This window comes from Convolutriloba macropyga, chromosome 3 (assembly GCF_964194025.1).
Source record: "Convolutriloba macropyga chromosome 3, txConMacr16.3, whole genome shotgun sequence".
Classification (NCBI taxonomy): domain Eukaryota; kingdom Metazoa; phylum Xenacoelomorpha; order Acoela; family Convolutidae; genus Convolutriloba; species Convolutriloba macropyga.
In genome coordinates, this window is record NC_134470.1 from 10,533,204 (window position 1) to 10,677,382 (window position 144,179).

The window sequence follows — 144,179 nt, forward strand, 5'->3', positions numbered from 1 at the left end:
AATTTAATCTTACTTCAAAACTGAGGCAGGTAAAAAAATATCTGAAAAAACTTTTTTCAGGCTTCCGGAAACATCATCTTCTAAATGTCAATTTTTTTTTAGGTTTATGTCGAAAACTTTCTCTTCGTATTGTCTCTCTGTTCAAAAATATCTGTTTTTTATGTGAAATTGATTAAAAATGCATTTTTTAAAAGGAAAAATTGTACAACAAAATTCTTTGATACAAACCTTTTTTCAGTTTTCATATTTTACCAAAATTGGCTTTAAAAATACGTTTTCGAAAAAATTTTCTTTCGAAAGTGCAATTTTGAAAACAAAATTACGTCAAAAATGCTCGTTTTCATAATAACAATTTTTTCCAAAACTTCGGTTATTATGATGTAATTTTGATTTGAAAATTCAGTTTTTCTAAGTGCAATTTTGAAAGTGCAATTTTGAAAACAAAATTACGTCAAAAATGCTCATTTCCATAATATCATTTTTTTCCAAAACTTCGGTTATTATGATGTAATTTTGATTTGAAAATTCAGTTTTTCTAAAGCTTTATCACAAAATGACAGAACAAAATCAAAATCAAAATCGTTAAAATAATTTAATTCTGATTATTAATTTTCTTCCAAAAATTCTTCTTTATGTAATATCTATTTTTTTCAAAATCGCCAGTTTTAGTATGTAATTTTGATTAAAAATGCATTTTTCTGTATTTTTTTGACAAATCACTTTTTAGAAAAATGTCTGTTACTATTTCTTATGTTTGCAAAACTGTGTTTTTAAACTGAGTTTTTGAAAACCTTAGAGTTAAAGAATTTTAGTTCGAATTTAATCTCACTTCAAAATTTGTGTTTTTTTGGTTACATTTATTTGTTCAAAATTTCGTTTTTTGTTATTTAATTTTGATTATTAAATACGTTTTTGAGAAAAAATTGGAAAAAATTCTTGAAAAAAACTTCTTTTTTTCCCAAAATTGAGTTTTAAAAGGGCGTTTTTGAAAAGTTGTTATTAACAAACTCAATTTTGAATATAATTTTTTTTTCAAAAAATGCTTGCTTTTGTAATATTTAGTTTTTTAAAACGTTCTTTTTATGTCATTTTGACTAAAAATGCTTTTTTTCAAAAACAGTTTTATGAAAAAAACACCTTTGAGAAAAATGAATTTTAAGTTCCGTGTTTTTGGAAATTGTGTTTAAAAATAGGTTTTCGAAAAGAATATCGTTAAAAAACAATTTCGAGCTTAAATTTACAACGAAAGTGCTTAATTTCGTATCGTCTATTTTTTCAAAATTGCGGGTTTTTACTATGTAATTTTGATCGAAAAATGCATTTTTAAAAAAAATTTTTTCAAAAAACAACTTTTTGAAATATTCCAATATAATTACTCTTTTAGGCAAAACTGAAATTTAGAAAAGCAATTTAGAAAACAATATCTTTCAAAAGTTTAATATTACATTTGAATTTACTTCGAAAAATGGTTTTTCAGTTAAATTTAGATTTTTCTCTATTTTCATTTTTCCTTTTTTTTCAGATTGAGTTTTTCAGAGAGAAATTCTACAAAAAGAAGCATCGCTCAAAAATTAATTAAATATTTTCAATTTTTAGCAAAACTGTGTTTTAAAAATGCGTTTTTGAAGACAATATTTTAAAAAAATTGTATTTTGAATTTAAATTTATTTCGAAAATTTTATCTTTTTGTTATACATATTTGTTCAAAAAAGTCCTTTTTTGTTATAGAGTTTTGATGAACAAATGCGTTTTTTTGAAAAGAGATTTACAGAAAACTTCTTAAAAAACTTTTTTTAGGAAAAAAGTTTGAATTTTAACAGTGCGTTTTCGAAAGCCTTATTGTTAAAAAGTTCAATTCTGGATATAATTTTTTTTTCAAAACATGCTTGCTATTGTAATGCCTTTTCTAAACAAATGTTTTTGTTATGTTATTTCGATCTTTTAGAAAAGTGATATTTATAATGGCGTGTGTTTGGTAAAAATTGTGTTGAAAAAGGTGTTTTCGAAAACAATATTGTTAACAAAAGTAAATTTGAGATTAAAATTACTTCAAAAATGCTTCAATTTGTATCATCTATTTGTTTTAGAAATGCCGTTTTTTATTATATAATTTTAAATAAAAAATGCATATACAAAAGGTTTTAAAAAAAGAACGTCTTTACAAAAGATGTCTTATATATTTCCTTTTTTAGCAAAGTTGTGTTTGAAAACAATATTGTTAAAAAAATAATGTTGATTTTTGATTTCACTCAAAAAATGCTTTTTTTCTATGTAAATTTAAATTCAAAATTATTGTTCAAGGATACTTTTTTCTAAAAGGCTTTTTTAAAACACAATTTTGCTAAGAATTGGAAATATAATATTTATTATTCATATAATAATTTATTTTTCATGTTTTTTATATTTCTTTTTGACATAAACCTAAATGGAAAATTGACATTGACAAGATGATAAAATTGGGAACTTTTTCTTAAAACACCAAATTACAGAGAAAAGCACTAAAGACATTTAAAAAATATGTTATTTTCTTTTTGCAATATGTTATTTCTAGCTTTTTACTTCCCCACTCTCAGGGTAATTGCCAGCAGAAGCCCCTCTCTGGACAATTTTTGAATACGTTGATTGCACAGAATAAACGGAAGTTTTTGCAGTTAGAATTTTACTTCCCCCAATAGAAAAAACATTATCTTGTAATCTTCATCTTCCTCGGCTACTGTACTGAAGTTGGTTTTGACTATCTTCGGCGAAGTATATTTAATAGCCGCTGATCTCTGTACCTCTTTGATTGTACCTGTTGAATCAAGTGCAGTTTCTGTAGAGATATCCGGATAGACGATAATATTGAATCTTTTTTGTAATGAGCCGCATTCTCTTTTTCACATGCAATATTGCTCGCTGTCAATTATCATTTTCCCACTCATCAAATTTCAGATCAGATTTTTTCTGCTCCTGCAGGCTGTAATACTCGTCAGAAACACGCAAGAGGAATTTTAGTTTCCTCTTTTTCTCAAAAAAATCCGCTTTGATTTCCATACATTGGTCTACAGGATAACTCATAATCAAAGAATTGCGCGCGGACTGACCTAGTTAATTCCACATTGTCAGAAACTTGCGATGTTGTGTTTTCGTTGCGGTTATTGTGGAAGTCTACAATTGTATTTTTGTATAGAACAGAGACTTCTGGCAAGTTCTCTATAGTGATAATGAAGACCAGAAACTGCCTTAGATTTAAGAACGGAAAATCAACTATCCGGCTGAAGCACGCTTTTCTCTCCTTTATAATTGCTACATCATCAATGAACTCGGGGAAGAAGAAATGTGCCTTGAGGTTTTTGGTTCAATTTCACAGATTTGATGTTCATCATCTCAACCCTTTTTTGATTGAAAGCAGTTGGAATCCTAAAAACACAAAGTTCCACTAATTTTGGCCCTGTAAATATTTTGCAACATCTTCCTTACTGAATAACTAATATGATATTTTTGAGTGTTTACGATAATTATAATAGCCCTTTAATTGTTTTTCTGGTCTTTTTTCGAATTTTTCAATAGAAATGACTGACGTAGAACGGGAATATGGGAGAGGTCCTTGATAAGAAGAATTTTCAATGTAGGGTTTTACAGTTGAACACTTAGGCTTGTAGTAAAAGGAGATGGAGAATGATTGAGGAAAGGGATAACAGCTAGCTATGGTTGATTTGCCTAATGGAAAAAAACAATAAATTGGATTTTTTAATGCAATATGTATTAGGATATGAGAAAGCCTTCAATTACGTGCGCTCTGCACATTTTGTTAATGAGAGAAAAAGCATATTGTAAACAATATGGATTATATTCTGTTCACATGAGATTAATGTGCCCACACATTACATTGGTATCCGTATTTGTTGGTTTTGTTAAACTTCAGCGAAGTATATTCAATAGCCGCTGTTCTCCGTGCCTCTTTTATTGTACCTGTTGAATCAAGTGCAGTTTCTGTAGAGATATCCGGATAGAAGATAACATTGAACCCTTCTGTAATGAACCCCATTCTCTTTTTTGTACTTGCAATAATACTCGCTGTCAATGATAATTTTTTTCCGCTCATTACATTCCCGATCAGATTTTTTGTGCTCCTGCAAGCTGTAATACTCGTCAGAAGCACGCAAGAGGAATTTTTGTTCCTCTTTTTCTCAAAAAATCCGCTTCGATTTCCATACATTGGTCTACATGATAACTCATAATCAGAGAATTGCGCACCGACTAACCTATTTAATTCCATATTGTCAGAAATTTGTGATATTGTGTTTTCGTTGCGGTTATTGTGGAAGCCTACAATTGTCTTTTTGTATAGAACAGAGACTTCTGGCAAATTCTCTATACTGATAATGAAGACAAGAAGCTGACTTAGAATTGCAAACGGAAAATCAACTATCCGGCTGAAGCACGCTTTTCTCTCCTTTATAATTGCTACATCATCAATGAACTCGGGGAAGAAGAAATGTGCCTTGCGGTTTTTGTTCAATTTCACAGATTTGATGTTCATCATCTCAACCCATTGTTGATTGAAAACGGTTGAAATCCTAAAAACACAAAGTTCAAGTAATATTGGTCCCGTAAATATTTTGCAAAATCTTCCTCTCTGAATAACTAATATGATATTTGAGAGTGTATACGATAATTATAATAGCCCTTTAAATGTTTTTCTGGTCTTTTTTCGAATTTTTCAACAGAAATGACTGACGTGGAACGGGAAAATGGAAGAGGTCCTGGATGAGTAGAATTTTCAATGTAGGGTTTTAGAGTTGAAAGCTTAGGCTTAAATTAAAAGGAGATGGAAACTGTATGAGGAAAGGGATAACAGCTAGCTATGATTGATTTGCCTAATTGAAAGAAAAAAAACAATGAATTGAATTGTTATTTATACAATATTTATTAGGATATGAGAAAGCCTTCCATTACGTGCGCTCTGCACATTTTGTTAATGAGTGAAAAATCATATTGTAAAAATATGGATTATATTCTGTTCACATGAGATTAATGAGCTCACTTATTACATAGGTATCCATATTTGTAGCAATCATATGATGAAGCTGGACTGAATTTCATTCAAAAAAGAGATCATTGACACCCAAAAAAAGGGATGAGATCACATAACTGTCCTAACTGTCCGTAATTGTGAAAATTAGTAAGACGTAATTGATACAATATTTTGATTCAGATGAGACGTTTTTAAGACTTTTTTAGACGCTTTCAATTTTGGATTACAGTGAAAAATTCTCGACCAATTTGTGCTCATAAAACCAAAGTTGATCGCTTGAGAAGTTTTGTCTCTAAAATACAAAATAGGATGTCCAATGTTTAAGTTTGTATGGTCACAAAATAATTGGATTCCTAAGAAGAGTTGAGATAAATTTAGATGATGGCAAGATCGCGGAATTTTTGATATATTTTAGAAAACTTCTTGAAAAGATTTTGTCATTTTGCATGAAATTTGGGCATTTTTTTCTTGTCCTCTTTTCTTGACTCTGAAAATATGGCTATTAGACTTTCTGTTGAAAAATACGTTTTAAAGTACCGCAAAATTCCAAAAAAAATAATTTGAGGTTTCAGGTTTTAAAAGCGGAAAAAAGGAAACTTGTAATATCGTTAGCTTAGAAATTGAACCAACGTATGCTCATTTTATAAACATCCTATAGACAGGAAATACAGCTTTCCATTCTGCGATAAATTTTTCTGTAGTTTGAGGTTTGAGGAACTAAAACTACAAAAAAAACAGGATTAGGTTTTTTTCTGGACGGTGAAAATTTCACCATTGAATTACATTCATGTCGAAAAAAACCCTGTTGTTGTACAGTAAAAGTAGACTTTCAAACAAATAAACTAGTTTCATGTTTAAGAATCTGAAAGTACAGAAGAACCAAAATTTCAGTGATGGTTTTCTGTAATTTTCATTGATATAAGCGTTAAAGAATAAAGTAATAGAACAATTTTATCTTGAAAACTTTTTGACGGTTTTAGGATACCGAATCTGAAACTAGTGGGAACTGAACAAAAATTACCAAATGACATTGTACAAAAATCTGTTTTTTGCTTGCTTATAACGTTTTCACACCATAAGGAACACAAAATTAAAAAAAACAATAAGTTTTTATCAGAAAGTTTTTTTGAAACGCTTCCTAAACTATGAAATTATTCCAAAGAACACTCCATTTTTATATTGAGTTAATGAAGTGTGTCAAGGTAAAAAATTGGCAGATATATTTTTTTAGTAGTTAAGTTTAGCTGAGGTGCCTTAGAAAAGAAAATCACAACCGGATGCATATCCACTTGGGTAAAGATAGTTTGACAGTTCTATTGTTCTCAGTCTCTTTTTTGGTGCATCGTTGGGAAACGGATGAAAAGAGGCTGTACCTAATGATAATACATAGGTAAATCATCCCCCTCAAGGTTTGATCAGATATGAATATTATTACACTCCTGTATGTCAAACAAAAAGCTATATAACATCCCAGTTGATTTCCATACATTAGACCACAAGACAACTCATAATCGCATAAATGCGTACGGATTGACCTAATTAATTCCAAATTGTCGGCAACTTGTGATGTTGTTTTTTTGTTGCGGTTATCGTGGAAGAAAATTAGGTAGATTATGAGTACTTTTTGACAAATTTTAGCTACTTTGTGGTAAAAATGGATTTTTTGACAATATTGAACTATTCTACGTTAGAAATGTGTACTTTTGACAAGATTTGCTGTTTTTGGGTTGCAAGAATTATGTAGTTTTGCAAGATTTGGGTTTGCGTCTTTTTGGGCAGGATTTAGGTTTTTTTGGAAAAATGTAGTTTTCGTGGCAAGAATTGGTTTTTTAATTAGGATTGGGTAATTTTTGGCAAAGTTTGGGCAATTTGTTGTCCAAATTGGTTAGTTTTTGTTTCCAATTGTGTGCTTCTGGAGTTGAATTGTGTAGCTAGAATTGGATATTTTAGGGTACCAATTATTTCTCTAGCAAACATTTGGTAATTTTAGCACAAATGGGATATTTTTCAGGAACTGGCTATTTCAGTTGGAATTTTGAGCAAGAATCGGGTTTTTCATTGCTAAAATTTGGTATTTTTCGCAACAATTGAGTATATTTGGTAAAAATTGGTTTTTTTTGTTAGATTTATGTACTGATGCTGTTTTTTGGTAGGAGTTGGGTAAAGTAGGCATTTTTCTAAACCGTGAAAAAAAACTTTGCATTTTTCATCCACTTTGTTTTTGTCCTCTTTGTACTTTACCTTTAAACCAAATGAAGATTTTTTGGATAATATATCTTAAAAATAATTGGTTTCAGATTTCAGAATCTGAAACTCTGGAAATCACAAACTTGTCCATTTTTCAGAACTTTGGAATTATGGCCATTAGATTATACCTTAAAAATTACGCTTGAAAGATATACTGTACTAAACAATTGCAAAAAAAAAATTATGAACAGCCTAAATACAAGAAATACAGCATTTCACTCTAGGATAACTTATTCTGTGGTTTAATGTTTGAGGGACTAAATCTACAAAATATCCAGGTTCACTTTTTTTTGGACCGTGAAATTATCACCATTGATTTCTATTTCGAAACATACCCTGTTGTTTCAAAGTAAAATAGACTTTCAAACAAAAAAAATAGTTTCAGATTTGAAAATCTGAATGTACAGAAAAACTAAAACTTTCAATGATGGTTTTTTTGTTGTAATTCTTTTCGATATAAGCGTTAAAAATAAAGTAATAGAACAATGTTATCTTGAAAAGTATTTGACGGTTTAGGTTTTCGAATCTGAAACTCCTCGAAAGTTAACAAAAACTACCAAATGAAACTGCCCAAAAATCTGTTTTTTGCGTGTTTATTACGTTTTCACTGCATGAGAAACAAAACAAAAGAAAAAAAATAAAAATTCCATTAAATTTTTTCCAAGAATTTTTTTTGAAAAGCTTCCTAAACTATGAGATTACTCGGAAGAACAATCCGTTGTATATTGAAAACAAAAACAGTTTTGATAATTGAAAAAGTGAATGAATGAAGTGTATGAAGGTAAAAGATCGGCAGATATAATTTTTCAGTAGATAAGTTCAGCTGAAGTACCTTTGAAAGGAAAACCACAACTGGATGCGTTTCCACTGGGATAGTTATGCTAGCTTAACAGGTCTTCTGTTCTCACTTTTGTAGGTGCACCTTTGCGAATTAGATGAAAAGAGGCTGTACCTAAAGTTATTACATAGGTAAACCCCCATGCATTTTCCGACAACATATTGCCAAAACAAAAGCAACGACAATCGACTCTTTTTGTGTTTATTTCCTAAGTTTGATGATTTGTGGTGGAAAGGTTCCCTTGCATATTTCTGAAATTGAGATTCTGAGATTCCGAAATTGTACCCCTCCCTGTAAGTAATGAAACTTGATGCTGCTGATTAAAATGCCTGTTTGATCTTATTTTTAAAAGTAAATCGTTCAACTGGGATCCTTTTAGTTGTTTGCGCCTCATTTGAGCTGATGCACAAGAAATTGAAAACGATGCTCATTTGCTGCTCTTTTACTTATCAGTCTCTACCTTGTTTTTTTGTCTCTTTTTCTCAAGGAAACCGTTTTTGTATAGTTCTGTATGTCACATAAAAATGCAAATAATTGTGGTTTGAGGTTTGAGGAACTAAAACTACAAAAAAACCAGGTTTTAGGTTTTTTCTGGACAGTGAAATTCTCACCATTGAATTACATGTCGAAAAATATCCTGTTGTTGTACAGTAAAAGTAGACTTTTAAATAAAAAAACTAGTTTGATGTTTAAGAATCTGAAAGTACAGAAGAACTAAAACTTTCAGTGATGGTTTTCTGTAATTTTCATTGATATAAGCGTTAAAAAACAAAGTAATAGAACAATTTTATCTTGAAAACTTTTTGACGGTTTTAGGATACCGAATCTGAAACTAGTGGGAACTGAACAAAACTTACCAATTGACATTGTCCAAAAATCTGTTTCTTGCTTGCTTATTACGTTTTCACATCATAAGGAACACAAAATTTAAAAAAAAGATTCAATAAATTTTTATCAGGAAGTTTTTTTTAAACGTTTCCTAAACTATGAAATAATCCAAAAGAATACTCCGTTTTATATTGAAAACGAAAACAATTTTGATAATTGAAAAAAATGAGTGACTGAATTGTGTCAAATTAAAAAATCGGCAGATATATTTTTTTAGTAGATAAGTTTAGCTGAGGTGCCTTAGAAAAGAAAATCACAACCGGATGCATATCCACTTGGGTAATGATAGTTTGACAGTTCTATTGTTCTCAGTCTCTTTTTAGGTGCATCTTCGGTAAATGGATGAAAAGAGGCTGTACCTAATGATAATACATAGTTAAATAAAACCCTCCCGGTTTGATCAGATATATTATTACACTCCTGTATGTCAAACAAAAAGCTATATAATATCCCAGTTGAAATCCATACATTGGTCCACAGGATAACTCATAATTGCATAATTGCGTACGGATTGACCTACTTAATTCCATATTGTCGGCGACTTGTGATGTTGTGATTTTGTTGCGGTTATTTTAGAAGAAAATTAGGTAGATTATGAGTATTTTTTGCCAAGTTTTAGCTACTTTGTGAAAAATATTTTTTTTGACAAGATTGAACTATTTTGTGGTAGAAATGTGTATTTTTGACAAGTTTTAGTGATTTGGGTCGCAAGAATTATATAGTTTTGCAGGTTTTGTGTTTGCATTTTTTTGGGCAGGATGTAGGTATTTTCGGAAAATTGTAGTTTTTTCGGCAAGAATTGGTTTTATAATTAGGATTGGGTAATTTTTTGCAAAATTTGGGCAATTTTTTGTCAAAATTTGTGAGTTTTTGTTTCCAATTGTGTACTTCTGGAGTCAAATTGTGTAGTTAGAATTGGATATTTTTGGGTAACAATTGTTTCTTTAGCTAACTTTTGGTAATTTTAGCACAAATGGGATATTCTTTTTAGGAATTGGGCATTTTAGTTGGAATTTTGAGCAAGAATCGAGTTTTTCATCGAAAGCTTCCTAAACTATGAGATTATTCGAAGGACCACGTCATTGAATATCGAAAACAGAAACAATTTTGATAATTGAGAAATTTGAATGAAGTGTCTGCATGTAAAAATTTGGCAGGTAAATTTTATTACCTATATAAGTTTAGTTAAGTGCCTTTGAAAGGAAAATCACAACTGGATGCACTTCCACTGGGGTAATTATGATAGCTTAACAGGTCTTCTGTTCTCACTTTTGTAGGTGCATCTTTGCGAATTAGATGAAAAGAGGCTGTACCTAAAGTTATTACATAGGAAAACACCCATGCATTTTCCGACAACATATTGCCAAAACAAAAGCAACGACAATCGACTCTTTTTGTGTTTTTTTCCTAAGTTTGATGATTTGTGGTGAAAAGGTTCCCTTGCATATTTCTGAGATCGTGAAATAGGTCCCCTGTAAGTTGTGAAACTTGATGCTGTTGATTGAAACTGCCCGTTTGATCATATCAAAACTAGATAGGGGTCTTCTTAGTTCACTGCGTCTGATTTGAGCTGATGCATAATTGAAATCGATGCTCATTTTCTGCTCTTTTTTCAGTCCCTTCTTTTTTGTTTCTTCTTCTCTAGGAAACCAATTTTGTAGTTCTGTATGTCACATAAAAAGGCAAATCCTAAATTTTCAGTGTCTAAGTTATAAACAATGTTTTATATTGTTTGTTTTTTGGTCGTTTGCAGTCAGTGAATTCAGATAGTTACTACAGCAACTTTCGGCTTGGAGACAAAGCTGATTTTATTTTTTCGAGTCATGTTGATTTTTTTGTATGGCTGGCTATTTAAGCGTTTACTCGACTGTTTTTGGTGATTTCTGACACTAATTGACATGATAGTATAAAAAATTCGACATTATTTGCCTTCGGGAAACAATCAATTTTACGAACGTGCCATACCACGTGACTAAAAAATCAAAATTTGTATTATGACGATTGAAAAATCAGAATTGCCCCGCGTCTGCAATTGTGAAATCTAAATTGCTCCAATTCTGTCAACCGAAAAAGATTAAGAATCAGTCTGAAATAAAACTGATTATGAAATCAATTCGTACGTGCCCAGTATAATATTGAGAAACCCATGAAAAACTGTGCCTGTATCTGAGACGTTTATTATTGTGTCAACTTTTAAATGATGATTTTCAAGCTCACGATTTTTTCAGTGTTATTAAGATGGCATCGAATTTAACTTTTTTTTGAAAAGTGGTGATATCAATCTAAACCATAAAATTTGAATTGAAAATTTCCAAATTAGGCAACAAAATAATTTGAAGTGTAGAAAATTTCATATTACAGACAATATGCAGCAGGTTCACATCCAATAGTCTTGTGAGCACACAAATCAGTTACAAATCCAGTTAAATTTCCAAATAGAAATAATTATTATCAGTAAAGTCAATATTAGGGTTCAATAATGTTTACTCAACAAATAGCCTTGATAGAAACTGCACAAAATTCCTGGCTGTCATAGTTATTATCATTTCGAACACTGCTTTCCCCTAAACCACCCACCAACACCCCCCCCCCCCCCCCCCCCTCAGGATCACACATGATAATAAAGACAAAAATATTTTGGTCACAGCGGGAAAGGTAACGATTTCGCTTGTTGTATAAATCTGCATGCTCTAAATCATTGACAACAGCACAGTTAAAAGAGAGTAATTGCAGTCCTACGCGGCACAATTTTTTTAGAGGATTTCTGTTCGACGGCATTTTGTTAAATGCTGTTAACAGTTGAATTGTAAAAAAAGTAAAAAAATTCCACACTTCTCGTCAAATCTTAGACACGCATTACGTTGAAAAGTTGCAATTGGTAATTTTGAGAATTCTGTTAAAAAGGCAGACCAACCAAAATATATACTTTTCAGATTAGACATTCAGAGATAAGATTTTAGTTGTTTTTACCGATTGTGCAAGCGCTGAATAATTCGCAACCTATAGTTTCCATGTTTTAAAATAAAAAAATGCAGGTTAAATCAAACGCGCTTAGAAATAATGCCGAGCCGAAAAAAGAAGTAATTTTTTTCTGCGTACTAACCCCACGTCAAATTGTATTGGATTCATATCAATTCCTTGGTAGCCACTGAGACATGGTCGGAGAAGTTCTTTCGGAAAGTGAGCGAAGTTGATTGTTGGCTGAGTGAACGCTTAATATTTCAATGCGTTTAGTATGTACTTGAGCCCAATTCACACTTTTTACAAAAACAATGGTTCTGGCGCACGATGATATTAGTATTGACAATAAGCTGTTGTGATAGCTATTTGTCTTCTTAATCCACGATTAGTATTGCGGGAAATTTCTGAAATAATCAATTAGGCTTTCTGTCATGTCGGCCTAATTGACTGCATTGCAGCTATTAGATGCTGTAAATATGAACAAAAGTGACCTGCAGATATTTGTGATGGTGGGCATGCTCAAGAGTTTTGAAGTCCTATTTATGCTGTCCACAATAGCTTAAAAGCAGGAATCGTTGATAAATCTGACGAAATACCCAAAGGTGATGGAAATTTGAACTGAACTTGATTGCTTACAAACATAAAACCTTGACCATAAAACAACGTCTAAAATATAGTGGCATTTTACAGTTAATTTTTGCAACCAAATGTAACTTTTACAACGTGATGGGAGTCTCAATTTTGTTTGAAACTATAGACCGAAACTGACAATTGTCCAGCAAGATATTGCAAGATATTTGTAACACTTCTAGAAGTTCGTACAATTATACCGAGTTTTGCAATACTCTTGAAAGAAGTTAAACGAAAATCTGATGTTGCAAAGATCTTGAAAAATCTTGCAGAAAAAATCTCTGAGTTCGACCTGGCCATCAATTTTTGCCTTAACAAATTCTACATGTTGTGCATTTTGCGAATGAACTTTGATTTGCGATTGTGTTTTCACAGAATAGAGCAGCAACCACTAGGGTCGATTTTGTCACCCCCTGTGGGTCCCGAAGTGCTTGTGCTTCCCTTTTTGGTCACTTGCCACCATTTGGTGCTGTTGTGTCTCTCATTGTTAATACTTCTCTCGAATGCTGATGTGGGGCTGTTGTCCTCAGCTGGGTTGTTGTTGTCTTTGTTATTGGCGTCGTGTTCCGGAGAGGCACCTTTAAAAGTCAAAAACATTATAAATCCATGGAACACTCCCGGCCTAAAAAAGTCCCAGCAAGTTTTTTTTCGATGTTCTCATTCTTATTTGGTTCTACAACGTCAGAGAGCACAAAGTATAAGCACAGCACAGCTTACTATGCAAAACTAATACAATATTTTCCGTATAGTCATCTTCCAGACGGTGGTGGTCAAGCAAGCCGATAGGCAAGGAAGCTGAATTTTGAAAATGAGGCAAAGTAAGCCGAAAATTTTGTTATACCGGTATTTTAAGTTGCCCCTGGCGGGCCGATGGGCGCGCTTTGCCGCGATAACCGGCCCGCGATTTCCGGATTGCATCCCACAGCAGATGAGAGGCATGGCCATGGACAGCGGTCCGCTGAGGCCCGTACCGTACCCACTAGATGTCTCAAAATTGACTATTTTTGTTTCTTTAGTGCATTAGAATACATTGTGCATAATAATGCGCAGTGTTGATTGTAATGGTTACCAATGTATTATTTCTGATAGATTACATAACTATTTCATAACGTTAGGTTTGCTTTTGTGTTGGCTTATTTACTTCGGCTGACTTTGCATTCACCCTTCCAGACACTTGAAAGTGCGTGAACAAGTTATCGTAATTGAGATATAACGGTAAACAAGTTTTTATTGTGATAACTATTTGCACCTGAACGAGTCCAGACCATAAAAAACATTAAAAAGGATTTCCTATCCATAAATCAAACCGTTAGCTATTTTTGCGCACCTAATCAACGAAATTACGCCACAAAAAGTTCTAGTTTAATGCGTTCAAATGATTTTGATTGATGACTTAACTCTTTAACAGAATAGATTTTTCAACCCAATTTACCACATGCTATTTGTTCATTTTTGACCACTGTAACAATTATCTAAATACCGCGTGGTATTTAGATAATTGTTAGTCGTCAAATATGAAAACATAGCTGGCAGAACTATATAATTTGAGGTTTTTTTTTATTTTTTCGTGATAATTTTAACTGTACAATGTCTGCTTACCATTTGCATTTTGTTCTTAGAGAAAATTAACTATCTTTTTTGTTGTTATATGGAACTACCTTTTCCGATCTCTATTTAATTTTTCTAATTTTCCGTTTTCTAAACAGATTCTACAATTTCACTTGCCTAGTACTGATATTGGTTCGATATTATGTCCCTTAAAGAAATAGTTCATACAAAATGAATTCTCCTTTCTCTTATCGTTTTTATTATACTGACCAGGTGTTGGTCCCCTCTCCCCATTTGGACTGTTGCCATTCTCCTCAATTGTGGTCTGCTTGGGTGGGTTTGATGAAGATGTCTGGGGTTGTTCAGGTGTAGCAGGGGTGGTGGTACTCACAATTGGGTTGTTCACTATCACTTCTTCAGTTGGTGTCTGGATCGCTTCTGTACCTTAAAAAAGCATGATAACAATATCAATTCCAAATATATAAAATAATAGGGTTTGGTAGAAAGGATCCCAGGATAACGTTTGAGATTCCTGAGATAATTTGGGTCGAACACAGTCTTTTTGCTCGAACCATATTAAAAAATTAAAAAATCGAAAGCTTTTTTGTTATGCTTTCAACATTTTTTGGACGTCTCAATAATAACGAAAGCGTGACAGGATAAAAAGATCTTTTTTAAATAATTCAATTGTCGAACAAATTTCAACAAATTTATGGCTCGAAATTTTAAGGTGATCAAAAAATTCGAGACATTTTGTGGATGCTCTACAATTTTTTTCTCATTCATAATGGGGAGTTATCACTTTGTTCACCTACATTAGTGATTTCTGGAAAACAAGGAACCGATAGAAATACCTTTTTTCACAATATTAGCCTTTAGGTGGATATTAGTTTCCAGGAGAAAACATTCATGGTCATTAGTATATTGCATTGTAATTCATGTATATTGCATGGCAATTAGTATATTGAATCTACGATTTAAATGAAAAATCAACAGGAATTTTTAAAAATTTGTTCTGCAAAAATTTTGGCTCACTGTAGTCAAACTCGATCACTTCAGTCTCATTAAGGCTTTTCTCCGAATTTCACACGAATTACTCTCTGGATCAATTGAAAAATAAAAATATTTCGATTTATCTCGAATGCTTTTTTGACGCTGCTTAATTACGCAAGATGAGATCACGCAAGAAGCTTACGCAAGTTCAGGGCAATATTATTCAGTTTTCACACATTTTGGCATCCAGAAATGAATTAAAAAGAAAAAGTGTACGAGTTTGACTTTTTCCGAAGTCTACGTAACAAACAAAAGTCCTATTCTAATCCACATTCGGATTAAAAAACTGATTGAGCTTTTGGAGATGAATGTTATCAACATTTAATTCAGTTGTAGCCTATGTTTGGCTCAGAGGATTTTCTAAGAGAAAAAGATCTCGAACTCTTGATTCTGCCTGCATATAACATAGCCGGCAGATTGCCGGAATAGCTGCGAAATAGACTTGCGTGCCGTAAAATACAGATGGAAAAAGATACAGAAGTGAGTTGATAATAGTTATCGCCGCCGCCTATAAAACTTACAAGTTTATTTCAAAGGAGGTTGTTTTTGGGTGCAAAAAAAGTTCCCCTGTCGCGTCTCGAACCGGCGATCTCCGGATTAACAGCCAGTCGCCTTAACCACTCGGCTATCGGACCATACAATCTGTTTTCTTACAATCAACTTTGTTTTAGGAACAGATTCTGTTTCTGAATAACCGCAATTTAGGTCACGCAGAAAGCGTGAAATCAAGCGCGAAAAAGCCATTTAAGCAGTGACGAGACAGAATGTTCTAGAACAAATGTAAAACGAAAATAAAGCGTCAGACGACGAAACAAAAAAAAACCAAGAGCACCGCAATATAGCTACGCTCAGCTTACAGCTTCGCAGCTATAATAAACTCTGCTGGTGGAACTGAAATCAAGTTATCGCAAGTAACTAGTGTTGGGGGTCTATGCAGGTGCAACTACTGTGAAAATGGACCAGTACTGGATTCAAACTAGTACACACTAAAAAAGTGAGGGTAAACTTACCTTAACGGAGTTAAGGTAAACCGTTGTTAAGGTAAAGTTAAGGTAAAGTAAAATATCTCTTACTTGAAATCCTACTGTGCCTACACAGTTACACCAACTGTCTTAAGTTCTCGAACTTGGGCATCTCTTATAACCCCTTCTCACGTTCTTTCTTGTTCCTCAAGGCTTCATTTCTCTAGCCAAGTATACGTTGAACAAGTACTGCCTTGTCAAGCTTATCTTAGGCACAATTTACATTAGGTTGTTCTCTACCAACTTTCTTACAACTAGTTCTTCTAACTTGATTTTTGGTAGTTTTGTTATTATTATGCTAATGAGTAATTACGGGATTTTATCCAATTTATAAGATTTTTTGATTTGAATTTTTCACAAGTGACAAACCGTCAGCGTTCAAGTTGGCTGGAACTTGTGCCCTATCACATTTCTCGTAACTCTGGCTGGTTTTCTCATCACCCTCATTGATAACAGACAACTCCCCGACACCCGACAGTGCCGAAGTAGCCCTGGGTTGCCCCACCCCGCCGTCCGAAGAATCACTTGACTCCCCGTTAAGTTCGACCTCCTTGTCCCCACTTTTGATTGAGTCGCTTTTCTCTCGGATCTCAATTTGCCCGCTGGTTGACGACTCGGTTTGGTCACCATCTTCAAGTTCTGTTGTCGCGGGTTTGGGTTCTTCAGTTGTTTCGGAAGTTATGGGTTCGGGTTGTTCAGTAGTTTCCGAAGTTGTCGGTTTGGGTTCTTCAGTCGTTTCGGTTGTTGAGGGTTTCGGTTCGTCAATGGGTGTTCCAACTCGTGGAATGGTTTCGCTTACGTTTGAGTTCCGTTTCGAGTCTGGGTCTTTTTTGTCGTTGGTTGCACTGGCTATCGACGTCTTTCTTTCTGGTTCAAGAGGGACGGTTTCTGCGGTATTTGATTTGACTGATGTTTGTGAAATTTTTCTTTGAGGTTCATTTACTTCTGTCGTTTGAATTGTTTCTGTGTCATGAGCTCCAGCAACGTCGCCGTTTAAGACAACTGGCGATATCGCGCCACTGGGACGACGTTCTCCCTTAACTTCGGTCGGATTCGGGGGAGGGGAGACAGTTTCGTTGTTCTCGGGTTGGGTCGGATCGCCTTTTGAAGTTGCGCTTGTAATAGAAGCCCGGTCTAGACTTCCTCGTTTTGATATTGGTGTTTGTGGGCGACTTGTTTTCCCCTCAGAAGCCGCAGTTTCGGGTCCGTTCATCTCGGATTGTTTGGGCGCGACGGTCGCATCTGGCTTCGTGTCTGCCATGACTTCGGGTTCTTTGTTCGCTACTTCGGGCGTATCTTTTGGACTGTCTGTAAACAAATTAGCAAGTTAAAGCAATATAACTACGACCTCTATTTTGTAGTTAACTTACGAGGAGTGAGTTATAGGATTGGTTTAGTTAAAAGTTCTAACCTTGGTTAATATCTCCATTCATAAATTTATCACCTTGATCAGCTGCCGAGTTCCTTTCAGCTTCAGAGCTCCCGTTCGTAATTGTAAGCTCGGTTTCCTAAACCCAAAAAGGATACCGTTTATACCTTCAAATTTTAGAGGTGACTTTAACAAGCCCAAAATTCTATAAAGGTTAATTAGGGCATATTAGAACATTATAAACTAACTAACTATCTAACTGACTAACCGTCATTATTTCTGTGGTTCGACTTGGTTCCAATGTTTTAGTTGCTGAGTCCTCCTTATGTTGTAAGTCTTGCTGTTGTTGTTGATCCGAGCATGTTTGTTTACTTTGTTTATTGTCCACCGTTTCAATGTTTTCATTGTCGACTTTCAACTCATTGTTCGGACCGACATTTTGTGAGCAAACATCCACCATGTCTTCAACTTTTTCATGTTGTTCGACATCTGTTTTGTTTACGTCGTTTACATTGTTTACTTCTGAGTTTGGAGGTTGAATTTTAAGCAAGTCTTTCGCGTGCACAGTTTCTTCGGGTTCGTCAATCTCAGATTTCATGTTTTCTTGAGTTGCAAAAACTTGGCTTCCATTCTCAATTTCATTGTGGCAAATTTCATCAGAATCGTCTTGTTTACTTTGTTCTTCATTGTTTACTTGCTCGATATTGTTTATGTTTGTCTCAGGCGAACTAGTAAACAGTTCATTAACAACAGTCTCGTTGTGTTGAATATCTTTGTCATTCAGTTCTATTTTTTCAACGATCTCAAAAACGTTTTTGCCATTATAATCGTGATCAATTTCATCGTCATCGTTTTCATCAAGAACATCAATTGAGGAGCTACTTGTTGTTTTGTTTGTTACTTCTTCATCATCGCTGTTTTGTTTATTATCCGATGATTGTTCATCAATGTTTGTTGTTTCTGAGCTTTCATCGCTCTTATGAACAATCGCGATATCATCACTGTTATCATTTTTGTCGCTATCCGAAATCTGTTCTGTCAAAACTTCATTATGAATTTCATACTCATCATTTCTCACTTCGCTTTGAGGTTCTTCAATTTCGGATGTTTCGATATAATCCGATTGCGGACAGTTTTGTTCTTCGTTTTGTTCTTCAGTTTTGATTTTTTGATCGCCAAAACTGGATTCCAAGGCTTCTTGAACAGCGTTAAAGTCAGCGTTTTCATCCATATTTTTTCTGAAACTGTTCATTTATCGAGAACATTTAAAATCTTTTCTTAAATATCGGAAAATAATTACTAAAGTGAGAAATTATCCCTAAAAAATTTAAGTGTCCAAATTAACCCCAAAGCGATGTAAAAATAGGGGTTGATTTAGTTTACGGGTTAAACTATGTACAAAGTAATGTTGAGGAAACGAAAGGTTGCATCTAAACATTTAACCAATTGATCCGCAGATAATTTAGTCTTAGTTGACTGACCGGCGGGAGGGGGGATGTCATTTGATTTTTCGCCTTGAAACAGAGAATTTACAATACACAAAAATGATGGCTTGCCACACTCCAGCGGTTCACAGTTCTGAAAACTTGCAATTTTTTTCAACTTTTAATTTCATCGTTTTTTTTGGTTAAAGGTGTTCTATTATAGCTTTGAATTTTCTGTATGTTCTCTAGAAAAACATTAACTCATAGATGGTTTTTATCTCACACGTACTGATTGTCTAAAGACAAATTTTGGCGGCCGATGTTATTGCAATATTATTTTATCGGGGTTATCCAAATTTTTAATTCTGAAGAATCATTCCTTTCAATATTTTCCTTTGACTCCATAAATTTTCACCTAATTTTTGGATGTAAGTACAAATTAAAAAGTTTAAATTCATTTTAATGAATATATATGATCAAAATCGCTTGTAGCTATTTTTAAATCCACGATTAAAGGAAAAAGTTTTGGTGAAAAAAATGGGCCCCATTTTGAACGCCATTCATCGGAATCTTAGGTCGAATAACGGGATATAGTCGCTTAAGGATTTAGTTGCAAAAGGACTAAAAAAAAACTTCAATTTGTTCAAAAAATACAGTGAGAAAAAAATATCATTGCATAATTTTTATCCGCCGTGAATTCTCGATACCATTTTGATCAATAGTTGTGCAAGTGAGCGCTTCATATGTTATTAGTTGTTATAACGATTTCTCTAGAATACAACAAGTTTTAAACGGGCAATTACTCTGAAAAAAACTTTAAAACAAAAAAATTACAATGAAGGGATAAGAATAAAATTTAAAAATCACAAAAGATTATATATGGAAACATTCATGGATTTTATGATCTCAAATGTGATTACAGTGAATTTACTCGATCAAAAAATATAAAAAAATCTGTTATAATTCTCATAATGTGACACTCGTTTATTTTTAGGCTGTGGTTTTTTGCAAAAAGCTAAAGCGGCTATACCCATAGGGTTTGGTTTCTTTTTTGATTTTAAGTTGTCAAAGGTACATTTGCCAATAAAAAAATTTCAATTTAAAATAAATTCCAGGGAAGATATGCCGAGTTTAGCAATTGAAGACACAACTGATGTTACATCGTAGGTGAGATTTTCTTAATAAACACGTTTTTATGCTATCCATGTTAGTCTAATAAGGTGCAAAAATCACTAAAGAAGAAAAATCAGGAGACTGATACCTAAAAATTATTTTATGACTCCTGGACAAATTAGCTACAAGACCTCTATATTAAATTGATTGAGTGTCGAAGCTAAAAAACAAACATATAAAACCACACAATGATGTACTAGATGCTAAAACAATAGAAAACTGATTGTCAGAAAAATGATATATATTCAATAATTGCAGAAATTCTAAATTTCAGCTATGAGGAAAATTTAGTAGGGTTTTACAATAATGAATAACACATTGCGTGGATTTTAGATTTTTTGGCATGAGGCCAAAAACTGTAAATACTTTTGGAACTAACATGAGGGTGTTGATAAGTGTTTCATAGGAGTTTACTTCATCATTAAGTTGTAATCTCACTAATTTCAGAACAGATGTTTATGCATTAATTTTAGAAACTTTTTCACGTTTTCTCCAAACAGTAGAACTACACATTGTGTGCAGCAATGGATTACCCCAAAGTTCTGTGGTTTCAAATGGTGATGAATAGATTAGGGTAGTCTTTCATTTGTTTCAAAAATAGATGATGCCGGTTTTTTTTAAATTGTGAGACCAGAATAAGCCTAGTTGGTAATAAGTTGTGGAATTTGCTCGTACGTGACTAATGATCCAAAGAAAAGTACATCTAAGTTAGTTTTCATGTTTTAAAGCACTCCATCAAAAAGTGTTGCTTTAACAAAAAAAAGTGATGCATTACCACATTTGTACAAAAACTGTTGCTTTAATTATTTCACTTTATTTTCATCTGCATTTAAATATAATAATCCCAACAGGTTAACTCAAACCAAACACAATACTTCAATTTCTAAGAAATGCCCTTTACACCTACTATAAGTCTCCAATAGAGTTTTTGTGAATATCATACTTGAGACTAGTGAGAACCTAATGCCCACTGTGCACTACCCCTTTATCCCTCCCGTTTCTGAGGACAGAAAGCCTAATGGTCAGACAAAACATCGGTCAAGCAAAAATTCGCATAAAAAAGACCGAAAGGATTAATTTAATTGCTACAGACTTTGTTAGAAAGCAATTAACAATTATTTTCTAAAATTATAGTTAAGTGATTAATGATACCACATTTCTATTATAATTCAGCGTTAATGAGGGTAATAGATGATGACATCATGCCACATAACAGCAGCTGATGTGTGGCATCAACAAAAGAGTAAAGGAAAGAGAGTGTGAGAGAGATAAAAGGTGAACACATGAACATGTGAAGGAAAGAAACCCCAAACGACAATGAGAGAGAGAGAGAGAGAGCGAGAAACTTTTTTCCTTATGAGATTCAACTCTGCAACTTTTAGTTTTCTAGCTTTGTTAGTAATTAAGTTAATTAAAAACTGATATTTGAAATGTTTCTGGATTTTGCAGTGAAACGTGTTTGATGTCTCAGAAGTTCTGTCGTGTAATTCATCTGAAAGATTTTTAAAAGTTCTTTTGCCAGTAATGATGGCTTAATTCAGAAAAGGACAAAAATAGTCCAAAAATTTAATCAGTTGCAAATTTTAATAAAAATCTTGCTAAAATTTGTAATAATACAATCTTCAGAACCATTTCAGTGTCTCAAGATACTATCTAGTGTCTGTGTTTCAAACCTTGAATTGTTTCACTGGCTCCAAAGGATCCATAAGCTTGGAACATAATAATTTTCCCAGAACTTGAAAAAACTGAACTATCAAAAAATTGCTGATACTCAACTGACCTAAGTATTGATCTAAATATTGATAACTGTTCCCTTATCTCTAGAAGCTATGCCGTAACCTTCTATCAAACTCTAAAGGAGTTTCCGTGACTCATAAAGTCGTACAAAACTAAAAAAACAAAAAAATTTCAAAAAACTTGATAAAGACATTGCAAGTTTCAAAAGTTTCATCAAAAAGTTGCTGAAAATTTGTAATGTTATAACGTTGAAAACTATTTCATGACCAAAAAATGTTTTCAGTAACTTATTAACAAACTATAAGGGAAGTTTTCTAGCCCTATTACCACTTGAAACTTTGCAGCATCCCATTATCAAAAATTGGGGGAGGTTTCTTGACACTTGCGGCTCAAAAAACTTAAGAAATGACAAAAATTTTCAAAAAAACTTGACAAACTGTGACAAACTGTGAAAAGTCTTGCAAAAGACCTCCATCAATTTTAAACAGCCTCAAAATTAGACTGGTTCAACAAAAAAATTCGAAAAGTGACGAAAAAACAAAAAACTGAAACATTTTGGGCTCAAAAACTTTTAAAAATGACCTTTCAACATTAAACTACGGCCTTACCATTTGCTTCACCAAACTAAGCCTTTGAAGTACTAATAAACGCGGCTAAAAGCTTACAGTGAATTTTAATGCCCGCCTGGCGCTACCTGTTCATCCCGTTTTCACGTACAAAAAGTCAAATGGGTCAGACGAAAAATCGGTCAAGCAAAAAATGGTTTTAAAAAAGACCAACAAGACTAATATAATTGCTACAAATTTCGTTTGAGAGCAATTAAACAAAAAAAATGCACCGATAAACAAAAATGTGAACTGAAGTTTTGAAGTAATTTTGAGGATGATTCCGTTTAATTATTATCCACGATTGCATGACAATTTACCCAATTCCTTTTTGTCCAATTCTATTATACCCAATGTGGACTTTGATATTTTTGTTCAACAATTCGACTGCAAATTAGCCGTTACTATGACACGTGCGTGCGTTCTAACATACTCAAAAGATACATTAATCCCGTGTTTGGTTGTGATAGTTTCATATCACGCCGCACGCGCTGCTGAGGCATGGCTTTGGTCATTAAGTATGTTAAAACATACTTGTAATATCGATTTCTAAATTGTCGTCAGATTATTGATCGAAAATATGAAAGTGTATTGTGTATAAGAATTGGGCAAAATGGAATTGGGTAAATTGTCTGTCATTATGAATTAATAACTATTAGAGCCCGGATGCCTGCGACTATACGTAATTGGTAATTGAGCGGCTAATCCGATCAAAATAGTTTGAAAGTTTAATTCAAACGTATAATTATGAGCATATAAAATAAGAAGTAACATCGCCACTATCATCAGTTGCTTCTTTTCGCCCAAAATTGGGGTATATAGCCGGCCATCTGGGCCGTACTGATGAAGTCCGACTCATATCTAACTTAAGTCAGGAAGTAATTTCGAATAATTTTACTGGATAAAATATGAATCCAATAATATGACAATATGAACAAAATTTGCATATTGTGACATGTTTTGATATTGATCAACCAAGTTTCTCTCACAGGCCAAATTTTGAATGATTCTCAACCTTTTGTTCCAGAACTAGAGATGTTGATAATATTGTCATTATCTCTAATCAGTAATAAACAGTAACATCCAAACTAATCAATTCTGGCTAATTCTGGACACTTTTAACATGCAAGAATAGAGAACCTTACTTTGCATTGATATGCATTTGTGGTCAAAATATAGATGTTCATTTGACGCAACGAAAGTTCAAATTCAGACTTTGACCTTCAATTGCAGAAAATTGAACAACGAAAGACTTCGGCTATTTTCAACGCGCAGGTGTGAGTAATTATGACGAATATTTCAATCGTGCAAAAAAGGACTATTTCTATTTCAAAATGTCAAAATTAGGAAGTGTTTTGTGATTCAGAAATAGACAGTTGCTTAAATTCAAGAGTTTGAGCAATGAATGTCTGTATTAACTAACTGAAGTTAAACAGGGCAATTTGTACTCAAAAAACAGGTAAAAAATAAACCAAATTCGCTGAATATTTCGAGTCTCGAAATGAATAATTGAGTTGCTAGACTTTATTTGCTTTCATAATTAGTTGATTTATTAATTGAAGTGCATAAATATCCCAAAAGTACAAATAATTACGAACAATTACACGAGCTTAGCAAAAAAGTTCTATTTTTTAAATGCCGAAGAACAACAGAAAAAGAGAAAAAGAGAACAAGACAAGAAGAAAAATGCGATATTCTTAAAATTAATGAAAGCTAGCGACAAAAAAACTGTTATAATAGCAAAAAATGAAACTTAGAAACTTAGTATAAATGAACTAAAACATGGCGGAATGGCAACGGCTATGCCTCATCGCTTAGCAATTTTTCCAACCCATCAAATAACCGCTTCTAATAGCCGTCATATGCTGCTAAAATGCTATTAGCATTTAGGTGCTATACTTTTAACGACTGGATTCAGGAGATATTGCGAGCTTCGGTTTTTCAACTCGAAAAGGAATTTTTAGTATCTTGGATGTTTTCAAATTGCGAAAAGTACAGAAAATTGCATTTGTTTCCAAATTGTTTTCAAATTGAGAAGTGAAAAAGTCAATACTGAAAGTTAAAAACAAGTGTTAAAAACAAAGTCAATATGCTCAGCAATAATCAAATAATACAATTTTTAATCCAAGTATTATTTCGAAGGAGTCAGAGAAAAGTTTTCGCTAGGCGAGTGAGATGATTTTTTCGAATTCGGTTTCTTAGACTAGTTTCTTAGATTAGATTTTGAGTTTCCTACCCGAACAGCCCTTTTGGTTCATGCCAATAACTATATATACCTGTTGCAGATTTTGTGATCTTTTAAAGAGCAGTTTCGAAGTTTCGATACGTTTTTTCTTTGATACGTTCTTTTTTTTAATTTATCAAAATTTCAGTCAAAATTTTTAGCTGCGTTCCACCCCTTTTGTCCTTTCGGTTAATTCTCAGCGTTTTTTTACAATTGTTTCTGAAGTTTTGTAACCATAAAAAAATTTGTGGTTACAGTTAGTATTTCTCTCGGACCAAATGATTGGAATGAAAAAATTTAAAATTTTTATTTAGGGAAATTGATAAAAAAAAGAGGTCAAATATTTGCATAAATTGTCTTTTTTCCGCGCCTGACTAGCACTCTTGTTTTGTGCGCTTTGCGACATAGTCTTCCGGTAACAAATGTTCTTTTGAATTAAAAAGTAAAAAAATTTTAAATTAAACAAGGTTTGGTTTAGCTTTACGAAAATTTACATTTAAAAAAAAAAAAGGTTTTATCTTTTCCACTTTCCGGTTTTTGTCACCTATTGCTCAATTGTTTTCTGGGTTGTCATTTGTTGGGTTATGGATTTTTGCATTAGAAAAGAAGTAAGCGTTTTTAACAAAGTGGATAACTTTTTTTCTCAAAATGAGAGAATAACAAAAATGAAATTTTACAGTAGAATTTGGAGATTTACAGGAGAGATCTGATTTTTGGATCAATGTGGCAATTTGATTTCGGTACATGAAGACTTCAGACTTGAGCTGATTCCGTAGAGTCTGTTCCCATAAACCGTTTCCACATTCCGTAGAGGTAATGATTTCGTGAAGATCTTGGCTGCCATTTTGTCAGTAGGAACGAGATGAATTGAAATAGTCCAATCTTCAGTATTATCCCAAATGGAGTGAAAATTTGACTCAATGTGTTTGCTCCTCTTGTTCATGGCTGCACAATTTGATTCAACTGTTTTTGTCCTCTCCAACTGCTATTGAATGTTTCTGTAGGATGCTGAAGTCCTTCAGAAGTTGTTTCAGATACAAAGTATCAACAATAGCTGCTGCCATGCCCTGATTTTCAGCTTCAGATGAAGAAAGAGCAACCGTGGCCTGCTTTCTGACACCCCAGCTGAGTGCTGTAACACGTCCTTTGAGCTTGAAGTAATAGCCCGTCGTTGATTACCTGTCGTTCACACCACGAGAGCAGTCTCCATCACTTTCCTACAATAAGTTTCTAATGGCCTGTTTTTGTAAGTAAGTTTTAAACTTTTTGAACATTGGAGATATCACAGGATTCGTTTTCCGAATAGCCAGTGTTGATTGGTTTGTGCATTCATATGTCGGGACAGAGTATACTGTGAACAAGATGTTTGGCTTCGTCTGCTTGGCCAGGTACAGAAGTGATCCACCAACCAATCTTCTGTAGATCTGAAGATCTTTTGAACCGCTTTTTTGTCTCCATTTTGTGCCGTATAAAGTTCCAAATTCAAATCAGCTGAATTTCTTGAGTTTTCGCTTTGAGCCTTTTTAAAAAACGTTCAAGCATGTTCTTTATGTAGTAATCTTGGTCGACTGTGAATTTTTTCTCTTATTGTCCGATTTTTAGATCAATAAACTAGTGTAGCCTCCCTCAGTCCTCCATGTAATAAATTGCCTCGAGTGCCTTCTTGAAATCGGAGATCACTGTCATGCTTCTTGATGCTACTATGATGTCGTCAACGCAGACCACGATGAAGACGTGACCCTTTGTCTCTGCTCTAGCGAACAAGCAATTGTTGCGCCTGCTTCTGGGAACCCCTGACTCAGTAGGAAGTCTGCCAGTTTCTAATACCAGTTGTTAGCAGCCTGTTTCAAACCATATTTTGTTTTATTCAGTCCACTTACTAACTTCCCTCCATCTGATTTTTGTTTCAAAAACCACAATGACTTTTCCAGATAGTATTATTCTTCTTCTTCTGGTGTGCGCAAAAAAACCGTATTGACATCAAACTGGTTTGTCACAAGACCCTGCTTCACAGATAGTTGAGTTAGAATCCCGATTATCTATGGCCTACAGGCAGGTGAAAAAGTCTAAAAATAGTCCACTCGCTCCATTTGTTTGAACACCGTCGCTATATAGCGTGCTTTGTATATGTCGATTTGGACACTGGGTCCCGATTCCACTTTGTAGACCCATTTCTCTTATATGACATTCTTGTCACTGGATGGTCTCACTAGGTTCCAAATTTCGTTGCATTGAGGCGCCTTGTTTTTGTCCATCACTGCCCGGTGCCACTGGTCCGAATCGTCACCTTAGTTGGCTTTGCAGACTGTTTTGAGTTCCACATAATCACTCTCAGTCACAACCAGATAGGTCCTGACATTTCCAAAAATTGCGGAACGTGTCTTTCTCGTCTTGCTCACTTGCTCCAGCGCCTTTTCAAAACAGCCAATTGTCTCCGACTGTGAGAAGTCCTCTGTGTCCACTGCCTTCTAGTTACTCCGAGTCTATGAGAATCCCTCTTGTTGCAGTAGACACTTCATCTGGTGCTGCTTCCTCAACATCAGAGGAATCTCGTCTCAGTGACGTTTCTTGAGTGTTCATATTCTCTGCGTCATGCCACTCTTACTTTATTGCAGTGCCTTGTTTCACTTTGTTATCATCGTTTTGAATATCCTCATTACGGTGCCAGATCCGCAGTTGCTATGACCCCTCATCTAGTAGGTTACGCGTCTCTGTGTTGTCAAGGATTGAGCCCACTTCAGACTCCTTGATGATCACATCTCGATCTGCCACCACCTTGCGTGTGTTGGGCACGTACAGCAGGTAGCTGTTGTCTCAGTTTCAAGTGCCTTGGGTTCAAGTTTGCTGACATCCCTGTTCCTCTTCCTCGTGAAGACTGTGCAACCAAAAAAAGACAATTTACTAATTAAAAGCTTAGGTTTTACACCTGGCATCAGCTTGTTTGGGCATTTTTCTTCTCATTATTTTACAACCAATTTCCTGATCCTTTTTGTGTGAAGATTTGCTGTTCCCCACATCATCTTGTGAAGACCCGAGTCAATGAGCAAGCGTTTTGCCATCTCCAGCAGTGTCCTGTTGCATTTCTCAGCTTCCTTTTGTGTGGCGTTCTTTGTGGCGTCTCTGGTATTGTCTTCCACTGTAGAATGCCTGTATCTAAGCAGTACATCTTGAACTTTTCTGACAAAAACTCCTTCGCATTGTCTTGCCTCAAATTCTTGGGTGCCCCACTTTGAGAAAAATTTCTTCAGGCTGACCAGTATTTCAATCTTTGCCTGAAGCAAGTCCACAAACACAAACGCCGTGTACTGTTATGCAAACACAACACAGAAGCAAAAACCTGACGGTGACATTACTCTGAAGGGTCTCATCCTTTCTTTGAGCACCCTCTCCAGCACCTCTTCTGCTTGGATCTCTGCCACTTTTAGTGCTGGAGTCTTTGTCATCTGGGCCGATGCGCAAACATTGCATACATCATCGTGTCCACTCACTCTTTTGGGTACATTCCTGACCATATCCGCTTGATTCAAATGAACCCCTTGTCTGGGCCGCTTCCTTGCAATCTAATGTTTCAGACAGTTGGAACTCTTCTTGAATTCTAGAACGCCGCAGAGTAAATAAAACAAATTGTTTTTTTTTGTGTTGATTTTACTCGATTTCCCATCTAGAGTTTCGTGCAGCCGTTTCCTTTGACGAACCTGAAGCTATAGCCCCACTCTGTGCATCATGAGACTGATAGGAGGTTTGAAGAATACTCAGGCTTATACGAGATTTTTTTGAGTTCGCATTGAAATTCTCATTTTTAGGGTATGTTGATCCTCACACAACCTCTGCCCACCACTCTGGAAGCCTCTCAGTTGGAATTTTTGACAACTGATTGCATGGGTAAAAAGTCCAGAAATGCGTCAATGTTTGTCACTATGTTATCTGTACAACCACTGTCCACAAGCATGACTGCTGTCTTCCACTGGTTAAGAGCTGCCCAGTTTTCTTCGTCTAGTGTAGCAAATGTTGGACCAATCATCACTGACTCGTGTTGGACTCCATCTCTCTTTCTCTTGCATGCCCCCTCTAGGTGGCCCTTACCACCAATTTTGCTGCATTTTAATGTCTCCTTCCTCCTTGAGTTCTTGGCAAAAAGTCCAGAGACCCCACACACAAAGCAGTTTCCTCTCATGTCTCCCTTCTTGAGGTCCCGCTTTACTTCCAGTGTCACTGGTCCACTTTGTTCCTTGTGTCTCTGTGCTGTGCTCTCAAGGAAGTTCTGCAGTTTTTTCCTCAGCTCCTTGAAGTTCGTTGCCGGGTTGAAGCTTTCCATTATAACAAAACTTTCATACCTCGTTGGTAGACCATTGAGGGCCAAGGCGTTGAAGATTGTCTCTAAGACCGCTTCTTGTAGCCTTGTGAGCAACTTCTGTCCTCTGATGGAGAATTTGTCCGAATTCTCAGAATTTTCGAGCTGCACTCGGGCGAGCTGTGCCAACAAATTCACCATTGTCGGTTTCTCCACACTCTGCAGTATCTTTTGCAAAAGCTTCTAAACTTTTGCACCGCCGATGCCCTCATCTTCAACACTGCCATGTCTCATCAGCATTGGAGTTGTTGCATCTAGAGTCAATGCAGATGGCACCACACATTGTTTCATGTCTACTTGATGCCTGCAACTTGTGTAAACTTCTCATATGCATCCTTCAGCACTTTCTGGTTCTCTTTTTCATCATTATTTGCCCCATTGGATGGTGGTGCAGGCTCTTTGGGTTGCTTCTCTGTCCCAGGTAATGATTTGTAGAGTCCCCTCGTCTTCATCATGGCCACAAATTTTGTGTTCCTGATTGCAGAGTCCTTTGCTTTTCCTCTGTTGCTCATCAGCTTTAAAGTCTGTTGATCCACGGTAGTTTGAGCAAGCAAAACTGTTGTGAAAGAAAAAGTACTAAGCAGAAAAAGACTATAAGATTATGGCTGTCAACAACAAATTAGTTTTGTTTTATAAAACATTTTTTGACTTAGAAAATTGCTGAGCCCATAACCTGTTGGGTTATGGGTCTCTGCAGGCGGAATAAAAAAAGTTTTGAACTAGGTAAAAAAAATTCTCAAAAGAGAGAATAACAAAAATGATATTTTACAGTAGAAGATAGAGATTTACAAGACAGATCTGATTCTTAGATAAATATGGGGATTGGATTTTTGGGATGAAAGCAGGCTCAAAAACCAGCTCAAAAAACCACTTATCAGAGCGAGAAAGTCAAGACACAAAACTAATCTTATCACCATGATTTGTAGTGGGGTCGCAAGGGTTATCCAATATGGTCTGCTTCTGCAAACTTCCTAGAAATTAGTCACAAGGGACATCATAAATAGCTTGACAAAAAAACTCTACTTGTTTAATGTAAACTTGGCTAGAGAGGTGAAGCCTTGAGGAACAAGAAACTGGAGAATGGTTATAACAGACCAGTTGCTGTATTGGTTAGCACGCTAAGCTTGAAAGCAAATAATTTTGATTGAAATCCAGAACTGGTCCATTTTCACAGTAGTTGCGACCTATACTTATAATTCTTTGCGCCTAATAACAAAACAGCAGTTTATATTTTTAATGACCGAAAAATCTTTGAACAACTATCTATAAAATATGCTAAACGATATCGCTATAGAGATTGATATGTCATTTTTTTATACTGTCAACCTTTGACGGTTACAATCCAAATATAAATTTTTTGCAATGAGCCGGTCTTTTTTATGTTAATTACAGAAAGGACAATTCAAATCAAAGCTGAGTGTTGATAGGTCCAATTCGCTTCATAAGCAGTTCCAAATTGTTGTAGCTTCTAGCTTTTTTACTCGAATAATTTTAGTCGTTTTTTTTTAAAAGGTTTGATTTTTAAATAAACAAGAGTTTTTTGATCCTTGCCCATTAATTTGGTTGATTAGCATCTGAGAGTCAACAAAGAGAGAGTTTTTCTTTTTCCACTTCTTTTTTCTGATTTAAAGTTTATTTTTTTGCCCGTTAAACATGGTTTTCTGGCTTTGATACAACAAGGTTTCACAATGTTCACATATTACATTATTGGCGTTCAAAATAAGGCAAAATTTAACATATAAAAGTCTCTAGAATCATGGATTAAGGATGTATCGTCGACACCCCTTTCACAAAGAAATTAACTGAAGTTTCAACATTTCTCTTTAACTGCAGTTTTTATGTTAAGTTTTTGTTCTCATGAAATTTCTTGGCTTTAAAAAGGTCTCATTGGTTTTTTATGGAAAAAAATGAGCCTATATTTTGATTTGAGTAGATAGCTGATGGCTTTCATGACTTTGAAAACAATTGTTTTCAAAAAGAAAAAGTCTTCCCTTAACGTTTGTTCTTTTTTGTCTGTTTGATACGTATTCTCATTTATTACAGGTCATATATGGTAATGTTCTCGTCAAAGAAAGGTGCAAGTGTCAAAAATCTAATGTTTTTAAAGATTTCGTTTCGATTTTACTGGTTTCGGCACAGGTTTATTGCAATAAAACTTAATCTAATTTTCGATTTATGTCTAACATTGAGGCTCTTTTTTTAGACGTAAGGCATATTCTGAAAATTAACAAGTCTCAAGCGCTTTCTTTGAACAAATAAAAGTACCTATTTAGTTATTTTATTTGGTAGATAAAGATTTTCATCACTTTGAAAAAAATTGTTTTTGAAAAATTCAAAAGTATTACTTAATTTTACTTTTTTCTCTCTTTTTTCCTCCTCATAACCTATTCTCAAAAAAGAGAGCTCGCACAGCATATTGTTTGCGCTTGCGCCCTATGAAGGCTCAATTGAACATATTTGCCTTTACTGCTTCGATAGAGTTTTCTCGCAGGTTTTTTTTGAATTTTTGTTTATTGCCTCTATTTGTTGTTCTTTTTGTGTAACCGCACAAAAATACTGAATGAAGACAATTCTTACTCTTCTCCTATAGAGGCGTATGTGATCAAAAACATGTTGGAAGTTTTTAATTGCTTTCTAATGCTTTTCATTAACTTGAAACTAATTATTTTTTAAAATTTATCCCAATTTTTTTTAACTTTGCTGTTTTTTGTTCTTTTTTTTTCTAATTGTTACCGAGCCTTGTTATGGAGTGGTCCCATATTTTATTTTGTGAGGAACAAGTTGTTTTGTTTAGTTTCAGTTTTATCTGACGCTATTTTGACCTTGCTAATAAGTTTTCTTTTTTTAAAAAATTGGACAATAAAATTTGGTTGCAATTAATGTTTGTTGTTATTGTTGTTTGATTTTGTTGTTCGTCTTGACTTGCTTTCTTAATAATGGATAATCTCTTCAATCTAAAGCAGTATTTTTTCCACTAAATTATCTGCGTTCGAGGCGATCTTTTTGCTCATTGACATTTTTTTTTGAAAATTAATTGAATTTTTGGGTTTTTTCTCTCTGTTCTTTATTTGTTAGACCTTTATGCCAAAAATGTGGATCAGCGGGGTCGGTACTTTATGTGCAAATGCACATTACCGAGCCTTCTTGTCTTTTCTTCAAATTTTAGAGACTTGTTTTTCGCCTGTACTTATTGTTTGCTGTTATGCTTCAAAACATCAATGAAAAGTTTATTTCATACAACACATTTCAAGTGAAGGCTGTTTAAAAAATGGAAAGGCTTCTTGTAATTGTTACGAAAAGTCTCCAAGAAAACTAAGTTTTACAAGGTTTACGTGTCTTCATTAGTCTAATGGACTGCTTTTCTGATGTTCATAATATGATAAAATGAATGATCTCAAAATTTAACAAATTTATCAAAATTTATGGCGCGAGAAATTTTTTTTTGAAAATTACCTTCCGCCCATTTGGTGGCAAAATCATTTGAAGTAGATAGGTAGAAAAAAGAGCAGTAATTATCAACGACAGTTAAGACATTTGCACTATTTTTCTAGCTTCAATTTTTGTCTGCAATTGTTTAATTTTACGTGAGTAAACAATAAGTATCGGAAAATGCTGTTTGATTTTACAAATGTCAAAACACAATTTGCTACTCTTTGTATGATCTGGAACGAAGTCATTTTTATGTTATCATAGCGATTTTATAATAAATATCAATAATAATTATCATCAGACAAAAGCTTAAATTCCGTCAACTTCTCATTTTTGTTTATTTATTTTGAATTATTTGTGGAAAACAAAGGAACAGTGATACCAAATGTCGAAAAAATCTGCTGCAGTTGTTTCGGCTGGCAAATCCGGAAAGTCGGAGGAGGTTTTTGACGTGGTATCGATTAAAGTTCCAGAGTTGAAAAGTAATAAGAAATCGAAAAAGAATCATTCAACCGCTGGAACAAGTAAGGATGGATTGGAATTTAACTTTTCATCGGAGGCAATCAAACCTGGAAGTTCAAACGAAGCAAAACATACAGGTATTGGCAATGTTGCCAAAAGTTGGTTTTTTAATTTGGTGCAGCATTTTTTTTTAAACGGCTCAGATGTCTGATTTTATCACCGTTTTCTTGCTCATTGAGAAAGTGTTTCACATTATCGAGCGCTCAGCTAAACGCCCCGCATTCAATTGTACTCTTCATAGGCATCTTATCTTAGCGATATAAAAAGAGCCACCCGAAATCGATGTAAATCATTATTGAGTGCTATAACTTTATAATGGTTGATCACCCGTACCGAACTGCAAGTGTTAATCAGTACTGGGCAATCATAAATGCAAGTCTCCTATGTAATATAATTTGCTCTCTTTCTCGCTTGAAATTTGCTTCTTTCAAGCGTATTAGAACAGCACAAAAGTCATTCTTTTAACAGTCATGTTGGCGCAGTAAGAAGGACAAAGACCTAAGGCGCGAGTTCGATCCACGTACGGAACTTTATTTTCGCACTTGTATTTAGACTTGCCAAGTCTGACAAGTCTTAAATGTGTTATGATCATAGCTCTGAATCAGTACTGATATCTAGACTTGAAATTAGACTTGCTCAGTACTGATATTGACTTGGCGTTAAGTACGGGCAAATATAGAATACCTCAGATTCCTTTATTTCTGAAGGCATAAAATTGTTGTTTTATACCCAATTTTTTTTTACAATAGAACAACAGCAAACTTCGGAATACAGTGCTCTCTTTTTTTCTATAGGTACCGGATCGAAATCAAGAACGCCCAGGTCTAAATACAAACTCATGAAAAGACAATGCTCGACCCAAATGTACTTTGAAAAGACCATACTCGACTCATTTGAGCTATGAAAAGATTTTAGCTGGACTTTAAGACATTCTGGACTTTAGCTCGACTCAGATTTCTCGCAAAAGACTTTAGCTGGACCCAAAATTTTACAAAAGATTTTAGCTCGACCCAATATTTGGGCTGGACGTAAGCTCGACAAAATATTTGCAAACAAATTCGAGTTTAAGACTTTTCATGGGTCCATCATTGGTGTTTTTAAAAGTTTTCCATTTTGTCATTAACAGTGTTTGTGCAATAATTCATATAACGTAGTCAGCGTGTTTTTCCCTCAGTTTTTTACGATTCAGAAGACCCTCTAATCCCTCAAAAAACCCATCATTTTTTGGGGAAAAACTAAATAACGCCAAAATTTTGTCAGGGCTAATGGGACTAGGAACAATACACTTAAGCTAGCTGGTTTCATTGAATTAAGTAATGTGGTGATATACTCGAGCTGCCATAACTCTTTAACTTAAGATTTGACGAAGATCTTAATGCTTTTGGCAGTTTTCCAGCTGTTTCCTAAGTTGGACTGCTCTGGTGCAAAGCTATTTAGTCTTGCTCCAGCTGTGCTTCTGTATGTACAGAAACAGAAAAAAAAGAAAAATTTCTGATGTTGAAAAAAAGAGAATTATGAAAAGACTAATGGTGGACCCATGAAAAGATCTTAGCTGGATTTTATTCATTATGAAAAGACTTAAGCTCGACCCATGAAAAGACATTAGCTCGACTTTAACTAGGAAGCTCAACCGTGTAATTATAGTCAATATTGCCCCCCTACTAGACTTTTAAAGTCTTTTCATGACTCTAGGCCTAGGCCTACGCGTCACAGACTGGATGTGTTTTTGTCGAGACCTTCATGATAGTTGTATAAAATGATTACACCAGGGGAGGGGGCAAAAAGAACTACAAATCCAAAATGATTAGGTATAACATATTTCCATCGGTTTTACATAGAAGTACCTTAAAAACAAAACTAGAACAATAGAGCTGTCAACTTATCCACTTACCCCAGGTGAAATCCGTTCTTTGTGATAAAAATAACCAATATACCAGCTGTTTGCCAAAAATACAGAACTCTGGCCAAAGTGACCAAATCTTGCCTATTATGCCAAACTCTTGCCAGAAAGTGCCCAATTATTACCAAAAAATCCAATTCTTGAAAGAAAAAAAATATATTTTTTATAAAGTATCATACAATTCCACCAAAAAATATACAACTCTTGCTAAAAAATACACAATTCCTGCCAAAAACTACTCAGCTTTTACCAAAGGACCGCATTCTTGCCAAGCAACACACAAATTTCACCAAATAATTATTAAATGCTGACAAAAACAAACCATTTTTACCAGATATGCCCAATTGTTATCAAGAAATGCCCAATTTCCAAAAATAAACATCTTTTGCAAAAAAAAACATAGAACCCCTGCCACAAAATACCAAGTTTTTGAAAAAAAAATTCTCAATTTTAAAAAAACTAGCCAATTTTTACCAGAAAATACCCAACTCTTGTCGAATAATTCTCAATTTTTGTCCTAAACTTATAGAATACTCCCCTTTTACAGAAGACTTTCCCAAACTTGATACAACATTTCCCTACTTATACACAATTTTTCATATTTACCAAACATCTATCAATAATTTTGTCCAAATATGAAAAAGTATCCAAATAAACCCAACTGCATACAAGTTTTCGAATATTAACCGAAATGTTATCCAATTTTAGTGAATGTTTCACAATTTTGAACATAATTGTACCTAAGTTCACCCAGATATCAACCAAACGTTTTGATTTTACCCAAAGTTACCCTTATATTACTGATTTTCCACAATTTACAGATTATCGTTCAAATTCAGCCAAAATTTTCACATAATTATTCAACTTTCACACATAATTTACCCCACTTTCATCAATTTAGACAAATAATTACCCAAAAACCGCCATAGAGTACCCAAAAACTAGACAACTGATGTCCAATTCACAAAAAAATTCTACCCAAACTCTGCAACCCTATTTGTACATAAATCATCATAATTTGGAGCAATTGTGCTTGATTTGAACCCAAGTCTGTCAAAAGTAAGTATATTTGGACCTAATTTACCAAATTTGTTCCAAAAATACAAACCTTGCTTTTCCAAAAGTTCTTATTAATTTGAACAAAATTTTCTCAAGTGATATTAATGTTTATAAAGAATACATCAAAATAAAATCAAGATTCTCTTGATAATACATAATTGAGCTGCAAAATAACCGTGGAGAAATTCCCGTGATTAAAATTGTTGTCAATTTGATTAATATATTGTTAAATTATTATTTTTTCGCGCTCATTTAGGTGGGAAATGACAGCTCTATTTCAAACTGTTAGTCATACTTGAAAAATGTGCTAAATTACTGATTCATGAGCAATTGATTGAAATTTGAGTCACCAGATTGTCACAATTGTACTTGATTTGAACCATGGGCTGTCCAAAATTAGCCTATTTGGTTGTAATTTACCAAATATTTTCCAAAAATTGCTAACCCTGGTTTACCAAAAGTTCATCTTATTTCTGACAACAAAATGTTCTCAGATAATCGTAAGCTTTATGAAGACTATCTCATAATAAATTGAAGATTCTCTTGATTCTATATAATTGAGCTGAGAAATTATCTGGTAGGAATTCTTGTTTTTCTCATTAAATTAAGTATTTTGTCAATTAATTGTTTTTATGACATCGATATCAAGTACCATCAAAGGGCAAAGAAAACTCTATTTCAAATTCTTAGTCATACTTTGCATTGAATTTGCTGAGTTAAATTTTTATGAGCATAAAATCCGCACTTGATAGAACTTTTAGTCACCAATCGCCACAATTTCCTCATAGTGTAGTCCAAAGTAGTGTTGTCACAATTATTCCATGATATCTGATCTCATCACATATCATGATCTCAAGTTCTCATGGCTCACGTGATTGAATTGTTACTCATATTATCGTCATAAATACGTTTCGATTACCCCATAATGACGTCGATTGATTATTGCACCCAAACAAATTTCAGTTCAGTCCTTTTTTTACATTCACCAAAAAATATAATTCGCTTTCATTCACTTCTAAGAACATCGTTAGTCCCATTTTTAATATCAGCTTGAGTTATCAGCTAATTGATGTACCCATCAGAAGAAAATCTTAATTGCTTTGATTTAATTTCTAATTTCCAATCGGAGTAGGTAATTTCTACTAAAAAATATAAAACAAACCAATACAGTTGAATGAGTGGCGACTAAAATAATTGTGATGATCCACAAAATGAAGAATAGTTTTCTAGATAGTAAAACATTTATTTATATTTACAGCGCTAAAATATAGCTGGGCTTAATTTTGTTAAGGTTTTCTGTGTGTTTAACAGGAAAAACTTGAAATAATGAATATCAAATCTCTGAACTTGAACGAAAATCTCAAGGCCCTTTTCCTCTCCATGAGTTCAACGATGATGTAGCAATCATAAAAGAGAGATAGTTGTACGTTGATTAGGTTACTGACCCACTGCTCTCACTTCCGTAACAATTTCTAGTCTTCGTCATTGCAATCGGTATTAGCCAAATTCTTTATTTCTTACAATGAGACATTTGAAGACTTCTACATCATCTGGAGGGAAAGCACAGCTCTAGAAGTCTCATGGAAGAATATGGAACTAACAAAGTTTTCCACTTTCCGCGCTCAATTATGTGATTACACACTGCCCTATAGAACAGTTTTGAAAATCAGCTTGGTTTTTACAATGAAGACAGGGAACTGAAATGTCTGTGATGTAATTCTGACGAGGATGAAAATATCGAGGAACAGAAATTTGAACAATATTGTAACGATTATTAAAATGGTCTAATGACTGGGATCAATACTTAAGGTAAAGAAGAGCAGAACCCACTTGATTCAACCCTGGTAACCAAATCAAATTGATAATCAACTTTCTCTGCTCTTCTAACGAAACTCAAGTTGCTTCAATGATTGCACAGAAACAAATACAGAAAGCAGCAGTCGGTGAAAATACATAGCCGAAGTCTGCCAGAAGTTCCCTGTGACACAAATCGAGGCAAACGAGGATTACTGAGATCATATTAATCCTAATAAGACATTTGAAATTAGATCTGCCACAATTTCCATCACATCTTTGCATACGGCGTGTGGAACTCAAAAAACTGTCCAGAGAAGAGCTTTTGCAGGCAAAAACCAAGATGAGATTGTGAAAGCTGCAAAGACAGAAGGGGATGACAACGCAGCGAAATTTGTCTTCCCCGGAAGACAGTCAGATTTCTTGGAAAGTTTTATGCAATAAATAAAATAACTACTAATTGGGTATTTTCTGGCAAGAGTTGGGCATAAGTGGCAAGAATAGTGTTTTTTATAACAAGAATTGTGTATTTTGACAAATAATTGTAATTTTAAGCAAGTATTGGATATTATAAAAAATTTTTTGTTTAATTTCTGGGGTTTAATTTATTTGGGTAAAAAAGGGTGTTGTGGTAATAATTGGGTATCTTTGGTCATTAATTGCTTTTTTTTTGCTAAAATTGTAAAACTTTTTAGTATTGGCTAATTTAAGTTGTCTAATTTTTGGTAAAAATTAGACAGTATTTGCTCAAATGAACATTATCAAGCAGATTAAGCAACATTTTAACTGAAAAAGTATTCTTATTGATAAAAACTGTATAACAATTGTGAAAGTTATGCTTAAATGAAGTTTGAAAAAGTGAAGGAACTGCAGTTAGATTTTAAGAGCTGATTAGCTATAACAAAAGAAATGAGTTGAAAAATTATTTATGACAAATGAACGTATTTTCTCTGGGGTAGTTAGCTTAAGCTAACAGCGCTACTGTTCTAGCTATCTTCTTTAGGTACTTCTATGCATAACCGATTGAAATATTTTGTATATAATCTTTTTCATTGGTTCTTCTTTTGACCACCTCCCCCATTTTCTGTTCATTGAATACTACTAGCTCGATGGTTTGCAAAAAAACACTTCCAGTTTGTCACGGTCTTCACATAATTGATTGCGGTCTATTACCACCAACTTGGGAACTGATTATTATAAAAAAGGAGACCACTGTATGCCGAAGTTGTTGTTCTGCCAAAAGAACTTTTGGTATTGTTAAACAGCTTGCCTTCAGAGATAGAGAAAACTGTTGTATTCTGTATTGGATAAACTTTTATAAGGTTTTAGCTACAATATTGGTTTACATATATGGTTTATATATGTATATACACATATATATATATATATATATATATATATATATATATATATATATATATATATATATATATATATATATATATATATATCATGTATATATATATATATATATATATATATATATATATATATATGTTTTTTATGTATACACATACATTTATATATATATATATATATATATATATATATATAATATATTTACACAAATCTAAACAAAAGTATTCACCTTATAACCTTATAAAGTTTTTTAAGTCTGGAAAACCTCAGTTTCCTCTATCTCTGAAGACATACAACTGTAAAATACCCAAAATACTTATGGTGGAACAGCAAACTTCTGAATACGGCGCTCTCTTTTTCTACAACAATCAAAAACTAAGGTTAAGGAACCGAAGTCAAGTATATCCAGATCGTAACAGACTGGCAATTTTCCTGTACCAACCTTCATGCTAGTACTATATAGTGAGCAGACCAGGAAGAGGGTTTAAAAACAAGTATCCATGTAAAAGATTATATAAAACATATTCCAATCGGTTTTACATAAAAGTACCTAAGGAAGAGAGCTAGAACAGTAGAGCTGTCAACTAATCCTAATGGGGCCCAAGAGAAATCGGTCCATTTGTGATGAATATATGATTTCCCTCTTCAACGCATTTCTTTTGTGTTTGCTAATCTTACCTACTTAAACACATATAACCGCAGTTCCTTCACTTTGTCACGCACAATTTCCCAATGGCTATTCAGTTTTTTCAATGACAATAATTTTATTCGGTCAATTTTTAATAGAACTGAACGAATTTTGGTTTTGTCCATGTTTAACAAATAGCGCATAATATTTGCCAAAAAATGACGCATTTTAAATTATCCAATACTAAAATTTGCACATTTTTAGCAGCAAGTAGCAGTTATTGCCCAAAGACACCCAATTATTATCAGAACAGCCAATTTTTATCCAAAAAAACGATTTAAATCCCAAAAACTTAACAGAAAATAGTTAAAAAATATCTTTTAATTCTTGCTAAAAATGACCATTTTTTGCCAATTTTATCAATAGAGAGAAGTTGCAGCCCAAAAATAACCAATACTTACCAGTGAAACCAATGTTTACATGAAAATACCCAATTTAAACAAAAATTTAACCAAAACTTATATAAAAATATCTATTTTTTTTTCCAAAACAACAACTGATTGCCAAAAATTCACAATTCTGACCAAAAAATACCTATTTCTGGCCAAAATCTTGTTAGAAAATAGTCAATGGGTACCAAAAAACGCAATTCCTGCAAATAAAATCATTGCCAAAAACACTCCATTTCACCAAAAAATAGATAACTCTTGCTCAAAAAGTACACAATTCCTATCAAAAGAACCTTTTCTTTCCAAAAAATACACAATTTTTACCAAAAATAACAAGTGCTGACAAAAACATCCATTTTTTGCTAGAGATACTGATTTCTTACCAGGAAATACCCAATTCCCAGTAACTTACATTTCGTTGAAAAAATACAGATTCCTTTCAAAAAATAACCAAGTTCAACGAAAATTCTCAATTTCAACAAACACTAAAAATTTTTGCCAAAACACTCAAATCTTGCGGAATAATTTCCTATTTTTGTCCTGAACATACAGGACAATACCGCAATCTTTAAATATTTTTCCCAACTTCATACAAAATTTCTTTCATTTTACCCAATTTTTCGGTATTTACCAAATATCCATAAATAATTTTGCGCATATATAAAAAAATATCCAATCATAACAATTTCATACAAATTGTTCGTTTTTAACTGAAATTCTATCCAGCTTTACACAAATGTTCACATTTTCAAAAATAATTTTACCAGAGCTCACACCGATATCATAAAAATTTTCTTAAAAAATACCCTTATCTGTCTGATTTTTCCCCAACTTACCAATTATCATTCAAAGTTTATCAAAATTTTTAGATAATCAGTCAACTTTTTCACCTGATTTACCCCACTTTCACAAATTCAGCCAAAAACTACCCAAAAACCGTCATAGAGTACCCAAAAACTAGACAACCGATATCTAATTCACAAAAAAATTCTACCCAAACTCTGCAACCCTATTTGTACGTAAATCATTCAAAATTGGCTCAATCGTGCTTGAATTGAACCCAGGTCTGTTAAAATTAGCATATTTGGACCTAAATTACCGAATTTGTTCCAAAAAGCGCAGCCCTTGGTTTTCCAAAAGTTCTGATTAATGAAGTCAAAATTTTCCCAGCTGATATTAATCTTTATAAAGATTACGTAAAAAAAATCAAGATTCTCTTAATTCCATATAATTGAGCTGCAAAATTATCTCAAAGGAGTTCCCGTGATTAAAGTTGTTGTCATTAAAATAAATATATTGTCAAATTATTATTTTTTGGTCCGATATAGTAACATCATCAATGTATTAGTTACAATAGTTAATCAACCATCATTTTTACCAGAATTTTAGGAAGAAAAAGACAGCTCTATTTAAAACTGATAGTCATATTTGAAAAATTTGTTGAGTTAAAGTTTTACGATAAGGTGATTGAATTTTTGGTCACTAAATTGTAACAATTACATCAGAGTGTCGCTAAATTTACGTTTTAGTGTTGATACAATTATTTCCTGTTTTGTTTCTTATTTTTGATGCGGATCATTGAACTTCCCTTTTTTAATTATAATCTATGCTACACAACACACGACTGTTCATATTTAATAAAAAATTTCAGCGTTCGCTTGAATGATTTCTTTCTCAAAATAACGTCATAAATAGGTTGAAATTACCTCATAACCAAGTCAAATTTTTATTGCACCCAACGAGAACTCCATTCAGTCGCTTTGTTTTCATTCACCAAATAAAATTTAAATTGTTTTCTTTCACTTCTAGGGAAATTTTTTGATCTCAGTTATACTATCAGTTTGATTTGTCTACCCGGTGACTTCACCCATCAGTGAAAAATCTCCATCGCCTAGATCGATTTCGATTTTCCAATTGGGGTTAATCATTTCTAATAAAAAATTATATAAAACAGGAGGTAAAGCACAGCTCCAGAAGTCTCAGACAACATAGAACTAAGCAGATCTATCCGTTCTCAATTCTGTGATTACGAATTGTCCTGTAGACCAATTGATGAAAATCAGCTCGGGTTCTAAGATGAGGAGAAGGAACAAAAAAGTCGGTGCTGTGTTTTTGGACGATAATGAAAAAATCCAGGAACAAAAAATTCACATTATTGTGATGATCGTGCAAACGGGATTAGTACTAGCAGACTAGGAAATGTTTTTTGATTAAATTTTCGCTCTTATTTATATCATAAGTTCAATTGTAATTTTTAGTATACTATTGGTTTGATTTTTACAATTTTGGTAGTAAATGCTTCTTCTGCAAAAATGGTTACACCAGATAACATCAATTTGAAAAATCTGTTTTAGATTTTCTGAATTTTTCAAAAACCTGCTTTTTAGAAACAGAGTTATTGGAAAATTATGTCAAAAAACGTTTTTTTTTGTGATATCTAGTTCTTGCAAAAGTTTTGTTTCTTATTATATAATGATGACACAAAAGGATTTTTTGCAAAAAGATCTTTACAAAAATTTACGTCACAACAAACCGTACTTTTGTAGGAAGAAAAGTTTTCCAGAAAAGCATTTCCGACAGAAATTTGAACCCGCAGTTGGTTTTTCAGCTACCTTTTTTTTCAAGTACAACTTTTTTTGAAACATTGTTTTACAAAACCTAAAATTTCTGAAATACACTTTCATTAAAAATTTGTATATATATTTCGCAGAAAAAGTGTATTATATGTGCATTTATTACCAACTGTACATATTAAAACGAAATTTGCGTAAAAATAAGATATAACAAAAAAGCGTTTTTCGGCATACATTGATAAACAAAATTATTATTTTAACAATACAGTTTCTAAAAAACACACTTCTTAAAACACAATTTTGCAAAAAGAGCAAACCCCCCTTGACGTTTTCTTCGAAATGACGTCTTTTTATGTATGTAGTTTTGCAAAATATCAATTTCTGCCAAAACTAAACAAAAAAAACATTTTTGTTTGAATTAGACATTGCAAAAAACAACGTTTCTCGACAGAGGTTGATCCAGAAAATAAAATTTTTTAACAACGTGTTTCCAAAAAACGCGTTTTCTATAAAAAAAAAGTCAGAAAAAATTAAAATTATGTAAGTTCTTTGTTCTAGGAACAATTTTGTTGGCAAAGCATTTTTGATCAAATCAACATAATGAAACAAAATTTTTGGAACACTTAAATACCACAAAAGTTTCGTTTCTTAAAAAAGATTACCTCTGTTATAAAGCCGTTTCAAAAAAATATGAAATTTTTGAATAGACAACGGAGATTTTGTTTTGAAGTAATTCGATTTCCAAAACAAAAATTATATCAGTACAAACTCATCAATTCATAAACACACAAAAACTTTTTTTGTGTATAAAGAGAACAAGAGAAAATAAATTAGTCAGTGAATATTCTCAAAAATTCAAAAGTTAACAACTTTTGTTTTGAAACTGTGTAAAAATTTGAGAAATTTATTCAGTCGAAATCAAATCCAAATTGGCTCGCACTTGTTAGTGAATTGCAGAGCACATCCTCTGACTGTCTGGGAGGACGAACATTTGATCCGTTTGCCAACCCTTCTGCCATTGAACTTTCCATAATCTGAAACTTTTTGACAGCGAAGGGTTTCTTCTGTTTCTTGTGTTCAGGATGCCGGATGTCGAGTCTTGGTTTTACAGATTTATCTTCTAATTGCTTCATTAGGGTTAATATGATCTCAGTAATTTTCATGTCTCTCAATATGTGATCTAGTCTAAAATTGAGGAGACTTCAGCGAAGCAATTTTAGCGAATAATGATTTCTGTGTTTCTTTTCTCAAATTCATTGACTCAACTCGATTTTTTCTACAACAAATCAAAAGGTTGATTACAAACCTAATTTTTTGTTACCAGGTATCCATTCAAGTGTTTTCTCATCGTCTATACCTGCAATCATGCTCTCCGTTATTGATCCATTATACCACTCGTCACAATGTTGTTCGAGATTCGGTTTCTGGTTGTTGTCTTCCGCGTCCAAAGCAAACCAGTGAAATTTTAATTTGTCTGCACATTGCAAAAGTTATGTTGACTTTAATGCAAATTTCAATAATTGTAAACGAATTTGCAGGGACTGTTCTGTTTAGTTCCATGTTGTCTCAGACTTATAAAATTGTGCTTTCTTTCCAGTTGTTGATTTTTTCTACAGTTGTCTGCATGTAAAGTAGAGAGATTTCCGGTGCATTATCGACAGCAAAGAAGAAGACTAAAAGCTGCTTCGGAAATGAGAAAGCTTCCCAACTGAAGCAAGTTCTTCTCTCATTTATTGGCATAAATTGTTTATTTGGTTAAAATTGATGACTCATTGCAAAAATTGTTTTTTTTGTCACGAATTGGATATATATTGTTAAATTTAGATATTTTTCGACGAATTCGGGTATTTGTTAGCAAGAACTGGTTATTCTTTTGCATTAATTTTATATTTTTGGAAACTTGTTGTCGTTGGGTAAGAAGTGGGTTTTTCTGTTAATAAATTGGAAATTCATGGCCGAAACTGGATTTTTGAGACAATTGGGTAGTTTCCGGCAAGTCTATGGAAATTTTTGGTTATCAATTAGTTTTCCTTTGGTAAAGAATACGTATTTTTGGGCCAGATGTGTGTATCTCATTGTACGAATTGGGTGATTTTTGGCAAGATATGGTTAGTGTTGTGCAAGAATTTGCGTGGCAAGAGTCAGGTCTTTTGGTAATATGTGGGCATTCCAGGTAAAAATTGCATATCCTTTGGTAGAAACTAAGTAGTTCTGGCAGGAATTGGGTGTTTTTTTGTTAAAATTGGGTATTTAATGGAAAAAACTGCTTTTTTTGGTAAGAATTGGTTATTTGTTGTTAAAACTTTTTTTCTGCGATATTTTTCAATAAAGTTGTATATTTTGTAGCATGAACAGTCAATTTTGGAAACAAGTTTTTTTTTGTAAAATAGGAGATATTTTATTACAAATTGGTTATTTCTTGGCAGAATCTGCATTTTATGATGACACTGGTTGTTTTATGGCAAGAATGGGGATTTTTTTTATTAAAAACTAGCTGTTTTGTTGGTAAAAAAATGTGTAGTTCTTGACGCCGGATGTCGAGATTTGGTTTGGCAGATATATCTTTCAAACGTTTAATTAAGATCAAAATCATCTCAGAAATCTGTATGTCTCTGTTTATGTGATCTAGTGTAGCTACGAGCAGATGTCAGCATTGTAACTTTAGTGGCTGTTGCCTTCTTTGTTTTTTTTTCATTTAATTCATTGAAACAGCTCAAGTTTCTCTACAGCGAACCAGAAACTAGATTAACATGTTAACTTTTGATATCAAGTTTCCGGTCAAGTGTTTTCTCATTTTCTATACTTGCAATCATCTTCTCAGTTATTGATCCATTTTCCCGCTCGTCAAAATTTTGTGCGAGACTCAGTTTCTGGTTGTTGTCTTCCGCGTCCAAGACAAACCAGGTAAACTTTAGTTTCGTCTCCTCAATTTATGTGCCAGATTGACTTATAGTTGTACGCGAAAGGAGCACGGACTGATCTGCTTTGTTTCATTTTGTGAGAGACCTGTAAAATTGTGCCTTCTTTTGGTTGTTGTAGAAGTCTACAATTGTCTCTATGTATAGTAGAGAGAATTCTGATGTATTTTTGATAGCAAAGACAAAGACTAAAAGCTGCCTAAGCATTGAGAAAGCTTCCCCACTAAAGCACGTTTTTCTCTCCTTTATTGGCAGAAATTGTTTTTTTTTAATTAAAATTGGGTATTCGTTGCCAAATTTCTTTTTGTGACATATTGAATATACGTTGTTAAATTTGGATATTTTTCGACGAAATCAAGTTTTTGTTGGCAAGAAGAGTGTATTCTTTTGCAGTAACGGTGCATTTTTGGAAATTAGTTGTTGTTGGGTGAGAATAGGTTTTTTCTGTTATCATTTTGGAGATTCATGGCTGAAATTATGTTTTTCGTTACAATTTGGTAACTTCCGGCAAGAGTAGAAAATTTTTGGTTAAAAATTAGGTAATTTTTTTGTGAAAAATGACTACTTTTTGGCAAAATTAGGGTATCTCACAAAACGAATTGGGCACTTTTTGTTAGGATTTGTTTATTTTTTGGCAAAAAATGTGGATTTGTTTGGCATGAATCAGATTTTGTTTGGTATTATGTGGGAATTTCAGGTAAAAATTGAATATCCTTTGGCAGGAGTTAGGTAGCTTTTGGAAAGAATTCGGTTTTTTTTTGTTAAAAATGGTCATTTAACGGAAAAAATTGTTTTTTTTTGGCCAGAATTGTGTATCTAATTTCAATTTTTTTTGCAGTTTTTTTCAATAAAATTTAATTTTTTCAGGCCAGATTTGGTCACGTTTGGAAATTAAACTTTTTTGAGTAAAACTTGAGATTCCCTGTAAGAAATTGCGTTTTTCTTTGCAGAATCTGCGGTTTGTGATGACATTGGGTTATTTTCGGCAAGAATGAGAAATGTTTTGGTAAAAATTGGCTATTTTTTATGGCAGAAATTAGTTATGACGCCAGATGTCGAGATTTGGTTTTGCAGATATATCCAATAATTGTTTCATTGAGATTAATATCATCTCAGTAATCTTCATGTCTCTGAATATGTGATCTATTGTAGCTTCGAGCAGACGTGAGCGATGTAGTTTTAGCGAATAATCTTTTCTGTATTTCTTTCATCGATTTTTTTGAATGAGCTCAGGTTCCTCTACAACAAAACGAAAAGTTGATTATTCTTTTAACTGTTTGATGCCAAGTTAAGGTCATTTTTTTTATCTTCTATACCTGCAATCATGCTCCCAGTTATTGATCCATTTTCCCGCTCGTCAAAATTTTGTACGAGACTCAGTTTCTGGTTGTTGTCTTCCGCGTCCAAGACACACCAGGTAAACTTTAGTTTCGTCTCCTCATTTTATGTGCCAGATTGACTTATAGTTGTACGCGAACGGAGCACGGACTTATCTGCTTTGTTTCATTTTGTGAGAGACCTGTAAAATTGTGCCTTCTTTCGGTAGTTGTAGAAGTCTAAAGTCGTCTCTATGTATAGTAGAGAGAATTTTGATGTATTATTGATAGCAAAGACAAAGACTAAAAGCTGCCTCGGCATTGAGAAAGCTTCCCAACTAAAGCACGTTTTTCTCTCCTTTATTGGCCGAAATTGTTTTTTTTGTTAAAATTGGGTATTCGTTGCCAAAATTCTGTTTGTGACATATTGAATATACGTTGTTAAATTTGGATATTTTTCGACGAAATCAAGTTTTTGTTGGCAAGAAGAGTGTATTCTTTTGCAGTAACGGTGCATTTTTGGAAATTAGTTGTTGTTGGGTGAGAATAGGGTTTTTCTGTTATCATTTTGGAGATTCATGGCTGAAATTATGTTTTTCGTTACAATTTGGTAACTTCCGGCAAGAGTAGAAAATTTTTGGTTAAAAATTAGGTAATTTTTTGTGAAAAATGACTACTTTTCGGCAAAATTAGGGTATCTCACAAAACGAATTGGGCACTTTTTGGTAGGATTTGTTTATTTTTTGGCAAAAAATGTGGATTTGTTTGGCATGAATCAGATTTTGTTTGGTATTATGTGGGAATTTCAGGTAAAAATTGAATATCCTTTGGCAGGAGTTAGATAGCTTTTGGAAGGAATTCAGTTTTTTTTGTTAAAAATGGTCATTTAACGGAAAAAATTGTTTTTTTTTTGGCCAGAATTGTGTATCTAATTTCAATTTTTTTTGCAGTTTTTTTCAATAAAATTCTGGCCAGATTTGGTCACGTTTGGAAATTAAAATTTTTTGAGAAAAACTTGAGATTCCCTGTAAAAAATTTCGTTTTTCCTTGCAGAATCTGCGGTTTGTGATGACATTGGGTTATTTACGGCAAGAATGATAAATTTTTTTGGTAAAAATTGGCTATTTTTATGGCAGAAATTAGTAATTTTTTGACGCCAGATGTCGAGTTTTGGTTTTACAGATATATCCAATAAATGTTTCATTAAGATTAATATCTTCTCAGTTATCTTCATGTCTCTGAATATGTGATCTAGTGTAGCTTCGAGCAGACTTGAGCGATGTAGTTTTAGCGAATATTCTTTTCAGTATTTCTTTCATCGATTTTTTTGAATGATCTCAAGTTGCTCTACAACAAAACGAAAAGTTGATTATTCTTTTACCTTTTTGATGCCAAGTTAAGGTCAAGTTTCTTTCATCTTCTATACCTGCAATCATGCTCCCAGTTATTGACCTAATTACTAACTGGCCACAATCTTGTTCGAGATTCTGTTTCTGGTTGTTTTCGTCCGCGTCCAAAACAAATCAGGGAATGTTTTTGTAAAATCAGTGTTGACTCTAGTGAAATTATAAGTAATTGTACACAAATTGAGCAGGGACTGATCTGCTTAGTTCCATGTTGTCTCAGACTTGAAAAATTGTGCTTTCTTTCGGGGCTGTTGATGAATTCTACAGTTGTCTGCATGTAAAGTAGATAGAATTCCTGTGTATTATCGTCAGCAAAGACTAAAACTAAAAACTTCTTCGGAATTGAGAAAGCTTCCCAAAGCCCGTTTTTCTCTTCTTTATTGGCATAAATTTTTTTCATGTTAAAATTGGGTGTTCATTTCCAAAATTGTTTTTGTCACGAGTCGAATATGTTGTTAAAATTGGATATTATTCGATGGAATCAGGTATTTGTTAATATGAAGTGGGTAATTTTTGCAGTAACTCTGTATTTTTGGAAATTGGTTATTCTTGGGTGAGAATTTGGTTTATCTGGCAATATTTTGGAATTTCATTGTGATCTGCTTAGTTCCAACTTGTCTCAGACGTGTAAAATTGTGCTTTCTTTCCGGTTGCTGTAGAAGTCTACAAGTGTCTCTGTGTAAAACAGAGTGAAATCTGGTTTATTGTCGATAGCAAAGACGAAGACTAAAATCTGCATCGGCATTGAGAAAGCTTCCCAACTAAAGCACATTTTCTCTCCTTTATTGGCAGAAATTGTTTTTTCTTGTTAAAAATGAGTATTCGTTGCCAATATTCTTTTTGTCACATATTGGATATACGTTGTTAGATTTGAATATTTTTCGAAGAAATTCAGTATTTGTTGGCAAGAAGAGGGTATTCTTTTGCAGTAACTGTGTATTTTGGGAAATTGGTTATTTTTGGGTGAGATTTGGGTTTATCTGGTAATATTTCGGAACTTTGTAGCTGATCTGCTTAGTTCCATGTCTCAGTCTTGTGAAATTGTCCTCCCTTTCCGGTTGTTGTAGAATTCTACAACTGTCTCTATGTAAAGTAGAGAGAATTCTGGTGTACTATCTGTAGCAAAGACAAAAACTAAAAGCTGCCTTGGAATTGGGAAAACTTCACAACTAAAGCTTGTTTCTCTCTACTTTATTGGCAGAAATTTTTTTGTTGAAATTGGATGTTCATTTATAAAACTGTTTTTGTCAGATATTGGATATACGTTGTTAAATTTAGATAAGTTTCGACGAAAACTGGTTTTTGTTGACGAGAAGCGGGTATGCTTTTGCAGTAACGGTGTATTTTTGGAAATTAGGTGTTGTTGGTTGAGATTTGGGTTTTTCTGCTGTCAATTTGGAGATTCATGGCTGAAATTATGTTTTTTGTTACAATTGTGTAATTTCCGGCAACAGTAGGGAATATTTTTGGTGAAAACAAGTTACCTTTTCAATGAAAATTGATTATTTTTGGTCAAGGTTTGGGAACCTCATAGTACGAATTGGGTGCTCTTTGGTAAGATATGATCATTTTTTGCAAGATATGAGCATTTTTGTGGCAAGAATTAGGTTTCTTTTTTGGTGAAATGTTGTTATTCCAGGTAAAAAATACATATATTCTGGTAGGAGTTAAGTATTTTTTTTTTGCAGCAATATGGTGTTTTTTATTAAAAATGGTCATTTGATGAAAAAAATTTTGCCTTTTTGGCCAGAATTGTGTATCTAATTTCAAATTTTTTTTGCGATATTTTTCAGTAAAATTGGACATTTTTCTAGTCAGATTTGGTCACATTTGGAAATTAGTTATTTTGAGGTAAAACTTGAGATTCCATGTTAGAAATTAGGTATTTTTGGCAGAATTGTCGTTTTTTGACGACATTGGGTATTTTACCGCAAGAATGAGAATTTTTTTGGTAAATATAGCTATTTTTTGGTACAAATTGGTTTTTTCTTGACAACAGATGTCGAGGTTTGGTTTTGCTGATATATCTTACAAATGTTTTATTAAAAATAATATCATCTCAGTAATCTTCTTGTCTCTCAATATGTGATCTACTGTAGCTTCGAGCAGACTTCAGCGATGTATTTTTAGCGAATATTCCGTTCTGTATTTCTTTCATTGATTTCTTTGAATGAGCTCAAACTGCTCTACAACAAACGGAAAAATTGACTAATATTTTAACTTTTTGATACCAGGTTTAGGTCAGGTGTTTTTTCATCTTCTATACCTACAATCATGCTCCCAGTTGTTGACCCAATTACTCACTCGTCACACTCTCGTTCGAGGTTCTGATTCTGATTGTTATCGTCGGCGTCCGAAAAAAATCCGCGAATTTTGTTTTGTAAAATCAATGTTGACATTAGTGCAATTATCACTAATTGTACACGAATTGAGCAAGGAAATTTTAGTTTTTATGCTCATTGTAAAAACCATGTTAATTTTAGTGTAATTATCAATGATTGTACACGAATTGAGCAGACACTGATCAGCTTAGTTCCATGTTGTCTCAGACTTGTAAAATTGTGCTTTCTTTCCGGTTCTTTTAGAAGATTAGAGTTATCTCTCTGTAAAGTAGAGAGAATTCTGGTGTTTTATCGATAGCAAAGACGAAGACCAAAGGCTGCCACGGATTTGAGAAAGCTTCCCAACTAAAGCATGATTTTCTGTCCTTTATTGACGGATTTTTTTTGAAAAATAGTCTTCATTGCCAAAATTGTTTTTGTCAGATATTGGATATATGTTGCTAAATTTGGATATTTTTCGACAAAATCAAGTATTTGTTGGCAAGAAGCGGGTATTCTTTTGCTGTAACTGTTTTTTTTTGGAAATTGGTTGTTATTGGGTGAGAATTGGGTTTTTCTCAGTTAACAATTTGGAGATTCATTGCTGAAAATATGTTTTTTTTGTTACAATTGGGTAATTTCCGGCAAAAGTAGGGAATTTTTGTTAAAAATTAGGTATTTTTTGTGAAAAATGTCTATTTTGGCAAAATTTGGGTATCTCATATAACGAATTGGACAATTTTTGGTAAGATCTGGTTAATTCTTGGCAAGAAATGTGGATTTTTGAGGCATGAATTACGATTTTTGGTGCTCAAGTTGCTCAAGTTTCTCTACAACAAACCAAAAAGTTGATTATTACGTTATTTTTTTGATACGAAGTTTAGGCCAAGTGTTTTTTCATCTTCTATACCTGCAATCATGCTCTCAGTTATTGACCCAATTTCCCATTAAAATTATATAAGTATTCTTTTTGAAAAAAATGGAAAATAGTTTAGAAGATTAAGCACAAACGAATTGTGTGAATGCAAAGATCTTGCAGTTAGATTTTATTAAGTAGATAAAATTAGCTATGATAAAGCAAAAGCATTTGAGCTAAAAAAAATCACAAATGGACGGATTTCCACTGAGGTAATTAGGATATTTTGGCAGCTCTATTGTTCTCGCTCTCCCTATCAGATATGTCTATGGTAAATCGATTGAAATGGATTATACCTGACCTTTATTTACCAGTACGTCTTTTTACCTCCTTGTCCGCTCACTATATACTACTCATGCTTTCTCGAGACTTGCGTCAACTAAAATTTTGTAAACTTTAGTTCATACTTTGCGGCATTTTTCGACGTTTGGAGTCTATGTAATATTGAATACATGAAGCCCCCGCATTCATCTTCGGTGTGGAAATATTTGATTTGGTTTGGGACCTCAACTTGGTAATCTTTCATCAACGAATCATAATTATAGGCTTCAAATTGAGACTGGCTGAAACCGCTCAGAACGATGCACCACAAAACAAACCCACAGCAACTACGACTACTAAAGGGAGTTATTTGGCTCCTCTGGACCGAGCCAGACCGGAGAAAAACGACGTATCAACCGGATCTGATGGAGCTCCAGATAACGAAAGGGGTGGAATGAGCAACTATGACTACAATTGGGGAGTGGCTTTGAAGTGGCTGGCTTTCATTCGGTTCTTGTGTTGGAGTTGCATAATTGTGTTCACAATCAGATTTCTCATTTTGGGGTATCCCAATTCGGACAGCACGAAAAGGTTTGACTATTTGAGAACCACCTTTCTTGTAAACCTTATCCATTATCCATAAAAGCCCATTTTATGGAGGCCATTAAAAAGTTCTTTGTGACTGCTATGCTTGCCAAAATTCGCTTGAGTAGTTAAGGATTGGTAAAGAATTAGTAAACAAATTGCTACCCGGTTCCAAGAATTTTTCAGACAAAATTCAGTGGTCTGGAAAAGAGTGTTCGGCCTGGTCAATAGTTTGCCAATCGTCTGGCCAAAAGTCTGGCCTAGGTCTGTCGGGTCTGGTCAATGGTCTGGAGATTCTCTAAAGACCCCCCCCCCCCGGTCTGCGACTCAATTCTGTCCGATACATACCTTTCAGGGGTCGAAGACTTGAGTTACCTCAACTCTGAGAAAACTTGCTTCTCAAATTATTAATATGGAAGTAACTCTTTTAAAAGTGCATTTTGTTGATTTTTTACAGAATTGTTGTTCATTTATCTTTTTCAATTCTTTCAATATATATTTTTTACTTTTTTACATTTGTAGAATTGTAGAATTGTGTAATTGTAGTAAAAAAATCAAACTTTGTGAAGACATTGTTTCAGGGTCGCTGATAATCTCCGTGGAAAACAGCTGAAAGTGAGAACAGGTAGACCATGTTTTATTATTCCCACATTTTTGGAAGCACTAGCCCAATTAGACGTTTCTGAAGGGTCTTATAGGTTTATAAAATGCTGAATGTAAAATAAGGCACAGTAAATGTAAGTAGACACAAGGCCAGTCAAAATTACTGTAAGAATTATGATGCAATCATTCAGAAATCTGGCCATAGTAAAAATCAAAATGAAATTTTCATGATTCAGTACTAGTGGCAACTTATCCAGAAAATGATAAATCTAAAACCAAAGATAGAACTATTATTAGATAGAGCAATTATTATATTTCGTCCTGAATTTCATGCAAAGATTAGGCCTGGTTTTGTTTGGTTAATTTGAGTCAAGTAATTTAAAAGATTTTGACATGGGAATTGATGGTGATTTGCAAGGTGGTGACGAAGCAGGTTGGCCATAGGAAAGCAAACCAAAATTATAATAGAAACCAATAAAGCCGAAAAACGCAACAGTAAACAATATATTATTTTTCTTGTAACAGTAAGCAATCCCGGATCTAAGTCTCATGAAATTCAGGACGAAATATAATAATTGCTCTAGCTAATAATAGTTCCATCTTTGGTTTTACATTTAGCAGCTTCCGGATAAATGGCCACTGGAAGAAGCATTGATGAAAAAAGAAAACATTCAAAAATCACTTGGGGAAGTTCATTCAGTTTAGTTGGTTTTAGATTACCTCTTGATTACCTCTTGGGAAAAAGCGATTAACTTTTCATCAACAAAAAAAAAATGCAATGAAATTAGTTGAGTGGTTAGCTGCTTCTGACGGAGCAAAAGCTCCAATATTCTATTGAACTTTCACCGAAGCGGCACTTTACTTTTATGGACGCGGAATTCAAGAGCGTTTTATAATTTGATTCCTTATCTAGTTTTTGTAAATCAACTTAGTGATTTCAATCAAAGTTTAAACTGTAATTTGATTTGTTGAAATAGAAATATTTCTGATGTTCTAAGTCTTTCCTTCTGAATAACCAAGATCCTGAAATAGCGGATGTACAGTTCACAAATATTAATTGCCAAAAATGTGCATCCGGATGGATACTTTTATTTATAATCCGAAAAACAGAGCGATGGAATTTACCATACATTTTTACAGATTTATCAAATTCGAATAGAATCAACTTCTTGAAGAACCAAAAAAGAATTAGAATTTTTAACCATTTCCAGGTCTGACCACCCAGAACTTCTCAGTACTGGACCTGGTTATTTCAAAATTAACTTGTAAAACCAGTACTGAAACAGCTTCTTTACATCAAAAAATTAGGTAATTATGTCGAGAGAAAACCAAAATAACTATTTAGACTGTGGTGTGATGTAGTATGGTGTGAATATGTCTGTGTTGTGATGTTCAATCAGCGCTTAAACATGTTAAAAACCGTATATTTTAGGCTAAAAATCAGAGCTGAAACAAGTGTGAAACAGAATGGTTTTAGGCTGACAAGAGTTATACAAGAATGTTAATTAGGCTGATAGATGTATGGAAATAGTTATGAAATAAAATTTTTTTTGATCAAGAAAAAGAGACTGATCATTGTATATTTTGACATGAACCGAATCTGTACAAGTGTAAAAAAAGTCTATATACAATGTCTGGAATTACTGTGGTTCAGTACTGCAATGCTCTAAGTAGTCAGCCCGGGTTTCAACAATTTGGTCAATGGAATAAAATTTTCAATCATTTGGTTATATTTCCTGATTTTAAACCTTTGCAAACAAAACAGAAAAATTGCTCTGAATAATAGCTTTGCCTTATCTTTGTAGCTATTTGATTACTTCAATGCTGCAAATGTATTTCGTGGGAGACAAAAATCTGAAAAATTTGATGCGAAACATATATTTAGTACAGTAGTAAAAAAGAATTAAAAATTTAAATCTTCGGATTACGTTTTTTTATTGTTTTAATAACTAATCGTCAAAGCCATTATTGATTGTAAATGCGCAACGCTCGAATATGGAAATTCTTATAGTTTCAAATGCCCTTCATATCCCAGGTTGAGGTCCTCGTTTATGACGCAGACCATTTTTGAGCACACACACGGGATACCGTGCGTTAAAAAACACTTATTTAATTTTTTTTAACGAGCAACATAAACGCACCAGTACTTACAGTCGAGCCAAAGTCTGTCCCATAGACGATACAAAAACTACCCCATAGACTAACCAACGCTGCAACATAGACGAGAGGCACTTTCTGCCACATGCACGACTCTTTGCTTAAAGTGATGCATAGGGCGAGGGGGGCTTCAAAATAAGGGGGTAGTATTATGGAAAAGATTCGAAGGTTTAGGACAAATTAACTCATGATCTTTGAATACATAAAATAATCAACGAAAACAACATCGAACAGTGACTATTGAAGTTTGTTAAATTTTAGGCTTTAGAGATAATTGCCCCAAATTTAGAGGTTAGTCTTCAGCTTATCGTTTTGTCTTCAGTGTACTATCTGCATCAACCTACCCTAAAACTTATTGTTCCGACCCATCTTGAGTGGGGGAGGAACTATATACTCAAATGTGTTTTTTTTCATTCAAACTTGACCTATCGATATATTCACCGTACACAATTGTGAGTGGTATCATTAAAAGACCCGTCCAGCGTAAAAAATGGAATTAAAAAGACTTTTTTTAATTTCGTTTTCTAAAGCGAGTTATCGAGGTTTAAATTTTTGTTAATTTTGAGACTGATTTTTTCGCATTTTCCAAAATTTTCGCCGAAAGTGTTGTCAATTTTGCTAAAACATGTTAAAATTGTTAAGAATAATGATTTTGGCTTAATTTTCAACAATAAAAAATTGTTGACTGCTTTGATTTAACTTTTTTGGCTAAACATTTCAAAACTCAGCCTTTTTCATCAGAAACTGCACGAAATATTCTTCTTGGTCAACTTTGATTGAATTTGCTAGAAATACACACCTAAAAACCACTAACACACTTTTTGTAATCTCCAAAAGGGGCCAGTCTCAATTCCACTGCAATTGAGAGTGCTCTGGAATTAATAGTTTTGTCGTTGTTTGCTAACTTTTCTCTATGATTATCAAAAATGTAGCATTTTTTTTTGATTTTTTACTAACAAGTTATCTATATCTATATTGTCCGAAGCATATAAAAATTCTTAATAGACGAACAACAATGTAAGTGCTGTTTTTGGTCCACCATTGGACTGCTACAATCCAATATTATTTCGGATTGTAACCAGTCGGTCTTTTTTGAACAAAATTGGTTTTTTCTACTTTAATTACAGAACAGAACAATTCAAATCAAAGCTCACGGGTGATAGGTCCATTTGGTTTCCTAGCAGTTCCAAATTAAGATGTCTAAATTTACTACCTGAAAGCTTCTGGTCGCTTTGACTATTAAAATTATTTAATTTAAAAATAAACAACGGCTTTTTGAACTTTGCCAATATTTTTATCCTAATTTGGGCAGTTTATAGCTTAGTGTCAGCAAAGAAAGAACGCTTCTTCTTCCAACTGAGTTAAAGTGCAATCGTTATTGCGATTTTAGACGCTAAGTTGTTGTTTTCGGTCTTTGATTTTATTAGATTTTACAGAGGAGTATTAGGTTATTAATATGAGTTTTAGGCATTCGCCTTTTATTAACGCTTTTTTCTCGATTTTTCACATGATCGCATTCTTCAGATTTCACATAGCCTCTCACTTGCATTCACAATAAAGCACATTTGAACATCTCAAAATCTTTAAAGGTACAGAATACTGTCTTAGCGGCTTCAAAACCACTTTCTCAAAGAAATTATTTGAGTTTTTTTTCTACTATTGTCTTTAACTGTCGCTTTCACTTTCTTTGTTAGTCGTATGAAATTTCCTGGAGACTAAAACTTCTCATCGGGTTTTTATGGAGGGTTAAATTAGCCTTCATTCGAATTTGAGTAGATATCTGATGGCTTTTATGACTTTGAAAACAAAAAACACTTATTAACTTGGCATCTTTGTGCATTTGTTTGTCTTTGTTACCTAGTCGCCTTTATTTCAGGTCACATATGTCATAATTGTCATCAGGATAAAACGCTGTTGTACAAAATCTATGACTTTTAAATATTTCGTTATGACTTTAATGGCTTTGACACGGGTACTTCGCAAACAAATTAATTTAATTTCCTATTTTTGTCTATATTTGACGTTCTTTTTGTAAACGCAAGACATTCAAAATCTCAAGGGCTTCCTTTGGCTAAATAACCAAACCTTTTTAATTATTTCATACTGTACCTAATGGCTTTCATGACATTGAAAACAATTGTTTTAGCAAAATACAAAATAATTTCTTAATTTTACCAATTATTTTTCCTTTGTAATTTTTTTCCTAGTGTTTTTTATTGATAAGTCACTTTTCACAATGATGGCATTTGATGGGCAAAGTATGTCTTTACTGCGTCGACATTGTTTTCTCGCCCGGTACAGGTTAAAAATGCAACGGAATCCGCTGGACACTATTGGAAAAATTTCGAGTGTTCTTCCGCTATGAAGAAATGGAAAAATCTGCATAGACATTTAAAACTACCCCTCTCGCATTATATCTCTGTAATGTATATAGCCCAAACAATGAATATTTTCAGATTTAGATCTCGACTTATGAATGGACTGATAAATTCTAGAGTAGAGATCCTTTAATGACTAAAATTACACATTCGAATTTGCTACTTAAAGTCGAGGAAAATTCTTTTCATGGATCGAGCAAATGTATTTCGAATGAATTTCTGGTCAAGCATTGTCGTTTCACATTTTGAGTAAAGTCCTTTCATTGGTCGAGATCTAAAGCTGGGTTTGGGATGTTTGTGAGAGATTTCGGTTATGAATGATTGCGTAATAAAAATCACACATGCCTGCTTTGTGTTTTTAATTTTATGATTATTAACGCACATCTCAAGCTGTGCAGTTATTGCAGATTGATTTTGTGTTATTTGAGATTAACAGGGGACATCTCCGTATTGTTGTCTTTTACAATCTTAAATGAGGCTTTAGTGGTATAAAAAAAATTTCTGACAGAATAGACGCCTGTCTTACAAAAATATTTGGTATAAGATTTTACCAGGTAAATATATTTTTTGGAAAAATCTTGTCAGATCTTACAAGATAACCATCCCGTCTGTCTCGACTGGGGATGCAAGGTTCAAAAAGCGGAATGGGAACTATGCCTGACCTCGAAGTGTGCTCAAAGCCACCGCACTGATCAGGCGGTTATAGAGCAAACTGACCTCTGATTAAACAAGTTGCAGATCTTAAATTAGACTTTCGAGCGATTGTGCTTCAGAACAATTCCAGACTATAAACTAGACTGTCTTGCGTTCCCAACTGCTTCTGATCAGACTATTTGTGCACACGAAATTGAATCTGATCTGAACAAAATATCTTTTTTTTTGAAATGATCATCTTTACATCTGTTTCCTGATAACTAAGCGTTTAGATTGTCTGGATAAATTATGTATATTTTGACGAGACACAGTTTTTGGTATTGTCTAAATATGTATTAAATTGCTATTTTTTGCTGCAAAAGCTTGTATGAAGCAACAAGAAAAAGATATTTGAACGTTTCTATGCTTTATACGGGCACTAAAACACAAGATGCAGTCTGTAACAGAGCTGATATGCAAAAACGATAGTGCCCATGCAAAACTAATCCCGAACATCTTCTTTACTGAAAACTGAAGCTCTTCGACCCTGTAACTCAACATTAAAAATCATACTATTTCAAAATAGTAGAAGTGTGCTTTAATGACGGAAAAAAGTGAGAATTGGAAAAAAAGTGAAAAACGAAGTAGAACAAGGTGAAAAGTCATGAGCAAAAATATAATCTTGGGTTGACTAACAGAGCAAACTAAAGGCTAGCTGGCGGAAAACTCAAATCGTTATCGAGAGATACAGTTTTCAAGAGCGCGAAAACGGATGAACGAAATACTTCCAACTGCTGTTCGAGTCCAACTAAAATATATTTATATATCTGTTAATCGAGGCGTTGCTTCAATTCAGTAAATTTGCAAATAAAATTGTAACTTGCATTCGAGTTCAGTTTTTTGCGCTCGATTTTGCATCTGATCAGTTTCCAGTTTTTCTATGATCAGCACAATATGTACGTTTTCACAAGATCCAAAACATCAATGTGTTTCCTGAAAAACAGGTGTTTCAGTTTTTTGATAAATATATATATATATATATATATATATATATATATATATATTTCGACGAGACACAGTTTTCGATGCCGCCTAATTTGTGATGCTTTGCTATTTTTTTTATTTTGTTTTTGCTGCCAAATCATGCTGTTTAAAAGAACAAATAATTCAAAAAAATCATTTGAACCAAAATTGCCAGGTTTTAAACAGGCCCTAAAACACAGGATGCAGTCAGTCTGTAATAGAGCTGATATACAAAAAATGATAGTGCTCGCTCAATATTTGCAAAATTATTCCTGACCGTCTTCTTTATCAAAAACTGGAGCCTTGTAACCCTGAAAAGTAAATTCAAAAACCCTACTGATTCAAATAATAGAAGTGTGCTTTAAGGTCGGATAAAATTAGGAATTGAAAAAAAAACAAAAAGAACAGCAAAACACAACAGGGCTAAAATCAAGAGTAACAACCAATTGAAACTTTAGGATTACTAAGTAGAGCAAATGAAAAACTAGCAGGCAGATAAACTCAGAGCGTTATCGAATGGCAAAGTTGTGAAGAGCGAACTTTCAAATACGGTTCAAGCCTAAAATTCTGAAAAATATATAATTATTACTCGAAGCGTTGTTTCGGTTCAGTAAATTTACCAATAGAATTTTAACCAGCACTCAAATTTACGTTTCACTTGCACTCGAAAATGCATCTGATCGGAATTTTGTGGCTCCCGTTTGCCTCATATGAGCTGATATACGAAAAATAATAGTGCCCGCCCATTGAGAATTGGACAGAATAAAAAAAACAAAGTAAAACAGTTGAAAAATTGGGAGCAAAAACCAAATGAAACTTTGGGATTAACCGACAAAGCAATTGAAATGATAGAAGTGGGATGAACCTAAATCGTTATAAAGTTGTGAAGAGCATGAAAATGGACAAACTGGATACTTCCAACTACTGACCGAGTTCAAGTCCGGAAAAATATATTTTAATGCTCGACGCATTTCTTCAATTTAGTCAAATCAGCAACAGTTTTTTTTTAACGTGTGGAGCAAAAGCAGTGGTGCAGTGGTCCTAGTTCGACTGATATTCGGGGCTAGCTCATTTACGTCTCTTTTACTCTTTTTTCGAAAAAAAATCCCCAAAAACAAAATTCTCTTATACTTTGCCAAGTAAATCTGTGGCCTAACTCAACTTGATCATTTGTTTTTCTGCTCTGCCAGCCGCTTGCTTATTAAATTTGGTGCTGCATTCAAAACAGTTCAGCACATGCAAAACTCGGCTACCTCAATTTTATTTTTTTTAAAAGAAAATCAGCATTTGCAACCTCATTTTATATCAAATATATCCGTCTCAAGAATTTTTTCTCCTCAACGCACTACTGATTTAAATAAAAAGATAGTTATCTCTGATCAAAATAACATTCAGATGTGTGATGCGCGTGATTAAATTTAGTGGTTTCATGGTTGAAATAAGCGTATTCTTAACTCATCAAGAGTACTTTTAACTCATCACTTCGTCTTCTTAATTGTTCTGTTTAACCCATTTGATGTCTCAAAACTGAAGGCACATCGTTTTCCTTTTTTTCGCCCAATGGGTTTGTAAACAGAAAAAACTTGCAAGGATACACTATTACTATATATATACATATATATATATATATATATATATATATATATATATATATATCATGCACTCTTTTAATTTGATAAAAAAATCTTTAATTTATCAACTTAGAGCAAAAACGATGCAGTGGATACCAACATGCACACGATATTAACAGTTCTAGTCAAGTAGAATTTGGAAACTAATTCAATATTTTTTCTCCAAACAATCTTGCGTTCGGTCTCTTGTCAATCAGATACACGCCTTCTGCGCATCAATTGCATCCAAAATGAATAGACAGCTGCTCACTTAGGGTACTCAACACAATAAAACACAGGCGGTAGACATCGACTACGATATTCGTTTTACGCAATAAAAATCTATGACCTTTTGTAAGAATCTACGAGCATCTCAGACCTTCACGCCTAGTTCTACTGGGCACTGACAATTACGTCAGACCTGGAAAAAAAGTTGTGTGCTACAAGCAGTTTGATTCTGTGGTTTTTTTAACTTGTTTTCAACTTTTGTTTAAGAGCATCTTATCTTGTTTTTTTTTCATTTTGTATTCAAAAATAGCGTTTGTTTCCCCCCTCTTCTAATACTAATTGTAACAGTTTGTTCAGCGTAGTCTGATTCCAACTTCGAAACATGATTAGTTTATCAGAGGGCTGCATAGTTACGTCTCTGTTTCGTTTGCTTCGAATTGAATTTCTGATTTTTTCAAAGGGAAAGTTGAACATATTTGGCATCTCAGAAAGCAAAGAGCACACCCGCTTTCAATTTATCAGAAGAATGCTCGTTAGTTTGAAACCCACCCTGTTCAAGCTCTCCTTACTCTCAAGTTTTTTTTACGAATAGAAGAACGTAACCGAAACGAAATAGATGCTACTAAATAAATTCAATTACTGAAGACATTTTTTGCAGTTCGCTATTACAAAGCAGCATCTATGCAAAGGGTTCGAACCCCCACCCACGTACATCAAAATTCCAATTTTTCAAAAGTCATCGAGTATTTTGCTTTCATCGTTTAACTTTACATCACATTTAACAAAGGAACATGAAGCTGACCTATCACACATTCCCTACAAGGCTAGGCATGTAATCAAGTCACTGCGATTGGGGTATCTCATATCATCTAATAGAAGTCCTCTATGTTACTTCGAGTGGCTGAGACAACCTGAGGCAATGGATGTTTTTAATACAATTGGATAGAATGATCAAGTTTAAAAAGAACTATTTTCTCAACGTTGCATCTAAACTCAAACACTTTCCATTTGTGTATTAAAATTTATTCTCTAATTGGTTGTACATTACTTATATATAAGTACTAAAGTTTCTTGGCTTTATCTGCACTCCAAGTAACCTCTTGTCACACTATCGTTCCTACAAAATCTCTATTGTCATAAAATCGTTCCTACAAAATCAATCTTTCATTCCTACAACAGCGTTGTGCGTTCAAACTGACGTGTGTTCTCTAAATAAGCAACTGTTCATCTCCCTTATTCCCTTATTGCCTTATTCCCTTAAACATTCTTTTATTCTTTGCACAGTAAATCTGCGGCCTAACTCAACTTAATCATTTATTTTTCTGTTCTGCCAGCCGCTTGCTTACTAAATTTGGTGCTGCATTCAAAACAGTTCAGTACATGCAAAACTCGGCTACCTCAAATTGCTTTTCATTCAATGAAAATCAGCATTTGTAACCTCATGTTATATCAAATATGTTACCTCCGATCAAAATAACATTCAGACATTCAGTTGTGTGATGCGCCTGATTAAATTTACTGGTTTCATGGTTGAGGTAAGCGTACCACTTTTAACTCATCACTTCGTCTTCTTAATTCTTCTGTTTAACCCATTTGATGTCCAAAAACTGAAGGCACAACGTTCTCTTTTTTTTCGCCCAATGTTTTTGTAAACAGAAAAGTAATTTCAACAATACACGATTACTATATATATATATATATATATATATATATATATATATATATATACATATATATATATATATATATATATATATATATATATAATTATATATCAGACACTCTATTTTTCAGCAAGTTGATCAAAAAATGTTTAACTTATGAACTTAGAGCAAAAACGATGCAGTGGATACCAACATGCACACGAAAATAACAGTTCTATTCAAATAGAATTTAAAAACTAATACATTTTTTTCTCCACACAATCTTGCGTTCGGTCTCTTGTCAATCAGCTACACGCCTTCTGCGCATCAATTGCATCCAAAATGAATAGACAGCTGCTCACTTAGGGTACTCAACACAATCAAACACAGGCGGTAGACATCCACTACGATATTCGTTTTACGCAATAAAAATTTATGACCTTTTGTAAGAATCTACGAGCATCTCTGACCTTTCCGAAAACCATTATCCCTAATTCTACTGGGCGCTCAAACAAAAACACTAAAAATGACATTTAAATCAGACCTGGAAAAAAAGTTCTGTTCTGCAAGCAGTTTGATTATGTGATTTTCAAATTTTTTTCAACTTTAGTTTAACTTCATCTTAATCTTGTTTTTTTTCTTCATTTTTTGTATTAAAAAACAGCGTTTGTTTCCCCACTCTTCTAATACTAATTGTAACAGTTTGTTCAGCGTAGTCTGATTCCAACTTCGAAACATGATTAGTTTATCAGAGGGCTGCATAGTTACGTCTCTGTTTCGTTTGCTTCGAATTGAATTTCTGATTTTTTCGAAGGGAAAGTTGAACATATTTGGCATCTCAGAAAGCAAAGAGCACACCCGCTTTCAATTTATCAGAAGAATGCTCGTTGGTTTGAAACCCAACCTGTTCAAGCTCTCCTTACTCTCAAGTTTTTTTTACGAATAGAAGAACGTAACCGAAACGAAATAGATGCTACTAAATAAATTCAATTACTGAAGACATTTTTTGCAGTTCGCTATTACAAAGCAGCATCTATGCAAAGGGTTCGAACCCCCATCCACGAACATCAAAATTTCAAATTTTCAAAAGTCATCGAGTATTTTGCTTTCATCGTTTAGCTTTACATCACATTTAACTAGGGAAATTGAAGCTGGCCTATCACACATTCCCTACAAGGCTAGGCATGTAATCAAGTCACTGCAATTGGGATATCTCATATCATCCAGTAGAAGTCCTCTATGTTACTTCGAGTGACTGAGACTACCTGAGGCAATGGATGTTTTTAATACAATTGGATAGAATGATCAAGTTTAAAAAGAACTATTTTCTCAACGTTGCATCTAAACTCAAACACTTTCCATTTGTGTATTAAAATTTATTCACTAATTGGTTGTACATTACTTGTATATAAGTACTAACGTTTCTTGGCTTTATCTTCACTCCAAGTAACCTCTTGTCACACTATCGTTCCTACAAAATCTCTATTGTCATCACATCGTTCCTACAAAATCTCTATTGTCATCACATCGTTCCTACAAAATCTCTATTGTCATCACTTCGTTCTTACAAAATCTCTATTGTCATCACATCGTTCCTACAAAATCTTTATTGTCATAACATCGTTCCTACAAAATCTCTATTGTCATAACATCGTTCCTACAAAATCTCTATTGTCATAACATCGTTCCTACAAAATCTCTATTGTCATAACATCGTTCCTACAAAATCTCTATTGTCATAATATCCTTTCTACAAAATCTCTATTGTCATAACATCGTTCCTACAAAATCTCTATTGTCATAACATCGTTCCTACAAAATCTCTATTGTCATAACATCGTTCCTACAAAATCTCAATTGTCATAACATCGTTCCTACAAAATCTCTATTGTCATCACATCGTTGCTGCAAAATCTCTATTGTCATAACATCGTTCCTACAAAATCTCTATTGTCATAACATCGTTCCTACAAAATCTCTATTGTCATAACATCGTTCCTACAAAATCTCTATTGTCATAACATCGTTCCTACAAAATCTCTATTGTCATAACATCGTTCCTACAAAATCTCTATTGTCATAATATCCTTTCTACAAAATCTCTATTGTCATAACATCGTTCCTACAAAATCTCTATTGTCATAACATCGTTCCTACAAAATCTCTATTGTCATAACATCGTTCCTACAAAATCTCTATTGTCATAACATCGTTCCTACAAAATCTCTATTGTCATCACATTGTTGCTGCAAAATCTCTATTGTCATAACATCGTTCCTACAAAATCTCTATTGTCATCATATCGTTTCTACAAAATCTCTATTGTCATCACATCGTTCCTACAAAATCTCTATTGTCATAACATCGTTCCTACAAAATCTCTATTGTCATAACATCGTTCCTAAAGAAAATCTCTATTGTCATCACATCGTTCCTACAAAATCTCTACTGCCATCAAATCGTTCCTACAAATTTTCTATTGTCATAACATCGTTCCTACAAAATCTCTATTGTCATAACATCGTTACTACAAAATCTCTATTGTCATAACATCGTTCCTACAAAATCTCTATTGTCATAACATCCTTCCTACAAAATCTCTATTGTCATAACATCGTTCCTACAAAATCTCTATTGTCATAAAATCCTTTCTACAAAATCTCTATTGTCATAACATCGTTCCTACAAAATCTTTATTGTCATCACATCGTTGCTGCAAAATCTCTATTGTCGTAACATCGTTCCTACAAAATCTCTATTGTCATAACATCGTTCCTATAAAACCTCTATTGTCATAACATCGTTTCTACAAAATCTCTATTGTCATAACATCGTTCCTACAAAATCTCTATTGTCATAACATCGTTCCTACAAAATCTCTTTTGTCATAACATTGTTCCTACAAAATCTATATTGTCATCATATCGTTCCTACAAAATCTCTATTGTCATAACATCGTTCCTACAAAATCTCTATTGTCATAACATCGTTCCTACAAAATCTCTATTGTCATAACATCGTTCCTACAAAATCTCTATTGTCATAACATCGTTCCTACAAAATCTCTATTGTCATAACATCGTTCCTACAAAATCTCTATTGTCATAACATCCTTCCTACAAAATCTCAATTGTCATAACATCGTTCCTACAAAATCTCTATTGTCATCACATCGTTGCTGCAAAATCTCTATTGTCATAACATCGTTCCTACAAAATCTCTATTGTCATAACATCGTTCCTACAAAATCTCTATTGTCATCACATCGTTCCTACAAAATCTCTATTGTCATAACATCCTTCCTACAAAATCTCTATTGTCATAACATCGTTCCTACAAAATCTCTATTGTCATCACATCGTTGCTGCAAAATCTTTCATTCCTACAACATCCTTGTGCGTTCAAAATGACGTGAGTTCTCTAAGCACCTGTTTATCTCTAATCAGACCATTTCAGACCCAAACAGCCTCTGGCCAGTTAAGTTCCGGAGCATTGTCGTACGCCCAGCGATTGTACCAGACTATGCAATTCAAGCGCACAATATGTAACAATCTGTGCTCATGTTGGTCTGTTCAGAGACCTATTAGACCTTAACCAACGCATTTTGTCCATAAAATTATCTAAGGAAATAAGTCCTTCTCCCACAAAAATTAACCGTGGGAGTATTTTTGCTTGGGGATCTTCTATCAAAATTTTGGGTTTTGTCGTGGGGAGAGGGAGGCGGGTTCCATGATTAATGTAACCAAAGGGACTATGTTCGTTTTGCCGAGATATAGCTAGAATGCAACTAACCCGCGTTGAGAAATATCGACAAAAACGACGTACGAAGCGTCGGTTTTTGTCGGTTTCGTCGGTTTTGGTTGAAAGAAGCGTCGGTTTTTGACTACTACACTTTACGATACATCATTTACTGACTTACATTCGTTATTTTTGTATCCATTAATTGAACAATACAACCAAGAATTTCAATAATATACTGTTCAGTAGTACTCAGCTGATAGTCGATCAAAACTGACTGAAAACAGACGCAAACATCAAGCTCACTTCTAAATTAAGCTCAATAGACTAATTCTTTTATATGAATCTGAAAATTATTTTTTTAAAAAAAAACCATTTTGGGTTGTATCTGTCTTGTGGGTTTTTCAAGTTCCAAAAAATTTTTTTAAGCATTATGGCGCATATTTGTTTTTCTCAACTATCAACTATCCAATGTTTGCAAAAAAAGTAATTCTTACAAAAATGTTTCAATTTTTGAATCGAAGTGCAAGATTTTTGCAGAAAAAAACATTGCAACATTTGTGCAAGATGTTAATGAGGGCATATCTGGCGCAGTGCTAACTATGTTTGTTCTGATTTTAGATGCGACAATTGTGTGCGATACATTAGCGGGTAGTATGACTTTCGGGGCCGGAAGATGTGTCAGAAGTTCCAATGAAAAACTCAACTATGGTGGTGCTGAACAATTTTGCAACGATGCCTCTTTAAAACTAATCTCTTCCGATGACATAACAAATTTCCAAGAACTTCCGCAAATAAGGTATTCAAAAAAAAGTCGGAGATATTTTACGGGGTTAAAAAGGTTGCCAACAGCTGACCCAAACGAGGTTCTATTCGGGAGTGAAGATGGGAAATATGTAGTCACGAGTGATAATGATATTTTGGCTAAAGCAGAGGGGAGTATATCTGATGGCGACATCGTTTGTCTAAATGATCGGGGTGCCATAACTGAAATTTGCCTAGGCTACCACATAATCTACGCTCTCTGCGCCTATAAGTTTTGAGATAAACTGAAAAAACCGAACTGAACGAAAAGAACTAGAAACAAAAAAAATAATAATTAACTCATCCAAAAAGAGTTCAGATCAAAATGAGTGTCTAGTCCATGAAATGCAATGTCAATAAGTTGGTTGATATATTTATGTGACTATATTAAATTCACCCAAGATATTCAGATACACTGAAGAGAAAGTATTCCTTAATACAGTCGTTCCTTTATTTTACTTCACCGACACGAGGCTGTTCAGTAAAATACAGTTAAACAATATTAAACAAGACTCGATAAGGACTCTCGTTATTGCCCTAATGTTTATAGATATAGGGCTACTTATTCCTGCGCACGAAGTAGACTTACCTAATTCTATGTGACTAACCAATTCTGGATAACACCGGAGATAAACTTCAATCGTAACGACAAGTTATATGTAAATTGTAGGAGTCAGTGATATACAGATGGTTTTGAATCCATTAAAGATTAACATGAACTCTGCACAAATTCACCACGAGATGAGAAACTAACATTGTGTAGCTCTTATGCCTAGGGACGTGCATTCTAATAAAAGCGCACCGATTAGTTCAACACAAAAAGACAATCCGTTAAATGAACTTTTTACGTCCTTCTTTTAAAATTGAATATGAGCTCTGTGTAAGTTTCATTCTCATTATCTGGGCCAAATAACTTTTCTGGAAGATAAGCATATTTTTTAGAAAAAGACCTTCAGGCCTCGCTTTTATCTTGTCATTTTATTATCCATTTCTTATGACCATTTGTGTCCTAGGTTACTGAAAACGTTCTCGAAAGCCATTATACCGAAAATTATTGACGTTTACGATAAAACTGATGACAATATTAAGTTCAAAGACTACTCAAAGAAAGCAGTTATCGAACCATTGCACCAAAATGAAACGAGTCTTTATGTTGAAAAACACAGACCAGTGTTTAAGTTGGGTGCATGATCTTTATTTTTTGAGGCACAACTGTTCACAATTTTTCGGGAAAACAATTCGCTCATTGACAACAAGAGGTCAGGCAAAAATATTCGACAATGCTCAAATAAAGTTAACACACTTTTTCAATGATTCAACTCGAGGGAATCTGTCCTTTGTGTTTATCGTTATATTGCCGAAGCCTTCGACACAAAAAACGCAATTTTATGTAGGAAAGGATTATTTTGCTGCGGTCAAAATTTCTTGCAATTGTTTGCAGATTACTCATCCAACAGAACGGAATGTGTATTTTTGACTTGTGACTAAAAAATTTATCAAAAATATCAGTAACAAATGGGGTCCTCTGAGATCAGTTTTTGCTGTTTTTATTTATAGTGTTTATATAAAAGACATTCCAAGTTTACTTGAAAAGAGCTTACCTTTCCAGATCAAACTAAAATTACAGAAAGAAAACTTCAATAATTTGGTCTCTACGTAAGACGATGTGGACAGAGCAATCAAGTGGCCTTTAGACAAAAAATGAACTTCATTGACCAAACTTTGATGATATTGGATTCGAAGTAAACAGAGAAGATACATTGATGTAAAAAATTTTGCAAAAAGTATTGAATGTCCGCTCCAGCCATATTTGACAGACCTTGAATTTTTTCTATTAACAAGATTAAACCAGCCAGGGCACAGCAGAATATTTTATTTTTGAAAAGAAATGTTTTTTTTCCACCAACATTAGAGCAAAAGTAAACTTATATAGAAGTTACGTTTTCGCCAATCTCACTTGTGGCTCTAATGTATGCTTTTTGAATTGGCCAAATAGCAGGGAGTTGGAGAAAATAGTACGTGCTCTGAAATGTGCATTGAATAAAAAAAACGTTGTCTGCTGATCAATACAAAGAGCTCTTTTCGGCACAATTGCTACCAATTAGTTTTTTTTACTATTATATTAATAAATATCTAAAAATATAAAAGCAATCACCATTTAAAAGAGAATAGGGTCTTCTCAGTCAGTGATTGGTTGAAACATTCACAGAAGGGAATTTTGTTTGCTGCAATATATTTTAATTTAACCAAGTTTAACAGATTAATTGGACTTTAAATGTTTTGCACAACTCAGGCTCGAATGATAAACTCTACCTTCAAATTTTGAGTGAACAATAAATGTCCTTCTTGACTCTGGCGCAAGCGTTAACTCAAAGCGCCCTCGGTCCAAAGAAGTGACTCCAAAGAAGAAACAAGAGACTCGGTAAGTTGAGTTTTTACATGATATACCGACCCCTGTCACCGACAAATTTCCAAAACTTAAAAAATTAGTGATTTAGAGTTTATTATATATTATAGAAAATATTATATTTGATAGGCTTTTCAAACTACCGACAAAACCTTTAGTATACCTTTCAAATTTGAGCTTCAAGGTTGTTAGAACAGTGTTTCATATCAAGAAACGCGAGTGTCTTCCGATATATCGTTACTTCAATTTTATGTTTAATTCACGCTTTCGTATATCGGAATTATGAGATTCTCTTCACACAAACTATCATCAACTGTGTTAACGTGTTGCATACCGTCCCCCGGTTTTCACAGTTGCTTGAATACACTCAAGAAGAGATTGACATTTCCGAGTCTAGGAAATGAACCCCTACGAAATAAACCCTCTATGTTTCAGTAGGGGATTTCCTTATTCCTATTTTTTCAACCAAAAATTAGTTGGGGTTTTTCCTGTGGTTTCTTTTTTAGAATCCGGAAGTTTCCACAATTCTTAAGTTGTTTTTATTGAGCTGGTTATTTAACTGTGCTATCTGCATTTTATTTTTGGTCACAATCCTGATATATATATATATATATATATATATATATATATATATATATATAATATATCTGAGCTTTTTTTGGGCGCACACTTTTCTCAAAAATTCACTGAATAAACGTTTTCCGAGACAGTATTTGTAACGGGATTTGAAAAATATATATTCGCTGCTGGCCTAGAAACGCAATTCCATCGTTTCCGTTTGGCCCCTATCTTTGTTATGCTTTTCCTGTCTCCTGATCAATATCCCTATTTGGTGTATCTTAATCCCAGTTCATGAATCATTGTCTGATCAAAAGTTAAATCTTAATTAATTCAGTTGTCATTGAAATATGTTTAGAAACTTGTTCAAATCACAAAGTGAAGTGTTCATGACTAATTCTTTGCTCATCTTTTGCATTTTCAAACCAACTATCGTTTCCACAAATTTAATTTAAATTTCAGTTGTTCTCCTAAAAGTCTCAATTTTGAGTCTCAAATCACAATTTAAATAAGCTAATTAAATTGGAGCGATTTACCCCGCTGCAAATCAAATAATACAAATCCCTCTTGTTTTCGCGGAGAAAAACACCTTAAAATTTGCAACAGAACAGAACTGATCAGACTCAAATAATATAAATTGTTGAATATTTGCTGTCCCAATTCGCATTACCTAGAATTCACCTGTAATTCCACCGCAAAAGTAACAAACTAAAAGAAGAAGTACCAACGTGAATGTCAAGCCGCAGTCAGCAGTGAAGAATAGAGGCAATTCATGAAACATACATATATCAATTCTCGAAAAGACAGGAACTAACAATCAGATGGGAAAAATAGAGAATTCATGTGAAACTCGGGATTTTAGCTCGAGAAAGCATCGTTCTGGGCATTCTTCTAAGAGAGAAACCAAAAAAAACTTCAACGCGAACCACGATATGAAGAGCCTAAAGAATATCCAACAAAACTTCAAGATAGACAAGAACAAATCAAAAACAAACAAATTAAATTTTGGAGGGAACTGGAAAGTCAAGAACTCCTAGAAATTGGAATTCTTTGTGAGAGACTGAGCACGGACACTATGTGACCAGAAATGCGTCTCACATCTGTATTTGAGTATTGGAACAAAAGGACGAAAAATTTTGACACCAAAAAACATCCCACAGCAATATCTAAGTCTAAACTAATCAAAAACTGAGGAACAGGTTGGAAAACTCTTTCATCAGACCAAAGAATACCAAGTTTGATCACTACACTATATTCTATAAGAAAATAAAAAGCGCCAAGTCAGTAGAACTTTCTACAGTAAACTGAACAAATTAGCAGAAAATCATAATTTTGAAGATTGTGAGAACAACTTAATAGGAGATATCTTCATAACGAACATGTCTGATTCCCACATACAAAGAAAATTCTTCGTGATGCAGTAGCCCCCGCCAGAGCTCTCACCATTGCAATCAATTCGGAAATGGGTCAAGGAAGTCTGCAACAAATAATTCCAAGTTATCCGCAATGCTATACAAAAGGAAAAAAATCGCGGGGCAGAAAAAATAGCAGACGTGAAAGCAACAATACCAAAAAATTGGGAGAGTTGGAGTGAAGGGCGTCGAATGAATAACCCAGCAAGCGAAAGAAATGTAATCATTGCGAACTCCAAAAACAACGCGCTATGATTTGCCGTACAAAACTGGGTGATTCCAAAAAATCGCCAACAATCGTGCATGGGAACTAATAATAAAACTGCGTCCCAAGATGAAGCAAATCTATATTAAGTTCAAAGTTTTAATGTGAATTGCTACTCAAATTTCATTTCCTCAGGTTGCGATTAAGAAGCACTGATTTGCAGAACAAATAATATAAGGCCTCAAAAATCACAATTCACTGCTGGAAATACAAATTGATCAGTTTTAATCGAATTGGAAGCGCGGGTTTGATAATCAATTTATCTCAGGTAAGAGATATCTTGTACAATTGCACCAAAGCTCCCTCGATTATATGGTCTGAGAAAAAGCCGAACGAATTAAAACCTTTACCATATGAGGAAGTTGAAACTTCCGGTAGTATGTAATTTCCTGTGAGTTATTACTGGGAGATTGATAAAAAACAATTTCTAGTGCTAGCAGTCGGTGTAACACCAATTAATGGAAGACATTTGTTCGGTAGTCTAGTTATTCAATTTACTCAGCAAGCGCTTCGAAAATCTAAATTTAATAGCGTGGCAGACCTGGTGGTTCAAGCGTGTGGCCGTACATGAACACAGACAACCTTTCCAGAAATGCCACTTGCAAGAATTAAATAATTGTTTCAAAAATTAAAATTCTAACTTTAAATTTTTCACATTCTAAATCGGAACCACTTAAGATGTATGAAGTTCCAAACGAAGAAATACAAAATTTAATTTTGGTGGTCCCAATTACAATGAGAAAAATCAACAACTGTACTTTCTTGCCTGCAGAGATTGATTTTCAATGTTTTCAACAGATGAGCTATTTGACAGATCAAAAGCAATGAATGTCCACAAACTTCTACAAAGGTATAATCTTCTGCACGACGTTCCGCGTTCCAATAGACTAGATCATGCGGGAGTCAATAAGGACAGCAAAAAAATGCTTTTTTAAACGGATTTATTTTGTGCTAATCGCGGCGTCAATACGCGGTCATAATAAAATTGGCTTACTGGCAACGATTAAGTCAAACAATGACAACACTCTTATCGTGCACAAGGAAGGCAGCTTAATCAAAATTCTATTTAAAGGCCTCAAAAATTTCCTTTTAACACAAAATTTGCATATCAAGGCAAAGAATACTCGAAAAAGCACATTTTGTGACCAATTTTTGACGTAAAGCCTATCTATCACTCAGTAACATAAGTACTGTCATGATTAAAAAACACATCTAACCAGTAAAACAATTTTTTTAAGATTTCAAATCAGCTGGCTGGAATCAGTTGATGATTAACGCAAAATGGGACACAGGGGGGGGGAATTGATTGAGAATTAGAGAACAATTGAATACCGGCAACTGATGTGGCTAATAAACGAAAACATGATGATCCGCAGAAAAAATCACGGTATCTTGAAAAATCAGAACTGGGAATGTTAGTGTCTCGGACTGAGTCATCGTTGACCCTAAAATTGGCCAAGAGGAAGCCACAGGGAAAACTTTCAAGAAAAGTTTGGTCGACCTCTACGATGTTTTGGCCCCCGAATCGTATGTCGTGACGACGGACGAAAACGCTTCAGTCATCAGAGAGCTACGCAAAGTAGATTTGACAATAAAAATAAGTAAGATCTGGCGCAGTTCTTGACAAAAGCTGAAAGCGGTTTCCCTCAGCAATCGAAGAGGAGAAAAAGGTAAACTGATTTAGTATTGCAAGAAAAAAGAACAAATTTGCCATATAAAAATTGACAGGTTTCATGAACAAAATGAAACTCACGGTCAAAATCATTAACTGCAGTTTTGTTCATGAAGCGATGCGGAACGTGATTGAAAAAAGAAGACAAAATGGTTAACAAGATTAATTACTAATTGAATTAGTTTTTGAGTACAATTAGTGTACCACATATCCCTCAAGATATGAAGAATGAACATGGTTTTTACTTTTTGTGTGATAAATTAAAGATAGATAGCCGAGCACTGTTTTCTTAAATCGTTCCTGATCATTATCTTTAGTTGAACTATATAACACAAGCAATTTATTTTTGGTTAAAATGTAGGCAAGTAAAAACATACATATGTGCCAAATTTTTTCACAGGCCATTTTTCTTATTACTGCAAAACCCAAGGTCGTGGATCATATATTTTGCTCTTTAACGGATATTGCAAAAATCTGGTGTTTTTGATTTGATATAAGACCCATAAAAGACATTTATCTCCCTTAATTGGTTTTCTACCTAGTAACAGCTTAGATTTTCGCTTACTGTTTAATGTAATCTTAACATGACATTTTTTCCTGAAAAATGCAATAAAAAAATGTTTAAGAAAATGTTTTTAATTCCGCGTCCAAGTACAAAATTGTTGTTTCCCGATATTAGAAATGCCGATAGATTCTTTCAAAAGTACAGGGTCGATCAAAAAGACAATGGAAATTTTTGAAGCTGTTCGTTCCATTTATCATTTTATGCAAAGTTTCACTGTTGAACACGTCCGATCTTTTTGAATTTTGCTCTTGCACCACTTTAATGTGTTTGGCCTTTCTACGCTGGTGCTCAAGGTGCGCACAATATTTTTTTGAAAAAAAGCAACGTATGTTCTTATTCAGAAAATAAACGCAAAACTAGGTGTGCACCGGAGGTGTTATCAGCAAAATTTGAGCAAAGCCATACCCTGGAAAACTCTTAAACTTTTTACGGGATAGTGAGCGGGGTAGTTTGATACATACGATGGGTGTAAGCCCGCCCGAAAATACTTTGAACTATCTCCAATTTACGAGATCGAATTATCCCCAGTCATAAACGCACATCGAAATACGCCCATATCCCATCTTCATATATTTAACAATACTTGCGTGCATACATTTCGCTCTTATCTTTACATTTTTTGGGATTAAATTATTGCTGGGTGCGTTTAACTGCCTGCTCTTGCATTTTATCCCCTCCCCTGTTCCAAACGTCCACCGTTAACAATCGGTGAAAAGAGTGGACAGATTAGATTTTTCCGAAATAACGATGGAAAAATCGAAAAGTAAAGTAAAACCATACCTGTTCGTTGTTAGAACACATGATGGGAATAAGAGTAGAGAATACAGTGAATCAAAAGTGGACTTAAGGTGGAGTTCAAGCAGTGTCCACTTTTACGACTTTTGAGTGGAATAACGGTGTAAACAAAGTGGATGTTAAGTGTAAAATCAGCCATGTCCACCTTAAGGTTTTCGAGTGGAAAAAGATTGCACTTCTGGAGAATTAAAGTTGAACTAAGAGGGAAATTCCAATCTGTTCACGTTTCCACTCTTATCCCCATTTTTAAGCGGTTGAAAACCGTCTCCACTCCTATCCGCAATTGTTAACCGCAGACTCGGGCAAAAACGTCGACCCGGATACCCCACGTCCCTATTAATCTATTTCAGGATAATTCTGCTCTCTGTGCTTTTACCTCTCCCCTCGTTCCACGAAAAACTTTTCAGAAAGTATCATTTCACCCCCTTTCATATGTTGCCGCCGTAATCGTACATCTTTTCGAGCGATGTTTTGGGTGTGAAACCCTAAAAATTTCCTTCATTATCCCTCGAATCTTGCATCCTTGCGGTAAACCTTGGGGTTTAATTTTGACAGTCTTGTTGGCCGTTAATTGTTCCCACAAAATTTTGAAAAAAAAATTGGACAACTTTATGTTAACCCACTTTTTTTTCTTGACATTTTGACTTTTTCTAAGGGCATCCCAGGCAAACACATGCGGCAACAATTTGAAGCTCTTTGCGTCTGGAATTCCACTGCAAAGAGAATTTCAAGGAAATTTGTTTTTTTGGAAAAAATTCACCAGCTTCTACTAAGAATTTGTGGCAAATTAGCCTAATTTTTAATCAAATTTAGACAAAAATTTAGTCAAAACTCAATCACTTACAACAACTTGAAAAATCAGAACTGGGAATGTTAGTGTCTCGGACTGAGTCATCGTTGACCCTAAAATTGGCCAAGAGGAAGCCACAGGGAAAACTTTCAAGAAAAGTTTGGTCGACCTCTACGATGTTTTGGCCCCCGAATCGTATGTCGTGACGACGGACGAAAACGCTTCAGTCATCAGAGAGCTACGCAAAGTAGATTTGACAATAAAAATAAGTAAGATCTGGCGCAGTTCTTGACAAAAGCTGAAAGCGGTTTCCCTCAGCAATCGAAGAGGAGAAAAAGGTAAACTGATTTAGTATTGCAAGAAAAAAGAACAAATTTGCCATATAAAAATTGACAGGTTTCATGAACAAAATGAAACTCACGGTCAAAATCATTAACTGCAGTTTTGTTCATGAAGCGATGCGGAACGTGATTGAAAAAAGAAGACAAAATGGTTAACAAGATTAATTACTAATTGAATTAGTTTTTGAGTACAATTAGTGTACCACATATCCCTCAAGATATGAAGAATGAACATGGTTTTTACTTTTTGTGTGATAAATTAAAGATAGATAGCCGAGCACTGTTTTCTTAAATCGTTCCTGATCATTATCTTTAGTTGAACTATATAACACAAGCAATTTATTTTTGGTTAAAATGTAGGCAAGTAAAAACATACATATGTGCCAAATTTTTTCACAGGCCATTTTTCTTATTACTGCAAAACCCAAGGTCGTGGATCATATATTTTGCTCTTTAACGGATATTGCAAAAATCTGGTGTTTTTGATTTGATATAAGACCCATAAAAGACATTTATCTCCCTTAATTGGTTTTCTACCTAGTAACAGCTTAGATTTTCGCTTACTGTTTAATGTAATCTTAACATGACATTTTTTCCTGAAAAATGCAATAAAAAAATGTTTAAGAAAATGTTTTTAATTCCGCGTCCAAGTACAAAATTGTTGTTTCCCGATATTAGAAATGCCGATAGATTCTTTCAAAAGTACAGGGTCGATCAAAAAGACAATGGAAATTTTTGAAGCTGTTCGTTCCATTTATCATTTTATGCAAAGTTTCACTGTTGAACACGTCCGATCTTTTTGAATTTTGCTCTTGCACCACTTTAATGTGTTTGGCCTTTCTACGCTGGTGCTCAAGGTGCGCACAATATTTTTTTGAAAAAAAGCAACGTATGTTCTTATTCAGAAAATAAACGCAAAACTAGGTGTGCACCGGAGGTGTTATCAGCAAAATTTGAGCAAAGCCATACCCTGGAAAACTCTTAAACTTTTTACGGGATAGTGAGCGGGGTAGTTTGATACATACGATGGGTGTAAGCCCGCCCGAAAATACTTTGAACTATCTCCAATTTACGAGATCGAATTATCCCCAGTCATAAACGCACATCGAAATACGCCCATATCCCATCTTCATATATTTAACAATACTTGCGTGCATACATTTCGCTCTTATCTTTACATTTTTTGGGATTAAATTATTGCTGGGTGCGTTTAACTGCCTGCTCTTGCATTTTATCCCCTCCCCTGTTCCAAACGTCCACCGTTAACAATCGGTGAAAAGAGTGGACAGATTAGATTTTTCCGAAATAACGATGGAAAAATCGAAAAGTAAAGTAAAACCATACCTGTTCGTTGTTAGAACACATGATGGGAATAAGAGTAGAGAATACAGTGAATCAAAAGTGGACTTAAGGTGGAGTTCAAGCAGTGTCCACTTTTACGACTTTTGAGTGGAATAACGGTGTAAACAAAGTGGATGTTAAGTGTAAAATCAGCCATGTCCACCTTAAGGTTTTCGAGTGGAAAAAGATTGCACTTCTGGAGAATTAAAGTTGAACTAAGAGGGAAATTCCAATCTGTTCACGTTTCCACTCTTATCCCCATTTTTAAGCGGTTGAAAACCGTCTCCACTCCTATCCGCAATTGTTAACCGCAGACTCGGGCAAAAACGTCGACCCGGATACCCCACGTCCCTATTAATCTATTTCAGGATAATTCTGCTCTCTGTGCTTTTACCTCTCCCCTCGTTCCACGAAAAACTTTTCAGAAAGTATCATTTCACCCCCTTTCATATGTTGCCGCCGTAATCGTACATCTTTTCGAGCGATGTTTTGGGTGTGAAACCCTAAAAATTTCCTTCATTATCCCTCGAATCTTGCATCCTTGCGGTAAACCTTGGGGTTTAATTTTGACAGTCTTGTTGGCCGTTAATTGTTCCCACAAAATTTTGAAAAAAAAATTGGACAACTTTATGTTAACCCACTTTTTTTTCTTGACATTTTGACTTTTTCTAAGGGCATCCCAGGCAAACACATGCGGCAACAATTTGAAGCTCTTTGCGTCTGGAATTCCACTGCAAAGAGAATTTCAAGGAAATTTGTTTTTTTGGAAAAAATTCACCAGCTTCTACTAAGAATTTGTGGCAAATTAGCCTAATTTTTAATCAAATTTAGACAAAAATTTAGTCAAAACTCAATCACTTACGACAACTAGCGAATTTTACGAGATTATCTTTGGAAAATGATCTCATCGTTTTTTCAATCTCCACAGTACAGAAATTCAAAAACAACGCGTTTTTTGAGAAAATTGCGCCAAATTTTCAGCCAATATTTATGACTTATAAACCCGTCCCTCGCCAGGGTTAACCCAACTGCTCATCCAATTTTCGATTTGCTTTAAATCTTGTGTAAATTTTGATAGACAGAGAGAAAACTATTTGATATATGTCTAGTATTGGCTAATTGTTACAGTAATTTTCGAAAATAAAAAAAAATAAATATTTTTAATATCAAACCGGAAAACTAAGAGATTTTTGTTATAGCATGCACTTTACCCGCATGCCAAAATGACTGAACACCAATAAACAATCACTCATTCTGTATTTTTTTGAGCCACACTGAGATTTGAATAAGAAATCAGATACCTTTTCGACCTTTTCTAAATTTTGATCACTTTTTACGGCACCAATGAAATTTCTCATATTTCTGTCTTTAATTAAAATGACAACAAATATGAGTTGCTAGCAGAAAAAACAAATACTCGGTCCGCTATTATTGAGTTCAATTTCATATGATTGAAAATGCTTTGGTTGCAGTCTTCTTTTAAAAGAACACTACATAATTTTGTTGATTTTGTGGTCAATTGGAAATAAACTTTGAGGGGGCACATAAGGTAGCAGAACGGGTAATCACACTGAAGCAGCACAGGCAACAACAGAACATTAAGCATCAGGGCGCGAACGGCGATTTCTGAGATAGATTTCTTTGATAATAAAAATCAGATTTTCGCGACTTTTTGTTGACGGGTCGTGCTTTGAGTACTGCTTTTACTGATACCCCCTATTAAATATAAAGTTTTATTACACATTTTGTTAGTTAAAAACAAAGTAATTCCATTAGTCCTTAGCTTTATTACTGTGAATCTTTTCATGTGATTATGATAACATCAACTTTTTCAACTTTAAATTTGAAAATAAACATCAACATAGTAAAACACATTTAAAATAAATTTACATCGACAAAATTAATTTTAAAAAAACAATTCGTTTTAGCTAAACAAAAAGACATAGTTCTGTAACGATGAGTTCTGGCCATCTTGTGAAAAATTGGTACTAGTGCCACCTGAAGTTTTACGTGAATTAATGTTTGAACTGTTGTTCACATTTTGTTCATCTATGGAGGTGAAAGACATCCCTTGTCCGGCTGAAAAGAGTAGATGACAGCCCACTTTGGGTTCCCATGTTTTGCTCCCTGTCCGGTTAGTGTAGGAGGATGAGTTGGATAGCACAGGATGTTGGGGGTGGTGGTGGTGGGGGGTGTCTGAGTTTGGGTCTAGGGATAGAGTATCCAGTGATATCGGTAGGGTCATGTTTGAAGGGAATGAGGCGAGACACGATACCTGTAATAGGAACAATTGTTAATCAACGTTACAAATCAATTTAGGGAAACTGCTTCAATTCAAAAACTGCTCATGATCAAAAGAAATATTGGATCTTTTCCCATTGTGCCTATCCCCCTCCTCCCAAGCGCTTAGAGGTTGCATATTATCTGCACCCCCAGACGCTAGTGCTATATTTTTACAATAACTTACTGTGTAATGACACGTGCTCTGTAACTGGGAGGGGGGGGGTGCATAATGCACAGGGGGCACAAACGGAAAAGATCCAAAATATTTCTATAAATATTTTTCTACACTAGTGTCAAAATATATCAACTCAAATATCATTGTATTACTCAAAATACAACCGTGCTACTATTTATTCATTAAAAGATAACTGAGCCGTTGAGCTTTTTTAGTCCCTTAAAATTAAAGTGCTATCGACTACTTCAAAGGTCAAAGTTCAAATATACAACATGCAGATATCAGGCGTTTCGTTGTTCATTAGAACGTCGGGAGATTTTCGAACGTTCGCCTGCGTTGCAACTTTATGGGACTAACTACACAGTTGATGGATATTTTCCGTTTGTCCCCCCCCCCCCCCCCAGTAAGTTACCAGTAAGTTATGTAACATCCGTTACAAAGCACGTGCCATTACATAGTAAATCAATCTGTAAAAACATGGAACGTACGTTTGGGGGGCTGCAAAAGATATGCAGCCACTAATATGGGGGGGGGGGGGGCACAACCGGAAAAGATAAGAGTATAGATTTGGGTCTTTCCAATTATAGTCCCCCCAGTATAGTGATCAGATAACCTATAGCCCCCATCCCCCAATCATGGTAATTATACCATAATGGGGTGGTATAATTTCATGGGGGGGGGGGGGGGGGGGGGGCTATGATGGGAATGACCCGATTATTTAATGTCATAAACGAATGATCATTCAAATTCCAAGCGGTTGTTTAAGAAATTTAACCTCGAAAATGGGGAACACATACTTGTCTGTTGTGCTGTATGGGTAGTATGGTGGGTTTTGCAGGGGGAGCTTTGAACTCGGTGGTGTTTGGGGACAAGAGGGGAACTGGGAATGATATGATGTTGCCACATGAGGTCCCCACCACCATCTGGTCACAGAAGGAGGCCACACACACCACACTCGGGTTGTCAAGGAACTGAAACAGTACTACTCAATTATAGGATCTATTCTGTTTCGCCCCCCTCCCCCAGCGTTTTTTTACGCCCCCCAGTTACAAATTATATGTTGTTATATAGCGCGTTATTATGTAAAAAAAGCACGTGCGCCTGGGGGGCATAAAAAATCACAAAAATTTGAAAAGATTTGAGGAATGCCTGATTTTTGGCTTGGAACGTCGGATGAAGCTACCTTTGCTTAGTCTGAATTTTTTCTACTTCCTCTTTTTTGAGTAAAATGGCATACAATAAACAGTTGTGATACAAAAAAATTTATGACAGATTTTTTCCTTTGGTCAGCTGAAAACGCGCGCGCCGAATTTTTAACCCCAAACCCTTAGGTTTTTCGCATTTTCTTTTTTTTTTTGGGGGGGGGGGGAATTAAATTTAAAAATTCCACTCATTATCCCTCTTAATATTACACAACTTTAACCACGTAGCCAAATTACTCCCCACTCTTACATCATTTTTGGTGGAATTTTTGGGGTCATTTTGATACAGAGGTGACTAAATAAATGACTATGCAAAATTGTCGTTAAAACGAGGCGATTTCTTCATTAATGAGTTATTTTGTGCTCATTACCTTACCAACAATAAAGTAATTACTAAAACAGCTAAAATAGTGATTAGGGTTCATAACAGATTTTGTTCATGTGAAAAAGAACATTTTGCCCAAAAAAATTGTGTGCATTCTGCTGTTATCATTATGTTATCATTAAAGGAGAAAAAAATGGACTGGTCCATTTAGGTTTTAGAGTGGAATGAATGAAATTGAACCTGGTCATAAGTAGTGGTGGCTTCCCTAAGGGTGGATTGCAAGTCCACTTCCGCCACGTGTTGGAACAGGACAGAGTGGAACAGTTTCAGTTTGGTGCTGTTGCCCAGTGCCACCCACACTCCAAAACTAGACGCCGCCAGAGACCGGATGCAAGAATCGTCTCCACAGATACGAAGAGCAAGCTTAAATGCATGTCAATTTTTGAGGACGTCAATCTGGGCCAATGGGAGTCTAGCTCAGTCAGTATAAGAATTGAAGCTACATACACAGAATGCAAAATGTGCAGATATACATGGAACTGTTTTCGGACCTACCCCCCCCCCCCATTGTTTTTCCATGCCCCTACCCTTACAAATTATCTGTAGTAATAAAGCACGTTACTATGAAAAAAATAGCAGGCGGTGTGTGAAAGTTATATGCCCACTAAGCCCGGGGGGGGGGGGGCAGAGTAGATCTCGTTTTCTGCACCCGTAAACAAAAGTTTTCGTTTAATTACTGTGTGCCAACAAGTTAATGGTTTAAGTATTGTGTGTTAGCAATGAATATGGATTGCATAGTATAATAATATAAGAGGTGGAACCATCTTACAAAATTTAGGATCTATTCTGCCCCCACCCCCACCCCCAGCTTAGTGGGCATATAACTTTAACTACCCCAGACGCATGTGCTATTTTTCACATAGCAACGTGCTAAGTAACAATACATAATTTGTAAATGGGTGGTATTGAAGAGATTGGGAGGGGGGGGGGGCAAAATGGATCCGACAACGGTTATTAATGCCTTCTGATAGCTTCTGACTGGACCTCGGGTCAATCTGTACAGAAAATGTTACGTTGACAGGAAGAGCTTTTTGTAAACTGGATAGGCTAACAAAAACAATTCAAACAGAATTATCAAAACTAGTGCTTGACAAATATTTGACTATTCCTCGGTACTGCGGCTATGCAGTTCAAATTTTCCAGAAAAAAATATTTAAAATTTTTAATATTTTTAAATTGTCCTTTTAAATTTCATTAGCAAAATGCGAAGTATCAAAATATTTTACAAAATAAACCAAGAAAAAAGAGCTTCTTTTCTTTTATGAGAGAAAGGTCTTCAATTTTCTAGGCAGACAGAAACAGTCGAAAGTCACAAGGCATCAAAAGAGAATGCTTTTGATCATTTTTGGCGTTAGTCCAAAAATGCTTTTAATCTCAAAGTAGGAATGGAAGAGCTAGTCACCACTATGACATACACGATACTTCTCGACACCAAAACAATTACTTTCTTCGATACCAATTACTTCTTTAGTCCTGGACAGCCATAAAAATGACGGCCGAAGATAAATTGAACAATTTTCGGAAACAATTTTTTGGACTTTCACGAAATGCTTTACGAACGTGAAATTTCTTGACATATTTGATGTAAAAATTTAAGACAACTTCAGCGCCTTAAAAATTACAAATATGCTGAAAATTTTATAGCTGGTTGCATTGATGTGCCTTAACATTTCAGGCCACAGATTTAAGACAAAAGAGTAAGAAAAAACTAAATCCAGCCGATAGGCAAGCAAGCCGAACTTTACTCGGATACAAAGAGAAACATTTGATTATTTCATAAACGAAATTACGCAAACAAAAGAAAATTTCAATAGCACACAATTATTTAAGAAAAGCAGCTTATAGAATTTTGAAAAGTGAGAATACTAGAAAACAGATAATATAGGCAAGAATGTACAAAATTTAAACGAAGTTACGTCCTTAGGCATAACAATACACCGCAAAATAAATTACATAAATTACATACAGTGTAAATGGGTGGTATCAAAACATTGGAGGGGGGCAAAATGGATCCGGCAACGGTCATTAATGTCTTCTGGTAGCTTCTTACTGGACCTCGGGTCAATCTGTAAAGAAAATGTTACGTTGACAAGAAGACCTCTTTAGTAAAATGGGCAGGCTAACAAAAACAACTCAAACAGAATTATTAAAACTAGTGCTTGACAAATATTTGACTATTCCTCGGTACTGCGGCAATGAAGTTCCATTTCCAAAAAAAATTACTTAAAATTTTTTAATTTTTTAAACTTGTACTTATAAATTTTATTTGCAAAATACGAATTATCGAAATGTATTTACAAAAACAAAAACAAGAAAAAAGAGCTTCTTTTCTATTATGACAAAAAGGTCTTCAATTTTCTAGGCTGACAGAAACATTGGAAAGTCACAAGGCATCAATAGCGTATGCCTTTAATCGTTTTTTAATCTCAAATCAAGAAAGGAAGAGCTAGTCACTACTTTTACATACATGATACTTCTCGGCATCAAAAGAAAAAACTAGTTTTTTCGATACCAGTTACTTCTTTAGTCTTGGACAGTCATAAAAATTACGATGAAAGATAAATTGAATAGTTTTCAGAAACAATTTTATGAACTTTTACAAAATGTTACAAATGTGAAATTACTTCAAATGTTTGATGTAACGATTTAAGATGGTTTCAGCGCTTGGAGAATTACGAACAAGTTGATATTTTGATTGCTTGTTGCACTGATGTGGCTTAACATTCCAGGCCAAATGTTTAAGACAAAAAGTAAGAAAAACCAAAATCTAGCCGATAGGCAAACAAGCCGAACTTTACTCGGATTCAAAGAGGATTATGGGTTATTTCTTAAACGAAATAACACAAACCAATAAATGGTTTGAGTAGCATACAATGACAATTATTTGACAAAAGTAGCTTTATGAATTTCAGAAAGAGGGAATACTCGCAAAGAGATTATCTAGGAAAGCATCTACAAAAATTAAACGAAGTTACGTACACAGGCATAATTATAGACCGATAATTACAAATCTCAAATGTCAAAAAATTAATCAGACGGATGTGGAAGTTTTGCGGAGTTTTGTACAAAACAAGATACTACTTTCAGAAAACCAATTACTACTATTCTATGAAAGTTACGTCACGCCTGTAATAACTTTGGGTCATATGGTTTACGGTTGTAAAACAAAAACAAACTTGAAAAAAATTTAATTTGCAATAAACAATTTTTTGATTAACTTTTTGTAGCTTGCAGACAAATCTCTTCAGAACCTGCTTGAAAAGAACGTTTTGCCAGAAGGGAAAATCCGAATACAACAGAGGGAATTTTACAAAGCAAACGATTTCATAAAGAAAGAGGAAAAAATCGTTAAAACGACAGCTCATGTTGGCTCACATTTACCTAGCTGTAAACAAGCTAATACCAGATTATATAACTAAAAGGAACCACCATAAGTTAAATATTTTTGCAAAATACTTTACGTTTTTGAAAATCAAAAACGGATAGATATGTTTTTTTTCCACATGAGTTAGGTCTCATCCAGTATACATCCGGGCTACCCACGAGACCTGACAAAAGTCTGTTTGGGATGCCCGCCAGGCAGTAATATCTATTACTTTTTATAGTTTTTGTTGCTGCTCTGGTGGAATTCAAAATTCAAATTCAAATTTTTGAAAAAGAGGTCAAGTAAGCCAAAAAACTTTTGAGATAGCCCTATTATAAACTGTTTCTCGCATACTTTTTGGCTTATTTTTACTTCGGCTTACTTTGCGTGGACCGTCCAATAAATATTAGGTGAAACCCCCAGACAAAATGTCTGATATTCTAAATTATCACTGTTTCCACTACTAACAAATTAAAACGAGAAACAGAAGAATTTTCCTCAAAAAAGCGTCAAACTTGGACAAAAGACAAAATTGCCAACATAAATAGCCCTTTACCAACAGAACTCCTCCAATTTAGATAACCAACGGATGGTTTAAGGTGGTTTAGGATTAGGTGTTAATTTTTTTTTTGAAAAACTACAACTCCTCCAAAAGCTTATTTCATTATTAATGACATGGGTATTGGGATTAATACATTCCAATTTTATATGAACTTGATTTTTGAATCCCTCAAATTGCTGATTTGAACCTAAAGGATGCATGACTTACCTTTTCAGATAGGTCTGATAGTTGTATGACGTAAAGAGTGTTGTTTGTGGCTGCCCATAACTTATCTCCTGCCACCAACATGCACTTGACAGAATGGTTCGACATCTGCACAATATCAGATGGACCGTCTATGCAGTGCAGCTCCTGAGATCAAACAAATATTAAAATTATTCTTAAATTTTTACAAATGTTACTAACTGATTTGAATTATATCGAATAACATGTAAATGTTTATAACTTTTGGTTTTATTCGTGAAGTTAATCTCACATGTTTGGATGGAAAAAAATACAACAAACTACCACTCATACAAAATATTGCATCGCTTGATATTGCAATACGCCTAGCTGCATTTTTTATGCCTAGTCAAAATCTCCATTACATGACAATATCGCTGTTTACCGAACGCATGTATTAAGATCAGGAAAGAAAGCGAGCGCGAAAAAGTCCGACACGCTCAAATTGTGGTATATAGGTCGGTAGATTTCGCATTTTATAGTGTGCGTAATCTAGCGACAAGTGTAATTGACTCTAATAATTTGATCAAAGGTACTAGTTCTTTAATCATTCTTTGATTCGGGGGGATTTGTCGCAATTTTTCGCATTGCTAATATCGCTAGATTGTGCAGAAACTGACGTGACGAAATTAACGACGAAGGAACGGCAATTTGGACGGTGATATTCGCATTGTCGCTGATCTCGGAAAATTTTGCTTAAATGCCAAAAAAACAACGAAGTGTGTACTTTTTTTTATCATTTCGACCAAGTGTTGTTTTTGACAAGTGTTATATCATAGTTTTGGGAATAATCTCGATGACGAGAGATTATTTCCAAAACAGACTAAAACACCCTAAACTCACAGGTACATTCAGCCTTCCGAAACTAAACTCCGAAAAGATTTTCCATTATCAGTTTTAGTTTTTGATCGTGAGTTAGAAAACTCATCCTAATTTACAATGCTGAGAAAATTAGAACACATAATCTATTTTGACAAAATTAAGTTCAATTAAATGATTTCCTCAGCTAAGTAAGGTCCAATGCAATATTAGCCAACGCAATATTTTTTATGTTATGTAATCTGAAGCAGAATGATTTGAATGGACAAAAAATAGGTTTTAAATGATTGATATCAAGATTATAGATATTAGTTTGTCCTGTATTACTCGGCAGAACCTGTACCGGATTGCAAAGTGGGAATTTGCTCTCAAATATTAGTGATACTCACGCCCTATTTTAGTACAAGGGAAATCACATACTGTTGATTTTACTTAAAAATTATTTCAACGTTCAAAAGATAACTTTTCTCATTCGCCTTTCAGCTTACATTAGGTAAGTTAGATTTGAAGGCCTCGAAATCACTCGATTTTATTCTGGTTTTATAATTAATTTAACACTTTTGTTCTAGCAACTATTAAATTAATTCTTTCCTTGCCCATTGACACGTTCAGCAGCAGATATTGAAGAGTGATAGTATAGAGGCATAAAAAGAAAAACCATACCCGGCAGATTGCCGGAAAATAGCCGCCGTTGATTCCCATAACTCAATTGGGATTGAATGAAAAGAAAATATCATCAAAAATTGATTTTTGTATAAAAACATTTTTAAGTGCGATTTATTTTGATGTCATTTCGTAATTGAACATACTCCTGTCTCTCAGTGAGAGGCTACAGGGTCTAGTAGCAATACCAATAAGCAATATAGATAGTAACTAAAACTTCTGGGAGCAAAGTTCAAGTACCGGGCATCTACAAATGGGCTTTATGGGTTTTTCCCTTTTCTATTTCTGACTTCGATTTTTTTATACTGACTCTCTTCATTTTGAACTGCTTTGCTGAGCAGCTGCTGTTTAAAAGGACTTTGAGCAGAATGACACAAGAGTGAAACTAGCCGAGAGAAGTCAAAAAGATTTCCCGCAAAATGTCGAAAAAGCGGCAAAATGTGTAAAGCGAAAAAAGTTCGACGAAGTAAAAAAAAATAGGAGCGCTAAAATAGCCGGCTGAGAAGATGAGGGCGGCTCTTAATAACAATGAAACGCATTAATTAATAGCTGCAATGAAAAATTGCGGCCCTAATGCAAACAATTTTTCGGTCCCCTCAGTTTCATTTTTCGCAACAAACCAAGTTTTAGTAAATCCGACAGTCAAGCTCATACATATCAGATAACACACACAAGAAATGTAAAACTATCAAATACTGAAAATATTTGTACAGTTTGAATTGCAACTTCCTCTAAGGAATATTTGACAATTACTCTATAATATGCAGGAAAACAGCTGCTGTTAATGAATGCGTGAGCACATTGTTGGTAAAAATGACAATAGAAAAATATTTGCCTAATATACGCAACTTCATACAAGTGGTTTTTTTTTCAAAAGCTCTTAAAACTTAACTATTATCTGTTAATTAGGAATCTACAAAGTTTTATTAATATTAGCTTTTATGTTGATCCCAATTGTAGTTTTTAAACAGAATTTTTGTTCAAAAAATGATGTTAGCATTTTCGTGTAGAGTTAATGAGAAATGGCGCACCTTGACTCTCAATAAAACTGTCAGCTAATATTCAATTTCCAAAAAATATTTCTTAGATTTAACTGTTTTATAGTCTGAAACTCATTCATGATATTCGGTGTTGTGTGTTTCTAATAAAATAACATTTTTCTACCTGAACAGTACCAAACGGCAACAACTGGCTGAAAAAACTCATATGTTTTCCACGACTTGGTCGGATCAGAAAACCATGATCGGGTAAAAAAGGACCTGTGTTGGGAACCCATGTTATAAACCACTTATAGACGAAGGCTAACCAGCAGGTATAAACTGCTAATTGGTACTAACTTATAGCTTTGGTAAGTATAATCTGACTACCCTCGCCTAAAAATTTGTAGTGTCGCTGATCTCGGAAAATTTTGCTTAAATGCCAAAAAAACAACGAAATCTGTACTTTTTTATCATTTCGACCAAGTGTTGTTTTTGACAAGTGTTGTATCATAGTTTTGGAAATAATCTATAATCTCGATGACGAAAGTTTATTTCCAAAACAGGCTAAAACGCCCTAAACTCACAGGTACATTCAGCCATCCGAAACTAAACTGCGAAAAGATTTTCCATTATCAGTTTCAGTTTTTGATCGTGAGTCAGAAAAACTCATCCTGATTTGCAATACTGAGAACATTAGAACACTTAATCTATTTGGACAAAATTAAGTTCAATTAAATTATTTCCACAGCTAAGTTAGGTCCAATGCAATATTAGCCAACGCAATATTTTTTTTATGTTGTGTAATCTGAAGCAGAATGATTTGAATGAATAAGAAACAGAGTTTAAATGATTAATATCAAGATTAGAGATGTTGATTTGTACTGTATTACTCGGCAGAACCTGTACCGGATTGCAAAGTGGGAATTTGCTCTCAAATAATAGTGATACTCGCGCCCTATTTTATCACATGGGAGATCACATGCTGTTGATTATACTTAAAAATTATTTCATAGGATTCTTTTTCTCATTCGCCTTTCAGCCTACATTAGGTAAGTTAAATTTGAAGGCCTCCAAATCACTCGATTTTATTCTGGTTTTATATTTAAATTAACACTTTTGTTCTAGAAACTAGTAAACAAATTCTTTCCTTGCCAATTGACACGTTCAGCAGCAAATAGTGAAGGAAAAAAAACCGCCGTTGATTCCCATAACTCTATTGGGATTGAAAGAAAAGAAAATATCAACAAAAATTGATTTTTGTATAAAAACATTTTTAAGTGCGATTTATTTTGATGTTATTTCGTAATTGAACATACCCCTGTCTCTCAGAGAGAGGCTACAGGGTCTAGTATCAATACCAATAAGCATTATAGATAGTAACTAAAACTTCTGAGAACAAAGTTCAAGTAGCGGGCATCTAAAAATGGGCTTTATGGGTTTATCCCGTTTCTATTTCTGACTTTGATTTTTTTTATACTGACTCTCTTCATTTCGAATTGCTTTGCTGAGCAGCTGTTGTTTAAAAGGACTTTGAGCAGAATGACACAAGAGTGAAACTAGCCTAGAGAAGTCAAAAAAGATTTCACGCAAAATGTCGAAAAAGCGGCAAAATGTGTAAAGCGAAAAAAGTTTGACGAAGTAAAAACAAAAGCGCTAAAGTAGCCGGCTGAGAAGATGAGGGCGGCTATTAATAACAATGAAACGCATTAATTGAAACCTGCGATGAAAAATTTCAGCCCTTATGCAAACAGTTTTTCTGTCCCCTCAGTTTCATTTTTTGCAACAAACCAAGTTTTAGTAAATCCGACAGTCAAGCTCTTACATATCAGATAACACACACAAGAAATGTAAAACTATCAAATACTGAAAACATTTGTACAGTTTGAGTTGCAACTTCCTCTAAGGAATATTTGACAATTACTCTATAATATGCAGGAAAACAGCTGCTGTTAATGAATGCGTGAGCACATTGTTGGTAAAAATGACAATAGAAAAATATTTGCCGAATATACGCAACTTCATACAAGTGGTTTTTTTCAAAAGCTCTTAAAACTTAACTATTATCTGTTAATTAAGAATCTACAAAGTTTTATTAATATTAGCTTTTATGTTGATCCCAATTGTAGTTTTTAAACAGAATTTTTGTTCAAAAAATGATGATAGCATTTTCGTGTAGAGTTAATGAGAAATGGCGCACCTTGACTCTCAATAAACCTGTCAGCTAATATTCAATTTCCAAAAAAATATTTCATAGATTTAAATGTTTTATAGTCTGAAACTCATTCATGATATTCGGTGTTGTGTGTTTCTAATAAAATAACATTTTTCTACCTGAACAATACCAAACGGCAACAACTGGCTGAAAAAAATTCATATGTTTTCCACGACTTGGTCGGATCAGAAAACCATGATCGGGTAAAAAAGAACCTGTGTTGGGAACCCATGTTAAAAACCACTTATAGACGAAGGCTAACCAGCAGGTATAAACTGCTAATTGGTACTAACTTATAGCTTTGGTAAGTATAATCTGACTACCCTCGCCTAAAAATTTGTAGTGTCGCTGATCTCGGAAAATTTTGCTTAAATGCCAAAAAAACAACGAAATCTGTACTTTTTAATCATTTCGACCAAATGTTGTTTTTGACAAGTGTTATATCATAGTTTTGGAAATAATCTCGATGACGAAAGTTTATTTCCAAAACAGGCTAAAACGCCCTAAACTCACAGGTACATTCAGCCTTCCGAAACTAAACTGCGAAAAGATTTTCCATTATCAGTTTTAGTTTTTGATCGTGACTTGGAAAAACTCATCCTAATTTACAATACTGAGAAAATTAGAACACTTAATCTATTTTGACAAAATTAAGTTCAAGTAAATTATTTCCACAGCTAAGTTAGGTCCAATGCAATATTAGCCAACGCAATATTTTTTTTATGTTGTGTAATCTGAAGCACAATGATTTGAATGAATAAGAAACAGAGTTTAAATGATTAATATCAAGATTAGAGATGTTGATTTGTACTGTATTACTCGGCAGAACCTGTACCGGATTGCAAAGTGGGAATTTGCTCTCAAATAATAGTGATACTCGCGCCCTATTTTATCACATGGGAAATCACATGCTGTTGATTAAACTTAAAAACTATTTCAACGTTCAAAAGATTACTTTTCTCATTCGCCTTTCAGCCTACATTAGGTAAGTTAAATTTGAAGGCCTCCAAATAACTCGATTTTATTCTGGTTTTATAATTAAATTAACACTTTTGTTCAAGAAACTAGTATACAAATTCTTTCCTTGCCCCTTGACACGTTCAGCAGCAAATAGTGAAGGAAAAAAAGCCGCCGTTGATTCCCATAACTCTATTGGGATTGAAAGAAAAGAAAATATCAACAAAAATTGACTTTTGTATAAAAACATTTTTAAGTGCGATTTATTTTGATGTCATTTCGTAATTGAACATACTCCTGTCTCTCAGAGAGAGGCTACAAGGTCTAGTATCAATACCAATAAGCATTATAGATAGTAACTAAAACTTCTGAGAACAAAGTTCAAGTACCGGGCATCTAAAAATGGGCTTTATGGGTTTATCCCATTTCTATTTCTGACTTTGATTTTTTTATACTGACTCTCTTCATTTCGAATTGCTTTGCTGAGCAGCTGCTGTTTAAAAGGACTTTGAGCAGAATGACGCAAGAGTAAAACTAGCCTAGAGAAGTCAAAAGATTTCACGCAAAATGTCGAAAAAGCGGCAAAATGTGTAAAGCGAAAAAAGTTTGACGAAGTAAAAAAAAATGAGCGCTAAAATAGCCGGCTGAGAAGATGAGGGCGGCTATTAATACCAATGAAACGCATTAATTAAAACCTTCGATGAAAAATTTCAGCCCTAATGCAAACAGTTTTTCTGTCCCCTCAGTTTCATTTTTTGCAACAAACCAAGTTTTAGTAAATCCGACAGTCAAGCTCATACATATCAGATAACACACACAAGAAATGTAAAACTGACAAATACTGAAAATATTTGTACAGCTTGAGTTGCAACTTCCTCTAAGGAATATTTGACATTTACTCTATAATGTGTAGGAAAACAGCTGCTGTTAATGAATGCGTGAGCACATTGTTGGTAAAAATGACAATAGAAAAATATTTGCCGAATATACGCAACTTCATACAAGTGTTTTTTTTCAAAAGCTCTTAAAAGTTAACTGCTATCCGTTCATTAAGAATCTACAAAGTTTTATTAATATTAACTAAACTGCGAAAAGATTTTCCATTATCAGTTTCAGTTTTTGATCGTGAGTCAGAAAAGCTCATCCTAATTTGCAATACTGAGAACATTAGAACACTTAATCTATTTTGACAAAATTAAGTTCAATTAAATTATTTCCACAGCTAAGTCAGGTCCAATGCAATATTAGCCAACGCAATATTTTTTATGTTGTGTAATCTGAAGCAGAAAGATTTGAATGAATAAGAAATAGAGTTTAAATGATTGATGTCAAGATTAGAGATATTGATTTGTACTGTATTACTCGGCAGAACCTGTACCGGATTGCAAAGTGGGAATTTGCTCTCAAATAATAGTGATACTCACGCCCTATTTTATTAGATGGGAAATCAAATACTGTTGATTTTACTTAAAAATTATTTCAACGTTCAAAAGATTACTTTTCTCATTCGCCTTTCAGCCTACATTAGGTAAGTTAAATTTGAAGGCCTCGAAATCACTGATTTTATAATTAATTTAACACTTTTGTTCTAGAAACTAGTAAATAAATTCTTTCCTTGCCCATTGACACGTTCAGCAGTAGATATTGAAGAGTAATAGTATAGAGGCATGAAAAGAAAAAACATATCCGGCAGATTGCCGGAAAAGAGACGCCGTTGATGGAAAGAAAAGAAAATATCAATAAAAATTGATTTTTGTACAAAAACATTTTTAAGTGCAATTTATTTTGATGTCATTTCGTAATTGAACATACTCCTGTCTCTCAGAGAGAGGCTACAGGGTCTAGTATCAATAACAATAAGCATTATAGATAGTAACTAAAACTTCTGCGAACAAAGTTCAAGTACCGGGCATCTAAAAATGGGCTTTATGTGTTTATCCTTTTTCTATTTCTGACTTTGATTTTTTTAATACTGACTCTCTTCATTTTGAATTGCTTTGCTGAGCAGCTGCTGTTTAAAAGGACTTTGAGCAGAATGACACAAGAGTGAAACTAGCCTAGAGAAGTCAAAAAGATTTCACGGAAAATGTCGAAAAAGCGGCAAAATGTGTAAAGCGAAAAAAGTTCGACAATGTAAAAAAAATGAGCGCTAAAATAGCCGGCTGAAAAGATGAGGGCGGCTATTAATAACAATGAAACGCATTAATTAAAACCTGCGATGAAAAATTGCAGCCTTAATGCAAACAATTTTTCAGTCCCCTCAGTTTCATTTTTTGCAACAAACCAAGTTTTAGTAAATCCGACAGTCAAGCTCATACATATCAGATAACACACACAAGAAATGTAAATCTGACAAATACTGAAAATATTTGTACAGTTTGAGTTGCAACTTCTTCTAAGGAATATTTGACAATTACTCTATAATATGTAGGAAAACAGCTGCTGTTAATGAATGCGTGAGCACATTGTTGGTAAAAATGACAATAGAAAAATATTTGCCGAATATACGCAACTTCATACAAGTGTTTTTGTTTCAAAAGCTCTTAAAAGTTAACTGCTATCTGTTCATTAAGAATCTACAAAGTTTTATTAATATTAGCTTATTTGTTGATACCAATTGTAGTTTATAAACAGAATTTTTGATCAAAAAATGAAGTTTGCATTTTCGTGTAGAGTTAATGAGAAATGGCGCACCTTGACTCTCAATAAACCTGTCAGCTAATATTCAATTTCCAAAAAAATATTTCATAGATTTAAATGTTTTATAGTCTGAAACTCATTCGTGATATTGGGTGTTGTGTGTTTCTAATATAATAACATTTTTCTACCCGAACAATACCGAACGGCAACAGCTGGCTGAAAAAACTCATATGTTTTCTACAACTTGGTCGGATCAGAAAATCATGATCGGGTAAAAAAGAACCTGTGTTGGGAACCCATGTTATATACTACTTATAGACGAGGGCTAACCAGCAGGTATAAATTGCTAATTGATACTAACTTATAGCTTTGGTAAGTATAATCTGACTACCCTCGCCTAAAAATCGCCCCTTTCAACTTAACCTAAGTTTTTTTAAAAATGCGGCCCCGTACCTAACTCTAAGGCACTTTCAGTACTGATTCAGTTAACGTTTAGAACTGATTTGCTTTTAATTCAGAGCAAATTCAGAAGTTCATTCTGAGTTTTCTCTGAATCAGAGGAATCCGTAGAATATTGGTACTGAATTTTCTCTGATTAGGAGAATTTCAGAATCACTGTCAGGATTGTTCTGACATATTTGATTCCAGTCTGAAAAATAAAATTTGTCTGAATGTGTTCTGATTCAGTACTGAAACTCAATTGAACGTTATGTACAGTCTATTTACATCGCTGCTTGACAGAAAATTGAATTACTTGGCCTGCAATTTCGAACACCATAATCTGACCATTCTCTAGTCCAGCATAAACATGAGTGAATGTGTGTTCAATACACGTAACTGCAGACCCCAAGTCAAATTCCCGAACGCAGACGAAAGAAGGCTGTAGTTGTTCCTGCCGGTGGGTGTTCCTGCCGGACTGGGTTGTTTGTTTGTTAGGACTGTTGTTGTTTATCTCTGGCGTGATTGTGGTAGTAGAAGATGATGTTTGTTCAATGATAATCATTGTTGTTATGTAAATTCTCAACCTGAAAAAATAAAACATTGGCAGGTCAATTTTCACCAGCCAGAGAACCAAATGAATCGAAAATTGATACAGAAGATCTCAATAGCTGCAATAGCTCAATAGAGTTTTTTTAATAGCTGCCAAGAAATTTTTTTGGTTTACATTGAGAAACCATGAAGTATTGATTGGCAAAATCGAAAAATTAGATGCATATTTTTTTCAATTAAAGAAGACTTTTTTCAGCAATAGAAATATTCAACGTATAATCAAATTTTGGGTGCATTTTGGACTATTTTTTATCTATTTTCCAGCAAAGCTTTGTTGGTCTGTTTTTCCTCGCAACGATCGAACTTTCAATAATAAGTCGGTGTTGCCTATCAATTATTATGCTGCCAATTTGGTCAGCTTTATCACAGATTAGATGTTGAAAGTCGTAAGAAATTTGGTTTAAGGTAACTCAATACAATACTATTCTTTCACTGCATCAAAAAGTCAAGTTATTCTTCTTTTATAATAGAACTATTAAACTGTTGGATTTCAAGATCATAACAATTGCCACGTATTCTTTTTGGAATTGATAAAAACTCGGCCATTGCATCACCAAACGAACAGACACACAAAAATAACGCACCACAATTGTATAAAAGTAAAAACATGCCACAATCACAGAAAAACATGCCTTTAAGGATAAATTATTGTCCAGATACATTGAACAATTTCATAATCTTTAACGTGTTTGTTTTCTTCAAGAACAAATTTACCAAAACAAACTTTACAAACTAATTCTTAATGCAGCCTTAAATTCAATTGATAGTTTCCTCTGCGTCACACATTGGCTTCATTATAAGAGAACTACAAAAGTTCTTAATTTCAAGTTCTTCGTAGTTAATGTTACTTTTAATTGAATTCGATAAGAAAACTCCAAAAATTGAGATTATACCCCCTATATTCCATAACCTTCGCATAATTATTGGGAATTTTATGTCGGCAGAAGTTGCATTTTTTGGTCAGACAAATTGACTGAATGTTCAGGGGAAAATTTTTAATAGCCCACCGCATTCCTTAAAAAAATCCCCCTTGTCATCAAGTTCACATGAGGGCACCCATGATTCCATGATTACTCTTGTTTGATCTTCTTACCCGCTGTCAATACTGCTGACATGTTGGGAGCACTACCGCTCTAAAGAAATAACATGCTGGAATTTGCGTGAAGCTTACCGTCCATCTGGACTGCCAAGCCAGAGCGAAGACGCCAGATGGTCAATTGCTGGAACACAGGATGACGTCATGACAGAAGGATACCCATGATGGTCCAAAGTGGGCAGTATACCTGTGACGTCACATCCGCTAACCCTACAGTGCTCCTCAATTGTAGCATGAGAGTCAAGCCCAGTTCGGGGGGAAGGGGAGGAGGAGGGGTAGCGGGAGGGGGCAGGAGGCAGTTGACTGGTTGGGTCCTCTTCGAGGCTGGAGGATATCTCGTGCTCCAGGGGTGGGAAGGAAGCCCTGTTTGGGTTGAAGGAGAAGTACTTGTCTGAGGAATAGGACTGTCCACTCGCGTTGCTCTGGACTGAAACCACAAAATTTATTTTGGGCTGAAAATGAATTATTTGGATATTTTCCGTTTGTGCCCCCCACCCCCACCCCCAGCTTGGTGGGTGCATATTGTTTGCATCCCCCCATGCAACACGCGACATATTTATAATAAAAAATTTCCCGCACCGAACTACAATTCTAAATGAGTTCTATACCAGTCTAAATTCAAATCTTTCATGGTTTTCAGTACTGGGAAAGTAATGTCTTACAAGAAAATTTTATAAAGGTGCCAGATAGTTTCGGGATACATTTTTAGGCACTTACTAAGGGATGCCAGATGGCCAATCGAATATAACTTTTCACTGTGTGGACTCATTTGGGTGCATAAAACTGTTTATTCTTGCGTTATTAGTTGTTTATAAATAAGTTATAAATAAGTATCTCAGAGTTTGCTTCGATGCCTGTATTTTCATTAACATTGTCTTTTTTTGATAAGATAACTTTGAACTTTATATTTTACTTTATTTTGCGGATGAGCGGGGTTGGAATTTTCTCACATTTTTGGGCATCCCTGGCAATTATCGAATCGGTATAGTGTCAAAAACGTGTCAAATTTTCCCTTTTTCTTAGATTTTTGCGCTCATTTAACTCATATGAACAAAGGCAATCACTCAAATGTCGAAGCTTCTGCGCAACATAGTCTGTGCGTCATGTTCTGTGAATACATGCACGCGCTATCTTGTTCCTCCATACGATGTTTTTGTGTTGAACTTCTTCGCTCTCCATTTCCATTTTATCCCTTGAAAAAGTTAGTTGACGCGGACAGACTATATATATTTTTAAAACAATGTTCACTATACTACATAAAAAAACCCGCGTGATATAAGTTGACAAATTAACTGTTCAGTTCTTAATTAGACGGAATGTGGTGCCATGATTAGCAAGTTTGAAGGAGGTGAGACGCGACAAAGAGGAATTTTCACCATGATTGACGTGAAAAAAAAGAATTCGCTCTTCTTACATATTAAATGACGTGATAGCCTTGCTGCAAAACCAACTAGAAAATCTGCAGAATTTCGATACACTATAGTCAAATTAACTAAAAAGGTTAGGTTGAAACTAATTCAAAATTGAAAAAAAATAAAAATAAATTCCTGATAACGTAGAGACTACAATTTTATGAGTGTTTTGAACACAAAACAAGACAATGAACTTCTGAATCATGCCAAAAAGAGAAAATTAAAAAAAAGATTATCGCAAACGGAAATTTTAAACAAGAAAAACAATAAGTCAAAAGGTCAACTAATTATCTTTTTTGTTTTTAAATCTTATACCACCAATATGGGAGTGTCTGGTTGCAACGGGGTTAATAGTTGGACACTCCTTTAGACATGTTAATCATTCACTTTTTTCGAAAATGCCTGCTCAGAAACGCTTTAAGGTAGGTTTTTCATAATTTTGAAAAAAAAATTGAAGTCGATAAAATGGCTCAAAAATGATTCGATAACATACTTAATCCGACTATTTTTGAGAAAAGCTCAAAACTTCCGATCTCTTTAATCAAGCATTGTTAGTAAAGGAAGCCATTATAATAAAAAAGTGGAGGGAAAATTTGCCAGATAGACGAGAGAGTTGTATCCCTCAGCGACGAAATGTCTGAAAAAGGCCACAACACAATCGACTAACGTTGGGCCAATCGCTCTCAGATGACTGTCGCGCTATTGTGTTTGATAGTAGGCAGGATAAGCTAAAGGAAAGTAGTATCGCTGGGAAAGTTGGGAGCGGAAAAATGTGGGTCAGAATTTCCGAAAATTGATTTTTTTTAAAAAAACTCTACCCTCTGGAGTTTTGGTGAAACGTATACTTAGAGAGTAATACAGCTCTAAGAGGACTTCACGTCTCTTAACAACAATTTAGAGCTCTCAGGCTTGCCCACTTTATCCCCTTTTTGAGGACGTAAGCCAAATGATCATCCAAAAAATTGATGCAGCAAATCTGCTGCAGGGCAATTTAGTTTCCCGGTAGTCACTATCAAAATATTGTCCACTTATTTATGTACGTAGAGCAATCGCAAAACAGACCTTCGCTTCTAAACATAACCGACTAAACGTCGGAAGAACTGCTCTCGAACGACTTGTGGGAGCTCTAACCTATTGCAGCCTGCTTCAGTTGGGGGGGCTAAAATCACTAAGGGGTCTTCAAATGACATCATTAGAGCATTAGAGGTTATTATATACCACTATAACCAATAATAAAATGAAAATGAGAAAATGACACCAATTTTGGCGCACTTGTCAGTTGACTTTTAGTAGCACACTGCCGCCACTTGAGTTCAGCTGCTTAAAATTGTCAATGAGAGAGAAATTCAATTCACGCAAAACGAAAAAGTCAAGGGCGCAAAAATCACTCGAAAAGTCAAATCGTCAAGCAAAAATTTTACTTAAAAAGACCAACATCTTTAAAATAACTGCTTCAGACTTCGTTCGAGAGCAATCAATAAAAAATATCTAAGTTTTGACAAAAGCTGTTAAATAATAAAACAAAGTAAAATCAGCTCATTGCTCTTGATATTTCAAACCTGGATAACTCTAAGAAAAGAACAAAATTGAAGGCACCCTACAGCTTAAAATTTTAGACTAGACTGGTTTTCTTTTTATACCAATTAAAACTTCCTCAACTAAATATATCAATCGGCAAAACTAACTGAACAAAAAAAGTCTGGACGGAAAAACGTTGGAAAAGCGTATCCATTCAGAACTCAAGAAAGATATGCCTGATAGAGTTATACTATTACTACTAGAAGCCCAGATAAAAGAACGTTATGAAAACAATTTTGGTTGAATCACCCGTAGCAAACATTTATGAAAACAAATTTCCTTTTATCATCTTTAAGCTCTGTAACATAATAACTACTCACAGCTGCTGTCCATATCTGATATGGAGTCGCCAGACGTATTCTCAACTACTGTTCCACCTGCCACCATTCCACCATTTTCACCTCCACCCCTTTCAACTCCTTCTCCTCTATCTCCAATTCCACCTGGGGCACCACTGCCGTTAGATATTTGACCCCTCGCCGCATAGTTCGTGGCTTCGCCATTTATCATTCCTGATGTAAAGGAAAAATCATTGAAAGTTCAGAATTAGGAAATGTTCTTCCTCCTCCCCTTTTCCAGCTTTGAGGTTTGCTTTATTGTGGGTTAAATTTCTTTACCACCTCCCAACTCAACTACAGTCTATTTTTACATAGAAAAGCACTCTATGTCAACAAGGCATAACTTGTACATTGAGGCAAAAAACATCACCGGAGAAAATTTGGGCCTTTCCCGTTATAGCCGCCACCCCCCCCCCCCCATATAACCTATAGCCCTTTCCCCCAATCATGGTAATTGTTCCCTAATGAGGGGGGGGGGGGGGCTTTATTTTCGTGGCCATAATTGGAGAGACCCAAAAATTTAGCCTGAGATGTTACAGGACTATTGCATCTCGGGTTGAAGTTTCTTTGATTTCATACAAGGATCATATATGATTTCATACTGTCCATACTTGATTTCTTAGTACGATCCTTGTATGAAATTATATATGATCCTTGTATGATTACCAAGAAATCATATATGATCCTAGTACGAATACCAAGTTACAATTTGTTTTTTTTTGTTTCAATTCGGAAGGGCATCACTTACGTGATTCCCCGGCATCACAGTGTGATCCGCCAAAAACCCTAACGTACAATATCATTTGTAACGTTGGGCACTAGATAAAAGAGTAAGTCCAAATAGATAACTACATTTTTGACATACTCTGAAGCCAGTTTATACTTAAAAATGCTGATTTACAAGATATAATCAAGAAAAAATTTGCATATAGCCTGAAATTCGTTTTCTAGATAAGTTTAAACCACTGAGTTATTCTTTTAGCGCACACAAGGAATCAAATGTGGATTGAAAATGCGATATAAAAATTTAATAAGTCCTCTGACTACATTATACGGGAAATTGTGGCAGCAGTCAATGTTTTATGTGTCATATATGACCTTGTATGATTTCCAAGAAATTTTTGTTCAACTTCAATAGAAAACTAAATTATACAGTTCTTAGTCTTTGAAGTTTTTTTGTATGATCCCTGTATGATTTCTAGGATATTATATATGGTCCTTGTATGACTACTAAGAATTCATACAAATCATTTATGACCTAGTATGATTACTAAGAATCATTTTTGACCTAGTACGAAATCAAAGGAAGTTGTATTATCATTGACTCGGGATATAAAAGCTCCTCTAGTAGGATCATAATAGAATAATGAAATGTTATAAGATCATGTACTACCAGGAATACATCATAAGATCATAAGAGGCAATTTGAAACCTGGAAGAAAAAAGACGCACTCATCTTTCAAGCTTTAAAAATGCAATGGATGACAAATTTACAAATTTAATATCAATTTTATCACAATTTCCTTGACCAGAAATTGACCACCGAAATAAATTAAATAGAAAGAGAATTTAGTTATAATATAAAGCTGTTGCTAGTTGTAAATTTTTACAAGTTCTTAAATTGCTGCTTTCAAACTTAATACAGTTTTTGAACACTTCTATCCAAAAATTTCTGAACACATCTATCTTAAACTCTTCTATCTAAGCAACTTTCAGTTTAAGAAAAAAACAGTTTAAATTTACTATAATTTCAATGAATCCGACAGAAACAATTATACCAAAAAATAACACAATAAAACAGATAAATATTTTGAATCTGACTGCAAGACAAAAAAATTTTGGCATAAAAAACATCACCGACTAAACGTCGGAAGAGTTGTTCTGGAACGACTAGTGGGAGCTCTAATCAATTGCAGCCTGCTCTAGTCGGGGGACTCTAAATGGGACTAAGAAGCTCAATAGTGGGCTTCAAATAACCACATTAGAGGTTAACATATACCACTGTTAAGATTTAAAGTGAAAAATGGCACCAGTTTCGGCGCACTTTTCATTTGATTTTTAGTATTAAATTGCCGCCAATGAGTTCAACTGCTTGAAGATTGAGATTGAGAGAGAATTTTAGATAACGGGAAACGCAGAAAATCAAGGGCGCAAAAGTCACTCGAATAGTCATAACTGTCAAGCGAAAATTTTGCATAAAAAATACACACGTTTACAATAATTGCTATGAACTTCGTTCAAGAGCAATTATTTACGCGCTAAATCAAGACTTTATTTTAGTCCAATTAAAAATCACAAAAAATAGAGAAGCTTACGAGGTCTCATAAGGTCAAGACAAATTATTCAACTTTTTCTCAGGACCTATAAGACTAACGCATCAAATAATAAGATTACATAATAAATCTCTGGAATATTATAAGATTTGCAATGTCGAACGAAAAAGAGTAGGTTGTTTTTTTACAAATTTTATCATTCTGGCTGTTTTTTGTCAGAGAAGAATAACCCAAAAAATCCGAAGAGAATACTCCTGAAATAAAAGCTGCAAAGCTGCTCTACCACCATTACGCAGCCAATCTCTCAACTTGAATGGCAAAAACATTTACAAAGCTGCAATTGGTATGCTGGCTAACCCAGTCGACAACAAAATTTTCACCCCAAAATCTTGCAAGATAACCATTCGTAACGCAAGAATCTTGCAGGATAACCCTTTATCTTGCAAATATGCAAATGATTGGAAAGAAACAGAATATGTTAAAAAAAAACGAAATGGAAAAATGTGTAAGCAAATCACGGTAACAATTATTGATAGTTTAAAACCACTTTTCGCAGTGCTCAACGGAAAAACACATTTACCTCAAATAAATTTTTTTACAAACGCAAGTATATCTTGGACAATTGGTTAGCAAAATCACTCTTATGCGCCTGTAATAACCATTGAGAGCAGAATCTTGCAAGATAAACTTCCAGTCTCGACTAGGGTACGCGCAAAGTTTTCCAGGAGATTAAATATTGAGCAAAAATTTAGCAACAGCAAAAGCTGCGACCTCAGTTAAAAAACTGGTGACAAAAAACTCTTTTACTCAAAATGCGCTGCAATCAAAACCAAATCTAACTCGAACCTCAGCGCCAGAAAAAATTCGCACCAGAAACACTAACAGGAGTCTTTGGACAAAATTTTGATATAATTTGACAGCGGAAAAGATAATCACGAGCGCATTTTGACTTTCGGGAATTTGTAGTAATAGAAAAAACGCATTGTTCTCAAAATTCTTGCTGGTTGAAAGTGTTTTCATTTTTGACGCCCAATAACCTTGATCAAAATTATATTCTACATGTGAACATTTTTGTAATATCTTTTGTTTGAACTCAATCTTCTTAAACAAACAAAAAAATCGTACAGCAGGTTATTGTGTGCAATTGCTATCAATGGAATGTAAAATGCATTGGTTATGAAGATTATAATGAGGGGATATTATCTCAAAATGGGATCCCTCATTCAGAAAACTTCTTCAAAATTTAGATATCAACACCATACATTCGCTAGCAGCTATCAAAAATTGTAGACAAAACTTCTGTTTTTCTATCAGAGTCATCACTAAACTTTAAAACAATTTGTTCAGTCTTGTGTATATTAATGTTTCACTATCTCTGCATTGAATAATTTTTTGGAAATTGTCTCGCGGTTTTGTCTGATTTTTTTCTCAAGTTGTTCATTTTCGGTTTTGTTTTGCTTAATTGAAATCAACGGAGAAACGGGGGGGGGGAAATTAGTCAAATGAATGATTTTGGTATAGATAATTCAATTATGAGAGTTTTTTCTTTAACTTTCAAATTTATGCAAACGTAATTTGCGCGCACAGTCGCTTACAATCGCAGCATTGTTCAATGTGTTGATTTTTCGGCTTTGTTAATTTTACATCATAATGCCGAAAAAGAAACCTAAAATAGGTGAACAAGAATAGGATGTAATAATATTGGAGGTTATATATGACGCAGGAGTCTAAAGATAGTGGTTAAATGTGACGGCGTGAAAGGAAACAGCACTGGTTTAGCACAGTGGGTAACATGCTTTCGGGTGGTTAAATACCCTGTAACCATTTCGAGCTCCCCAGTGAAATGAAACTTGATACACCTTGCCATGTCATGCAAGATCATGATAACTCTAGCAAAACTTGAAATATCTTGCCAAGATCCTGATAGGCAAAAATTTGTTGGATCACCTTGGTAAATTCTTGACAAGATCTTATCAAAACATAGCAAAAAAATTTTCTTGGCAAAACTTGCAAAGATCTTGATAAATCTTGACACATAGAAAAACAGTCTTAGAAGGAATTGTGATGAAAAATCGATGAAGAAAAAAAAGAAAATAAATTTTTCGAATCAAATTTACGGTTCAAAATTAGGGCGAATTGGATCAGCACTAGTTTTAGACTCTCATTCTGTAGAAAGTGAGTCAAGGCGCTATGAACAGAAAAATACTAGCGGAAACTCATTCGGGGATTCGAAATTTTTTTAGTAGTTTTGTTTGTGATGTTGATCAACTGTTTGGTTTTCTAAGGTTTTTATGAGACCTTATTGGGGGCCTTCCCGAAGGCGATCCTGTATAAGGTGTGTACTATGTACATACAGAGCTAGCATCCAGTTAACAATTTAAGTATACTGGAAAAAGTAGATTGATAAATTAACGGGAGCTGAATTTTCCGACAATTCTTGATAAATCTTGATAAATCGTGCTTAATCATATAAATTCGTAATAAATCTTGTTTGAAGGTGCTGTTTACTTTTTACAATTGGTATATCTTGCCATGTCATGGTTTGTCAAGACAACTTTATATAACTTGGTATATGTTGCCAAGATCTTGTTTCTTGATGCAAGGATCATACAAGTTTGTACATATCTTGATGTTTTCTTGCGATGTAACATGGCAAGATCTTGGCAACATTTACCATGTTTTATCATGTTTCTTATCACGGCTATCAAGTTTCATTTCACTGGGCCTGCTTTTGAATTTCAATATTTAGGTAAATAAATAAATAAATAGGGTTACATTTAATCAATTTCGATTAAATTTTTTCAAAGGTGGAGTCCAAAGTATATTTGTTAATCTCAAGTGAAGTTTAATTGATAGCTGACAACAACTAAAACTAGTCCATCTAGTAAGTTCAACTCTCCTTTTCCCGTAAAATATTTTTCCTTATCATGAAATAGCGGTGGTGAGGTCAGGTGAGGAGTTTAAATTTCAATTTAATATAGGTATAATTTAAAAGCACCTCAACTTAATTGACAGCTAGTTATAACCACACGAATATACTTGAGATTTGTAAATTAACCACCCGGGTCGAGGATTACCACAAAACTAATTAAGGTTAAAACAAAGTTGAAGATGTGTAAAACGAAAAAAAATTCATCTAATACAGCTACAATTTAATGTTATTGTACAGTTCAATATTTTTAAGAGAATTTGTGAGAATTTCAATAATTCAAATTAAACCGCACTAATGTTATTCTACTAAGTGGTTTCTCCGCTAAGTAGATTGTAATTTCTCATCAATCCACTCTTAATGACACTCTTAATGAAAAGTGTGAAAAGAGTGAAAAAAGTGATAGTAAGCATAATGGTGGAAAAAAGTGTAATTTTTTATCACTCCACCATAGATTACATATGCTCTTCGAAAAGAGTGTAAAAAGAGTGGAGAAGAGTATAAACAGTGTAATTTCTTAAAAACAGACACTTACACTTTTCCCCCAATAAATAGGAGTGGAAAACGCATTACACCCTAATCCCCGCTAATTAGGGGTGGATTAAGGGTGAAACCTCGGCCCGGGCAGCAACGCCATAAATACAACAGCACTCATATAAACCCAATTTATCCAGAAACAACACAATGATTTGAAAGTGCTATCATTAGCTTATTTCAAACGAGAAAAAAACTCAATTTATTACCGGTTGACCTGTCAGCCGAATGTCCAGTTACTCGGGAAGTTTCTTTGCTACCTCGTGGTACAGAGCGGGTTCCACGAGCGACTTGAGATTTTCCTCCGAAATCTTCAATCTTCACATCAGACGGCTCTTCGTCCGAGTCAAAACTGACCACAGAAATGACAGGATTGGGCGCGAGAGAGGACGACGATTTGGTTGGATGCGCAACAGCCAATGATGTTGTTGCCATGTTTGAGTTGTCTTTGGTTGTCGGCGCGCGTCTAAAATGACAGTTAGTATTATATTCTTCGATTCCTTCATATTACACAATAAAATAAGTTAAGGTAGATTTATCTGAAGAAAAATTCAACATACCTGAAAAGAAGGCCTTCACATATTAAATGTTTCTAGGTAAATTTTGAACTTATCTCAATTTAGCATATCTTCTATATTAACTTCACAAACAAAATTGACCCTAAATAACTTAATACCTAGAGAAACCTTTAACTCATTTAGCGTGTATGGTTTCCAAAATTTTAATTAAAAAAGTAAGTGTAATTACAGAGGCACAGCTTGCGGTAATACAAAAAATTGTTTGCCATAAAAAGATAAAGATTTATGGTAGAATATTCCAGCATCATAAAAAAATCATGCAATTCTTCCTGGTAATAATACCAGACAGAATGAGTCACAGAGTCTTCAATTGATTGATCATAGAAGATTCGAGGACCCTATTGATGGATCGTACTCTGTCCCATCACCATTTTACGATGGTCATAGAAACTTGAGAAAATCTTCAATGAAAATACGATGAATATCTGTATCATGCCCCGATTTACAAGAATATCCACTAATTACTGGCAATTAGGTTATAGATCCAAATGCAAAAAAATTCTATGGCTCCCCAAGTCGGATCCGAATGGTTATCTTGCAAGATTTTGCCAGAATCTGGCAGAATCTTGCAAGACGATACATCGTCTTGCAAGAATTTCTGCCAGAATCTTGCAAGATAACCATTTTTTGCAAGAATCTTGCAAGATAGCCATTCGTTTTGCCAGAATCTTGCAATATAGCCATTCGTTCTGCCAGATTCTTACAAGATAACCGTTCGTTTTGCAAGAATCTTGCAAGATAACCGTTCGTTTTGCAAGAATCTTGCAAGATAGCCGTTCGCAAAAAAAACTTCTTTACACTTAAAAAGACCTCTTACACTTAGAAAGAAAACGCAAAAACAGTCGCAATATTTGAATGTACACATATTTTGCGCATCGACAAAAAAAGCGAAAGACAATTATTAAAAACCATCAGAAAAGTATTAATCTAAGCATCAAGAAAGCAGTCCTTCTATCTTCGCTGATCTTCATTTTTTTACATTTTTTTCACACTTAGTGTGAACCTAATTGACCATTGAAACAATCATTGAACTATTTTTGGGGAAACTAGTATTTCAAATACGTTATCGACGTTAAAGTTTTTATGAAACTTTCCGTTTAGGCCCGAGAGAAAAATCATTTTAGGCCGAAAACTTTTTGGAACCCAGTTTTCTTCTTTAAACTATATGTATATTTCAGTAGAAGCACCATTTAGTCTCGACTGGGGTCTACTTGCTGTAACCAAGAGCATCACTTTGACCCAGCTTTGCGTGTATTTCTCTGAGCAGCCAACTTGCAATAACTCAAACAAATTGCTGTTGCAGAGCCAGAAATAGACACTTATATTTTAACTCTTCAATCCTTTGAGCATAACGTCTGTATTATAAAAGTGTAAAACCTACAAAAAGCATTGGTAACTTCAATCAAACGAAATAAAACTACAATGACCAACAGGATTTTTCAGTTTTTCTTGAGCATCATAAATTTAATTTAAAAAATCTTGGTCTTGTTTAACAACTTGGTGTCTTTTACGAAAACAATGTTCAAATGAATAAGTTATTTGTCCTCATCTATTTGTCTTCGTTCGCTTCTCTTTGCCCTCTCGTCTTCTTTCTTTTTGAGAAAGCGTATTGTTAATTATTTTTGAGGTTTTCATTAGTCTGATCTTGCCGCTCGAAGTGAGTCAAAATGAAAGGTTTCTAAAGAAATTGCCCCTACTCATTGGATGACAAAGTTTATTGAATTATTCATCAATCACGAAATACACCAACATCTAGTACGAAATTACCAGGAATCGTGGCCATATGTCAATTGTACTTTAATGCAAGATTATCAATATCCATCGACGTGGGTTTTCAATTCTAAAAATTTAAAAATATCCACCGATTATTTGCTGAACTTCTATCTTCTATAAAATTACGAAGATTCATCATGAAAAGCAATTGAACCCCAATCCCGGATGATCATACAATTTGAGACCAATTATTTTTTTTTTTACATTTAGAAGAAGGAGTAAAAAGTCCATGAGGCAAAACAGTGGCCGTTGTCAGTGTTTGAAAACAGTAAATTTTTTCTAGCTACATTTAAAATATGAATAACTGAATTGCTATATTAGAAAAAAAGCCATTTCAATTATATTAGTTTTTCTGGAAACATTTTAACCAATAACCGGTCCAATAACATTTTTATGGCTTCTTATGGCAAGTATGATACCATAAAAAAATTAGACTTTGGATGTTTCATGACTCCAAAATTTTCCTTTCGAACTAATTTGGGAAATAACCAAAGAAGTTTGAGCAACTTTAATATTTTCAATTTTATGGAAAAAATGTAACCATGAAACGGTCCGTGAACATTTTCTACGGCGCTTTATAAAGCAAGGTACTATAAAAGTGAAACATAGATAGTAATTTCACATTTCATGCAAAGAGACGCTGTCTCAGAATTTCAGGCGGCCTTTCGTATTATTTATAAGCCAAATTCACAAAAAATTATGATAGTCGTATGTTTAGTAAGCTTCCATAAAAACCAAATATGGCGTTTTGTGATTGCTAAGTTTCTCCTATGATGGTCCCGCCAATGCATTTCTTTCAATTATTAGCAAAACTAATCCTTATAGTAGTGTCTAGCAAGTGTTGACATTTTCAGCTAATCTAAGTATGACTGCTGCGGCTCCATCATGCCAATATCTTGCAACATAAACATTTTACGCCTGATTTGATAAACATTCATTTTGCCAGAGTCTAACAGGAGCCATTTTCTGCAGCTAATATGTTCACTAAAATAATTTTAAAAACCTGCCCTTAAGTCCTAAGTTCTTAAAGAAAACCCCTTTTTTGCACTGTTTCAAACTTTTTCTAACGATGCGAACTTTTTCTTGCAACTGTTGAAAAAATTTCTATCAGAATTGTGCAAAAAAAGCACACGGCCTTGCATGGGGTTATTACGCTAATATTACCAATTAAAATTAGTTTCTGAACCTACTATGGAGGTGACTCGAATACTCAAACAAAACAGTAGTTTTAAAAACTCTATCTTCATTCGGCGAGTAGTTTTTTCCTTAAACTATATTCGAGGGAAATAGGGAGAGTTACTGAAATTTGATAATCCGTCTAACTTCATGGCTAAATGACGTCCAGAAACAACACAGTCTCAAAACGGGTGATCAGATTTTAAATTTTTTTCAATTCTGTAAACTTCGTCAATTTAAAGTTTAAGTTCGATTAATACTTTTTGTAAGTTTTCCTGCAAGAAATTATCTCCACGTGAAGGACCATTTCTGAACAATTGGCGATACAATCAGAAAACAACCATCACATCTTTTTTGTTGTCTCGTTTTTGTAATTCAAACACAGTTAGAGAATACAGTGATATTTATTAGTTTAAAACATTAAATAGCACGGGAAGATTTTGCAAACAAAACGAATGGACAATAATCAATTTAAAGTTCTAAAAGTGCCCGGACAGCATATCAGCACTGAAACATTGTACTCCGATTGCATATGGCCGGCCAAGTACTGTATCAGTGTATCCTAAGAGCATCTTGCTACTTATGATGTGCGGTATAAATCTCATAGAACTTTTTTTCTGAAAAGAGACGGAGCTTCTCTGGTTTTGATTCGCATGATGTTCAGGAAAACCAAGACAAAATATCGAAAATTTGAAATTTTGCCCGCTACAGTTTTTGAAAACACTATTTCAAGTAACGTATCAATATAGGTAAAATACCCGCCAAACCAGTAAAAACACGCCAAAGTAGAACCTGACGAATTTGGGCCGAATTTGCAGATTTTTATTGTTTTTATTTCAGATTGTAATGGAATTTTGTATGAATGTATTAGTTTTAGCTCAACAATATTTACGTGCTGATATACTATGCAGGTGTAAAGTTATCTCAAATTGAACTCTGAAATTCTGAAATTTGAAAACATTTTTTCTTTGATTTTTAATTACATAAATTCTTTTGTAATTATACCTTTTGTATGATCTATTGTAATTGAATTTTAATTCACCTTTTTTCACTTTCTTGTCTGGAGTATGTTATTTCCAGGATAAGCTCAGAATGAATTTTCTAAATGCTGAGAGTGTTATCAGGCTGCAAATTTACAATGCTGAAATTCAGAGAACAATGCTGAAATAACAATGCTAAATTCAGAGAGCGTTTTTTGTCCTGTATTTTCCATGAAAAGTCTAAAATATGACATGATCATAGTACTGGTCAGAATAAACATACCCGGCAGATTGCCGGAAAATAGCCGCCATTGATTCCAATAAGCATGATTGGGATTGAAAGAATAGAAGATATTGAAAAAAAAAATTTGTACAAAAACATTTTTTAAGTCCGATTTATTTTGATGGCATTTCGTAGTTGAACATAACGTACTTCTGTTTCTTAGAGAGAGGCTACAGGGGCTACTATCAATACCAATAAGCATTAGAGATGGTAACTAAGACATATAGGAACGACGTTCAAATAGCGGGCATCTAAAATTGGGCTTTATGGGTTTATCCCGTTTCTACTACTGACTTCAATTTTTTATACTGACTCTATTCATTTTGAATTGCTTTGCTGAGCAACTGATGTTCAAAATCATTTTTAGCCGAATGAGAGAAGAGAGAAACTAGCCTAGAGAAGTCAAAAAGATATCACGCAAAATGTTGAAAAAGCGGCAAAATGAGGTAAAGCGAAACATTTTTTTATTCGACGAAGTAAAAAAAAAAAATAGGAGCGCTATAATAGCCGGCTGAGAAGATGAAGGCGGCTATTAAAAACACTGAATTGAAAAACTATGGTTCATTACTGCTTTAGTCCGTGAGTCCAGTCCGGGTGCTACTCTAATCGATTATAATAATAACAATTTTACACCATATATCCGTTTATAATCATTTGTTTTCAACTTATTGTCAGTGCGGGGCGTTAGTCAAAGAAAAAAACTACAAGCTTCCGATTTCGTTAATTGTCCTTTCTGCGATTTTTTACAGCCAACTAATCCGCTTAACTGGCGAACATAATGCATGAAAAATTTCTCAGATTTTTATTCAATGAAACACTTAGACCGGAAATTTCATTATTATTTTTATTTTTTTTTAACGATTGAACAACGGGAGGTTAATTCGGGACTGCACCCACTAAGCTCCTTGGGGGCTCAAACGGAAAAGACCCATTCAAAGTTTATCAAAACCCTCAAAGTTTATCTTCCTAGTTCTCGTCTCTGTAGGCAGTTTTTCTAAACCTACGTCCCCGATTTTGCTTTTTATATTTGCTGGGCTATATATACAAACACATATTACCAATGATCATTGTCAATTTGATCCAGCACAACTTGTTAGACAACATCTTAAAAGAATGAGCCCGATTTTTCCATGAATTTTCCATTGCTTTTGTACACCATATATCCGTTTATAATCATTTGTTTTCAACTTATCGTCAGTGCGGGGCGTTAGTCAAAGAAAAAAACTACAAGCTTCCGATTTCGTTAATTGTCCTTTCTGCGATTTTTTACAGCCAACTAATCCGCTTAACTGGCGAACATAATGCATGAAAAATTTCTCAGATTTTTATTCAATGAAACACTTAGACCGGAAATTTCATTATTATTTTTATTTTTTTTAACGATTGAACAACGGGAGGTTAATTCGGGACTGCACCCACTAAGCTCCTTGGGGGCTCAAACGGAAAAGATCCATTCAAAGTTTATCAAAACCCTCAAAGTTTATCTTCCTAGTTCTCGTCTCTGTAGGCAGTTTTTCTAAACCTACGTCCCCGATTTTGCTTTTTATATTTGCTGGGCTATATATACAAACACATATTACCAATGATCATTGTCAATTTGATCCAGCACAACTTGTTAGACAAAATCTTAAAAGAATGAGCCCGATTTTTCCATGAATTTTTCATTGTTTTTGTACTTTGGGATAATTTTTTTACATGCCCGAGGTTGTAGACAATCAATTTTATTTCATCGTACCAGACAAAAGATTAGCAATTACTGCAATGCTTGATTTGCTGCAAAAACATAATCATCGCTTTTCTTGTATCGGAAACGAAAAGGAATTACCAAAGGCAAATGAACGCACAAAAATAAAAGGAAGTAATAAGCGTCTTCAATTTCAACAATGTAAGTTGAAAAACTAAATGTCAACACACACTTACATTATGTTACTGAAGGAAGTGTAGTTCTGCGAATTGGGCCTCGTTGGTGACGTCACTAAAATTGAACTTGTTCGTGTCTGAACACTACTTTGATCATCCCCAATTTCCGTAACAGAAACTCCCAGTTGGGGCGTAATTGCTACCACGCAGCTCACAGGGAAGTTCAAGGTCAAAATGTTGTCGCTCTTTCCTTTTTGGCTTTCGTCCGCTGTGTTGTTTTCAAGGTCGATCGATCGGATCTGAGAAGAAATCGCGTCGCTTTGTAACAACATGAAGTTTTGCTTGATTTTAAATATCGAAATGACTTTTAGCTTTCGAGGAACTTGAGCTGGTATGTTGACTCCTTTTTGGTTCAAAATTGGCGATGATTGACGAGATAGAACAAGTTTGCTTGAAATCGGAATCGCGACTCTAAACTTTGGAGACGGAAACTGTTTGCAAAGTTCATCTGGTTTAAGTTCTTTGAACTTTTTCACCCACAGAGCTCTGATTTCCTTGGATTGAAACATTAAAGTCATGTTCGTTTCCTCTGTTGAGCCACTATAACATAAAAATGAGGACTTGATCCAGACATGAAAATTAATCGGCGCTTCAGATGGCCATAAAAAATTCTAGTGGTAATTATACCTGAGACTTGCATATCGTTCCTAGAATCCTGGTAACAATGTATCATGCAAAAACATAACTGCTCAAAACAGCAGTGAAATAGATTTGTGTACCATAAATAGAAACAAATAGAGAACTTGGTTGACAGAGTCGCCGAATCAGTCTTCCAAAACTAGGAAAAATTTAATTTCACTGCACTCGCGAAGCTCAATTATTAACAGCCTTGAAATTTCGAATAAAAATCGCCTTCAAGTTACAAAAAAATGTCTCAAGAAAGAGAGAATAATAGAATTGTATAAACAGTACAAACTTTACAGATTTGCGGGAGAGATCTGACGCACAGTTCAAAATGATGGTTTAAATCTGAGGTCAATCTGAGCCAAATGTGGTTTGCATTTCCAAGTTTTCCTCGAATTAATTTTACTTCCGGAGGTATAAAAATTGAAAAAGCTTTAAAGTTGGGCATGCAAAGATGGACATCAGCTACGCTGCAGCTAAAAATGTTTCTAAAGCTATCGATTCACAGCTTACATAGTCTTGGTTCCTTTTTAGATGCTCAACTACAATGCGCAATTATTACTATTATAATTTTTCTTTAAATATTTCAGTCAAAAACAACACTTCTTTATGAATTACCCAAGTGTCAGAAACAGTAGAAAAGGCAGGACAATTCGCGAAAAACAGTTTACGATAATGTTCACTGCCGAAACTAGTAAAAAAATCTGGATTGACTCTGACTGAACTTCATAAACAATTTGCAAGGATTTAAAATAAAAGCTCATTGCTTGAAGTCAACCAAAATGTCTTAAAAACTTTCATTTTGCTTTCTCACGCCTCACAAATTTTGCGAGTTTTCCACTTCTTACTGGATGTGAATGACCAAAAAAAACCACACAAATTCAACTGATGAACGACCCCGATAAACACGGGACTGATTCGTTTCTATGCATAGTAGGTGCGATTGACCAAAAACATTAGGATTCGCGCAGCTCAGCATAATAACTTCCATCAATAATTTAAAACATCTTTGATTTTTCATCTGATTTTCTTTTTGAACTTTCTTGCATGTAACTTTTTTGGTTACTATGCCCAAATGAGCTTCAGCCACGGTACAGAAAAAATAATCACTCATGAGGGGATTCTTGCATCAAAATAGATTTCTAATTGAGCAAACTTTTGCGCTAAAGTTACATATTGTTAACTCCATTTATGGTACGTGTACATCTAAGATTTCAGCCAAAAATATATGCTGAGAAAAAAATAGGTTAAAGTTGACAGAAAATGTCAGATTACATAGATCCCGTTTTTTTGAGAAAAAAGCTGTCGCATGCCTTTAAATCTAGTTTTTCAATTTTCAGGTGAATTAAATCAGTTGTTTAACAAATTATTGATTAATGCTCATATACGTATGGTTCATTTTAAAGGTTCAAAAACAATGCGCAAATACCACGGTAAGTAATTTTAAAAGTCAAAAACAAAACTCTGTGAAGAGTTTTCTTTAAGAGTTACAATATAGAAAGTCAGAAACAGGAGAAATGGTAGGACAATTCGCAAAAACATTTCACAATAAGGTTTACTGCCGAAACCAGTAATCATTATCAGGATTGACTCTGGATCAACTTCGCAAAATTTTTTGATTTTTCAGCTGATTTTCTTTTTGAACTTTCTTGCATGTACATTTTTTGGTTATTATGCCCAAATGAGCTTCAGCCACGGTACCGAAAAAATAATCACTCATGAGGGGATTCTTGCATCAAAATAGATTTCTAATTGAGCAAACTTTTGCGCTAAAGTTACATATTGTTAACTCCATTTTTGGTACGTGTACATCTAAGATTTCAGCCAAAAATTTATGCTGAGAAAAAAATAGGTTAAAGTTGACAGAAAATGTCAGATTACATAGATCCCGTTTTTTTGAGAAAAAAGCTGTCGCATGCCTTTAAATCTAGTTTTTCAATTTTCAGGTGAATTAAATCAGTTGTTTAACAAATTATTGATTAATGCTCATATACGTATGGTTCATTTTAAAGGTTCAAAAACAACGCGCAAATACCACGGTAAGTAATTTTAAAAGTCAAAAACAAAACTCTGTGAAGAGTTTTCTTTAAGAGTTACAATATAGAAAGTCAGAAACAGGAGAAATGGTAGGATAATTCGCAAAAAACATTTCACAATAATGTTTACTGCCGAAACCAGTAATCATTATCAGGATTGACTCTGGATCAACTTCGCAAAATTTTTTGATTTTTCAGCTGATTTTCTTTTTGAACTTTCTTGCATGTACATTTTTTGGTTATTATGCCCAAATGAGCTTCAGCCACGGTACCGAAAAAATAATCACTCATGAGGGGATTCTTGCATCAAAATAGATTTCTAATTGAGCAAACTTTTGCGCTAAAGTTACATATTGTTAACTCCATTTTTGGTACGTGTACATCTAAGATTTCAGCCAAAAATATATGCTGAGAAAAAAATAGGTTAAAGTTGACAGAAAATGTCAGATTACATAGATTCCGTTTTTTTGAGAAAAAAGCTGTCGCATGCCTTTAAATCTAGTTTTTCAATTTTCAGGTGAATTAAATCAGTTGTTTAACAAATTATTGATTAATGCTCATATACGTATGGTTCATTTTAAAGGTTCAAAAACAATGCGCAAATACCACGGTAAGTAATTTTAAAAGTCAAAAACAAAACTTATATCGCTTTTTAAGAAAAAAGCTGTTGCAGGCCTTTAGTTCTAGTTTTTCCATTTTCAGTTGAAATACCTCAATTGTTTCATAATGGTTTATAAAAAAACAATCAGTATATTAGCAAACTTTCAGCAACAAATTCAAGTATTTGACTAACCAGTGATAAATGTGACGCGAATGAGACTCTGATTCAGTACTGAAAAGTTGCTTAAAATATTCAAATTTATGACTCTAATTAAAACGTTACAGCAAGAGGCAGCGGACAATACAACTTTAGTTAACGGCTTACACAAGCGAAACCCTCAAAAACAATAACATGATGCATGATTTTCATCCTTTTTTAAAGTAGCCGTGAATCATCGTAAATCATCTTTGCAGCAATTGCATATCACGTGACGCCGAATTTTCACCACCAACAGGAAGCTATTTGCAGTCAGTTAGAAGAAAGTGGAAACACAGAACTTGTTTCAACAAAAATTCCTCTCACTTGATTAATTCTTAATCAGTTATATCTACCGCAATTAAGAGAACATCCGTTAGTGAACTAGATTTGTACAAGGAAGATCATTAGCGCATAATATCTTATACCGCAATATTTCAAAAGTACAAGTCGAACTTGATCATATAATTGGAGAGAGAAAACAGTGTGCACCTTTTCGTAAAATTTGTAAGCACCAGCAAAATTTCTAAAACGTTTTTTTTTGTGGTAGACTATGGCATAACAATTGACCGCGGCACATCATCAGTTGTATACAATTTAAGTAAACACAATTCAAATGAACATTATTGCACTGGGCAAAAAAAACTAGGTGAGAATCATTTTTTTGCTCAGCATTTCGATTATTGCTAAAGGATGCATAGGATTGGACTACAATTAAGGATTCAAATGAAAATTTCAAACAAGGAGGCTCGGTAATGTGTTATCGCACATAAGGTTCCGATCCCTCTCATTCACAATTCTGGTATAACTGTCTACCAAATGAGGCACCGATAGAAGAAACCATAAATACTAGTTTTTAAAAATATTTGGTGTATGAACGAAGAGATAGGTTCCAAAGCAATTAATTCAGTGGAGTAAAAATTCATGCATTAGATTGAGGAGATATGACAATATTAAGAAAACGAACAGCAAAATCCAACACAACAACAAACATTAATTACATCAAAACCTTTATGTCCGTTTAAAAAACAAAACTTAATGTCAAAGTCAAAATAGCGTCCGATAAACTGAAAATAAACAAAACAACTTAAAACTCACCAGAAAAGATATAGAACCAGTACATATTAAGGCTTGGTAAAAAAAAACATTAAAGTTGAAAAATTCGCTTATTTTATTCATCAATTAATTTCAAAATTATGAAAACCATTTGAAATCAACAGCAATATACCATAGATTCAAACTCACCAATGCTTCTATAGAAGGGAATTCAGAACTGTCGGTATTCATTTTTATGCGGTTACAAAAAGAACAAAAAATAGACAACAAACAAAAAATCAATTACAACTTGCCAGAAAAAGCTCTCCAAGCCGTAAAGCCATACTTTGGCCCTAAAAACATGTTCAGTTGCACTTGCTTCCCACACCGATTATATATTATGTGACCTCTTATTAATAAAACTAGGTCATAAGTAGACAAAAAAGAAAAAAAGCAAAGCAAAACTAAGTAATATATGTTTTTTTTCGAAAAAAAAAATTATTTCCAAAGACATCAAAGGCATTATATACAAAAAGAAAATTAAAAACTTTCGTTTATTCTTCCAAAGGAAACCATTGAGAACTGCAATTATCCAGAATATGTCTTACGTCTACAAAAGGAACGTCAATTATGACAAAAATCAAAAACTAAATTGCTTTCTTTACTTGCAAGTAAAGTCATATCGAATTCTTTAAAAACATCAGATTTCGTTACACCAATCCCTTTTGACACCTTCCCTTGGCAACAATAATGTCATATTTGGCCTGTAATTAACGAGACTAGGTAACAAACAGACAAGAAAAGGAACAAAATTGAGGAGTTAAAGTGCTTTTTGTAATTTGGAAAACAATTGTCTTTAGAGTCTTGAAAGTCAGCAGCTATTTACTAATATCAGATTATCGGCTCATCTGTTTTTCCACAAAAATTCAATGAAACCGGGTCATTGTGCAGCAAATTTCATCAGACTAGCAAGACAAAGTAAACCGAGAGTTAAAGACAAAATTTAAAAAATCAATTAAAACCATAATCTATGTCTTTAAGGGTTTTAATATTATCAATTGTGCCTGATTTTGAACGCCAATAAAGTGATATATGAATTGTCAGAAACGTGATAATGTGACAAAACTAGCAAATATGAAAAATGTGCAAATACCTTAAAAAAATGTAATAGTATCAACGCCAGAAAACCAAAACTTCAGGCGTGCAACCGCAATACAGATTCAATTTTTAATCAATGGAAAGAAGAAGCATTCTTTTTTGCTGACACGAAGCCAATAAACCAAATATTTTTATAAGTCAAAACGACCATCAGCTTTCAAGTAATAAAGTAAAAAGTAGATACATTAATTTGGAGCTAAAAAGGAAAACAATGGGATATATCTTTAGTGAGCTTTGTTTTGAAATGTTTTGTTATTTAATTGACAAAAAAGAGTGAATTTTTTAAATAAAAAAGACCGACTGATTACAATCCGAATTATTTTTGGATTGTAACAGTCCAAGATTTATCCAAAATTAGCCCTGCTTGCATAAATTTTCGAATGTCGTAGATATAGATTTTTTGTTAGTTAAAAAATCAAAAATTAATGCTGCGTTTTTGATAATCAACGATTAAAGTTCGCAAAAAACTGTAAAGTTTTAATCACAGAGCGCTCTCAACGGAAGTTGAAGTAGAAATAGCCCCTTTTGAGTCTACAAAGGTTGTGTTAGTGGTGCTTGTGTGCACTTCCTGCAAACTTAATCAAAGTAGACTACAGAAACTTATTTTGTGCTGTTTTTGATGAATAAGTCTGAATTAAGTTGAAATTCTGAAATTTTTAGCCAGAATTTTTTACAAAAAAATTGTATAAAAATACCCGACAATATTTTTTGTCTTAAATATTAAAACAAACAACGCTTTGTTAAAGAATTTTAACAAATTTTAGCAAAATTGGCAAAATTTTAGTCAAAATTTCCGAAAAATGTGAATAAAATTCAACGGAATTCACACTCAAAAGTTTAAAACTCGATAACTCGCTCTAGAAAACGAAAATAAAAAAAATCTTTTTAATTCCATATTCTACGCTGGACAAGCTCTCTAATGATACAAGTCTCAACTCTCTGCGATGAATATATTGATCAGCGAAAATTGTCTGAACAAAAAAACCCATTTGAGTATATAGTCCCCCCTCAATAGGGGTCGGAACAATAAAGATTTGAATGATTTACTCAAAGCTAAAACGAACAGAAATGGGGGATGGTGGATGATAAGACTGATTCGGCGTGTGTAGGGTTAATTGGGAGTGACATCAGTGCGAAGCTTGTAGATGGGTGTGACATCGGTAGGTTTGAGTCGGTGGGGATGGGAAAAGATTATTGGTAGTCGGCAATACGGGGGAGAGGTAAGTTGTGCTAAGGAAGTGAGTTCTGCTTTGGTGTGGAGACATAGATGGGATAGCATTAGATAAGGGCGGGGAAGAGACGTATAAGGGGCTCAAAGCTTCCCAGATAACTACAAAAGATTATTAAATAAAGCACACTACAAACAAACAAGGAGGCTCTGTAAAGTGCGTACGCACATCACATAATGTTCCGACCCCGCTCATCCACATTCTTGATTTATTTGGCTACCAAATGATAAAGAGATCAAAAACATACATATCGTTCAATAAACAACCAATGGAATACAATAATGCCACGCTAGAAGGCCGATGAAACTTTTTGATAATAGAACTACTAAAATAGACCATAAAATCAAAAAAAAAATTATTTACGACCACAACTTGATGTCTACAAAAAAATCATAACAAAATCAAACTCGCATCAGACAAAACCTAAACAAAACAGTTTAACCTATACTTCATAAGAAAAAAAATGGGACCGGGTCTCTATGTGATTGGTTAGTTAACACGTCGACAAAAAGGAGAGAAAATAGCAAAAAGGTGCAAAGTTAAAAAATACGTTTGTATTTTTGAAAACAATTAACTTCACAGTTATTAATGTCATTGGATATCAACTGAAATCACTGAAATTTTCATTTATATCTCCATAGGAAGCAATTGAGACATGCTAAAATCCAATCTTCAATTGCGCAAAATTTTAAAGCCAATGGGACTTACGATTATTGTTACAAACCAAAAAGAAAACAAAAATCCTCTAAAATGTACAAATATAAAAAAAAATCAAACATTTTATGAAGTCTTGTAGTAAAAGTAGTAACGAAGCCAAGAAACAGAAGTTTGAAGCTGAAATCGTTATAGGGGTTAATTCATAGATCACTGCAAACGGGTTAAGACCTGTGTTTAATATTTCCAAAAGTCATAACAGATTTAAGAGTTCAACGAAAAGCAATGGCTTAGGTTGCAACACCCCAGGAAGCCAAATGGGCCTGTTAATAATGAGACACGTCACGATCCCACAAAATAACAAACACATAACAAACAAACAAAGAAGCCATAAATTCAAAAAAAATTACGACATCACACTATTCAAGGCACTATACTTATAAGATGTTACCTGCAAGAACTAAAAATTATCCCTCATCCTAACATCAACAAGTCGTCCCTAAAAAGGCCAATATAGACACGACAACAAAAAGAAACCCAAAATTTGAACAGTATAGAAATCTCGAAAAATTTTTTGAAAACAAATGGCCAAAGCAATCCGTCACAATGTATAACATAGCACCATAAGGGTGGTTGAATCATCAAAAATAATTGAGATTTCTAATTAGTGAGATTGAGTTACATGGTGACCAAATTAAAAGCAAAAAAGACAGTTGAAAAAAAAAAACTTTAAGAAATTTAATTTGAAAGTCATTAAAACTAACAGCTATACACTGAAATCTTTATCTAGGTTGAGTTATACGTCCTGGGGAAGGAATTGAGACCTATCACTATCAGGTATATGGCGTAAAACAACCAAAGGAAAGACAAGCATAGAAAAAACAACAAAAAATCTACAAAATTTTGCGAGATAATTTGGTCTCACCCCAAAAAGCATAAACTATTCAGCAAAAACAACTAACATATACGGATAAGTATTTTTCCAACGCTGTACCTTTTTCCTACTATGCTTTCCTTCAATTACATTTGCCAACAATGTGATATTTTGAGGAGGAAACGAAATGGATTCATAAAAAAAAATGCAATTACGATCAAAAATAAATAAAAAAAAATATTTGAAAACGCGTATTATGAAAACAAGGGAAACATTAGTTGAATGTAAAACCGTTTCCAACAATAATTTTTTACTCACACGAATTTGGGTTCTGCCTGTTTTTACTGAGGCCGCGCCCGATTTGAGAAAAATAAGATAAAACATTGGCAAAATTCAAAAATTCACCAAAGTTCTCTTAACAAATATATTCAAAGTCACAACAGACATAAGATAACAGATGAAAGAAATGTATAGGTTCATCTTTACCTCTTAAAAAGCTAACTGCATTTTTGATTGGGACACTAAGTCATTAGGCTACAAAAAGTATAACAAACGAAAGCAAAACTCAAGAATTCTATAAAATTTTTACGAAAACAATTGGTCAAAGTCATAATAACCATGAGCCTAACTCTGAAACCATATTATAATTTCATTGGATATCTTTTTTTAAATAGTAAATGTTATTAATTGAGCCCTGATTTGAGATTCCTGCCAGGAATTTACATAAAAAACACTTACATAGCGGAAATGTTTTTTAAAAAAAGGTCGCGCCCCATTTAAATCTAAGAAACTTTTTATCATAAGGATCCACGGTGAAGTTAAGATCGGCCCAGGTATTGCTGCGCCTCTAACAAAACAGTCAGTTGTTCAAATGATTGCGAAATAGAACAGTTTTCAAACAAAATTTTTCAGTTTGTCAAAAATAAATAATGCTTTTTTTGTAATTATCGAGTTTAAATTTGCAAAAAACTTAAAACAAAAAAACTCTTAAAGCCATAGGGATTACCACTAGTTTCCTTCTCATCTTAAGAAGAATTTGACCGCAGTTTTAAGATGTATACTTTCAAAATATTTTAAGCAAGTGGGCTAAAAGAGCAAATGTGGACCCATTTTTCTCGAAAAAGTCTGATTTTTGAAAAATTTAGCATAAATTTTACCCAAAAAACTCCGATCAAACAACTCAGTCCTCTATCTTTAGAGATAAAAACAATAAAAGTACAGTTAACAATTTTAACATTGGTTTTAAATTGGTCAAAAATACGAAAATGTGTATAAAAACAGCAATTTTTCACATAATTTTAGACCTCGATAACTCACTATAAGAAACGAAAATTCAAAAAATCTTTTTTATTCCATATTCTACGCTGGACTGGCTTTCTAATGATACCACTCACAACTCTCTACAATGATTAAATCGATCGGCCAAAATTGACTGAACAAAAAAAAACCGTTTGAGTATATAGATCCTCCCTCCCCACTAAAGTGGGGGTCGGCACAATTAAGCGTCGGCTGTTCGAATTTTGGTTTCAGAGCAATTCTTATGATGGTTCGAAAGTGAAGAGTACTGATATAAACTGTTTCAGTAATGATCACTACTGAAACAGTTATATGAGTACTATTCAGTACTGAACCATCATAAGATTTGCAGAAAGTCTGATTTCATGATTCATTGCAGATGGTAAATTCCAAAAACTGGCGTGACCAGAAAAAAGTTTAACCTAAAAACATAATGAAGTTGAAGTGATTCAGTACTGGGACTATATTTGACCAAGGTACGGGTGTCAATTAGAAACAGACAACTCGGAACAGCGTCCCCTAAATGTTAATGACAATGTTAGCTGAAAACGGCAAAAATACTCAAAAACGAGGTTTTCATTATATATTTAACCCACTGGCCGTTAAATAAACTGACCTTTTTCCTGATTTTAAATTGCGTTAGTGAGTGTTGAAGTCACAAAAGTTAAATTTAGGATTGGCGCAGTGGATAATTGTGTTAATAATAAAAGGACGCTAAAAATGTTTGCAAGTTAGGCGCTGAAGGTGAGAAGATAGTAATAGTTTTGGAGTAGGCTGCCAGGGAAAGATGTTTCACTTTTTAATGTATCAAACAGTGGTTACTAACTACTGTCTAACGATGCTAACTAAGCGTTATCTAACTGTTAATGCCCAACGTTGGAAACATGTCAATGTCCAATAAAATGATGTACATAATTCAAGGTGCGATCAAACTTTCTTCAGCCAATGAAGCCTGTAAAATGCAAATACTTCCCTTTAGTTGTAAAAGCGAACAAGGAGGCTCGGTAATGTGCGTACGCACATAAGGTTCCGACCCCGCTCATCCACATTCCTGACTTAATTGGCTACCAAATGATGAAGAGATAGAAAACTTTCAAAAACATACATATCGTTCCATAAACAATGGAATACAATAATGCCATCTTAAAGGCCCGATGAGCGTTGTTGATAAGAGGACTACTAGAAAGGACAATAATAAATATCAAACAACAAACATTATTTAAGACCAAAACTCGATGTCTATAATAAATAGAATCATAACAAAATCATCAAACTCGCATGAGATAAAACCTGAAGGAAAAAAATAACCAATACTTCGTTAGAAAAACATGCAACTGGTTAACCGGTCGACAAAAAAGAGCAAAGAGGTGCGCAGTTGAAAAATACGTTTCTATTTTTGAAAACAATTAATTTCAACGTTATTAATGTCATTAGATATCAACTGAAATCCCTAAAACGTTCATTTATATCTCCATAGGAAGCAATTGAGACATGTCAATATCTAATGTTCAATTGCACAAAATTTCTAAGCCAATGGGACCTACCATTATTGTTATAAAACAAAAAAAAACAAAACTGCTATAAAATATAAAACTAAAACAAAAATCTCACTTTTATATAAAATCTCTTAGTAACAAAGACAAGAAACAAAGGTTTGAAGCTAAAACAGTTAAGGAGATTAAACTATTGATCACTGGAAACGGGTTGCGACCTGTGTTTACAGAGACTGAGCTACAAATCGACCGGAAAACAATTAAAAAAAAGACGAAGCTCCAAAACCCAAAAGTGTTTTTGAAAACAAATATTTTCAATAGTCATAACACACTTGACATTTCAACAAACAGCGATGGATTAAGTTCCAAAACCTCAGGAAGCCGATTGGGCCTTTTCATAATATATCAGGCAGCCAAAAATTTGAACAAATTTAAAAGATCACACTGTTTAAGGCACTATATTTAGATGTTACCTGCAAGGGGGGCTGTATATCGTCACTTTCTCCTCATTTTAACATCAAAAAGTCTTCCGTATAAAAAGACTACGAAGACATGACAACAAAAAGAAACCCAAAAATTGAGCAGTAAAAAAATTTCGAAAACTTTTATCACTTTTATGGTCTAAGCAATCAGTCACAACGTATAACTGAATCCAAAAATTATTTTTGAATCGACAAAAAAGGAGACTACTTATTAGTGAGATTGTTACATGGTTTCGAAAATGAAAGCAAAAAGGAAACAACTGAAAATTTTTTTAAATTTTGTTTTTAAACTCATTAAAACCAACAGCTATAAACTGAAATCTTTAACTAGGTTGAGATATACGTGAGATACACAAGCAATTGAGACCGAGCGCTATCAGGTATATGGCGTACAACAACAAAAACAAAGACAAACATAGGCAAAAACGAAAAAAATCCATAAAATTTTGCGAGATAACTGTGTCTCAGCCCAAAAAGTATAAACTATATAACAAAAACAAATGACATATCCAGATACGCCTGTTTCCAACGCTGTGCATTTTCTCTGCTATGCTTTTCTTCAGTTGGATTTGTCAATGATGTGATCATTTGATAAGGAAACAAATGAACTCATAAAATATGCCATGATGCTATAAGAAAAAAATTGAAAACGTGTAGTATCAGAACAAAGACACCATTAGTTGAGCATAAAACTGTTACTGACATTAATTTATGACCCAAAAGAAATTGTTTTCTGCTTGTTTTTACTGAGATTGAAACCGAAGTTGAGAGAATTAAGATAAAACAGTGACAGAGTTCAAAAATTAACCGATATTATCTTAAAACAAATACATGCAAAGTTATTATGTTATTCGCGCCCCATTAAATTTTAAAAACAATTTTATCGTAAGTATAAATGGCGAGATCCAGATGAATCCAGATGTTGCCGCAGGTCTAAAAAATACTCATTTCTTCAAATGGTTGCTAAATAGATCAATTTTTTAGCAAAATTTTTTTAGTTTGTCAAAATTAAAAATGCATTTTATATAATTATCGAGTTTAAATTTGCAAAAAAAAACGGGCATTTTTATAATTCCAGAAGACTCTCAAAGCGAGTGGATGTACAACTAACTCGTTTGTGAGCTTATTAAGAATATGGCTGCAGTTTTAAGGTATCTACTTCCAGCAAATTCAAAGAAAGTGGGCTAAAAAAGCAAATTTGGTCTCGAAAAAGTCGAATTTTGAAAAATTTAAGCATAAATTCTAGCCAAAAAACTCGGATTGAACTCGGATTCAGCAACACTCCTCTAACTTCAGAGATAAAATCAATAACACTACAAATAACAATTTCAACATATTTTAGCAAAATTGTCGAAAATTAGGTCAAAAATACCGAAAATGTGAATAAAAGCAGCTGAATCACGTCTAATATTCACAAAACTTTAAACCTCGATAACTCCCTATAAAAATCAAAAATTGAAAAAATCTTTTTAATTCCATATTCTACGCTGGACGGGCTTTTTAATGGTACCACTCAAATTTCTCAACGAGGATTATATCGACAAAATTCTCTGAACAAAAAACCCGTTTGAGTATATAGTTCCTCCCCCACTAAAGTGGGTCGGAACAAAAAAGCGATAGAAAACCAATACCCAAAATTTCTGTGTAAAGGTCTGTAGAAAACCAAAAATTCCTTCTTGAGTCGTAAACAAACACATATCACAACAAATTTTCCATGACCGTACGTGATCAAGCTCGTGCTTGTTGTTGTGTCCATAAAAATAGGTATATTTTAATAAGAGGTGAAGCTATTCTGTTGGCGCCACTTCAAATGAGCTACAAAAGCAATCAGACAGCAAGAAATAACTTTTGAAACCGAAAAAACTTAGAATTTCTCAAAACTCAAAAATGGTCAAAAATGAAAAATTTTACAAGTTGGGACCGAAAATCTGTCCATCCCCCCCGATTTTGGGAAGGCAAAACCCGAGCCACCCGCGGTTATGGCAGACGGTTAGGGTTAACTCTAAGCTATCCATGGACTCAACGAACGTTATTGCATCAGACCCACAAGTGTGGCTATTAGCACTTATATGGTGCAAAATTGGCATTTTTCTATATTTTGTTATTTATTGTTAAATTTCTTAAGTTGTTTATTTATGATTCTTTAGATGATCATTAAAGGTGACATACCGTACAATAGAGGCATTTAGAGTTACGTAATAACCATCCGTGCTTATGTCAACAAAAGTAAACATTGCAGTAATTTGACATTTACTATGTAAACAATGACCTAAGTCATTTTCTTGATTAACCAATCAGAAACAAGTAGCGATGACGCTATAATTGATAAATATTTGATTATTTACTTCAACCCAATTGTTTGATTAGTGAAACCGTATTGTATTTAGAACCATTAGAAACTGTTACCAAGAGCAGTTGGCTCTCAGACAGACTAAAATTTGATTCTTTAACAACTATAGTCTTTTTGCTAAGTTTTGCTAGATCTTAAGATCTTGCGAGTTCTAAGTTAGTTGAGCTTACATAACGAGAAGTTTGCAACAATACTAGCTACTGGCTGAAGCCTTACAAACTTCAGCACGAGATTGAACATAGACTATCACTAAGGATTTTCCTAACTTCAATCAACAAAATTAAAGTTACAGTCCTTTTAATACGTCCGAGCGACTAATTATTTCTGCGAGATCGTTAGTCAATCGAACCCAGTGAAGAACAAGGCTGGCGTAAAACTCGAGAACCAGGCTGTGATATATCGGTTCCGCTGAGATTCTTGAGCAGCCGCAACATTTGGTCCGCCGACCCGGACACCAACAACAGCAGTAACACGAACAGCAACGAATCTTCGGTTCAACCTGGTGGACCAAAACACAACCAGCAACGATGGCCAGCAAAAGTCCCAACAGACACTGGAAGACAGCTGATTGGAAGGCGAGTGGTCAACTCAAGACGTTAGAGAAAGAGCAAGTTGATCTACTCAAGTCCTTCTCCAGACACCTCAACGAGCTAGAAGGCTTCCTGACACAAAACAAAACAGTGACGGCCGAAGGTGCTTATCGATGTTTCTTTGAGACATGCGACAACTTGGAAGACAACCGACAACAGCAGAGGTTACTATCAAAACCAAAGTATTTTGAAAGCTTTGACAATGACACCAAGCGTATGTTAGAAGAAAAGAGGAAGGTCTTGCGATGGGTAGTTGACAAAGTACCAGATCTCCGCGGCATTGAAGATTGTCGCGCAATAGTCGTCGACTACCGGAAAGATACACTGAGAGAGTACAAATTATTGGGAGATTATGTTCCAATCGCGAACGAATTGTTAGAACTCGAAGAGAAATTGAAAGCAGAAAATTTAAGCGAATCCGAAAAACAGATACTGTGTGATCAGGCGGAACGGTTATTAGAAAAGCTAGATGAAATTTGTGCAGAAGCTCTTCGAATAGCGAAGACAGAAGCTTGTCACTATGGGTTTACGAATTTCAGTAATGCTAGGAGTTACTATCAAGACCTGATCAAACAGTACAGGCTCAGCAAGGATTGCGGAAACCAAACATCGTTAGTGTCAACTACATCGACTGGTGACAAAGACCCAAACGACAAAACTGTAATTGATACAGGTAATGGAGCCATAGACAACGCTGAGGAGAACGCCGAGGTCTCTTCCAAGCATTCTGCTACACACGGAAGCAGAAAACAACCCAGTATCGCCAACTCACGATCATCAAAAAGGCGACAGATCGAAGAAATGGAGCTCGAACACCTAAAAGCAAAGAAAGAAGCAGAGCAACGACTGCGAGAGCGGCAGTTGGAGTTAGAGCAAGAGCGTGAAGAAATAGAACTTCGTCGCCAGCAAGAAGAGTTACGTTTGCAACAGCAACAACAACAACAGCGGCGAGAGCAAGAGTTACAACAACAACAACAAGAGCAAGAGTTACAACAACAACAACAAAAACAAGAGTTACGTCTAAAGATGCAGCAACAAGAAGACGATCTGCGTTTTCGACAGCATGAACGAGCCCTTGAAAACGAAAGAAGGAAAGCAGAAGAAGACGAAGAAGAAAGACGTATGAAATTTGAGCTGACCAAAGGAAGCTCACGGGCATCTGGATCAGTGGCAAATGAGATAGAAAGTGTTGGATCAAAACGAAACCACGAAAGAACAGCCGGGTGGGTAGAATCAGGGGCTCAACAGTCTGTCCCTCAACGACCACTATCTCCGAATGTTGTTATCGACCCTCCAACGAATGTCACCAAGGTCAGAGCTGATAAACGTTTCAGCACCTACCCGAAAACTACCCCGCTGTTCCAACCAGGCGAAAGGCTTTTTTCAACGCAACTGGCTGAACCGAGCATTCTCTAGAAACCAGAAGTCCGTAAACCAATTAGACTAACGGACCCACCAGCACCGCCGTTGACAAGGACGACGTTTCCGCAGCTGCGAACGTCAGCAGTTCAAGACAGAAACAGGAGTCAGAGTCCCATTAACAACTTTCGGAACAGGTCTGCCGAGAGCAGAAACAGGATCTCAATGAATCACATCACTCCCCAAGTAATCTACCAACCAGTACCAAGCAGTGGTGCCAGTGGCTTGCCAAAACTAAAACTGACTGAGTTTTCAGGAGACCCACTGGAGTGGCCAGAGTGGTCAGATCTTTTTGATGTTGTTGTTCATCAAAAGCCAATCAGCGATACAGAAAAGATGCAATGCCTCAAGACCAGTCTCACGGGTCAAGCAAAGGCAGCAATATCGGGAATGGGATTCAGCTCGCAATCATACTATCACGCTTGGGATATACTCTGTGAGAAGTACGGCAGATCAGATTTCATAGTCAACGCGCAATTCAAGAAAATACATACTCATCCTCCAGTTCGGCATGACGATTCTACGAGCATCGTCAAATTCGCAAATGTGGTTACAAATGTGGTGAACACCTTGACTCAACTTGGATACACATCAGATCTAGAAGCAGAAGCAGGAGTAAGTTCAACAACGAGAAAACTTTCTCCGCAACTGAGAGAACAGTGGTTGCAGTATATGCAAGATCGTTGACTACTGAGAGGTAACCTGGTTATTTTGAAGGAGTGGCTTGCCTCCAAAGCTGCAATTCATGAGAACTTGTTAGCACAGACAAACTCGTCGTTTGACAGAAACAAATTTCAAAGCCGTGATAAACCGAAGACGAGTACCTTTGCATCAAACGCTGAAGAGTCAAGCAAACCCAAGAATTTCGTATGTCCCTTCAAAGACGGACAGCATCCTATATGGACGTGTGAAAAGTTTAAATCACTGAAAGTAAATGAACGACGAGAGCATGTCCAGAGGTTCCGACTGTGTTTCAATTGTTTGAAACCAGGCCACATGTCGAAGGACTGCAGAAGCAGGACATGTAGCGTGCCCAGCTGTGGAAGGCGACACAACAGGCTTTTGCACAGCAACCTACCGAAGAAGGATATTACAAAGAATGTCTCAGATGCTACAACGGCAGTAGCAACTAACATCACCCAAGGAGGACTTCCAGTGGTACGAATCAAGCTGACAAACAGAGACTTAAGTCTAAATGTACTGGCGATGTGTGATTCGGGATCCTCAATCTCATTTGTGGACAAATCAGTGGTGTCAAAATTCCAACTCCAAGGCCGAAAAGCATCTCTATCAGTAGCAGGGATCCATGGCTCACAAGATGTCAAGACTGAAATAGTGCCGATAGCTGTTTCAGCGCATGAGAAGTCTCGACCACTGACAACAGTGCAATTCTATGTGCACGAGAAACTGAAATTGGGGGACCAGATTGTGGAACTGCAAGAGTTGAAAGACCGTTACCCACATTTGAGGAATTTGCCAGATCAGAGCTACAATCTAAACGATGTTCAAGTGATTCTTGGACAAGATTGCTACGACATTCATCACCCTTTTGAATTCAAGAAGTCAGAAGACAAAGCTGCACCATGGGCAGTGAAATCAAAGATTGGTTGGGCTTTAAGTGGACCCCTACCAGCGAAGCAAGCAGCAACTCTTGCGACCACAGCAACATCAATTGCAGATGACAAATTAGCAAACCAGTTGAGTAATTGGTGGGATATCGAGTCCTACGCTTCAAACTGCGATGTCACCGGTCATTCGAAAGAGGAACAAAAAGAAATCAAGACGTTGGAGCAAACAACGCGATTCAATGGTGAAAGATACGAAGTTGGACTTCTGTGGCGAGAGGACGAAGTGAAGTTACCAAACAACTTCTAGTCTGCAATGGGGCAACTCAAGTCCTTAGAACGACGCCTACAGAAAGACGAGGCGCTAAAGAAGCGCTACCAAGAACCCATCGACACAGATGTCAACGCTGGATACGTTCGGAAAGTAGATCAAGCTGAACTGAATGAAACCAAAGACAAACTGCAATGGTATTTACCACATCATCCCGTAATAAACCCGAACAAACCCGAAAAAGTCAGAAGAGTGTGCAACGTAGCAGCAAAGTATCAAGGTGTAGCCCTAAACGACAAACTTCTACCTGGGCCAGACATGCTGCAGAGTTTGATCGGAATCATATTTCGCTTCCGAGAACACCAAATAGCCTTATCAGCCGATATAGAAGCAATGTTTCTTCAAGTAGCTGTCCCAAAGGATGACAGCCGATGTTTACGATTCCTCTGGAGAGAAGATCCAGAGCGGAGAATAGAAATCTACGAGTACACACGACACGTTTTTGGGGCGAAAAGCTCGCCGACTTGTGCAAATTACGCCTTGCACCAAGTGGCGAAAGATAATGCAGTCAACGACGAAAATCTTGTCAAAGCTGTCCAGCGAAACTTCTACATGGACGACTTCCTCAAGTCAGTCAGAACACCTCAAGAAGCGATTGAAATTTATCCGAAAGTCAGAGACATCCTCATCAAAGGTGGATTCAAGTTGACGAAATGGATAACAAGTGACGAAGAAGTCAAGTCACACATTCCAGAGACAGACAGATCAAAGAAAGTTGTGAAATCTTTCGAAGCAGAACCACAATCATCCTCAATCCTAGGACTCAACTGGAATGTGGACACAGACAGTCTCATAGTCTGTCGTGGAACTGAGCAAGAAGTTCCAGCAAAAATAACTCAGAGAATTGTCCCATCCTTTGTCTCAGCAGTGTTCGACCCACTTGGGATATGTTCACCATTCACCATACGAATGCGGTTTCTACTCAAAAGCATCTGGGCAGCAATGGGACAAGCATGGGACAAAGAGTTGTCAGCAGAACACTCAAAACTGTTCAGTGATTGGTGCTCTAAGTTGAGAGAAATAAGGACAATGTCAATAAATCGACTTCATTTTGAAAACGGATGCAAAAACTTGAGACTACACATCTTTACAGATGCATCAGAGGAAGCAATGTGCATTGTGGCATATCTGCAAGATGAAGCAACGCTAAAACTGACATATGCAATAGGGAAATGTCGTGTGGCACCCATCAGACATATGACGGTACCGAAATTAGAACTTCAAGCCGCAGTCTATGGAGTTCGTCCCAGAAAGCAGATACTCAATGAACATGATGTCAAAATTGACAAAATCTATCATTGGACCGACTCATCAACAGTGCTACAGTGGCTACAGGCAGCGCTCAAGAAACAACAAGTATTCGTTGCGAAGAGAGCAGCAGAAATATTGGAAAACTCATCGATGGATCAATGGAGACACGTCAAAGTTGTCGAAAACCCTGCCCGCATCGGAACCAGAGGAATGTCCATCGAAGGCCTCAAGGAGTCCGTATGGCTAAACGGACCGGCATGGCTCTAGGCAGATGAAGAAAAGTGGCCAAAGCTGTGGTGCCAAGTGAATGAACTCGAGCCAGAGCAGGTTATGAGTACTGTAGCAACAGGAACAAAACTAGACCAAATATTTGACTGGAGACGATACAGTTCCTTCAACCGAAGTAGAAACTTCATTGCCTACTGCATGAGGTTCAAGACAAAGCACAAGGGCCCCCTCAAAGCAGACGAAATTCATCAAGCAGAGCAAATACTGTTTCGATTTGTTCAAAACGAAAGCTTCCCGAATGTTTCGAAGTCTATAGCAAACAGCAAAGAAATCTCCAAAACTTTAAACGTTGCCAAATTGTCACCCTTCATAGAGGAAGATAGAACAATTAGAGTAAAAGGCCGACTGAAGCATTCAAACTTTGACTACAATGCAAAACACCCAATATTGTTAACAGCAAAACATTCAGTTGTACAACTTCTGTTGGAGAAAGCACATCAAGACAACCTACATGAGGGCACAGAAAATGTGAGAAACATGCTCCAACAAGAATACTGGATCATCGGGCTGAGAAATGCATTAAGGAAAATCAAGTTGAGATGCATCAGATGCAGACACACGAACGCCAACCCAATTCACCCACCGATGGCAGATCTACCCCGAGAACGACTTGATGAACATGTGTACCCATTCACTCATACCGGAGTCGACTACTTCGGACCCTTCGAAGTCAAGTTCCTACGACGTACCTTGAAGAGATGGTGCTGCTTCTTCACTTGCCTGACAACGAGAGCAGTACACATTGAAGTTGCTCAGTCATTGGACACCGAGTAATGTCTAGCTGCAGTGACAAGATTCATTGCTTGCAAGACGTGGCTACCCAAATACCATCATTAGTGACAACGGAACAGACTTTGTTGGAGCAGCCAATGAGCTGAAAGCATTCATGAACGAGTGGGACAAAGCTAAGATTGAGAGTGACTTAGCACAGAAAAAGATTGTTTGGAAATTCAACCCTCCCGGAGCTCCTCACTTTGGTGGAATCTGGGAAAGACTGGTTCAAAGTTGCAAGAAGGTCATGATTGCAATCTTGGACAACAGAAGCCTCACCGACGAGGTACTCAGTACAACAATGTGTCTTGTAGAGCAGACTCAACGCAAGACCCCTGACGGCAGTAAGTGACGACCCTGAAGATTTGACAGCACTCACTTCTAATCATTTCTTGCTAGGACGAGAGAACGCGAGTGCATCATTCATGCCATCCAGTGAACACTACCATGACCTGAGAAAATCATTCAAAACGGCTCAAGCATATACCGAGATGATCTGGAAAAGATGGACTCGCGAATATCTTCCACAATGGAACCAGAGATCAAAGTGGTCAAAAGAACATGTGCAAAACCTGAAAGAAGGCGAGTTAGTATGGCTAGTAGATGACTCTGGGAAACGCTGTGAATACATGCTTGGACGAATCATTGGGATCTTCACTGGCAACGACGGAGTTGTGAGATCAGCGAGAGTCAAAATGGCACATGGAGAGCTAAACCGGCCAGTCTTGAAGTTAGCGCCAGTATTCTACGATGGTGTTTCCGAGATCGAAAACAGGGCCGGCGATGTTGGCGCCACTTCAAATGAGCTACAAAAGCAATCAGACAGCAAGAAATAACTTTTGAAACCGAAAAAAACTTAGAATTTCTCAAAACTCAAAAATGGTCAAAAATGAAAAATTTTACAAGTTGGGACCGAAAATCTGTCCATCCCCCCCGATTTTGGGAAGGCAAATCCCGAGCAAACCGAGGTTATGGCAGTCGGTTAGGGTTAACTCTAAGCTATCCATGGACCCAACGAACGTTATTGCATCAGACCCACAAGTGTGGCTATTAGCACTTATATGGTGCCAAATTGGCATTTTTCGATATTTTGTTATTTATTGTTAAATTTCTTAAGTTGTTTATTTATGATTCTTTAGATGATCATTAAAGGTGAAATACCGTACAATAGAGGCATTTAGAGTTACGTAATAACCATCCGTGCTTATGTCAACAAAAGTAAATGTTGCAGTAATTTGACATTTACTATGTAAACAATGGCCTAAATCATTTTCTTGATTAACCAATCAGAAACAAGTAGCGATGATGCTATAATTGATAAACATTTGATTATTTACTTTAACCCAATTGTTTGATTAGTGAAACCGTATTGTTTTTAGAACCATTAGAACTGTTACCAAGAGCAGTTGGCTCTCAGATAGACTAAAATTTGATTCTTTAACAACTATAGTCTTTTTGCTAAATTTTGCTAGATCTTAAGATCTTGCGAGTTCTAAGTTAGTTGAGCTTACTTAAGGAGAAGTTTGCAACAATACTAGCTACTGGCTGAAGCCTTACAAACTTCAGCACGAGATTGAACATAGACTATCACTAAGGATTTTCCTAACTTCAATCAACAAAATTAAAGTTACAGTCCTTTTAATACGTCCGAGCGACTAATTATTTCTGCGAGATCGTTAGTCAGTCGAACCCAGTGAAGAACCAGGCCGGCGTAAAACTCGAGAACTAGGCTGTGATATATGGGTTCCGCTGAGATTCTTGAGCAGCCGCAACATATTCAATGCAGAGTAAATAAACCAACAATAAGTGAAAAATTAGACGATGGGGGTATTATAAACTAGCGGGGGACGTTTTCTACACCTTCAACTTCTAGATCTACAAGATTTTTATTTTCATGACAAAACTTACAATTCCTAGAAAGAGCTAATTCGGTTCGCTTTTTATTAAACATCTCGACATATTTAATTAATATGTTTTTGAACTGAATACCTGAATTTTGCTTCGCACGCAATGATCTCATAATTTTGTAAGCATGTTGACGTTTTTTCGCCCAGAAACTTATGAAAATCTCACATATATTAAAAGGTTTAATTCATTGGACACCAATTTCATGGATAGCGATGATCCCATTCTTTTCAAGTGCCTCCATTATAACGAGCTTCAAACCCATAATGAATTAAAAATTTAGACATTGACAGTGAATAGTTTTCGATTCGTGAACTCCTGAAGAAATTTTTGAAGATCCAGAAAATATGAAAATATATACTATCCAGAAAATATATACTATAAGTGATAAATATATACTACATAATATAAGTGGTAAATATATACTATATAATATATATTATATATAAGTGAAATATACTTCATATTAATGTCCTCAAAGATTTCGTATAGTTATTTTATCATTTAAACAATCGTACAGATCGTACTCAGATCCTGATTTGGACTTCTCAGAAGCTTACACGTCAGAAGTTTCACAACAATTCTGGCCTTCAAATATTTCAGCAGAATTTTGGTCGAGAGAGAGAGAGAGAGAGAGAGAGAGGGGGGGGGGGGGGGGGGGGGGGGGGAGGAAACTTACTCTGTTTCTTGTATGATTTGAAGATCCACATAATTGGTGGAGGTGTCCAGGTTTTCCACCAGGTGGATTTCTGCTAACTGCTCCTCCACTTTCTGTAGGGCGGATCTGGCATGCTCAATTAGACCCTGATAAAACCATCATCTGTTAATGCCCAGAATTACTTTGTTAAACAATGTAAGCTGCCATGTTTTACTGATTTCAAAACACTTCTAAAAGGGAATCATAAAACTGGATGTATGTAAAATTAATGAAAGCTTTTAATGTAAGGAAACTAAGAAAGAAACCGGATCTTTTCCGTTTTGTGCCCCCACCCCCCACTACGTTATGCTCCCCCAGTTACATATCACGTGCTATTACATAGTAAGTCATTGTGTAAAAATATGGCACGTGTATCTGGGGGTGCAAATAATCTACACCCACTAAGTTGGGGGGATTGTTTTTCATCCATACAAAGCCCAAAACCTCTTTCTTGATCTTAGAACTATCAGTGGAGAAACATTCAAAATCTAAATTAAACCAGAATAGCATCCCGAGATTTGATGTCCAATAGAAGCCCATCGATGGATCTTGGGCCGCGGGTTTTCCCAAAATAGGGAAAAGAGTGGAAGAAGCACTAACTTTAAACCTTAATTTTTCTAATTTTAAGACTGCAATTTTTTTCCAAATTAATTTTTTCCACTGTTCTCACGGAGAGATTTAAATTTTTCTCGATGTAAATTTTGTCCAGAAGTTCATTTTTGTTCTTTATTTCTATTCATTATTATTATACACTCCCATTGTCAGTGTATTATTATATCTGACATTGAGATTCAAACATTTTTTAAGAGTGCAATATGCATGACACCCTAGTTATGGTAATTAAGGAGAAATTAAGTGTGAAACCTTGCCCTGGGATCATACTATGATCCACTAACACATTACGGTGGGCATGAATTCAGAAAATTTTTACACGCGTTTTTTCTTGATCTCATAATTTACCAATCCAGAAATTGTTCATAATCAACAATTTATGGAAAAAATACTTTGATATTTTTCGGGGCCATTACACCACTCCCAAATCCCAGGTCTCCTAAACCACTCTTAAAAATATTTCAATGGAAAAACACAGAATTTACCAAAGATGGAATACTTGAGACAAAAACAGCAGATATCAAAACTTTAGAGGATGAAAAATTCCTTTGTTTTCTGTTTTTCATTATTCTACATTCTGTTGAGTGTTCCTCATTCTTTCAGGGGCTTTCAGATTAAGCCATCTATTGACCTCCGTTTGGCCATCAAATTTTATTTGTAGCAAAAAGCGAACAAAAAATCAGTAAATCACCGCTTTAAAAAATTCAAATCAAGAAACCTTCTGTTGGAAAAGTGGAATTTCATTTTTTTTTTCTGGTAAAATCCTGCATTAATTTACCCTATTCTTGACAACTCTGCCTTCATGTGAAAAAGTGACCAAAATTGACAGTAAATTAACATAGATAGTTCTTTAAGGGACATTCAAAACGTAAAAACAGTTCTCTCTGAACAAAGTTATTTTAACTGAATTAGAGAAATTTTTTGTAAATAAAAAAGGAAACATAGCCAGCAGATTGCCGGAAAATAGCCACGATAGACGCTTCAGGCCTTCCATAACTTTGAAGCAACTAAAAAAGATAGACAAATTGACCACCAGTCCTTTAATAGACTATCAGACCTTTTGGGTTAGATCCGGCCTGTCATTTTTATGAGACACATACGCTCTATAAGGAAAAAGCCCTAAAAGAGCTTTTTCAAAAATTATGTAAACCATAAACTCAAGACTCTAATACTCAAGAAATTGGGAAAATACGTTTGGTAACACTTAGATGCACACTATTGATCTTTAACTAGTAAATTGTCATAAAGTTTAAAGTTCATTAAGTGACTTCACAAGTCATTTTTTATAAGTGAGATAAGTTCCCAGTAACTTCACCACTCTAAGTAGTTGAAGGACTAGTAAACGCGTCTAAGGGCCTCAAATGAAACTTGATGCCCGCTGAGCTTTACTTGTTTATCCCGTTTTGAAAGCCCAAAATCATGAAAAGTCATCAAAGTCATAAAAGTCAGGGTAAGACGAAACAAAAATCTGTTAGACGATAAAAAAATTAGGAGCGCAATAATAGCCGCCTGGAATTGAGGACGCTGCTATTGAAATTACACAAATTTGGTTTCTGTTTTCTAGCAGAGAACACGAAAAGAGCAAAAACGTTCTCCAATGCTATCAAGGTATCTTTGAAAGATAAATAAAAAGATACAAAAATTGCTTCAAAAACGTATAAGGCAAATTGTCACGCATTTAAATAGTAGCTCTTCATTTGAGCAAAAGTCGTTACTTTCTGAAGCCTGAAGATCTCTTTAATTTGATTTATCAGCTCATTCAGTGAGTCAAAACAAGGAAAAAAACCACTTTGATTGAGAGAGCCTTTTTTATTTGCTCCCTATCAAAAGGTGGGGTTTAACAAGTCTAACCTATGGATCACTCTTCTGTTTTCACAAATAAAATCAATCCGAGCAAGATGCTTGAAAGCTATTGTCATCCACAAAGGAAGAAATCTGCTATCTGCAAATACGGCTAATCATGTCAATGTTTTCCTAAACCTCTCTTGAAAGCCCAAACGGTTTTGAAAACTAAACGAAAAATAGTAGGCACAATTACTTGCCTTTTTCCAAATAGTACTCCTTTTTTTCTGCCCTCGACTACCGCTAGCAGAAATTCAAACCTCCTATCCGCATCTGAAAGGGGACCGGGCTGTTGGTGGTAGGTAATAGTAACGGCCAGGCTGCCTTTTATAGTGCTTGTTGAAAACTAGACAAAATAAAACTCATGGCCTATAATTTGTTTTGGGCAAAAGATTTTGATACAGGCGAGTCTTTAGATGTGCTGCAAGCCTATAAAATGTTCCTATTCTATCATTACAAGGCATTTCAACTGGGCCATTGCAAACCACGTGATCTCCAATGACATCTAACGTAACAGACTTTAACTCCAAATCGTAAAAATGTAAACATACCCGGCAGATTGCCGGAAAATAGCCGCCATTGATTCCCATAACTCTATTGGGATTGAAAGAAAAGAAAATATCAACAAAAATTGATTTTTGTATAAAAACATTTTTAGTGCGATTTAGATGTCATTTCGTAACTGAGCACACTCCGGTCTCTGTGAGAGGCTACAGGGTCTAGTATCAATACCAATAAGCATTATAGATAGTAACTAAAACTTATGAGAACAAAGTTCAAGTACCGGGCATCTAAAAATGGGCTTTATGGGTTTATCCCGTTTCTAATTCTGATTTTGATTTTTTTAATACTGACTCTCTTCATTTTGACTTTCTTTGCTGAGCAGCTGCTGTTTAAAAGGACTTTGAGCAGAATGACAGATGAGTGAAACTAGCCAAGAGAAGTCAAAAAGATTTCACGGTAAATGTCGAAAAAGCGACAAAATGGGTAAAGCGAAAAAAGTTTGAAGTAAAAAAACATAGCAGGACAAGTCCTGACGTACAATTCAAAGAATTTTCATTGACTTAACAAACAACTAGACCTAGAACGGACAATGAGTGAATTGGGAAAACCATTTCTAAAAAAAATGTCAGATGAAAAAAACAAAAAAAAACAGAAAATCAATGACAAAATGCTGCTAGGGAGAACAAAAAACCACTAGTGAGATATGTAATTTCGATTCTAACAGAAAACTAGGTCCAGAATGAGCTGTGAATGGATTGGGAAAACTATTTAGAAAATAATCCGATCCAAAAAATCGCAAAAACAGTAAAAATCAGAGTGAAATTGCCAAAAAACCACTAGCGAGAAAGCGAATTTTTGTTCAAACACCGTTTCTCACTCTACTTTAAAATTAGAGCGAAAAAAATTCACGCCGCAAAAGCACTCGCTTTTTCGCTCCATTTCCTGTTTCGGCGTGACCAAAATCACCACTCCAATTTGACTTCAAAAATCATGAAAATGTGTGAACAGATCTTAAAAAAAAAGACAGCGCCCCAATACAATTCAAATTCTTTGAATTGTAAAAAAACATAGCAGGACAGGTCCTGAAATACAATCCAAGTAATTGAATGAAAGACAGACCTAATGAACCTGACCAGCAGATCAATTGAACAATCTCAGCCAACAAGACAATCTCAAAAGTTGAGAAACTAAAAGAATCAATCAAACTATTAGCAAACCCTAGATGAGGTTTCTTGCCCTCGAGTAATGACAATGTCAGAAAATTTGAAAAAAAGAATGCAATTTTTATTAAAACAATTGGTAGAATTCGTAAAGTTAAAAAGTTGAAAACCATTCCACTACCACTAGAAACTGTGCAGTAATCTATTATCAAACCCTAGATGAGGTTCCCTGACACGTAGGGCTAACAAACTCAAAAAATTTTTCAAAAAGATTGAAAAAATTATGAAAATTAGTATAAATTTGGTTGTTTTTGTTTGGAGTAGCAAAACATATAACTCTTGAAATGGACAGAAAAAATGAGTACTTCTTGAAAAAGACCTTTATCAGCTTTTACAAACCTCAATTTCAGACTGGTCCAACAAAAAATTCGAAAAATGACAAAAAAAATGCAAAAAATTGCAACATCTTGGGCTCAAAAACTCCTAAAAACAACCTTTTAACCTTGAATTACGGCCTGCCCAGTAGCTTCACCACTCTGAGTACTTAAGGGACGACTAAACGCGGCTAAGGGCCTCTAATGAAACTTGATGCCCGCTGAGCTTTACCTGTTTATCCCGTTTTGAAAGCTCAAAGTCATGAAAAAAGGTGTGAAAACATCTTACAAAAATAAAAAACATAGCCGGAAGAATTCCGGAAACGACTCCAAGTAGAAATCTGACTATTCTCACTAATCAGATGCATCACCAGCATATTATCAATCAACAGACAGTGTAACCAATTCACAAAGAAAAGACTGGAGAACTGGAAACTTGACAAAGGACCAAATCAAAAAATAAAATTCTCTAAAAATCCAAACAAAATTCTCGACAAAAAGATAACACGCAGCTTCCCATCCATAACTCATAGAAATCAATTCGTTATATATTTGACTAGATCAATCGCCCACCTAGTACTTGCAGAGAAACGTTAAACAACAAACTAAAAAAAGACTAAGAAAAACTCTTTAACGAATTAGAGATTTGTATAATTTGTAAAAATGAAAACTACCCTGCTAAGCCTTCAAGTGCAAATTCATGGTATCGACACCTACAAAAATGCTCCTTATTGAGAAAAAGTTACCAACAGAAGACATTAAATTGGAAGAAATAGGCAATAAACTTAGAAAAAAGACAAAAAGTGGCCAAAATCTGCTGATTTACTCGATTTTCTTTAACAAAAACAACTCGAAACTAATATCAATCAAAATGGGAGACACCCAAAAGAGCTACAACAACTGACTTCCACTAGAAAACTCCCCAAATGCCATCAAAGGTTGAGGAAGAATAGAAACGACATTTAAAACCAAATTGAACAAATAAAAAACGAGAAGTAAGGTGTTTTTTAATTTTTAAAAAAAATAAAACCAAAAAAATTACTTTGAGCAAATGTAGCAATGAAATGCTCGCAAAAAAATGGACAAGTCATAGCAAGCTAAAGAAATTGTCTACCATTGAAAAAAAAACGAAAAAATGCCAAAATTTTAAAAAAGTGTTTAAAAAATTCCTAACTTTTCTGCCATTTTTCTTCAGAAAAAATTGTTTTATAACAACAAAATTGTAATTAATTTGTATCCCTGATAATCCTTGAGTAACGAGCTTCTATGCAAATTGCACTTGAAGAAGTAAAACAAAACAGAAGGCCAAAATACATTAAATTTCGTTGAAAAGTCAGCAAAACTGATCAAAAACCTCCAAATTTGCATAAAACTCAAATTAACTACTTGAAACCTTCAATTCCTATCAGAACGAGCCCAAATCCAATACAATATCAGAATCAAACATCAGAAAAAATAAAAATCGCAAAAAACTGCTTTTAAAAGCCGCACGTGAACAAAAAAAATTTCGCTCGCTCAGAGAAAATTTTTTCACTCATCAATTTTTCGCTCTCTCAAAAACAGCGGCATGAACAAAAAACCACTCTCTTTTCGCTCCGCTCTTCAATTTTGTTCAGCAACCAAATCACTTCAAATTTTTTCACGCGTTTCATTTCCCGCTTCAAAATTCACTCCAATAAAATTGATTAAAAAACATAGCCGGAAGAATTCCGGAAACGACTCGAAGTGAAAGTCCATTTACACGCCATCCAACTAGTCATCAAACAAAACGTGCCCTCACTAATTTATGATTATCTTGAAACAAAGTCATGAAACAAAAAAGTAAAAACAATAAAATCAAATCTGTTAAAATATGATAAAAAATCTGATCAAATTTTGTTAAAAATTGAGATCCCGAAAAAAACGATCTCTGCCAAAATAACTTCATTAAACCAACCAGTACTTACAAAAACCACTTATGTGAATTTTGAAAAAATACTTTAGGCTAAATTATGAAAAAAAATAGCTCTTAAAAACAACTTTCACTGAAAAACTGGAAAAAGTTACTAATTTTTTTAATATTTCAAAAAACATATAAATCCAAAGAAAAATTCCATTCAGACAATAGGGTATCCAGATGCTCGCAAAACAATAAGCAAGTCATAATAGGCAAAGAAACTTAGCTAAAGGCCGAAAAAAAAACGAAAAACTGCAAAAAATTAAGAAATATAGTTCCAATTTTCGCCAATTTTTGGTCATATTTCTCAACAAAAAAAAATAATTCTTACTCACAAAACTGTAACCAAATGTTATCATAATATGGCTCAAGTAGAAGGGGTTTCTTCAATACCCATTTGAGCCAGTCAAAACAAAATAATCGTCAAAAAAACGCAAAAATTAGCCCGAAAGTCAGCAAAATACGTTAAAAATCACCGAATTATCATAAAATTCATATGAATATCCAGAAACCTTCAAACCAATACCGAAACCAGCCTAAAATTAAAACAAAATCATAACCAAACCTCTTGACGAAAACAAATGAAAAAAAAACTGCTTTAAAATGCCGCACATGAACAAAAAAATTTTGCTCGCTTATAGAAAATTTTTTCACACATCAATTTCTCGCTCTCTCAAAAACAGCGGTATGAACAAAAACCACTCTCTTTTCGCTCTGCGCTTCACTTTTGTTCAGCACCAAAATCACTCCAAATTTTTTCACGCGTTTCATTTCCCGCTTCAAAAATCACTCCAATAAAATTGATTAAAAAAAAGGACTTCTCCAATACTCCTCTTCGAGTCGTAATAAAAAAGGACTTCTCCAATACTCCTCTTCGAGTCGTAAAAAGACAGAGCACCAATACAATCCAATTCTTGGATTGTAAAAAATTAGGAGCGCTATAATAGCCGGCTGAGATGAGGGCGGCTATTAATGAGGGAATATATTTTCTTTGGGAAGGGTACGATTGCCAGTTGGTACAAACTTTAGTGAGTTTGAACGTCTGCTAAAAACGTCGACATAGAGAACAGTGTTATCATAAGCTCTTACATAGTTCTTGAAAAAGAGTCCATCGGCCATTGAGACTATTTCGTTCAGCTTCCTCGCATCTTGTTCCAACCTCGGAACTGCAGCTCTGCAGTGATTCAGGAAGCTAGAACTATCCATTATGTTCTGGGAAGTATTGCTGCGATTCATCAACCCTACCGACTGTTTCTTGTCGGGTGCTGAAAACAGTCCAGGGTTCTGAACAGAATTGGCTCTTGTCTTCATGCTAGGCGATGAGTTCGCCCGATCGCGATGGTCGGTTCCGGAAGGTAAGAGGTTGTTAGACTGGTTTGATATTGTGTTTGGGTTTTCACCGTTTGATGTTTCGAGGAGTGTGAGGTTTTTGATATGGTAACACCACTTGATTTTGTAGTATGCAAAAGGGTCAAGCCCACTTATGCTGCTAAAACGGAAGTGTCAAACATCAGGTCAGTTAGAAAATTTAGGGAAACTTTGTTAGAAGGGTGAGAGGGAATTATCTAACCTAAATTGGGCATAAGATAAGCTTTACATAGCTTGACAAGAAGCTCTACTAGCTCAACGTATACTTGGTTAGAGAGATAGAGACTTGAGGAACAAGAAATAACATACATGACATGAGAATGGAATATAAGAGATGCCCAAGTTCGAGAGATTAAGACAAGTTGGGGCAATCGTTAGCACATTCGGCTTGCAAGTGAGCGATACTTGCTCGAATCCAGTACTAGTCTAATTTAACAACCTAATTAACAACAATAATCAAGTTATTATTTCCTCAGAAAATTTTGGAATTTTTTACTATAACTCTTTAGAGAAGAGTTCAAGTGCAACGAAGCAAATGAATTACATTTTTGGTTTTGAAAATTTAAACCACAACGGAAAGATCCCCAAAATTGAAATAGTGCATTTTCAAGTCACAAAATGTAACATGGTTGGCTGTCACAAATTTTTATGACTTGTATGAATTGCACGACTTGATGGGTGAAACTTACCAAGTGCTGGATGCTTTGCGGTTGGATGAGTACTGCCTTCTGGGTTTGGCAGCCAGTCCGAATATCATGTCATTGCATAGTAACAGAACCCTCTCCCTCTTACTGAACAGTTTGGACTGGAACCGGTTCGTCTGAAAGTAAAAACATGATATTCGAGAACTGTTTTGTTTAGCATTTGATTCATTTCTTGAATCTATTCTGACCCCCCCCCCCTCCCCTAGCTTACTGGGAATATAGGTTTTATGACCCCCCAGGTGCACGTGCATTATTTCTACACGGTAACGTGCTATATAAAAACGCATAATTTTTAACTGGGGGTCATAAAAGACACTGGGTGGGGGGGGGGGGGGCACAATAGATCCCATTTCTTATAAGACCATGGTTTATTTGTAAAAAAAAACAATGTCAAAAAGCATTTACAAGTTAAACGATATTCCCACGCACGTGTTATTGCTGTCTGTAAAACAAAGTGTTTGCCTTGGCAATCGCGTTGAGTGTCTGATAAAACTGCAGATGCTGTTTTCAAATCGAATAACAGCTTATCCTGTAACGGTAGATAAAACACATTATATATACTTAATAAATCAGGCGAGAGTTCTAATACGATTTTTCCCTTTTCCCTTTCCCTTTTGCCCTTTCAAGAACCTAGTGCCATCCTTGATATAACCATTACAAGGTTAGGGTTTCCTAGGTAGGGTGGGGTAGAGAGTATAAACTATGCAAGAGTTATAATTCTTCCTCGGAGGTTTTCACTACGCACAAAAAAAATATTTCAAAATAGAGGCTTCTATTGTACAAAAAAATATATGGCCGATATTGAGACAACTTACAATTTCGACGACACAGTCCTGTCTGACAAGATATCTTCCCTCGCAGTCTGAGAAGTAGAGTGAGAGACCCTCCACTATTTGAACCAGTTCCTCAAGTAGAGATGACTCAACAGCAGCCACAGAGTCCACCACTCCGAACAGTCGAGTAGT

The 144,179-nt window shown here is 34.6% G+C and overlaps 3 protein-coding genes across 11 annotated transcripts in view; 1 reads left to right on the forward strand and 2 right to left on the reverse strand.

Moving 5' to 3' along the window:
• Positions 1 to 12,445: 12,445 nt before the first annotated feature.
• Positions 12,446 to 18,816, reverse strand: LOC142335923 (uncharacterized). Of its 3 annotated transcripts, none has more exons than XM_075384311.1 (5): positions 17,842 to 18,816; positions 17,649 to 17,712; positions 16,574 to 17,512; positions 14,400 to 14,573; positions 12,446 to 13,159 (listed from the first exon to the last, which is right to left on the reverse strand). In XM_075384311.1, the coding sequence occupies exons 1-5, from the start codon at positions 18,802 to 18,804 to the stop codon at positions 12,951 to 12,953; spliced, it is 2,349 nt and encodes a 782-aa protein (XP_075240426.1). In that variant the 5' UTR covers positions 18,805 to 18,816; the 3' UTR covers positions 12,446 to 12,950. The 3 variants fall into 3 exon arrangements, with proteins under 3 accessions (XP_075240426.1, XP_075240425.1, XP_075240424.1); XM_075384310.1 differs by having other exon boundaries at positions 14,400 to 14,567; positions 17,616 to 17,712; XM_075384309.1 differs by having other exon boundaries at positions 17,616 to 17,712.
• A 14,006-nt stretch (positions 18,817 to 32,822) lies between these two features.
• Positions 32,823 to 67,734, forward strand: LOC142336853 (uncharacterized). Its single transcript, XM_075385809.1, has 5 exons — positions 32,823 to 33,115; positions 52,223 to 52,529; positions 53,105 to 53,148; positions 55,545 to 55,574; positions 67,158 to 67,734. Exons 1-5 carry the CDS (start codon positions 32,902 to 32,904, stop codon positions 67,577 to 67,579), a joined length of 1,017 nt encoding a protein of 338 aa, XP_075241924.1. The 5' UTR covers positions 32,823 to 32,901; the 3' UTR covers positions 67,580 to 67,734.
• An 11,667-nt stretch (positions 67,735 to 79,401) lies between these two features.
• LOC142335925 (uncharacterized) overlaps positions 79,402 to 144,179 on the reverse strand; it is a 147,860-nt gene continuing 83,082 nt past the window's right edge. For all 7 annotated transcript variants that reach the window (XM_075384316.1, XM_075384319.1, XM_075384320.1 and 4 more), the window contains exons 10-22: positions 144,030 to 144,179; positions 143,200 to 143,330; positions 142,232 to 142,631; positions 134,697 to 134,821; positions 111,871 to 112,410; positions 105,370 to 105,626; positions 99,407 to 99,598; positions 96,172 to 96,523; positions 94,705 to 94,975; positions 85,665 to 85,808; positions 81,712 to 81,894; positions 80,742 to 80,915; positions 79,402 to 79,761 (exon numbers count right to left, since the gene is read on the reverse strand). The exon at positions 144,030 to 144,179 is cut by the window's right edge and continues 51 nt beyond it. In XM_075384316.1, coding sequence (XP_075240431.1) covers positions 79,411 to 79,761; positions 80,742 to 80,915; positions 81,712 to 81,894; positions 85,665 to 85,808; positions 94,705 to 94,975; positions 96,172 to 96,523; positions 99,407 to 99,598; positions 105,370 to 105,626; positions 111,871 to 112,410; positions 134,697 to 134,821; positions 142,232 to 142,631; positions 143,200 to 143,330; positions 144,030 to 144,179 — 3,270 coding nt within the window. In that variant the 3' untranslated portion in view covers positions 79,402 to 79,410. The remainder of the gene's footprint in view (positions 79,762 to 80,741; positions 80,916 to 81,711; positions 81,895 to 85,664; positions 85,809 to 94,704; positions 94,976 to 96,171; positions 96,524 to 99,406; positions 99,599 to 105,369; positions 105,627 to 111,870; positions 112,411 to 134,696; positions 134,822 to 142,231; positions 142,632 to 143,199; positions 143,331 to 144,029) is intronic.

Bases quoted from the DNA above. Each gene is read 5' to 3' on its own strand.
- LOC142335923 (XM_075384309.1), bottom strand. From the start codon at position 18,804: ATGGATGAAAACGCTGACTTTAACGCTGTTCAAGAAGCCTTGGAATCC. The intron at 17,713-17,841 runs GTTAGTCAGTTA...TTTTGGGTTTAG, and splicing joins GAACCACAGAAATAATGACG to GAAACCGAGCTTACAATTAC. The intron at 13,160-14,399 runs GTCAGTATAATA...TGACTTTTAAAG, and splicing joins GGAGAGGGGACCAACACCTG to GTGCCTCTCCGGAACACGAC.
- LOC142336853 (XM_075385809.1), top strand. From the start codon at position 32,902: ATGTCGAAAAAATCTGCTGCAGTTGTTTCGGCTGGCAAATCCGGAAAG. The intron at 33,116-52,222 runs GTATTGGCAATG...TCATAATTATAG, and splicing joins AAACGAAGCAAAACATACAG to GCTTCAAATTGAGACTGGCT. The intron at 55,575-67,157 runs GTTAGTCTTCAG...TTCTGATTTTAG, and splicing joins TAATTGCCCCAAATTTAGAG to ATGCGACAATTGTGTGCGAT.